The 121,697-nt window shown below is 47.3% G+C and overlaps 1 protein-coding gene across 3 annotated transcripts; it reads right to left on the minus strand.

Annotated features, from left to right (window-relative positions):
- Positions 1–19,717: 19,717 nt before the first annotated feature.
- On the minus strand, positions 19,718–80,445 carry VANGL2 (VANGL planar cell polarity protein 2). Of its 3 annotated transcripts, none has more exons than XM_029581076.1 (9): positions 79,783–80,082; positions 53,909–54,130; positions 32,239–32,528; positions 31,905–32,025; positions 27,964–28,571; positions 26,464–26,600; positions 24,279–24,414; positions 23,303–23,534; positions 19,718–22,676 (listed from the first exon to the last, which is right to left on the minus strand). In XM_029581076.1, the coding sequence occupies exons 3-9, from the start codon at positions 32,307–32,309 to the stop codon at positions 22,416–22,418; spliced, it is 1,566 nt and encodes a 521-aa protein (XP_029436936.1). In that variant the 5' UTR covers positions 32,310–32,528; positions 53,909–54,130; positions 79,783–80,082; the 3' UTR covers positions 19,718–22,415. The 3 variants fall into 3 exon arrangements, with proteins under 3 accessions (XP_029436936.1, XP_029436934.1, XP_029436935.1); XM_029581074.1 differs by lacking the exon at positions 79,783–80,082 and adding an exon at positions 80,306–80,445 and having other exon boundaries at positions 22,416–22,676; XM_029581075.1 differs by lacking the exon at positions 79,783–80,082 and adding an exon at positions 55,301–55,414 and having other exon boundaries at positions 22,416–22,676.
- Positions 80,446–121,697: the final 41,252 nt, after the last annotated feature.

The raw sequence follows: 121,697 nt of genomic DNA on the forward strand, positions 1-121,697 counted from the left end.
GACAGAGTGCGAGGATCAGTTATGGACATAGTGCGAGAGTAATTCGGGCACTTTTTAAACCTGGTAGCCATATTGAAAGCCGGACAGCCGTCGACCTTCTGACTGGATTTAATCGATAATGGAATCGACCGGAAAATTCAAATCACTCACCGGAGATGAAAGAGGGAGACCCCTATGGTGGGATAACTTTTTCCAAATATTTTGTGAAAATTTTATAGTGTGAATTTACCACACAGGGTTCCTTACCCACGAGGCTAACAGCAGCGCGGAAAAAAAAGAAGACTGAATGGAGATCCCTGTGGCTCAGGGAATTATGGCATGCTCAGTGGCCTCAGTCTTCCAGTCAAAAGTTTCTAGAAACTTTGACAGAAAGTTTTCCGTGATAGGGTTCAGTCAGTGACATCACCCGTATGTGAGGACTACATCCTGCTTGTCCTGGGATAATGGGAGGGACTGAAGAAGGAGCAGAGCAATTGTTTTCTGCTCTTCTGGGTCCTCTCCGGTCTCACCCCCTCCACTCCTATTCCTGCATCAACAGACAGCATGTGGCAGGGGAGTGGGGAACCAAGACAAGAGGGCCTGGAGCAGATACAGACACAAGAGCCCAGGATTCAGCTGAGCGCAGAGATGGTAAAAAGGAAGGAAAACACTTTACAGCACCAGCCAGGGAGCTGTAAGTGATTTATAGGGCGGAAGAGGAAGTAAGTACTGAGAGAGGGAACCGTTGTGGTGGTGCAAGAGCAGCTGAATGTTGGGGTTAATTAGGAGCAGATGAATGTTTGGGAAAGACAAGTAAAGGTGAATTCTTAGGTCTGTGCGACATAAAAGGGGGAAAATGTTAAGATGGTTGAAAATAGAGGGGAGCAGGAGGGCGGAGTTTCATCTCATCTGACTACCACCAATTTCAGTCATGGATAGGGGTGAGAGAATGTGTGTATACGCCCCCTCCTGAGCCATCCCGCTCTCAGAATTACCTGAAGGCAAACAAAAGGCTCCCAGGACCCATTCTCTCCTTCCAAGTAAATCCGCAGAGCCTCGAGCAGGAGGGGGCCAACTCTAGTCCCCAACCAGAAACAGGCCTGGTTTTCCAATCTGCACAGTGAAATGCATGAGATACATTTACATCAAACGCAGACCGTAGGAATGCAAATCGCTCATGCACAGTCATTTGGGATGGCCTGAAAACCAAGCCTGTTTGGGGCTCGATGACCAGAGAGTTAGCCACCCCTATCCTAGAGGATTTAAAAAAATGTACACACACACAAATCCATACCTAGAAACGGGGCACATGGCACTAGGCTCATACGTTTGAAACTTAGCTGAGAGCAGAAGCAGCAATTGTCAATGTTTCAACCCTGATCTTGAAACCAAAAGTGAGAAAAAGGAACCCACATCTCTCAGTTTCACACCTATTTTCTCCTCCCCCTAACTCCAGCGTGGGGCATGTGAAAGCACCAGCTCACACCCACCCGCCGCACGAGGTCCAAAGGGGAGAAGCTTTATGAGCTGGCAGCTGTGAGAGAGAGTCAGGTCTCTGAAAAGGCGATAAACAGAAATTAGCCTTTTCTCATACTTTAGGCAGACTAGGACTGCACTATTCAGAGGCTCGAGATCCTTGGGACCTGCCTACTGCCAGAGAATAGCTCTCCTGCGACTCCGTTCCCCTTGGGCATGGGAGGAGAGAAATCCCCTTTTGGACAGACACGATGCACACCTGCCAAAGACTTGGGCACATGTTGGATGGTTTATGTCCCCGCCAATTGTGGAGGAGACCCACTGCAAAACAACAGAGCAGCCTCCAACAGTCAGGGCACAGCCTACAAGATAAATCGCCCTTCACCGTGTAAGGCCACAAGGCCTAGGCGTGGTACTGCTGGGGAAAAGACCTGGCAATTCACAGAAGAGCCTTCATGGGAAAGAGGAAGCTGTCCCGTTCCGAGACCACTTCCAGCGTGTCACCACGTTCCAGGGAACTGAACACGTCTCAGACAGAAGATTAAAGCATCAAGACTGTTAAGACCCAAGTAGTGTGCCCCTCCGTACAGCGCTGCATAAGCGCCACGCAAAATCGCAGCTCCACCTTCATTCCTCTGGCATCTTCTATCCAAACCTGGGACCGAGAAACAGACCTGGTAACTGTGCAGTCACCTCTGCAGCAGGGCTGTTAGTTTGGTTTTAGGGGGTGTTTTGTGGTGGGTTATAGCCCTCCAAGACACCCAACTCCTACCCTACCAGAAAATTCTTACTGAAACAGCACGTCGCTTTTAAGTGAAAAAAAAAAAAAAAAAAAAGGTACCAGCTTTGAGTTTAGTTATAGTGAGAGAGAGAACAGCTAACGTGTAAACCACAGACAAGAAGCAGAAGGGAGGAGGTTCCTGTTGCATTTCTGAGAAATGGAAGGCAACAGCAGATAAAGACGCTGTGGCCCAGCGCGCCTTCCCCCTCCTTTCGTTCTTGATAAACGATGCCGCAAACACCAGCTGACCTCTAGTTTTTCCCCCTTCACCCAGGACATAAGAACATAAGAAATTGCCTTGCTGGGTCAGGCCAAGGGTCCATCAAGCCCAGCATCCTGTTTCCAACAGAGGCCAAACCAGGCCACAAGAACCTGGCAAGTACCCAAACATTAAATAGATCACAAGCTATTGGTTATTAATTACCTTCATAGCATTTTATGGATTTATCCTCTAGGAACTTATCCAAACATTTTTTAAACCCAGTTACACTAACTGCTGTAACCACATCCTCTGGCAATGAATTCCAGAGCTTAACTATGCTATGAGTGAAAAATATTTTTTTTCAATTTGTTTTAAATGAGCTACCTGCTTACTTCATGGAGTGCCCCCTGGTCCTTCTGTTATCTGAGAGAGTAAATAACTGATTTACATTAACTTGTTCAAGTCCTTTCATGATTTTATAGACCTCTATCATATCCCCCCTCAGTGGTCTCTTCTCCAAACTGAACAGCCCTAACTTCTTTAGCCTTTCCTCATAGCGTAGCCATTCTATGCCCCTTATCATTTTGGTCACCCTTCTCTGCACTTTCTCCAGTGCAGCTTCATCCTTTTTTGAGATGCGGTGACCAGAATTGTACACAGTATTCAAGGTGTGGTCTCACCATGGAGAGATACAGAGGCATGACGACATCCTCCGTTTTATTTTCCATTCTCTTCTTAATAATTCCTAACATTGTTTGCTTTTTTGATCACCACAGCACACTGGGCTGACGATTTCAATGTATTATCCACTATGATGAACATAGTTTTCTAATAAAGAATCCCTTTGACACCAATCATCTTTGTTTTCTTCGCTGTTCAGCATTATTGAGCGGCTTCCGCTTTGTTTTTTGGGTCTTACCCACTATGATGCCTAGATCTCTTTCCTGGGTGGTAACTCTTAAGATAGAACCTAACATTGTGTAACTATAGCATGGGTTATTTTTCCCTATATAGAAACATAGAAATGACGGCAGAAGACGACCAAATGGCCCATCCAGTCTGCTCAGCAAGCTTTCACATTTTTTTTTCTCCTCTCTCATACTTATCTGTTACTCTTGGCATTTAGTAACCTTTTGGTTCTATTTCCCATCCACCCCCGCCATTAATGTAACCTTTTGGTTCTGTTTTTCTTCCACCCCCGCCATTAATGTAGAGAGCAGTGCAGGAACTGCTTCTAAGTGAAGTATCTAGCTTAATTGGTTAGGGGTAGTAACTGCCGCAATAAGCAAGCTACTCCCATGCTTATTTGTTTACCCAGCCTGTGCAATTTAGTCCTTGTTGGTTGTTATCTGAATATAAATCCATCTTTCTTCATTCCCCCCCTGCCATTGAAGCAGAGAGCTACTCTGGATATGTATTGAAAGTGAAGTATCAGGCACAATTGATTCAGGGTAGTAACCACCATAACAAGCAAGCTACTCTCCGCTTTTTTGTGAATGCAAATCTTTTTATCCACATTTCCTCTTGCCGTTGAAGCATAGAGCACTGTCGTAGTCACATTAACCGTGTGTATGTCTATTGAATAAGGGTATTATCTCCAGGTATTAGCTGTCTTTCCCGCAAGCCACCTTCACTTCATTCACAACCTCTAGAGTTTATGGATCCACAGTGTTTATCCCAAGCCCCTTTGAAGTCCTTCACAGTTTTGGTCTTCACCACTTCCTCCGGGCAGGCAGAATAAATAAGAGACACCATTTTGCATGAAGAGAGAAGAAAAACGAGAAATGTGTTTATGCTCCTTTTTCCCCCTTGCATCCACACATGTCCCTTTGGCATGGCATTCTTCTCTCCCTCCTATGCTGAATTTCCCATCCATAGGCAGAGGTTTTTTTGAGGGCTTAAGTTACCTTTGAGACTGGAAGAGAGGTAACCAGTACCACCCCAAGGGAAGTGAGGACAGGCCTGGGAACTTGATGCCATATCAGAGGGATTGTTGTGATGCTGCCCGCGGATCTAGCCGTGAGTAGCCTCTTACCTTCCTTGCCAGCCTTCCTGGTGCTGTTCCTTCGCGGCCTGGAGGCCGCTGACTTTTCCACTGCTGCCGCTGCCGACCAGGCCTCTTATGCAGCCCGGAGGCCGCTGCTGACACCTCCGTCTCCATGTGGCACGAGCCGCCGCCAACCGGGTCTCCCTTGCGGCCTGGAACCGCTGCCGCCATGCTTCTCTTCGTGGCCTGGAGGCCTCTGATGCTGTGGTTTCTTCGCAGCATGGAGCCGCTCTTATCAGGACCCTTCTGTGGCAGGAGCCGCCGACCAGCTTCCTATTCCATGGCCGGAAGGCCACCCTGGAGCTCCTCTTCCTGGTCCGGAGGCCGCTGATGCCATCTCCTCCCCTGTGCGGGGAGTCTCAGCCTTCAGTTCTCCCGCCACACAGCCTGGAGCCATCTTCAGATTCTCTTTGCGGCAGGAGCTGCCTCCGACGCCTCGGGCCTACTTCTTCTCAGCATCATCTTGCACTTATCCACATTAAATTTCATCTGCCATTTGGATGCCCAATCTTCCAGTCTCGTAAGGTCCTCCTGCAATTCATCACTATCCGCTTGAGATGTGACTACTCTGCATAATTTTGTGTTGTCCGCAAATTTGATCATGTCACTCGACGTACCCCTTTCTAGATCATTTATAAATATATTAAAAAGCACCGGTCTAAGTACAGATCCCTGAGGCACTCCACTGTTTACCTTTCTCCACTGAGAAAACTGACCATTTAATCCTACTCTCTGTTTCCTGTCTTTTAACCAGTTTGCAATCCACAAGAGGACATCACCTCCTATCCCATGACTTTTTAGTTTTCTTAGAAGCCTCTCATGCAAGACTTTGTCAAACGCCTTCTGGAAATCCAAATACACCACATTTACCGGTTCAACTTTGTCCACATTATTCACTCCAAAAAAAAAATATAGGAGATTTGTGAGGCAAGACTTCCCTTGGGTAAATCCATGTTGGCTGTGTCCTATTAAACCAGGTCTACCTAAAGTGTTTTGTGATTTTATTCTTTATAACAGTTTCCACGATTTTTCCTGGCACTGAAGTCAGGTCACTGGTCTATAGTTTCCCGGATCGCCCCGGAGCCCTTTTTAAATATTGGGGTTACATTGGTCATCTTCCATTCTTCGGGTACATCAGATGATTTTAAATGATAGGTTACAAATTTTTACTAATAGATCTGAAATTTCATTTTTGAGTTCCTTCAGAACCCTGGGGTGTATACCATCCGGTCCAGGTGATTTACTACTCTACAGTTTGTCAATCAAGCCTACCACATCTTTTAGATTCACTGTGATTTGGTTCAGTCCATCTGAATCATTACCCATGAAAACCTTTTCCGAAACGGGTCTCTCCCCAACATCCTCTTCAGTAAACACCAAAGCAAAGAAATCATTTAATCTTTCCGCGATGGCCTTATCTTCTCTAAGTGCTCCTTTAATCCCTCGATCATCCAACAGACTCCCTTGCAGGAGATCCTCTGAGCTTAGCCCAGGTTTTCTCGATTCTGTCACAGTTTTCCAGCTCTGCTTCCCCTGGGAGGCCGCTCCATGCATCTACCACCCTTTCTGTAAAGAAATGCATCTCCTGAGTCTACCCTCTTCCCAGGACCTCCAGAGCAGGGGTTCCCAAAGGGTTTTCAGGCTGTCCACAATGAATATGCAGGACAGTAATTTGCAGGCACAGTTTCCAATGCATACAAATTATCTCATGCATATTCATTGTAGGCATCCTGAAAACTGACTGATGTGGCCAGAGGACTGGGTTGAGAACCACTGGTCTAAGGAATACCTGACACTAGAGCCCAACACCTCTTGGGGATGGAAAGATGGCTGACATGCAAGCCCGTACCAACCTCACATGAAAAGCCTGGAACCATGTACCAGGTAGAGCGGGGGAGAGAGCAAGAGAGAAACATATAGAAACATAGAAATGACGGCAGAAGAAGACCAAACTGCCCATCCAGTCATGGGATCACAGTGGAGGTGGCAGGAGGGAGAGATGAGCAGAAATTAGAGTGGTATGGGGGGGGGGGGGCCACAAAAATGCTTGCAGCTCTTTGCCAGATGATGGGCTGCAAGGAGAGGAGGAGCAGCACTGGAGGGAGGACAGGCTTCCTATCGGCCCTGCGGTGGGCACAGTGGATAAGGAGAATATCCATAAGATGTGTGCAAGAAGGGCTGAATGAGGAGCTGGGAGAGGGGGAAGAGTGAACATAGGCTGTGAGGGGGAAGGGGAGCTGAGCTGAGAGAGAGCGATGGGAGTCAAAGAGAGAGGAGCCATGGGGAAGTGAAAGAGAGGCCAATGGGGGAAGGGTTGTGAGAAGAGACGACCATGGTAGAGGCATGCAGCGGTGAGAAGGAGAGAAGGGAGGTGAGCTGGTAACAGGCTGTTGCTAGAGAGATGCATGGAAAAGAAAAAAAAAGGAAAAAATACGCCAGGACAAGCCGTTGCAAGAGGGAAGAACCCCCCCCCCCCCAAGAAGACTAAAGGATGAGCAGATACAGAAATCAAATGACGAACACTGAAAAATTAAATCTGGTGAAGATTTCTGTGCTGGCAGCCGCTATCTGGCCGTCTCCTGCAGCCTCCTGTGCCTTGGGTGAGACACAAGCAGCCCTCGGCCAGCAAAGGAAGCCTGCATGACCCATTGGACAGCGGTTCTGGAGGAGGCAGGCAGGGAAAGAGAAACCAGTTAAAGAGCAAGAGGATTAAATATGGGAGGATGAAAAGTGTTTCTATTAAAAAAAAAAACAAAAAAACAAACAACCTTCCAAGACCAGTATTCAGTTTGACTTCTCTGTATTATTGGACTGTAATCTGCTTGCGTAGTAGCGTTAAAAAAAAGCAGAATATCAGATGTTTATAAATTAAGGGGGGGCTGATATACAAAAGGTGCACGAGATGCTACGTCTATGGAGCACAGCCGCATATGGAGGTTAGAGAAATAGGGGGGAGATAAGCAGCTGATCAGCTCTTACTGACCCTAAAATCTAAGGGACAGTGGGGTCAAAGTGCAAAGACCAGAAGAGCCAGGAGGGAAGAAAGACGTATTGGGGGGGGGGGGGGGGGGGAAGAGGGACTGAGGAGCTCGAGAGGTCCTGCATGCGTAGCCGACTCCTCTTCCCACCCCCGGATCCCGTTTCCTGCCACCTGACTGTTTCTGCCCTGTGCTAACTGGCCCCCAAGTCACAGGTCCAGCCAGGCTGACTTATCCACGCTCGATTTGATGCAGCCGGTGTAGCTCCATCGCCATCTGCAGCTCGCTGGCTTAGCACGTTGGGTGCTAAAGCCCCTTTCAGCATAGGCGCGCCAACTTTAGAAGAAGATCACCCGAACTTTCCAGAGATCGCACAGCTTAGGGGAGCGGTCGTCAGAGCCCAGGGCAGGCGTCACAGCAGTACATGTATACAGGACGGACAGCTGAAGAGCAGATCTTCATCACAGCCCCATGCAGGGGCGCTACTGGGGCGGGGGGAGAATTTTAGGTACCAGGGATATTTTGTCCCTTTGGAAAGCTGACCAAACTCCAAACACTAAATGTATAACAAACACAGAGTATGAGAGGAAAAAGAGGAAGAGACCCAGAATCCGGAACAAATAGAGCAACAAATGTAAGACGTTGCTAAACTGACATGTTATCATTTTAGCTCTTCCTTTGCGACAGGGAAAGAAATGTAACCCTTGCGTTCCCAGCATCAATACTGTCCAAAGAAGCAAGGTATCACCCTGCCATTCGTGGGGCCTCTGGGTTCCTAAATCCCCTCTCTTTTCAGTTTTTGTATGCTTAATAGACTCTTGCTTTTTGAAGTGCACTTTTAATTAAAATAATGTTGAGATTACTTACCTGATTAATCTCCTTTTCCTTAGTGTAGACAGATGGACTCAGAACGAATGGGTATAGTATGCTCGTGCCAGCAGTTGGAGACGGATCTGACGTCAGCACGGGCGTGTATATACCCCCACAGGAAGCGTAGCAACTTAGTAATCTTCCTTGCAAAAGCTGTTATGGATGTGTGTACAGACGCTCAGTGAAAAGTGAAACAGGATTCCCCTGACCGATTGATAGTAGCTGGAGACCGCCAGCATTCCCAACCGGAAGGCGTTGACACCTGGTAGAGTGTACGCTCTTATGGAAATAGATGACATGGCTTACCTGGACTCGGTGAAACCCATGTACACAGGCAGCTGGGCGGGATGCTGAGTCCATCTGTCTACACTAAGGAAAAGGAGATTATCAGGTAAGTAATCTCAACATTTCCTGGCGTGTAGCCAGATGGACTCAGAACAAATGGGATGTACAAAAGCTTTACTCCCAGCCTGGGCGGGAGGCTGCCTGAGGTCCATGTAGTACCGCCCTCGCAAATGCTGAGTCCTCCCTGGCCTGGACATCCAGACGGTAGAACCTGGAGAAGGTATGGAGGGAGGACCACGTCGCCGCTTTACATATTTCTGCAGGCGACAGCATCCTGGATTCTGCCCAGGATGCCGCTTGTGCTCTGGTAGAATGAGCCTTGACTCGTAGAGGCGGAGACTTCCCAGCCTCCACATAAGCTGCTCTGATAACTTCTTTAATCCAGTGGGCGATGGTGGGCCGCGAGGCCGCTTCACCTTGCTTCTTCCCGCTGTGCAGGACGAACAGATGATCTGTCTTTCGTAGTTCTTGTGTCACTTCCAGATATCTAGGCAGCAGTCTGCCTATGTCGAGATGGCGTAGCAAACATCCTTCTTCAGATTTCTTCAAACCTGCCGTGGTAGGCAAGGATATAGTCTGATTAAGGTGAAACTGTGAAACCACTTTAGGTAAAAAGGAGGGAACCGTGCGAAGATGGATAGCCTCAGGAGTGATCCTGAGAAATGGATCCCGGGCAGGACAGTGCCTGTAACTCTGATATGCGGCGTGCTGAACATACAACCAGCAAGAACACCATCTTCAAGGTTAGAGAATGGAGAGAAAGGCCCCGAAGGGGTCTGAAGGTGGATCCCGCGAGGAAATCCAAAACAAGGTTGAGGTTCCATAAGGGCAAAGGCCACTTCAGTGGTGGACGAATATGCTTGACTCCTTGCAGGAAGCGAGAAACATCTGGGTGCTTGGCGATGGTCTTGCCATCCCTCCTGGGGCCATAACAAGACAGCGCAGTCACCTGAACCTTGATGGAGCTGAGGGAGAGACCCTTCTGAAGCCCATCTTGCAGGAAATCCAACACACTAGGGATCGTGGTCACATGTGGATTGGTGTCATGAGTGTCGCACCATGCTTCAAATACTCTCCAGATTCTTACATAGGTGAGGGATGTGGAAAACTTGCGAGCTCTGAGGAGTGTATCTATCACGGGCTCCGAGTAACCTCTTTTCTTCAGTCTAGCCCTCTCAATGGCCAGACCGTAAGAGAGAATTGAGCTGGATCCTCGTGGAGGATGGGACCTTGACGTAGAAGGTCCCGGAGAGGAGGCAGGGGAAGGGGCTCCCCTGCCAGTAGTCTTCTCATGTCCGCGTACCAGGGTCTTCTTGGCCAGTCTGGTGCCACTAGAAGAACTAGGCCCCGGTGTTTCTGAATCTTGTGGATGATGACGCCCAGCAGAGGCCACGGAGGAAAGGCGTATAGCAGAGTCCCTGGAGGCCACGGCTGAACGGATCGCGCTTGCGGCTGAAGTATCTGGGTACTTGAGCATTGGACTCGTCCGCCAGTAAATCCATGTCCGGAATCCCCCAGTGATCCACAATCATCTGGAAGGCTGTGGGTGACAGCTGCCACTCTCCCGGATTTAGACGTTCTCTGCTGAGGAAGTCTGCCGTGGTGTTGTCCTTCCCAGCAATGTGGATGGCGGAGATGTCCTGAAGATTCGCCTCTGCCCAAACCATCAGTGGGGCGATCTCCAGAGATACTTGTCGGCTTCTGGTTCCGCCCTGACGGTTGATGTATGCCACCATGGTGGCGTTGTCTGACATCACTCTGACTGCTCTGTTCTTCAGATTGTGAGCAAATCGAAGGCATGCCAATCGGACTGCCCGAGCCTCTAGACGGTTGATGTTCCACGCTGACTCTTCTCCACGCCACCGCCCTTGTGCGGTGAGTCCTTCGCAGTGTGCTCCCCAGCCGCTCAGGCTGGCATCTGTGGTGAGCAGAGTCCACGTGGGAGAGGACATCCTTGACCCCTTGCTCATGTGGTTGGACTGCAGCCACCACCGTAACTGTGTCCGGACTCTGGCTGGCAGAGGTAGGTGCATGGAATAATTCCGTAGACGAGGGCTCCAGCGAGAGACCAGGGAGTGTTGTAGAGGTCTCATATGGGCCCTTGCCCAAGGTACCACTTCCAGGGTGGACGCCATGAGACCAAGAACCTGCAGATAATCCCAAGCTATGGGCCAACTGGCTCCCATCAAGTACTGGATACGCGTCTGAAGTTTCAACCTTCTCTTGGCAGTGAGACTGACTGTGTCTGCCTGCGTGTCGAACTGTACTCCCAGGTATTCGTGACTGGGAAGGCTGCAGGAAACTCTTGCTGAGGTTGATTACCCAGCCCAAGCTTTCCAGAAGGGCGATCACTCTGTCGGTTGTCCGATGACTCTCCTCTCGTGATTTCGCCCTGATCAGCCAATCGTCTAGGTAGGGATGGACCAGAATTCCTTCCCGCCTGAGGGCCGCTGCTACCACCACAACCACCTTGGTGAAGGTCCGCGATGACATGGCCAATCCAAAGGGCAGAGCCCGGAATTGGAAGTGGCGACCCAGAACCTTGAAGCGTAGGTAGCGCTGATGATCCGGATGGATCGGGATGTGCAGGTATGCCTCTGACAGGTCTAATGCCGTGAGGAATTCTCCTGGCTGTACTGCGGCCTTGACGGAGGGCAGAGTCTCCATGCGAAACCTCGGGACCCGTAAGTATCGGTTGACTGACTTGAGGTCCAGCACAGGCCGAAAGGTACCCCCTTTCTTGTGTACCATGAAATAAATGGAATAGTGTCCAGAATTCACTTCCCAGGCAGGTACTGGGATGATGGCTTTCAAGGACAGGAGCCTCGCCAGGGTAGCTTCCAATGCTGCCTCCTTGTGTATGGGATAGGACGATTCCACAAACTTGTCCGGAGGGAGGTGATGAAAATCCAGATAATATCCCTCCCGGATAATGGCGAGGACCCACTGGTCCGACGTGATCTCGACCCATCTGGGGTAGAAGAGGGTTAACCTGCCCCCTATGGCTCCGTCCCCCAGATGAATCGGCAGATTCTCATTGGGAGGCGTGGCCGGGACCGGAGCCCGGGCCTGCTCCCCTCTTGCGCTGCTTGGTCCGAAAGGACTGATTCCTGGCCTGAGGACGTGGGGCCTGGTAGCGACTCCTGTAAGGAACAAAGCGCTGTGAACTCCTGCCCCTGGAGGGCCTTGGAAAGGCGCGCTGGCCCCTTCTGAACCGATCTTCCGGCAGTCTAGGCACTGGAGAGGCACCCCATGTACTGGCCAGTTTATCAAGGTCGCTGCCAAAAAGGAAAGAGCCCTTAAAGGGCAATCTGGTGAGGCGTGTCTTTGAAGGCGCAAGAGCCGACCATCTCCGGATCCAGAGCTGCCTCCTGGCAGCTACGGAGGATGAGATCCCCTTAGCTGTTGTCCGGACTAGGTCAGATGCAGCATCCGTGAGGAATGAAAGAGCTGATTCTATGTCAGCTGCAGGAGCGTTGTTCCTAACCTGTGACAAACAGGCGCGCGTCACCACTGTGCAGCAGGTCGCAATCCGTAAAGATAGAGCTGCCACCTCAAAGGTCTGTTTCAGGATGGCGTCCAGTCGCCGGTCATGAGGCTCCTTGAGGGCCATCCCCCCTTCGACTGGAATGGTAGTGCGCTTGACCACAGCGCTAATCAAGGCGTCTACCTGAGGGCACGCCAGCAGGTCCTGGATAGCTGGTGCCAGTGGGTACATGCCCGTCAGGGCCCGGCCCCCTTTGAAGGAAGCCGCTGGTGCCGCCCATTCTAAATCTATCAGTTGTTGTGCCGCTTGCAAGAATGGAAAATGGCGGGCTGTAGGACGAAGACCTTCCAGCAGGGGGTTCTGCGCAGAGGGCACCGTAGCGCTGGGACCTGTAATATCCAACTCCGCCAGACACTGAGACCCCAAGTCGGAGAGGTCCTCCTTAGGGAAGAACCGCTTCATGGTTCTATATGGCTCAATCCCTGGGGGAAGTTTCCCCTCGTCCGGGAGTTCGGACTCATCCGGTGAAATTTCCTCGTCTGACTGATCTGGACTGTCCAGCGGCGGGAGGACCCACTCACGATAAGGACGTGAGGGTCCAGGAACTGGATCTGCCGGAGCCGCCACCACAGCAGCAGCCGCCGCAGCCACCGCAGGAACAGGAACCGCAGGGCCTGGACGAGAAGCCATTTGCATCTGTACAAAAGCATGAATCCCCTTAAAGAGATCCACCCATGAAATGGAGGCAGCCTCTAATCGCCGGGGTACAAGAACCCCCGGGATTCCCAATTGGTCGAGACTGCCCGCTAAATCCGGGGTAGCCCCTGGGGAACTGTCCGCAAATCGTGGCTGAGACGGGTCCTGGCCCGAGGGTCCCACGGCCTCCTCACATTGGGCACATAGGGAGTCTGGCTCTTCACTGTGCGTGGCTCTAAGCTGGCATGCAGAGCAGAGGCCTAGGGCTTTAATGCCTGAGGCAGGCGGCGCCGCTGAAGACACTGAGGCGTTCTGTTCCATGGAAAAGTATGCGCTGAATGAGAAGCGGCAATAATATGCGCTTAATACAACAGGCGCTTAACCATACTAATATGCCATATGTTTCTCAGCAATAGGCGGCCATAAAAGCAGCTCAAGTGTATGGAATATGCTCTCAGCACAATGCGGTTAGCAATACACGCTTAATGGCAGGCAATATGTACTCAGCAATATGCGGTTAGTAATATACGCTCAATGGCATTCAGTATGCTCTCAGCAAGGAGTGATTAACAATACACTCTAAACGGCATGCAACAGGCTCTCAGCAATAGGCGGTCAGCAATACACTCTCAATGGCCTTCAATAGGCTCTCAGCAAGAAGCGGTTAGCAATACATGCTCAATGGCATTCAATATGCTCTCAGCAATAAGGCAATATACGCACAAGGAGGAATAGAGCCGCGCCTATTACGGGCGCTCAATACCTGAACAAGGCCCACAAAATGGCGCCCTCCACGGCGTGCCACGCCGCCGATCCTCTGTTCCTCGGAGACCAGAAATAAGAGATGTATGCCTTACCTGATCCTCGGCGCTTCCTGGCTGGAACCCGGGCGGTCTCCGGCTGCGGGGGAAGAGGGCAAGTACCTTCACCGCCGCGTTTGAGGATATGCACCCGCTGCCTCGTCCACGCCGGGACCGAGGCGCCTCGTATGCCTCACCCGAACCTCGCTCGGGGGCTATGTCCCTGCCGCGATTTGGCCACCGGACCGAGGACTTAGACCTCCGGGGGATCACGGAAATCACCCCGGGAAACTCTACTGGGGGAGGGACCTTAGGGTATCACCGCAGGAGTGCGGGGCTCGATGTTGTAGTTGAAAGAAAGTAGAAAGAGAAGAAAATAGAAAGTAGATTTGGAAAACACGCTCAACGAGCGTGCAGGCTCTCCAAACTGCTTTGGAGACGGAAATTACTAAGTTGCTACGCTTCCTGTGGGGGTATATATACACCCGTGCTGACGTCAGATCTGTCTCCAACTGCTAGCACGCGGATACTATACCCATTTGTTCTGAGTCCATCTGGCTACACGCCAGGAAAAACATGACTTTAAAAGCTGTCTCCCATGGCCCTGCCTTGAGTTGCCCATGCTCTGCCAATAGTTCACTTGTGAATCACGACGACCGTGCGCGCGAGGCCAACAGCTAGAGGCAGGCCCAGATCCCCATCTCCCCTACAATTTACATAAAGCTCATAACGACCGGGAATGGGCCAGACCATCTATTTCTCCTTAATCAGGATATATAAACCACAACAAAATAAGGAAATACAAGACGTTATTAAACGTGATCTCTAAAAGCAATACCTGCAGCTTAAAAAAAAAACAAAAAAAAAAAAAAAACACAAAACCCAAAAACCCAACCCACATACCTGCAAATAAATTCACACTGAATAGGGAAATGTTTCTTCCTCATTTTAAATCCATAATTGCATGCAGCTCCAGCTAGGCCAGCTGTTAACATCTGTATGGACTTCACCAATTCCCCTTTTTCTCCCTTTACCAGTTTTGTTCTAATGTTCTGCACCATTTATAGGAATTAAAAAAACCGAAAAAAACCTTTTATGTACAAATCTACCTGATAACAAGATCCTCTCTTTTGTGTTTTTGTACTTTCCTGTTCCTCTTCTCTGACCTAGACACGCAATCCCTGCCTGATCATAAGCTCTAAGCAGGTACTGCAAGCCAACAATGGATGAAGTGGCTTTGCCCAGGGTCATGGCCCAGCGTCAGCAGCTGGATCTGAATGAAGGCCTCCTGGCTCCCAACCCACTGCTCTAATCTAGGGTCTATCATCTAACCCCAGGGTCTATCCAACAGCCTAATCCAGTCCTGGTTTTGCCCCCAGTGCATGCAGGCATTTGTAGTTCCAATTCCACCCCCCCCCCCTAACTCCTTCTACTGATGTCCCTAAGAATATCCTTAACCACAAATCCCTGCATGCACTGGGGCAAATCAGGACCCTAATCATCAGGCCACTGCCCTCTCCAGTGTGCGGGGTGCAATCTTACAGAGCACATGGGCTGATGTAATGTGAAAATCACTTCAAACATTTTTTTCCCTATAAGACGTAGTAGTAAGAGGAGAAAATAAACGGAAGTCATAAAGGCAAAAAAAAAAAAAAAAAAAAATTACCTACCTGGATAATTAGGTTTTTCAGAGCTCCACCACTCAGCGGGATACTAAATGGAACGGGATCATCTACTTTCCTGGTTCAAAGCATAGAAGAAAGGAAACCATGCCTAAAGTAGGGAGAACAGGGAGGATAAATTTGAAGAGAAACTTGGTGGACACAGCACATCCCGCAGCGGGGAACAAAAAAATAACCCAAAAAACTCTGAACCAGGGCAGCTTGCAACTTCCCTTTGGATGACTTCATGCTGGAGCAGACGAAAAAAACCCAAACATTCCAGATGTTTTTGTGCAGAAAAACAACGCACAAATTCGGGACAGGTGGACAACAACGGAACGAGGTGTCTTATTTCTTCCACCTTTGCTAGCAGGATGGCTTTTTTAAATCTTAAACCCTGGCTTGCAATGATCACAGACTTGAGTTTAACCAGGCATCTTGCAATTAAATACATTTCCTGAAGCCTTTTGTCTTGTCCATGTATTTAGAGTAGACTAAGCTCTATGGAGCAGCGACCATCTCTTATGCCCTTCTGCATAGCACTTCATACTTTATTTATTTAAAACGTTTATATTCCTCTACTTCCAACACCACCAAAATTGTAAGTAATCATAATAAGAGACAGATTCCAAGGTCAGGTGAGTAGAAGCAATTGGGCAGAATGCAGGCTCTTCATCTCGACACTTGTGGCCACACCCCTAAGCTTTATAATAATTCAGTCACTACAAATGAAACCTTTTATGAATATGATTTTGAATTTTAGATCTTAAAAAAGGCAAGGCTCTATCACAGAATGGAGAACTGTGGATCTCTTATTTTCCACCTCCAAAAATTTCCTTTTCCTCTCAATAAGGAAATTTCCATCCAGGTACCTGTTGCTTAACTGGAGCTTCCTAAATTCACCTCTCTATCTCCACCTGCTGGCGGGAGGATGAATTCCCAGAGGTCTGGATTAAGCTGGGTGGAACACCCAAGGCAGGCACCCTGAACCCGCAGAGTCATCACATTATGCTACATAAATACCTGTGCCCAGGTATGCAGTTTTGCAGGACTAACCATAAATAAACAAACAAAACAAAAAAAAGTCACACACACTTCATCCTAGGGACGGTACCATTATGGTTGTTCTCTGTCCACACAGAATAAGAAAAAAGACCATTTATAAAATTCAAAATGTGTTTATTTTATATTAAAAAAAATTAAAAATTTGGACATTTTTAGTTTCTATATTTATAAAAAAAAATTTCTAACCTTTTTAATGCTCACTGCAAACGGTAAAAACAAGCTTTGTATATATATTACAAAACAAAATCCCAAATTTTACATTGTTGAAGTTGTCTACAGGCATGCATGAAATTCCTCAGCTCTGTAAAAATAAAAAGAAAATTCTGAAACTTGAAAAACAGTAGAAAAATTCTACATTACAATCTCACTCAACTGGAGGTCTGTCAAGATGCATTCCCTTCCTCTCCCCCCCCCCCCCCCCCCACCAACGATCACATGATAAGACTGACTCTCACAGGAACCACCCCCGCCTAAGATTTTGAACCCAATATCAGCAAAGATGCTCAGGAAGCGAAGGACAGAAGGAGAAGCTCAAGTTAGGGGTGGCCATCTTTCAAATGCTGCTCTGGAGGAAATTTGGGAATAGGCAATGGAGAAAAATCAAAGTAATTAGCCACATGGAAAAAACACATCAGATCTGACACTTTTTGGCAAGTTGTGCCGGCTTTCACTGGACCCATGAGTGTTATGTTCAAGGGACGTGGGCGCAACGGAGCCATTGAGGCCACACAGGTCCCTTTCTCCAGATGTGGGAAACATAACGTCCCTATTGTGGAACCATCTTAGCCAAGGCAAGAGCAGAAAGGAAATCTTGCAAAGGGAGAACAAGGCACACGAGAAGGTCAGGTAAGGTTGCGAGGCATACAGGGCCGACGTGTTTCAAATACGTTTTTAAAGGTTTAAAAAAAAAAAAAAACCTCACAAAACTTTATTGGTCTGTCCCTGACAAAATATCAGCCCTAATGAATGAATCTTAATGGCAACTTTTACAATCCTTCCCGAACCTCCTCTCTCCCTCAGCAATGTCTATCTCCATAGCTTACAGAATCTGGCAATCCCTACTTGGGCTCTGAAGCAGGCCTCAGCCTTTGGGGGGCACTGCAGACAATCCGAGGCCTTCTCTTTTGCAGCCAACCGCAATACGCTCTGGGGCTCACAGTCCCCATTTCTTTCCGGAAGAAAGACGGTATGGGAAGGGCAGTTGTATCAGCACAAGTTTGGGGGGGGGGGGGGGGCCCAGTGATTGATCTAGGCCTGCTGTTAGAAAACAAGGGAGAGAGGGGAAAAACAGAGAAAGACCAGTGGTGATGGAAAACTAAGAAGAAGAACGCAAGAGCAGGACGGTCCCAGGGATAAATAAAAGGAGGAATGCAAGAACCATGCAAGCAGAATGTGGGGGTGGGGGGGTGGGGGGGGGAAGTCCCACAATTTTTCAGCTGTTGCCGAATCTTGTAGATGCCCCTCCTCCATTTTCTCAGCTAGTCTGCTTCCCTTGGGAGCTTCCTCAGTGTTCAAAGCGGACCCAAAAAAAGAATGGGAAGGTAGAGACCCCTCCATCCCCCGCAGCAAGGGGGCAGGGAACAGAGATTAGGACCTCCTTCCTCCATCCCCTCCCAATACACATTCACACAATGCAATTCAAGAGAAAGTTGGCAGAGAAAAGGCCAAGTCAGTCAACTGCAACTTTCCCGTAATTAAAAAAAAAAAAAAAAAAAAAGTTTACCACAATTTTCCAGTGCCCTTCCATATTTTCTAACCTACCAGGCTGGATCAGACGCATTAAAGAAAGCCTCCAAAATTGTGTGACTAGCAGGAAAATGTTTTTAGGTCCATCTGGTCCTCAGGCTTCTCTTGGTTTTTTCAACCTCTACCTATCATGTGTTCCGAGTCTCATAATCTCACGCTTTCCATAAAAGAGGACAACCAGAAGGACTAGAATGGGAATTAAAAGGTAAGGATGGACCTAAGCTAAGGCACATCATCCTCCCTTGGAGAGGTTTTCCTAATGAATAGTACATTTTTTTTCAGGAGACAGACATTTTTACTCAGGAAGCCAGGTAAATGGAGAACTTTGCAACAAGAGGGTAGCAGGGGTAAGAAAGGGCTATTAAGCTGGCTCTGTAGTTTAAGGACAGGCTGGTCCAGGTCCAGCAGCTGAACCCCGGCCACTTTGTCACGGAGGAAATCAGACCCCTAACCTTCATGAGTGCCATGGGACAGAACCAAGACTGGATCAATCTGTAATATTAGTAAATATAGAAGCAACTGAAGAGCAGGACAAAATGGAAGCCAGCAAAATGGCGGGAAGAGGCAGACTGGTCAGACGAATACAAAGATCTCTAGGGCAAATGCAGCAGGGGTAAAAGTGGAGAAGATGGCAACGGGGGTGGGGAGAGGAGGAATTTTCACAGCTTACAGATGGGCTAGGTTGAAAATGGAGAGGACAGGGTGAAATGAGAAGCAGAGAAAAGGATAAACCAACGTTAAGATAAAAAATATATATAGAGGCGGACTCAATGAGATTGGGGGTATACTAGTAGCAAGAAGAGTTTCGGGGTGCCAACACGTCCTGTCTCGAAACTGTAAAATCCATAGACGTAATGGAGGTAAAACTGGGCCAAGCTCAACCTGGCCCTTACGACAGGGGGGCTTGTTGGCCAACCCTAGTAAGTGAGCATCTTTCCTGATGACATTTTTCCTCCCCCCCCCCCCCCAGAGAACAAGTCATGCCCCCAATTTCACAATTGCTACAAAAGTTATGACCTCACACACAACTGTAAACCTCTTGTAAACAGCATGAACAAACAAAAACCTAAAAAGAAAACCACATTAAGGGTAACAAACAAAAAAAACATTACTTTTTTTTTCTTTTTAATATGAAAAAGTTCTTGACAGTTTAGTGCCTTAAAAAAAGATACGAAATCACAGTGAAGTTAGATGGCAGTGATATCATCCCCAAGTACCCACAAAGAGTACCCCAAGAGTGTGAATACGCCAATCACAAATCCTTGTGAGCCACTGAGGTATTTTATCACAGAAAGTATTCCATTTGTTGAAAACAAAGATGGCCGCCCTGGTGAAGACAGTTGCTTCAGAGAAGGGGCAAGTGACATCTTTAGGAGACAAGCCAGGAACAATGCTCTATCACCACCCTCTGAAATGCAAGCAGTAAGGCTGTCCCCTCTCCATGTAAAAAAAACCAAACAAACCAAAAACAACAGAGGCTTGATTTCAAAAGCTGGGTTAGCAGATGGCTCCAACATCATTGAAGGATCAGGCCGAGCCAATCCAGATTTTGTCCCATTGCATGTAAGAACTTGTAGCTCCTGATTTTTTTTTTTTACTAAAAGCGGAAAGACAAGCTCACAGATGCAACAAGGCAACACCAAGCCTGGCTCTACCTGTTCCTTGGTAGCATGGAAGCATCTGATAACCCTACAGATTTGTTACAAAAAGGGTTTCCTCAACAAAATTTGATTTCTCCAATGCACACTTTCTGGAAATTGCTTTGGCAGAAGAAGGGGAAAGGAATACAGTATATGCTGTAGCTAAAGTTTTATTATAATAAAAAGGGAGGGTTGTACCAGCGGGTTCACTGTACCTGTAAAAAGCCATCCAGGCAGGAAGTCGCCAGTTTTACAGTGGGGCCTATGTAGGAAGAGTGAGCAGAGAGCTTTGCGGAGACGTCGTCTGTACCGGAGGGAGTGCAAATAAATTACAATAAAATGTCTCCTCCCCACCACCCTTTGTGATGGGGTGGAGGGTAAACGTCTACAGCCTGTTTAGGAGTAGAAGGCGGTAGAAGAAGAGTCCACCTGAATAAACGATGACAAGGCGACATGTGCGGCACACAGAGAATCCACGCCATGGACACTGAATGGAGAATACCAACACCCCTTCCTCAACCCCCGAGAAGCGACACGCCATCACAGAGCCAGCCACTCGAAGGAAGTGAGGAGGAGTAGAATGCTAAATTAATTGGATGGGTGACTGGATGGGGCATACGGGCTTTTTCTGCCGTCATGTTTGTAGGTAAAACACATTTCACTTAACTTGGGTACAGGCGGCACGGGAAATCGCATGAAAAGGTACACAGCCCCTCTCCTCTCCACCCAACCCCCCAGGAACACCTCCACTGTTCAGCTACCGGCAGAGTCTGGCGTGCCCCAGAGGGCAATTTTGAAGTTGGGCACCGGGCCTGCAAGCTGATTTTGAAAAAAAAAAAAGAGGAAAAACGCCCCTTTGAAAATCCTACAGCGGCCCAGTGCCACAGGGGAAGCCTGTACCCCAGCGTAGTATGAAGAATGAAATCCCTGCCTGTTCTTCACAGGGTCCCGCTCTAAAACCTGTCCCAATCCGCCCCTCCCCTCCGCCACCTCTTTTCTCCACAGGGGAGCAGGGGTTGGGAGCACAGGCACATTCCAGTGGGTGAACACTTGCTTAAATCCCTTTAAAATCCTGGCCCCCTTATAGAAGGGGTAGCCAATTCCGGTCCTCGAGAGCCACAAACAGGTCTGGTTTTCAGGATATTCACAAGGACAATGCAGCAGAGAGATTTGCATACATTGTTGGCATCTCTCTCTCTCGGGCATATTCACTGTGGATATCCTGAAAACCAGGACTGGAGCTGGCCACCCCTGCCTTATAGTCTCCAGTCAGTAAGTACCATTGTTGTAACAATGTCCCTTGGATACCAGAACCCCCGAGTGTGCAAATACACAAAATGTGTGTGTATTCAAATATACACGCATACATACACCAACTGTGTGCACATATACATCAATATTAAAAAACCACCACACACATTTTTCTTGTACCTCAAGAGCATGGAATTTTTAGGATGGGCAGATTTCACCCTCCATTTCAGAAACCTCTCGCGCAGCTCTCTGAACACCTTTCCATGCCTGATGGGGTATATTTTATTGTAGGTAGGAGGATGTCTTCTACCAGTGAGGCCTACAGCCATAAGTGGCCTAGCCCAGGCTTGTGTTCTGCAAAGAGCATGCTCGAGGGCCAGAAAGTCAGAAAGCCCTCATCGTTGTTATATACAAACATGAAATAGTCTTTAAAAAAAAAAAAAAAAAAGCAAACAGAAAACAAACTATACCAGGTCAAACCCCAAGTTGTTGTTGTTTTTTTAGTGGTTACGAAAATGCTGCAACACGCGAAGGTCATACTGCAGTTCTGTGGCTTGACAGTTCTTCATTTGGGAGTCTTTCTTGGGACGCCGTTCAAGTTTCTCATGTGTTATGTGAGAACGTGCCAAAACCAGACAGATTTCTGACCTCCAAGTCCATTCGAGTCCAAGCACAGGAATGAGAGGCCATCAAGGGCCCTAGCACCAGTGTGCATGTTATTAGGAAGAAAAAGAAAAAAAAAAGGACTAGCCCTTGATATCTGGCTCTGCACGCGACTCGTGCAGCTGAGCCCTTTGCTCTCCCCACCAGGGGGGCAATGACCATCTGAGGACTCCAGGATGATATCGAGTCTAGGGCAAAGTCTCATCCGAAAGGAGTAAGGCATGATCACATCGCAAATCAGTCAGAGATGGGAAAAGGCAAGAGACAAGACAGACAGACAGAGAGTCAGGCAGCTAAACAGAGACACGCACCAAGACAAAGAAGCAAGAGACGAGGAGGTAGTGAGAAGTGAGTGGAGGGAGCAAAGGAGTGCCCTTCATCATTGAAGCACAAAAGCTTAAAATCCTGCCAATTCAGCACATTGGATGCAGTTGTCGTATTTTTTGGTAAGAAAAGATGTTGACGATTAGTTATCTTCCCATGCTCTCCCAACATCCATTCTGGAAAGAGGCAGAGGAAAAGTAAAGTAAAGAGAGACTATTTGTGAGAAACTGATGGAGCACAAGCAAGAGACAAGCAGCAACGGATGAGTGATGATGAAGAGCAAGAGAGAAAAGGAGAGGAGGAGAAGACACGTAGACAAACGTCTACACGGACCTCAAGTATCCCTCATCAGTCTGTACCAGGGACACGCTGACCAGCACCCTCCATTGCAGGGGTCCTGCTCTTCACACAGAGGTCTCGGACTGCAGCCTCATGACAAACTTGTGCGATTTGGGGTCCACAAACTCCTCCGAGAGCTTAAAGAAGGGAATCTTCTTGGTGCTGATGACCAAACTGAAGTCATGCCGCTTGAGAACAAAAACAATGCCGTCCTTCAAGCCATTGGTCACAGGCTCCTCACTGACCAGTGTCCACTGCTTGGCTAGCCAGCGGTCTTTGTGGTATTGGATGGTGGGTCCGGGTCCTAGGTATCTCTCAAGAAAAGCCTGCGAAGGGAGAAAAATAAAAGAGGCAATTACGACAGGAACAAAGATGAACGCAAAGCATTACACACCAAGGGAATGGAGATTCTCAAATCAGACCCTTTATCGACAGAAGATAGATCAGAAAGATCTGGGAGTTTGACTCCAAATTTTCTTTGGATTCTCTTGTCTCTTAGCAAGTCCATGCTGCTTTTTAGAAGCTCACACTGATTAAAGAATCATTTTTTGGATACGCATGCTTTTACGACCGTCATTCAGGCTATGGTTACCTCCCATTTAGGCTACTGTAATAGCCTGCGTGTGGGCTTTTCAGAAAGGCTCACACGCAGGCTACAAATGGTCCAGAATACAGCAGATAGAGTGGCTCTCATAGAATGTCAATTCCCCCTGTACTGTAGGCACTACCAATTAAGGCATGAATGCAATTTAAGATTCTTGCTTTGATTTTTCTGTGCCTTATGGGGCTTGGGAGCAGAGTAGTTGGCCAATAAGTTAAACTGGTTATGCACCCAGTCATGGTCTAAGATGAAGTCCAGGAGCTTTTTTGGCTGGTCCCATCCTTTAAGGAGCTTGGGCTCTGTGGCGAGCGAGGGCTTTTTCATTAGTGGTGCCTACACACAGGATTCTACCTTGGGGGTCATGTCGTGGGTGATACAGAACTCCAGGTGCTGCAGGATGCTCTCCATGGTGTGGTAGGGCTGCTGTTTGGTGGTCCTCAGGTACTTCTGCATCGCTCGGGCCATGGAGGCAAAGATGGCCTGCGCCGCTTCCCGGGGGTCCATGATCTCCCGGGGGTTCTTCTGGTCCTCCTCCTGCAGTCGCTTGATGTGCGTGAAGGCCTCTTCCACAGCTACCACCAACCTGACAGAAAGAGCCAAGATGGTAATCAGATCTCATGGACAGAACCATTACAGTGGTGTCAGAACAAAGAGACCAAAAGGTCGGATGGTGGATGAATGGCAAGGGCTCCCAGTGGAAGTGATGGAGGTGAAACCAGGAATAGGCATAGCTGGGATCTATGGCACTGCCCCAGGAGCGAAACTGGGCAGAGTAGATGGACGTCATGGCCCTTATCTGTTGTCAGTTTATATTTCTAAGGTTGCAAAATCAGGAGCCCTATACACTAAAAATAAAGATGACAACCATAGATATTTAAAATGATATACATGTAAATTACCCTACAATCTTGATCTACGATCGTGGGAATGCTGGTCCGCTGTCTGGTCAATGTAAGTGCACATGGACTCTAGGTAAGTAACTAAACGAGAACTCGCCCGATGGCCAAGCAGCTTTCTAGATCAGTGGTTCTCATTCCGGTTCTTGGGACACATCCTAGTCATTCAAGTTTTCAGTATATCCACAATAAATATGCATGAGATGTGCATGATACAAAAATCTCATGCATATTCATGGTTTGGTATCTTGAAAACCCAACTGGCTGGATGTGTTCCAAGGACTGGGTTGAGAACCACTGATCTAGATAACCGTCACGCTCCCGATAACCACCTCCCTTCTCAAGATCCATTTGCTCTTTCTAGGCCTAAAGGTAATTACTGTCGTTTGGTACAGACCCTTTCCCCTCCTCTGACCACCACCCAGACGTACCTGGCCTTGCGCTTCCGGATCCGCCGCTCGTGCTCTGCCTCCTCGTAGTAATACTCGTTGTGGCTGTTGTCCCGCCGGCGAGCGGCAGCCGCGATGACGGCCCTGGACTGCCCGGTGGAGTTATTGGTAGAATTTTCTGGAGGAGAACAGATGGGTGTGAGGAGGGGGGGGGAACCCCATCCTGTCCGTCTCCACCGCATACATAGCCAACTGTGAGACGCCTATTTTACCAGACTGGGAGGAGATTCTCATGTGTTAAGCAGCTCTTGCACATTGGTGACAGAGCCAAGCTGGAGCAGGGGGGTAGCTGAGACTACATCCAGGTAATACAGGGTAAGGACTAGTGGTCAATGCTATGGAAAACCCATACTCTTCCCCCACCCCCCCCCCCCCCCGGCTCAGAGGTAGTCTGAGCAATAGAGGGAAGTGAGGTGCCTGTTATTCCACCTCACTGTGCAATCCTGGGCAAATCCCTTAACTTCCCCTGTGCGCAGTCATACCCTGCAAGCTCTTTGGGACAGGGACAAGGTTACTACGCATATCACGTTGTACACAAGACGTACCCCATGCATGCAGATCGCTCTCGTGCACATTCATTCATTGTGGATATCCTGAAAACCAGACCCATTTGTGGCTCCTGAGGATCAAAGCTGGCCACCCCTGCCCCACAGGAATGAGGTGCACCTAAAAATACACAGCAAGCCTTCATTCTGCCCCGCTGCCTTAGAGGCCAACATTAGAGGCTGAAGAGAAAAAAAAAAAAAAAACCTACAAAGACCAGGAGAATTCAGCCCTGGAAAATTATTTGCAGAAAAATATCCCTTCGCCCTTTACATCTTAGCATTCTGTGCTGCGATCCTCGAGGCATCTCCACATCCCAGAATTCTAGCAATATTCTCAGAGTCATTATTCACATGGACTCTCTCTTCCACCTCCCCCACAACAACAATTTTTTTTTTTTTATAAAATGTGAGCAGCCAGGTTCCTGCATTACATGCCAGGCAGAATCCTAGCCATTGGCAGCACGGACCATGTCCTTAAAAAGTGGCCAAGTCGAACCCACAGGCTTGTGAACTTGTGCACGTGCCAGAGAGAACCCGCTGTGTGAAAGAGCTGAGCTACAATTCCCCCCCAACACCACTAGGGGGAGCTGCCTCAGCAGCTTGACTGGAATGTGCCGATTTTACCCACAGGGGCAGAACAGGTTCCGGGGCAAACCTGTCCTGGTTTTATATTCCCACTGCATCTGCCTTTTTCCTAGAAACCCAAGAATGGCAGGATCCTTAGCTGCAATGGGATAAACGTCACCGCACAGAGCCAGCTGGTAGCCTCTATTATACACCCCCCAGCCCACAGGGAAAACAAGGCAGACTGGTGTGGCACTTATGAAAGGTAGACCACACCCAGCCCCCCAGCCCAAAAAATGCTGGATTATACAGGCAAGTTTGGAAAGAGGGGAGTCCGAGAGCCACACAAGTCTAGAGTTCAGAATATACATGTGATATTTAAGAACATAAGACATGATCAATGATCCTTGGAGCCCAGACTCCTGCCTCCAAGAGTGACCAATCCCCAGCGTTTTCTAATGGGGAGATTGCTTCTGTAGTGCACACTCCCAGGAGCAAAAAAGGTGGCAATCCCCATGATACTCGGCTGTTATTAACAGACCCAGGGACAGATGGACGACCTCCATGCCCGGGCACCGATTCAGTGTCCCTCCCTGGACCTCAGCTCCGGCAGCAATCCCCAAAACACGGTGAGCATGGGCAGTAAGCTTGTGCTCTCAGGCCCCCTTCTCCCCCACACACATGCTTCAGCTTAGAGGGGCGGCAGGGCCTGGGAAGACATGCGCAGTCCCCCCTGGTTTACTGCACTTTGGGAACCGCCGTTGGGAGTCCAGGACCGGAGGAAGGCAGCATCTTCCGAGGTGCGGGGCAGGGGTCCACGTTCCAGCCCACCTGCCTCTGCTATGTGCAAACCTCTCCCCTGCACACATTCGCTGCCCGTTAACTGCACCCGCGCAGCGGAGCGGGTCACCCCCCCCGACACGGCGGTTGCTTTGTGCGTGTGGCGACAGCGAAAGGAAAAAAAAAAGGCAACTTGTGCAGACGTTAATCCAGACGAACCCCCTCCAAGCCCCCCTTCCCCTCCCCAGACAGACAGACAGACGGAAGCAGGACCTCACCCTCTCCCAGGGAGTACACCTTGAAACCGGACACTTTCTTGGACAGGATGGACTTGGGCAGGTTCAGGAGAGCAGGGTTGTAGACGGGGAAATCGTGGTAATAATTCTCCAGGATCCACACGGCCACTCGCTGGATACTGTGTTGGGGGAGTGGGGGGAGGGAAGATTAAAAAAAAAAAAAAAAAAAAGCGGAGGGTCACAGGTCAACACGACATCATTGGGAGGGAGACAATGCAGGGTGGGGGGCAGAAGGCAACACAGCTTCATCGTAAGGAAGACAGGAGGAAGAAATAATACAGGAAGGGGGAGCGACCACGGAGGAGGACAAGAGGAGGCTACTGCGAGCTCTGCTGCCCCGAGATCTCCCCCCTCCCACGGGCTCGGCCAGGGCTGCGCCGGCATCCCAAATAAGCCCCCCTTTTCCCTCAACAGTCACGCCCCCCCCCCCCCCCCCCCAGATTTACAGATGCACCCACGGAGAGCCCAACCAGCATTTTCAGTTATTCCTGGTCCCCCCCTACCAAGGGGGTTTTTGCAAAACCTCCCCCCCCCCCCCCGTGTCCCTCCAACAGACGATCCCCACCCCTCTAGCAAAAGATGGCAGATCACAGGGAAAAAAAAAAGGGGAGAGCGAGCGTCAAGCCCTTGGGCGAGATTTTATCCTGAACTGCTTTGGACACTTCCAGGGCGAGACACCTAGGGGGTGAAACTGCAAACTCTGCCTTGCACCTTCCTGAAGTCTGGGGACACTGCTTAAAGATCTCCAGATACAGAACTTTAAAAGGAAACGCTTAAACCAAAAAAAAAGAAATCAGACACCTGTTACAGGGCAGAACTGATTTCATGTTCTGCGCCGATCAATAAATTCTCTCTGCTACAGGACGGAGCAACGCAGAGCCTCAAAGCAAGTCCCCGCTACGCTTCTCCCCCCCCCCCAATTGAGTAAGCTACTACAAAATTTACCCGGCAAATCACTCAACAGGGATTGGCCAGAGTTCATAAATTTTTAAAAATAAAGCCTTTTCAATGGCAGATGTTTTTCTTCTCTCTCCGTGTGGCGCTCGTAAAGTTGACCGCCAATGCTGTGATGGTGGAAAATTAAGCTCCCAATGTCATTTCCCAGGGAGCGTGGTGCTACCGTGACGCTGCTGGGGGTGTCAACATCAAAAGTTCTGAATAAAAAAAAACAACCTCCACCTATCTGGGGAATATTTTAGGATGACTCGTTGCGTAGCAGTTCAATCCGTTGCAGCTTTTATTTTTTTTTTACTCCGAGCTTCAATAAGCACATCCGAGCTTAATGCCAGAAAAAAAAAAAAGGCAGCGGTAAGGACTTCTTAGTTTGTCTGGCTCGTTAAGCTCACAGGAAAATCTAGAACAATTCAAAATGCTGCACAACGGGAACCTTAACGCATCCTCTGGCGACTTCTACCTACAAACAGAGCAGTAACCCCCTTCTTAAGGCCAAGGAAGACGGCCCGCCGGCACTTCCTCACCTACCTGAGATGCCCAACGTTGTAGAAGCGGCTGATCCCATCCGTGGAGCGTACGACCTTGACGGTGAACTGCGGCTGCAGCTGGCGCAGCTCCAAGAGCACCACGGCCAGGTAATGGACGAAGAGCAGGGCGTCCACCAGCGACACCGCGTACTGCACGATGCCCTGGTAGTTGCGGTCCCGGGAGTCCAGGATGCGCACGCCGTAGAAGAGCCAGTAGGAGACCACCAACAGGAAGACCAGCACCATCAGGAGGGCCCGGAAGACGTAAACCCGGGGGAAGGCGGCCTTGGGACGGCGGAAGAAGAGCGCCCAGCTGCCCAGCAGGAGGATGAGGAGCTTGAAGGCCACCGAGATGAAGAGGCCCTCGCAGGCCGTGCCGCAGGGCTCCAGCTCGTCCCGCCACAGGAGCTGGGGCAGCAGCAGGAAGGCGACGGGCGTCAGGAAGGAGAGCAGCGCCAAGGCCCCGCCCAGGGTCACTCCCAGGTGGCGGGAGCAGTCCAGGCTGGCGCTGTCCTCCATGTCCTTGGTGATGCGGGTGATGTCATCGTGGGAGATGCTGTGCTCCGAGGTGCCCGTCACCACCGTGGTAGTTTCTCCCCAGTTGTCGTCCTGGGAGTGGGGTGGGTGGGAGAGGGCGAGGAGGCGATTTGAAAGGGAAAAAGAAAAAAAAAAATATTTAAGTACGACGCAAGGCATTTGATTACAAAACCCCTGTGCAACGCACAAGCCGGGGGGAAAAAAACCAAAAAAAAAGGCACTTTCTGAGATTATACCAAGTTTGGATGGTGTGCTGCACGGAGAAATTAGAGATCTGTGAGCCATGGAAGCTAAGTGAACATCAGCTGAACCCCCATCACTGGGACGGGAGGGGAATCCAGCGACAGTCCACCAGCGAATCTACAGAAATGCACCCCGACTCTGGACCAACGTGCACCGCATCCGCTGCCAGCCCTGTGAACCTGCTCAACGCCTGAATTGCCGAGTCAAGGACTTAGCGTCGATTGCTAACGCTCTCTGAACTGGTGAATTTCTGGTAAATCCAAAACGTGCTGCCAGAGTTTTTTGTTCTGTTTTGTTTTTTTTTTGGGGGGGGGGGGGGGGGAAGACAAAAAAAATAAACCCCAAAAAAACAAAATCCCACATTTCTAGATTTGCAATCCCTTTCATTAGTTCTCACAAGCCATTTTACTGGTGTAATGTAATAAAATTACCCAAATACATGGCCTTCGGGACCCAGACATCAAACTGGAGGAACCTCCTGCATCTGGAAATCTCATATCTAGCGCTACCTGTGGATAATTCTTACACTGGTCTAGCGCCCATAGAGAATGCAAGCTTTCTCCAGGACTGGGATGCGTTATTTTACATGTCAAGTCCAATTCTTTAAAAAAAAAAAAAAAAAAGGAAGGGACACAAATAAGCCTCATTTTCAGGTTATTTTTAGTTAGCGGTCCTGAGATATATGCACAAGACACTGGGCTGAAGACCACATTGATTTGTGTATTTCACTCCTCCTGAAAAGCAGACCCATCTGAAGCCCTCGAGGACCAAGGTTGGCTGTCCCTACGTCAAGGACACAGAAAGAAGCTTCACCAACATGATGCATGTTTCTGAAAATCGCTGCCTGCATTTGAGGGTGACTATCAATCTCTCAGGTTTTTTTTTTTTTTTCCATTTAATCCCCTCAAAAACAGCACAATATTTAAAGAAAACAAAAAACACACACACACAGATCCTTCCATCTGCTTGCGCGAGTGCCGGCAGTCACCCACAACTTTTGCAAGTTTAGAATGTTTTTTTTTGTTGTTTTTTTTTTAAACATTCCGCAGAGTTGAAACGGATTCTGAAGCTCAGGATGCGTTCTTTCTATCCAAAGATGCTGTGCTTTTTGTGGCGGACGTAACCCTGGGAACGAATGCACAACAGATTTTACTGCCCGAGCCCTGCTGTTCGGCGGTGCCAGCTTGAGTCTTCGGGCCAGATGCAGAGAGAGGAAGGGCGACATCTAGTGGCTTCAGCCGACAACCGGCTCTGGGTTCCCACCACACCCCTGCCCCAGGACAGGCTTTATCCGGCCCTGGCTCCCCCCCCCCCCCCCACCTTACACTGTGCGTATGTTGATGTGGTTCTTATTCCCCCTCCCCCCCAAGAAAAGCAGGAGACTACACGGCCATGCAAATAACTGGGCAAAACCAGGACCGGATCAGCTTGCCCTGATTAAAAGGAAGCGGGGTGGCAATCTTCTTAGTAGTGGCCCGCGCTTGTGCTAAGCTCCCCTCCCCCTTTCAAGTTGCTGCAACGGCTAGGGTGGACGAGAGACCGTTAAAAACAGGGGTAGCCACAAACAGACTCTCAACCAAAGCCTAATCAAGCTGGAAGCCCAACAGAAGCAGAAGGAAACCACTGGCCAAATTTCTTTTTTTTTTTTTTTACCTGCCAGTCAACAGCTGAAGAATCCTTTAAAAATGGCTCCCTGGAGTCCCTGTCCTATACAAAACAGTGTCCCCGGATTAACAGCAGCCCACGGTGTCTGAACATCATGCAGTTTGCTGTGGCTACGCTTAAAATATCGCCCACAAAAAAAAGAACTCTGCTCCCAGGGCAGGTAAGCCAATATAGCTTTAAAATAAGCCAGAAACTATTTGAAAATTAGATCCTTAAGTCTGTGTGTGTGGGTGAAGCTGGTTGATGCGCTGTGCAATGCTCTACGTTTACACACATTTTACTATTCCCTCTACCCAGAAGTCCCTTGGGTTTTTTGGGGGGTTTTTTCCCCACTTTGCCCAAATCAAAAATGGCTGCTGCATGCTTCAGATCTGCCCACGTGCGCAACCTTCCTGCATCCGTGAGGTGTTTTTTCTGCTCTAAAATATATGTTTTAAGATTGTGAGGCTGGCACCAAATGTCAATGCACTGGTTGCATCCTAGCTCCAGGATGGCACACAGGTCCTCGAAAAAAAAAAAGCAACATAAAAATGAGAATGGCTTGGCAGGCCTCAGAATTGCGTGCATCAACGGTAAGGCGGGGCGCCATCGCCGAGGGCCAGACAACCGAATCACGAAAAATAAAGCTCCAAAACCAGGAGACCATCCAGCTCTGTAATCTCATTGGCTGGCGGCCAAACCAGAGGCCCATCCCCCTCCCCCCAGCCGCCAAGTTCATTTACATGCCTAATGGCTCCACGCATTAAGGACCAGAGGCAGCTGTGGCAATGATTAATTTCTGGCAGGTGATGGAGAGACGTTTATAAACGACTCCTGGAACCAGTAAATCCCCGACCCCTGCCCACCCTCCCCATTAATTACCTCCTCAGACTCCCCTGGGGGAAACGTGATCAGCCGCCACCCATAGGCATGGTGGAGTGGGCCATGGGCGGCAGCAGGGACGCAGTGGAATCCCCCCTGCTCAGTCAGCTTCTTCTACTCAGGGTGGATAACCACCTTCCCCCCCCCCACCACTAGGATGGGCTGCCCGGTGTTAACATGCCAAGCGTAACAGCGAAGGAAATACGTTTCTGCTGAATTACCATCTCTCCCCGCCCCTCAGAGGTGTCCTGGTTTAATCTGTTAAACGCACTCCTGTTCTTTCAGTGCCTCCCCCCCCCCCCCTGCTCGCAGCGTTTCTCTGGTTATTTGCCCCACTTCCCCACACCAGCCCCACTCTCTCCCTCCACAGTTACTGTATCCATTTATTACCCCACTGCTAAATCAGCTCTTAAATCATTTACGTTCCCATCCCCCCCCTACCAAACCAATAATAATGCCACAGTACAGTTTTTCATCTATTAGGAAGTCACAATTAATGGTGAAAATTCTCTCTCTGTATCTATATCTCTATATCTATATATTCATGTACCTTCTTCAGCGAATTTCTAATGCAATTTCTTTGTTCTTTAAAAAAAATATATATATTTTATAAAGTTGCCCAATGCGTCCTCTCACCCTCTCTTCTCCCCTCGTTGACTCGTTGTCCAGCAAGGGCTCCCCGGGGGCCTGAATAGTCACGGACTTGTCTCCACGGCTCCCATCTCTGCTCTTCGACCGGTGTCTGTCCCTCCGATCTCTGGAACAAAAAGGGGGTGGAGAGAAGAATCTAAGATTAATTAAAACATTTTTTTTAAAAAAACCACCTCATTCCAAAATGAATACCCCTCCAGATCAGCAGCTGGAAACATGCAGGGGTACTTTTCCGCAGTAACTAGAGGGGCATTGCATTATGGGGTGCCAAACCAAGAGTGCTACCACAGCAGTTGGGAGAAGGCCTGAACAAGCCCACCTGTGCTTGCGAGAGCTCCGCGAGTGACCCGACTTGTAGGAGTAACCCGAATACTGCGACTCGTTGTCCATGTTGTCCGAGCGACGGGCCTTGCCGCGGTCCACCTTCACAGACTTGGGTCTCCCGGTGCCAGGAACCGCAGCCAAGGCGGCCGCTGCCTCCTTCAGAGCGGGCTTCTTCAGGCCAAGGGGCACCTTCAGGAAGTCAACTTTGACCTTGAGGGACTCTATTTTGAATCAGCTGGTTGGGCACGTCTTTAGGAGAAAATAAAAAAAAAATGTTCCAAGCCTCTGGAAAAGAAAGCCACAGGAGAAGAGTATCAAGTGACCGGCCAGACCATCTGGGCTCTATACCCTGCAACGATTACAAATGGAGATAGACAGACAGACATTACACCCAAATATGCACTAAATGACCTGTTTAGGTGCACATATATGGATAGAATACTTTTCCTCCCTACCTTCATTGTTTTTGGTAAATCATATATTCAAGGCATTGAGCGTCTGTGTGTTATGTTCATGTACAATTTTCATTACAGATCCATGGGAAATATTTGCAGTGTACAACACCATGGAAGCCATGATGCAAGCCAGGACCCCAAGACTGGGCTACGGGAACAGAGATAAGAAATTGCCAAACTGGGTCAGACCAAGTGTCCATCAAGCCCAGCATCCTGTTTCCAAAAGTGGCCAATCCCAAGTCACAAGGAAATAGTTACCTACTGCTGCTTCCAACCAGGGATAAATAGTTAGTTACTTTCCCCAAATCTAATCTGGTTAACAATAGTTTATGGCTTTTTCCTCCAGAAACTTGTCCAAACCTTTTTTGAAACTAGCAACTTTTCCAACACAAATCCACGGCTCTCGTGCTAAACTTTCAAAAGGGAAACTTTGAGAAAATGAGAAAAAATAGTTAGAAAAAAAAACTAAAGGAGCAGCTACAAAGGTAAAAAGTGTGCAAGAGGCGTGGACATTGTTAAAAAATACCATCCTAGAAGCACAGACCAGATGTATTCCACACATTAAGAAAGGTGGAAAGAAGGCAAAACGATTACCGGCATGGTTAAAAGGGGAGGTGAAAGAGGCTATTTTAGTCAAAAGATCTTCATTCAAAAATTGAAAGAAGGATCCAACAGAAGAAAATAGAATAAAGCATAAGCGTTGCCAAGTTAAATGTAAGAAATTGATAAGTCAGGCTAAGAGAGAATTTGAAAAGAAGTTGGCCGATGAGGCAAAAAACTCACATTAAAAAAACATTTTTAAATATATCCAAAACAGAAGCCTGCGAGGGAGTCACTTGGACCGTTAGATGATCGCGAGGTTAAAGGGAGAATTAGAGAAGATAAGGCCATCGCGGAAAGATTAAATGATTTCTTTGCTTCGGTGTTTACTGAAGAGGATGTTGGGGAGGTACCCGTAATGGAGAAGGTTTTCATGGGTAATGATTCAGATGGACTGCATCAAATCACGGTGAACCTAGAAGATGTGGTAGGCCTGATTGACAAACTGAAGAGTAGTAAATCACCTGGACCAGATGGTATACACCCCAGGGTTCTGAAGGAATTAAAAAATGAAATTTCAGACCAATTAGTAAAAATTTGTAACCTATCATTAAAATCATCCATTGTACCTGAAGACTGGAGGATAGCAAATGTAACCCCAATATTTAAAAACGGCTCGGGGCGATCCGGGAAACTACAGACCGGTTAGCCTGACTTCAGTGCCGGGAAAAATAGTGGAAAGTGTTCTAAACATCAAAATCACAGAACATATAGAAAGACATGGTTTAATGGAACAAAGTCAGCATGGCTTTACCCAGGGCAAGTCTTGCCTCACAAATCTGCTTCACTTTTTTGAAGGGGTTAATAAACATGTGGATAAAGGTGAACCGGTAGATATAGTATACTTGGATTTTCAGAAGGCGTTTGACAAAGTTCCTCATGAGAGGCTTCTAGGAAAAGTAAAAAGTCATGGGATAGGTGGCGATGTCCTTTCGTGGATTGCAAACTGGCTAAAAGACAGGAAACAGAGAGTAGGATTAAATGGGCAATTTTCTCAGTGGAAGGGAGTGGGCAGTGGAGTGCCTCAGGGATCTGTACTGGACCCGTTTTTTTTCAATATATTTATAAATGATCTGGAAAGGAATAAGACGAGTGAAGTAATCAAATTTGCAGACGATACAAAATTATTCAGAGTAGTTAAATCACAAGCGGATTGTGATAAATTGCAGGAAGACCTTGTGAGACTGGAAAATTGGGCATCCAAATAGCAGATGAAATTTAATGTGGATAAGTGCAAGGTGATGCATATAGGGAAAATAACCCATGTTAGGTTCCATATTACGAGCTACCTCCCAGGAAAGAGATCTAGGAGTCAGAGGATAATACATTGAAATAGTCGGCTCAGTGTGCTACAGCAGTCAAAAAAAAGCAAACAAATAATATTTGGAATTATTAGGAAGGGAATGGTGAATAAAACGGAAAATGTCATAATGCCTCTGATCGCTCCATGGTGAGACCGCACCTTAAATACTGTGTATAATTCTGGTCGCTGCATCTCAAAAAAGATATAGTTGCAATGGAGAAGGTACAGAGAAGGGCGACCAAAATGATAAAGGGGATGGAACAGCTTCCCTATGAGGAAAGACTAAAGAGGTTAGGACTGTTCGGCTTGGAGAAGAGACGGCTGAGGGGGGATATGATAGAGGTGTTTAAAATCATGAGAGGTCTAGAACGGGTAGATGTGAATCGGTTATTTACTCTTTTGTATAACAGAAGGACTAGGGGGGACTCCATGAAGTTAGCATGTAGCATATTTAAAACTAATCGGAGAAAGTTCTTTTTCATTCAACGTACAATTAAACTCTGGAATTTGTTGCCAGGGGATGTGGTTAATGCAGCTGGGTTTAAAAAAGGTTTGGATAAGTTCTTAAAGGAGAAGTCCATTACCTATTAATCAAGTTGACTTAGAAAATAGCCACTGCTATTATTGGCATCAGTAGCATGGGGATAGACTTACTTTTTGGGTACTTGCCAAGTACTTATAAGCCTGGATTAGCCACTGTTGGAAACAGGAGGCTGGACTTGATGGACCCTTGGTCTGACCCAGCATGGAAATTTCTTATGTAAAACATGGAAAAGTATATTACACAATGCATAATGTTGCACAAGAACAGCATACAAAATCAGATTGTTCAAACATGTTTTAAATGCTATGGTAACTACCTTTACCACATCTCTAGAAATGAATTCTGAAGCTTAATTGTGCTTTAAGTGTAAAAATATTCTCAAGATTTGCTTTAAAGATGCTACTTAGTAACTTCATGAGTGTCCCTCCTAGGACAGTGGTTCTCAAACTTTTTGCCATTGTGACACACCTGACAGACCACGCTCACATGTGTGACACACTGCTCATTACAATTCATGGAGGAAGTAAAGGTCCGGTAATTATTTTTATTGTTTAAAATGACACAAGAAAAAGATACGTATTCTGTCTTAACAGAAATTGCATAAAAAGTAAACATCCCACACCAAAACAGCACCAATTTCCAGCACTTAACAGTAACCACCTTACCTAAGAAAAGGCAACACTGAAAATATTACACCAGGCCTTAAGACACCAATACACCTCCTATTAGGAAAACGGACCAAGTCAGGGTGCTATAGAGCCCTACACAGAAACTACACGCTAGCAGAAAACCTCACCTAAATCACGTGCTGACCCTCACCTAACGAAGAATAAAGAGACCAAAACGCATAACTAGAAGCATGTAGAAAAAACTGAATTGGAAACCGCAGCAAGCCGGAGTCTCTGTATGCAGTGCAACAAAGGAAAAAAGAAACATCACCCATCCTTATAAAACAAATCAAGAAATATAAAATCAGTAGCAGTAAAACCATACTAACAAAAAGAACAGATTATTTCAAAACAACTGATGAGTGGAATATCCAGTAATTAAAAACTCATAAAAAATTTCTAGATACCAATACAATATTTCAAAATAGCAGACAAAGACCCAGTAATGAAAAATAAGGATACAAAAATTGTTTTGCTCTGCATACCTGGGAACATTTGATATCCAGGTGTCCTGAGATTGTTTTGAATTAGCAGGAGGAGGGGTGGTTTGCTTGGAACTTTCTCCTCTCTCAGTCACATACCAGGGCTCTCTCTCACACTGGCTCTCAATTACACACATGCTCTCAGTCACTCACATATACACATGCTTTTTCTCTCACTTATATAGGCTCTTAATTACACATTTACACACATGCTGTCTTTTCACGCTTACACACACAGACTTTCAATCACACACATACATGCTGTCTTTTTCTCTCACACACAGACTCTCATTCACATGCTTACAAACATGCTCTCTCTCTTTCTCTCATTCACATACTCACGTGCTCCCTCACCTAAACCAGCTCTCAATCACACACAGACACACATGCTCTCTCTTACTTATACACACAGGATCTCAATCATACACACATAGGTTCCCAATCATAAACTTACATTCATGCCGTCTCTCTCACAGGCAGGCTCTCAATCACAGACATACTCTCTTTCACATATACATGCTATCTCACTCACACAGGATCTCACACACACATGCTTGCTTATTCATTCTCTCTCTTTCCCTCCCTCCCCGGAACTAGCGGCAGCAGCAGCCTCCTCCCAACCCTAACTTCCTTCATTTTCAGCCCTCGCGGAGGAGGAGTCCCATCGGCCGCGGGGGTTGAAGCTCTTCTTCATTTTCCTCCGAGCCGCGCTGCACATTCTTCAGACCGCGCCTCTCTTCTGTTCTTCGGGCCGATTCTGACCACACTAGCAGGGTCTCTTCTTCCCGCGCACGCACCCGCTGCTCACCACTTCCTCTTCCGGGCCGCGGGAAAAAAAAAGAGACCATGCCGGTGCCGCTGACTCCAGCTGTTCTGCCGCGTTCCGCCCGAGCGGAGGAGGACCGGGGAGCAGCTGGGTCAGCGGGGGACCGGGAAGTGTGGCGACACACCTGCGTGTTCTTGGCGACAACACGGTTGAGAACCACTGCCCTAGTCTATTTCTTGAAAGAGTAAACTACTGATTCACATTTACCCTTTCCACTCCATTCATTATTTTATAGACCTCTATCTCATCCCTCTCAGCTGTCTCTTCTCCAAGCTGAAGAGCCCGACCCTCTAGCCTTCCCTTGTAGGCAGAACTGTTCCTTTCCCTTTATTATTTTGGTCGCCCTTCTCTAAAGCTTTTCCAGTTCCACTATATCTTTGCGATGTGGCAACCAGAATTGCACACAGAGCTCCGAGTGCAGCCTCACCATGCAGCGATACAGAAGCACTATGATAGTCTCCGTTTTCTTCTCCATTTCTCTCCAGGTAATTCCTAAAATTCCATTTACGCCTCTGCCGCACACTGAGTCAAGGATTTCAACGTATTGTCCACGATGATACCTAGATCCTTTTTTTTTCTTGGGTGGTGACTCCTAGTATGAACCCTACATTGTGTAACTACAGCTTGGATTATTTTTCCCCCTATGCGCATCATTTTGCACTTATCCATATTAAAATTGTATCTGCCGTTTGGATGCTCAGTTCCACAAGGCTCTCCGGCAATTTCTTGTAATTGGAATAATACTGCGTCTGCAAAATTTGATCACCTCACCTGTTGCTCCCCTTTCCAGATCATTTATAAAAATATTGAATATTACCAGCCCCAGTACAGATCCCTGAGGCACGCTACTGTTTACCTTCCTCCACTGACAAATGTGATCTTTTAGCCATACTCTGTTTTCTATCCTTTAACCAGTTCGTAATCCAGAATAGGACATGGCCACCTATCCCATGACTTAATTTTCTTAGAATTCTCTTATCTAGGACTTTTGACAAATGCCTTCTGAAAATCCAAAAATATTACATCCACTGGTTCACCATTAGCCACATATTTATTAACCCCTTCAGTGGAGGAGTAGCCTAATGGTTAGAAAACCAGGGTTCAAATCCCACTGTTCCTCCTTGTGACCTTGGCCCAGTCACTTAACCTCCATTGCCTCAGGTACAAACTTAAGATCGTAAGCCCCTCTGGGGATAGGGAAATACCCATTATACCTAAATGTAATCTGCTATTAAGTGCTGAAAAGTGGAATATAAAAAGTTACCTTTCAAAAACAAATAGATTGATGAGGCAACAATTTCCAGGTTGGCTGTGTCCAGGATTACCTATATGTTCTGTAATTTCGTTCTTCAGAATAGTTTATTATTTTTCTTATCAGACATCAAGCTCCCCAGATCATTCCTGGAACCCTTTTTAAAGATTGGCATTATATTGGCCACTCTCCAAACTTCAGGCACAATAGACAATTTTAATGATAGATTACAAATTACTACTAATAGTCCTGCAATTTTAGTTTTGAATTCTTTCAGAACTCTGGGGTGTATACCATCTGGTCCAGGTGATTCACTATTTTTTTAATTTGTCAATCAGCCTTATTACATCAGCCAGATTTATTATGATCTGTTTCGGTTAATATGAATCACCACCATTAAATAACATTTCCAGCATGAGTATCTTACCCCCCACCCCAACATCCTCCTCTGTAAAACAGTGAAGCAAAAAATTAAAATTTAGTCTTTCCACTATGGCCTTACTTCCTTAAATACCCTTTTTACCACTCGATCATCTAAACTGTCTCACTCTCTCACAGGCTTCCTGCTTCAGATGCATTTGAAAGAAATTTTATTATGAGTTTTTGACTCTTTGGCAAGCTTCTTTTCAAGTTCTTTTTTTTTTTGCCTACCTTATCAAGGTTTTGCATCTAATCTTGCCGGTGCTTATGCTTTTTCCTATTTGGATCTCAGCGGCAGTTTGGGATTTCTTTGAGCATTTTTATACTTGAAGAAGCCTCTGAGATTATATGAGCGGCATTTAAAAAGATAGATTTCCTCAACAATTAAACTTATCTAGTTGGATAATACATCTTTCATTGAAAATGTTCTCCTCACTATTCTGTTATTCAACTACTAAGAAAAAATGTTTACTGTTCACAATACTCTACTGTTCCCAACTACCATGTTAACTCCATTTGATTGTATTCTAATTGCATATTTTGTAAACCGTTATGATGGCTCTACCGAATAACGGTATATAAAACTCTACAAATAAATCTTATTTTAAGATAAAGTTTGCATTTTTGCAATAAAGAGGTAATAGGTAACATACTTTTCCTAATAATAAAACCTATGAGGTAAACTTCATGTTCAAATGAATGATGCTGGTTGAAGCCCATTGCAGGCAACAGCCTGTGGATTACGTTTTTTGAGCATTTTTCAACCTAACACTTTTCCTTTTTAAATTTTAGTTGTGATAGTCCTTTTTCAGGTTGCGATGTTTAAAAATGCCATTTTGGAAGCTCAGACCAAATAAATTCCAAATATTGTTACTCATCTACTGAAATGTCCTGGTTATCAATTAGTAGTAAGTAGGTAGGGACTTTAATAATAGTTGTAGATAGTTCTGTAGATTTAAGCCACCTAAGATTAAAACAAAAAACAAAACAGGGAGGCAAAGATTGAAGTAAATATGTCATGTGAAAAACTGGGAATGGTAGACATCTGGAGGATGATGTGCCCTGGGGAGTTGGATTTCACTTTCTACTCTAGATTTGACTATTAACATCAGAATCTCTGTTCTCGCTAAGGTTGGGTCAGCCAAAGTTGGTCTCCTCTCCATTTCAGATCAATCGCCGGTTCTTTTAGAATCGGACTTGAAGGACCCAATATGTACACCTTTTGGGTGGAAGACAAATCCAGGCCTAATGTCTGATGAGGCTTTTAACAACCTACATGAGAAACGGAACGAGTATATTTCTTTTAATGATAAACACCTCAACGTGTTATGGGAAATGGGCAAGGAGATAATGGGGGTGGGGGGGGGGGGGGGGGAATACTGCTTATACTTCTAAGCAACACATGTTAAACGAGGAAACAGCAGATTAAAAACAAACAAAACAAAAAAAAAACCACACAACAGCCTAGGGGGCCCCAAGGGGCACATCAACAGACCCTCGCAGGAAAAGATAAAAAAAATGGCACTAGAAGCATGTATAGCCCTTAAACCAGCTTTTATATCAGTAGGCAAAAAAAAATGCAAATTATAAATAAGCTATATGAAAATGGCAAGGCAGCAAGCAAGTTTCTAGCTAACTAAGTCAAAGTGAGAGGAGTCATATTGTGGGAGAAAGTTTTACATAATGTTTTCAAAAGACCCATAGGGTAGAAAGGAAGAGAAGAGAGAGATAAAATTAGCATTTTTTTCATGATCTTGTTTGGCCAAAGGTAGCCTAAGAACAGCTGGAGAAGCTGAGCCTGCTAGACGGGCTTGGGCTCTGAATTCTATAAAAATCTTACAAGTTCAAGGTGCTTACCCCTCTGACGAAACCGTAAGCCACCTCGTTGTGTCAGGATGCTTTTTCTTCAGAGATGAACCAAATCACTTACAGTGGTGTTGCCAAAGATGCAGCCAGCGGGGCCGTTTTGACCTCTCTCACGCAAGATGGACGTTAAATTAGTAGCTGCAATCTTAGCCGCTAGGTTGAACAATGTGATCTTGGCAAGACTTATTTCCTTTTAAATGGGCTACTGTCAAATTGAAATACTTTGGGGTTTGGATACCTCATGAATCGGGCAAAATTTATGCACTAAATATTAGAGTCCACGTCTCAGATCAGGATGCAGTTGGCAGACTAAATATGTGGACAAGTGCAAGGTGATGCACATTGGGAAAAATAACCCTTGCTGTAATTACACGGTTAGGTTCCACATTAAGAATTACCATCCAGGAAAGATCCAGGCATCACAGTGGATAACACATTGAAATTGTCGGCTCAGTGCGCTGCGGCGATCAACAAAGCAAACAGAATGTTAGGAATATTAGGAAGGGAAGAGTGAATAAAACTGTGGATGTCATAATGCCTTCTGTATCGCTCCATGGTGAGACCGCACCTTGAATACTGTGTACAATTCTGGGCGCAAAATGATAAAGGGGATGGAATGGCACCCCTATGAGGAAAGGCTACATTTAAAATGTATTTATAACCCGCATATATCTGATAGTCTGTAGCAGTTTACATGCATAGTTAAAATAAAAACAATGTAAAACAGTAAATAAATACATCTGCATATTAAGTTCTTATTCATCCCCAAATGCTTGCCTAAACAAGTGTGTTTTCAGAGCTTTCTTGAAGCTTTTAGTATAAGATATTTGATGTTATCGATTGGGTAAGGGAGTTCCACCTTTCTGGGATGTTGGTAGCCCCAGTTATGCCCAGTGGTGCCACTTTGATGGATGGGACCTCTAATAGGTTCTTATTGCCAATCTTAATGCTCTGTTTGGTTTATAAATTCTTAAAATGGATCATTTGGCATTAATTTGTGAATTGCAAATATTTTATATTCTTTTCTAAATTGTATGGGTAGCCAATGAAGAGCGGACAGTACAGGTGTGATGTGTTGATGCATAGCTTTACTACTCAAACGGGCTGCTGAGTTTTGCATGATCTGCATGACTTATTGTGTTTGCTGGTAGGCCACGTAGTGGTGCGTTACAATAATCCATTCCAGTCAGAATGATCACAAAGCACTGAACGGCAATCTTGAGCTTCGAGTATCTGTTTTAAGTTTTTTAGCTAAAAGAGAGTTAGGGTTTTTTAGTTTGGAGGGGGGGATATGATAGAGCAAACAGTTTATTTTTTTAGACATTTTATACACAGTCACACCATATCAAGATCACAACATTCAAAATATTGATAAGTAAATATTTTATAAAATAAAAATAAAATAAACTAATAAAAGCAATAAGATAATATACATAAACTAAAAAACAAATCAATACAACCTAAGTTATCACATTTAATCCCTTTTACTTCCAAGCTAAATATAACTCAATATTATTGTTCATAACTCAATGAATTCTCTCTCAGACAAGGTTATATGCATTTTTAAACCATGTTTTTAGCTCACATTTAAATCACTTCATATCAGTTAACGTACACAACATCTCAGGCTGCTATGGAAAACACACGGTCTCTTACTTCTGTCAGATATGCACTCCACGGTATTGGAACAACCTAAAGATGCCATGAGATGTTAATACTCATGGCAGAGTATATAAATGTAATGCTGCACCAAAGCCAGTATCATTTGAATGAATATTTTTAAATGTTAAAGAACTTTATAATAAATTCTAAACCTCGCTGGTAACCTGTGCAGCGAGAACAAAGTAGGTGTTATATAGTCAAATCTTTTAAACCCTAGTAAGAGTCTAGCCGATGCATTTTGTAATTGTAGAGGTTTCAATGTATAAGCAGGAAGGCCAAGTAGTAAGGAATTACAGTAATTTAGATTTAAAAAAAAAAAAAAAAAGTCTGCAATACAGTGCGAAAATCTTCAAATATCAATAAGCGCTTGAATCGACAGAGGCTACACCAAACTGCATGTACTACATTAACTTATTAATATGTTTTTTCATGGTGAGATTCTCATCTGATTGGATACCTAAGTTGCATACTTGATCTGATAGAATAATATTAGAGATGCCCACATCAAGAACAGATGGTTTATCCATTGAGAGATTTCTATCAAATTTCAGTCTTACTAGAATTTAATGTAAGTTTAAGAGGTGATCACACTTGCTGCATAGTCTTCATGTAAATTTGTATCAAAAGGGACAGCATGTTCAAGCAAATTACTAAATGGAATGTAAGATTGTATGTCATCAGCATACAAATAAAATGAAATCCTTCAACCTGCCAGCAATTTGCACAAAGATATATAGATAGATATAATAAAGTGGCCGAGAGGGGTGAAACCTGAAGCACACCCGTTTCAATCTGAAAAACATCAGAAAAAGGATTACAAAATTTGATTTGAAAAGACCTAACAGATAGAAAAGAGGAAACCCACCCGAGAACTCTACCATTGACCCCAATCTTAATCAACTGATGACAAATTATGGTCCACAGCAAAGGCTGCGGTTAAATCAATTAAAACAATTTACATTTACCCTTTCTAGTCCTCGCATGATTTTATAGACCTCTTCCAGATAATACAAGGACGAGGAGACACGCCAAGAAGTTTAACAAGAAGCACGAGTAAAACAAAATCGGAGAAACTTTTTCACTCAATGCACAATTATGCTCTGAAATTCATTGCCAGAGGATGTGGTTAAAGAAGTTAGTGTAGCTGGGTTTAAAAAAAGATTTGGACAAATTCTTGGAGGAGAAGGCCATAAACTGCAATTAATCAAGTTGATGTAGGAAAAAGTCAAGATACTATATAAAATTTCAAATACTCCCATTTTGGTTAAGCAATCAAGATCTTCTCTCATTATGTTCAATATTTGTGAACTTTTCTTGGTGAGGGAAAGAGTAAAACAGACATCAGATGGAGCCCCAATGCAGAAAACTTATGTCAAAGTTTCTGGAACTTTGACTAGGCATATTGAGCATGCCCAGCATGCCTTAAACCACACGTCCACGCTGGGTCCCTGCTCAATCTCGTAACATAGAATTATGATAAAAGAAAAAAAAAATAGGAGAAACCCAGTTCCACCCGGTGGAAGGGTTTCATGAAGACTAACATCCTGCTGTCCTCAGAGAACACCTGTTACTGGTAAGCAACTCTGCTTTCTCTGAGGACAAGCAGGATAATAGTCCTCACACATGGATGAATCCCTAGCTACTGGCTGCTCCTCAACAAAAAAAGGGGACCAACAGATACACAACCAGGTGCCAACAGGCACAACAGTGCTGTTGGTACTAGAGGGGGGGAGGCAGCCTGAACCCAAATAACAGGCCCTAGATGGAGAGAGTTGGGTTCTACACCTCAAACAGGTTCTTAAGAATGGACTAGCCGAGCCTACTGTTGCATCAGCCATCCCTATCCAGACAATAGTGAGATGTGATTTTGTGGAGAGAACTCCATGTCATACCCATGTAGATCTCAAGGCAACTGATCGCAAGTGGGCTGGCTCTGACAGAATGAGCCATAACATGACCTCCAAGATGCAGTCCCACTTGGGAATAACAGAAGGAGATGCAATCTGCTAGCCAACTGGATAGGGTCTGTTTGGCAACAGCACTGCCCAACCTATTCTTATCAAAAGAAATAAAAAGTTGGGAGGACTGTGTATGGGCTACTGTCCTCTCCAGATAGAAAGCTAAGACCCGCTTGAAGTCCAAAATGTACAGGGCTGGTTCGTCTTGGTGCGAATGGGGCCTGGGAAAGAATGTGGCCAGAACAATGGACTGGTTAAGATGGAAGTCTGTCACCATCTTAAGCAGGAACTTAGGATGCATACGCAAGTCCAACCTGTCATGATAAAACTTAGTGTAAGGTGGATAAGTCACTAAGGCCTGGAGCTCGCTGACCATGCTCGCTGAGGTGACCGCCATAAGAAATATGACCTTCCAGGTCAAGTACGTCAGGTCACAGGGATGCAGCGGCTCAAAAGGAGCTTTCATCAACTGAACGGTTTTAGGAGAGGCTTCAATTGAAGCAGGCCCTGGATGAAGCATACAACTATAGGCTGGACAGAGATAGGTGTACCATCTACACATTGGTGGTATGTGCCAACTGCGCTGAGATGAACACTAATGGAGTTGGTTTTTAAACCAGCTTCCGATAGGTGTAGAAGGTAATCAAGCAGTTTTTGTGTGAGGCAGGAGAAAGGATCTAGGGCCTTCTGCTCATATCACACAGAAAACCTCCTCCAGTCCATAGGACTTTCTAGTGGAAGGCTTTCTATAGCCACAAGGATCTGAGACACATCTTCTGAGAGATTGAGGGGTTGCTAAATTAACCTCTCATCATCCAGGCTGTGAGCGACAGGGCCTGGAGGTGGGGATGTCGCAACCTGCAACGATCTGTTCAGCTTGGAGAAGAGACGGCTGAGGGGGGATATGATAGAGGTCTTTAATGAGCAGATGTGACTCTTATTTACACTTTCGAATAATAGAAGGACTAGGGGGCATTCCATGAAGTTAGCAAGTAGCACATTTAAGACTAATCGGAGAAAATTCTTTTTCACTCAACGCACAAAGCTCTGGAATTTGGTGCCAGAGGATGTGGTTAGTGCAGTTGGTGTAGCTGGGTTCAAAAAAAGGTTAGGATAAGTTCTTGGAGGAGAAGTCCATTAATGGCTATTAATCAAGTTTACTTAGGGAATAGCCACTGCTATTAATTGCATCAGTAGCATGGGATCTTCTTAGTGTTTGGATAATTGCCAGGTTCTTTGGCCTGGTTTGGCCTCTGTTGGAAACAGGATGCTGGGCTTGATGGATCCTTGGTCTGACCCAGCATGGCAATTTCTTATGTTCTTGCATCTTGAGATCTGGGGAAGTCCCCAGACTGATCGGTTTCCAGCTGAACAACTCCCAAAGGAGTGGAAACCAGACCTGTCTCAGCCAATAAGGGCTATGAGGATCTTAGTCCCCTTGTCCTAACGAAGCGTCAAGAGAGTCTTCGCCACTAAGGGAATCTGAAGATACGCGTACGGAAGACACTCGCCCCAATGTCCAAGTCTGGTTTGTTGTCTGACCTGTATAGGGAGTAGAGCTGAGGCACCTTCCTGTTGCAAGGGGACACGAACAGATTTATGTCCGGGCTTCCCCAGAGGCGGAATATACGATTCACTACCCCCTGGTCCCGGGACCACTTGTGAGGTCTGAAGGCTCCACTCAGTCTGTCCGCTACCAATTTCTCCGTCCCAGCCTGGTACAGGGGCCTAAGCACCACCCCGTGGGACAGGGCCCCATGATCCGATATGGACTGCTTCCTGACACTGAAGGTACATTCCTGTGCCTCCTTGCTTGTTGACATACCACATGGTTACCTGGTTGTCAGTTTGGATCAGGACAACTTTGGACAGCCGATCTCTGAAAGCCCAGAGCGCATACCGGATCGCCCAAAGCTCCAGGAAGTTGATTTGACAAGAGTGTTCCTCAGCAGACCAGAGACCCTGGGTGCTAAGCCCATCTACATGAGCTCCCCATCAGAGGGTGGACGTATCCCCAGTTAGGATATTTTGGGTAGAGGGACTTCGAAAAGAAATCCCCCATTCCAGATTTGAAAGTACACACCATCAGGACAATGAGTCCCAGAGAGATGGGGTGACTCAGATGAGATACTGAAGGATCTGAGTGGCCTAGCACCACTGTGACCTCAGGATCCATTGGGTCTGCATATGTGTAAAAGTGCCAAGAGAGCAACATGGATGGCTGCTACAATATGGTCCAACAGCCTCAGCATGTGCCAGGCTGACACATTCTGGCTGTGCTGCAATGTTAGTCAAGTTGACGGTCCTCTGACGAGGCAGGAAGGCCTTGACCTGAGCAGTGTCTAGCAGGACTCCTATGAAGTCCAATTGAAGTGACAGGCTGAGATGGGACTTCAGGTAGTTGATAACGAACCCTAGTGACTCCATGCGCAAGGACCTAGCGGCCCCCGAGATGTGCTCTTGACCAGCCAAACATCTAGATACGGGAAAACATGTACTCCTAGCCTGTGGAGGTGCACCGTCACCATGACAAGGCATTTTGTGAAGACCTGTGGGGCTGGCGCTAGCCAGAATGACAACACCCGGTTCTGGATGTGCTGTTTTGCCACCATAAAATCAGAGATAATTCCTGAGACCAGGGAAGATCTCGAAATGAGTGTATGCATCCTTTACGTGGAGAGAGCATAGCCAGTCCCCTTTTTGCAAAAAGGGGGAGCAAGGTGCCCAGGGAAACCATCTTAAACTTTTCTTTTCTTAGAAACTTGTTCAAGGCCCTTAGATCTAGGATGGGACAGAGTCCTCCTGTTCTCTTTGGAATCAGAAAGTACCTGGAGTACAAGTCCCCACCCTCTTTACCCTGGTGGTATGGGCTTGACCGCTCTGGCCGTTAAGAGGGAGGAGAGCTCCACTAGTATCTCCTGATGCGCTACTGTCCCCCAAAACAGGCCTGGAGGGCAATTTAGCGGAATATTCAATTGGTATTGCTGACAGACAATGGACAGAATCTACTGATCCAAGATTATACTGGGCCACTGGTTCGCAAAGAACCGCAGCCTTCCTCTGTCTGGAGGGTCCATCGTCTCAGGTATGGGCAACTGATGCACACTCCCTACAACCCAGTCAAAACCCTATCACCAGAGTTGAGCAAGGAGCCAGCTGGGGCCTGAGGGCTCTCTACTGCCTGGGACGGCCACAGGAGTCCTGATGGTGTTGACAGGAGCAAGACTGAGGATACTATTTCCTTTAGCAAGAGAACGACTTCCTTGGCGCCAGTCTTGCTGGCCTCCTAGAAGAGGATGGGTCTGGAGTATTGGCAGTGGGTTGTAGGAGGGTTTCATGGTGGTCTTGAAGTTGGGCCACAGCATCCCTGAAGAGATTATTTCCAGTACATGGCATGTTAGCAAGTCATTCCTGTATCTCTGATCGGAGATCTGAGGTCCACAGCCATGTATTCTGCAGGCGCTGATTCCCGCTGCAAAAACTCTCGATATCATCTCGAAAACATTGTAGGCTGCATGGACCTCGCGTTTTCTGCACTCCAGGTCCTTAAGCACTAGCAACAGGAGGGTGTCCTTCTGCAGTTGAGGTAGTTGCTCAGCCATCTCCTGCTTCCAGATGTCCCGCGAGTACTAGCCCATTGAGAAAGATATGTAGCTATGCAGGAAATGAGCATGATGCCTTGAAACACCTTCCTCCCAAGAGCCTCTTTCATTGCCCCCCCGTCCTTCCCGGAGGGCACAGAGAAATGAATCAGAGTGTTTAGCCCTCTTAAGGGCAGATTAAACCACCACCAACTTGTGGGGCAGCTGACCCATATCGAATCCAGCAGCCTTCTGGATGAGGTAGACTGTCTGCCTTCTTATTAACGGGAGGGACTGTGAGGAGGTGTTCCCATATCTTCAGCAGCAACTCCTTAAAGATCTCATGTATCGGGACCACCACAATTTCCTTAAGAGGCTCCATGAACTGAAGAATCTCATGCATTTTGTGTCTGGCATCCTCCTCCATCAATAACTGAAACGGCTTCTACTATCACCTTCACAAAACCTGCGAAAGTCAAGTCCTCAGGAGAAGACTTCTGTTGCTTCTCTGGAGGAGAAGGTTCTGAAGGAAGTGTCATCCCCCCAGGAGTCACAGGGTTCCTCATATTCACTGTAAGTCACAGAGGATGTGTCCCTAGGTTCTCAGCCTTTGTCCAGAGGTGCAGGCACCAGTAGAAGTGGATAGGGGCAGCAGGCCTTGGTAGTGCTTCTTCCTCCTCGGAACTGGCAATGACCACCATATTGGTAGGGGGAGATCTCAGTGCCCCGCCGGGAATCAATGCTGTCCCAGGAACCGGCATCAGCTGGGTTAGTAATGGACCAATGAGTACACTGAGCTTCTCCAGAAGCAGTACGAGAACAGTCGGCACCGGGTCTGCTGCCAACGGTGCCTGCAGCATTTGATAGACTGCTAGCTGGACTCAATGCCACACCTCCTCCGTTAATGCCAATGCCAACACAGACTGGGAGGAAGGAAGGGCGGCCAGATCCTCTTCGGACCCATGAAGTGGATTGGTGACTGGCATCAGGACTGGTGGAGACCATCGCGGATCCCCAGCATCGATAGAGGATTGGCAGTCCTCGCCGCAGAATCACTTCAGGGGCATCGCGGCAAAAGCCAGTGCATCCCAGTGCATCGATGGGTACCGGTGCTGATGCTTCTTCAGCTTCCCTAGATGCTCAATCCAGTCTTTCCCTGAATCAGAGGCTGACAAGGAACCCAATGTCCTCGGCCTGGAGGAGAGACAATGGTCAGTCTCTGGCGCCTGTCTGCCAACAGCATCAATGGAACCTACAGTCCCACCGATTTCGATGACTCTGTGTCCATCGGTCCTTAAGAACATAAGAAATTGCCATGCTGGGTCAGACCAAGGGTCCATCAAGCCCAGCATCCTGTTTCCAACAGAGGCCAAACCAGGCCACAAGAACCTGGCAATTACCCAAACACTAAGAAGATCCCATGCCACTGATGCAATTAATAGAAGTGGCTATTCCCTAAGTAAACTTGATTAATAGCAGTTAATGGACTTCACCAAGAACTTATCCAAACCTTTTTTGAACCCAGCTACACTAACCGCATCCTCTGGCAACAAATTCCAGAGCTTAACTGTGCGTTGAGTGAAAAAGAATTTTCTCCAATTAGTCTTAAATGTGCTACTTGCTAACTTCATGGAATGCCCCCTATTATCTGAAAGTGTAAATAACCGATTAACATCTACTCATTCAGGACCTCTCATAATCTTAAAGACCTCAATCATAGCCCCCCCTCAGCCGTCTCTTCTCCAAGCTGAACAGCCCTAACCTCTTTAGTCTTTCCTCATAGGGGAGCTGTTCCAGCCCCTTTATCATTTTGGTTGCCCTTCTCCATCGCAACTATATATCTTTTTTGAGATGCAGTGACCAGAATTGAACACAGTATTGAAGAAAGGGGCACGAACCGAAACAATGGTGGTGGGACGTTTATGGCCGACGGGCACCAATGCACTGCCGCCACGGGGTAATCGACCGCAAAAGGAAATTTACCCGAATTACTGAAAACCCTGACTAGAAGCACTACGGGAATGGCAAGGAGACCCGGCGATGAAATAGCACAGAAAAACAACACAAAAAACGCAAGAAAGAGGAAAGTTTTCCACAAGGCCAAAAATAGCTAGACGTGAGCTGAGCTCACTCACACCATGAGGCGTACAGCTCCGCAGAAAAAAAAAAAGAGACTGGACAGGGACCCCCGCATGGACACCTGGTATAGACATGCTGGGCATCCTCAGTGTACCTAGTCAAAGTTCTAGAAACTTTGGTGTAAGTTTTCTGCATTGGGCTGCATCTGATGCCGACACCCATATGTGAGGACTAACATCCTGCCGTCCTCTGAGAAATATTCTTACCCGGACCGGGTGAAGCAGAAATCAGGTTTGATTCTCGGATCTGTATAAATCTATTCCCCCCTCCCCTCCCCCCCATACACACACTGTTTGGAAATGGATCTGAATTTGTCAGCACTGCTTTGCACATCCTGAGCCATAACACAGAATTAGATGAGAGCTTGGAGGGCAAGCGGGAGAAAGAAAAAAAAAAAAAAGTGTTTGTAAGGAAGACAGGCCCTGTGGAAACCTGGGGAATTACAGGGAGAACTAAAAGCATTAACATTAAGTCCGGTTTCAAAATTTCATACAAAGAATAAAAACCAAAACAAACAATCTCTATTTCATTTGCAAAGAGAAAATTTGAGGTGTCTAATCTGCCCTCCTGTGAGTCTCCTCCTACCCAAGCAAAATGATGTGCCGATGTGCTGTCAAAAGAAGCAGGTACCAATGCCATCTCGATATACTCCCGTATGAACACAGCACAGACAGCTGAAGAGACCCTCAGGAAAGGAGACAGCAGCACCCAGAGACAGACATCCAAAGCATGCATACAGCACAGACAGCAGCACCCAGAGACAGACATCCAAAGCATGCATACAGCACAGACAGCTGAAGAGACCCTCAGGAAAGGAGACAGCAGCACCCAGAGACAGACATCCAAAGCATGCATACAGCACAGACAGCAGCACCCAGAGACAGACATCCAAAGCATGCATACAGCACAGACAGCTGAAGAGACCCTCAGGAAAGGAGACAGCAGCACCCAGAGACAGACATCCAAAGCATGCATACAGCACAGACAGCAGCACCCAGAGACAGACATCCAAAGCATGCATACAGCACAGACAGCTGAAGAGACCCTCAGGAAAGGAGACAGCAGCACCCAGAGACAGACATCCAAAGCATGCATACAGCACAGACAGCAGCACCCAGAGACAGACATCCAAAGCATGCATACAGCACAGACAGCTGAAGAGACCTTCAGGAAAGGAGACAGCAGCACCCAGAGACAGACATCCAAAGCATGCATACAGCACAGACAGCAGCACCCAGAGACAGACATCCAAAGCATGCATACAGCACAGACAGCTGAAGAGACCCTCAGGAAAGGAGACAGCAGCACCCAGAGACAGACATCCAAAGCATGCATACAGCACAGACAGCAGCACCCAGAGACAGACATCCAAAGCATGCATACAGCACAGACAGGCAAAGCGAGACTTCAGGGGAGATTTTCATAAAACAAAAGGGCATCCTCTCCAACACCAAATATGGCAAAACATTTAGATAAAAACTGAACCGCAGCCATAAACAAGCCCAGAGAAAGAGGGAGAGCGTGCGCTAAGAAACGTGGAGTTTGGAGGGTGTTTTTCTTTTTTTTTTGGCTTAAGTGCTTAATTGCAGCAATTTCACGTTTTAAGCCGCTGATACACCCAGAGCACACACACATGGCGGCAGAGAAAGAATTTAGCCCAAGACGGGCCTGTTCTCCCCCCTGACTCTCTTCCATTAAAAAAATAAATATAGCACTGGGAAAACAATTTCTACTCTGTCTGTGGTCTTAGCCCCAACTGATTGTTGTCTCTTAACTTTCCCTATGTCCTTTCATGAGGCATTGTGGGTAAGGAAAGAAGGGGTAGGCCGTGTCAGGTTACCAAGGCAACAGCATCCAGGTCATTAAAATAAAGCAGTGAAAATGTCGTATTCTGGACTTCTCCCATCATTGGGTTGGGAAGGGAGTTGTTATAAGGACAGAGAAATGGGTTTTTTTTGGGGGGGGAGGCAGGTTTGTCCCAGATGCCGGATTTTCACCTATTTATCACCATAGAAACAAAGGCCCCCATGGTTGCCTAGGAGATGGCAGCCGGGCCTAGGAGCATGCTTTCTCCCCCCCCCCCCTCCGGCATTCAGGAGGAGTTGAAAGCTTGAGGAGAATGAGAAGAGAGGGAGCGAGAGAAGAGAGAGGAAGAAAAGGACAGCAGGCCTCTCTCTTCCCCCTGTTCTTGGGCCTTTTGTTCCGAAGATGGGATCAGATTTCTCCAGAAAGGTATAAACTAAGGGCCTTTGCCTATGTAAAAATATAAACATATATATATACACACACACACACACACATAACACATTACTGAGACCAGCTCATCTCTGCACAAACTGCAAACCCTCCCCCCCCCCCCAGTCAGTCAGGGCTTTTGATTTCATTTTTGTAGGAGGTTTATTACCCTCCCCCCCCCCCAAAAAAAACCTAAAAAAAAAAATCATGTTCCGTCATTCAGGTTTTCACTCCAAGGCTGAAAGCCAAAAGGGATTGGTTTCTATGCTGCCAAGGCTGCTCCCTTTATCCCTGAAACAAACACGAGGAAGGAGAGAAGAGAGGAGGGGAAAAAAACACAAAACAAAACACACACACACAAGCACAACAGGCAACACAAGGGTATCCCTCCCCTCCATTTATTCCATGTGTCAAAATATCAACTTCATAAAATAACTCACTTTTATGAGTTCCTGTTCTCCCTACAGGGTCCACCTGTCTTCAAAAACGAGAGGACCCCCCCCCTTCTATTTAACAAGTTTTCACTGATTCACCAGCACTCAAGTCTTAACCTCTCTGTCCCCCCCTCCGATTTAAAAGATTAAATTTCCTGATTAATAACACTCAGCTTCAGCAGAATTAGTCTGTCAGGCTTCGGGATTTTAGAATAAGTTGCCCCTCTTTTAAAAATAAAATAAAATAAAACCCACCGTACAAGATAAATTGGTTTGTCCAGATCACACAGAGAGCGAGTGGGAGGGCAGGATTAGAAGCCTCAAGGTCACAGCTCGCTGCTCTAAAGCACAGGGCTGCACCTGCTTCCACCTAAGACTTCCTCGGCCATTTGTGCTCCAGCCTGCACCCCGATACCTGCATTGTATGGTGGGAGGGGGAATTTGCCCACAATATATTCAGCGATTTAGCTCTCGCCTTTTCATTGTTAGGCTCCAAGAGAGAGTTACCTGCAGGCACTGGAGGCATTTTCCAGTCCCCAGGGGGGGGGCTCATAATCTAAGTCGGTACCCGAGGCAACGGAGGGCAAAGTAACTTGCCCAAGGTCACAGAGAGCAGCAGTTGCCGATTTGAACCTTGGCCTGCTGCTTTAACCACTAGACTACTGCACCACAAAATGTGCCAGTGGCGCTTTCAAGCCAACTGGGTGCACGGTGCCTCCCAACATCTACTGATTTATTACAAAAAGCAACCCGGGAAGTCCATGTGCACAGGCGTTAATCAAACCAGCGAGGTTTTTGAACATCAAAAAGGTGCCACGTCTGTGGCATTCCGGCAAACGCATCCATGGAACAGCCATTTCTGGTGTGGGAACCCTATAACCCCCAACATTTCGGATTCACCAACTTGCTCTTCCCCCCCCCCCCCCCAAGCGAGGCAGACATGCAGACTGTTAAGATGTTTCCACACAATAAATGTATTAAATCTTTCTGTGCTCACTGGAGGGGCAGCTTTCCCAACTTTTATTGAAAATGGAAGTACCATGCCACATGGAAAAGCCATTCCCCCCCGCCCCTTCTCCCACACCTCAAAATGGAATGCTCCACATGCATCTATGGTACTGTACAGTAAAAATTTGAAGGGGGGGTTCACAAGGGGGCGCTGTCAGTCAACCTGTGAACCTGACTGGCTAAGACCATGCCCCACCATTCCCCAAGTGGAAGGTCAAGGACTGGAACTCACCGAGTGGGGAGACAGGGAGAGACGTCAGGGGGTGGGGGAGGGGGGGGGAAGGCTGGTCCCCTGCGTCCGTCCGGTCAGTCTTCGAGACCCTCTAGCATCTTGATCATCCTGGAAGGAGTCCCTGCCTGGCGCAAAACTCGCTCCCCTCTCCTCGAAATCCCGCGGGGCTCAGCATTGAGCACTCTGTAACCGAAGCCTGGGCGTCAGTGTCTCACCAGGAAGCTTGAAAAGACAAAAAGGAAAGAAAAAAAAAAATAAATACAAACCCTTTTCATTTTCTAGTAGCCTGGCAAGTCTTTTGCCATTCGAGTGCACTGTAACAGCTTAGCAGCTCATCACTACCCTCTTCCAGCCAACGTGAAGCCTGCACAGAGGGACCCAGATAGCCAAAAATTCTAACGCAAGCGGCAGAAGTAAAAAAAAAAACAAAAAAACATAAAAACACAGCAGGAAGAATTTTTTTTTTTTTTTAGTCATCCTCCTCCTGCCTTTTTCCTCCGCTTGCTGATCCCAGAACTGCAAGGACAAAAGCAGCCCCTAGCATCCCAGCCTTCTTTCAAAGCATCCCAAGATCAGAACAATTAATGATGATGGGATGATAAAGAATAAAAAAAGAACCAGCCTCCCATCCCCTTACAGAACTCTCTTCGGCACGGAATTCCTTCCAGGCTCCCAGGTGGCGACTGGATCAGCTCTCATCAATCAGCAGCTTCCAAAGCCCCCAAGTACGCAGCAACGTTAATGACATCGCTCTCTCTTTCCAATCCTAACAGGACAACCCCCCTTTTCTCTTCCTAAAAGTCACCAAGATGAAAAAGGTCCCTGGGAAGTAAGAATGTGCAAGCAATAAAGTAGCAAATCTTGCAACGTTCGCTTTAAAAAAAAAAAAAAAAAGTCTACACATTCAGAAAAAGCACTCAACACAAGGATTCAAGAACTTTCCCACTGAAATCCTACAACAAAAATTAGATTTGAAAGACGCAGATATTTACCGTGAAAGGTAAAACCCTGGTTTTTACTTGCAAATTCATTTTGAGGACTTCTGTGCTTGCTGCCTTTGGAATAAAGACATCTGACTATATGAATACAAGGTGATTCGATTCCCTTTATTACTTCCCCACAATATCTCAAAGTACTCTGAATTCTAAACACTCACTGATTTAATCAACTACGTGATTTTCTGCTCGAATTTTCCAGGAAATTTTTCCCTGTTTCTCCGGTCCCCCAGGCCCCAGCTGGGAAATGCTGCTTGGTGCTAATAAAAATGGACATCTGAAGTTGGCCAACGCTGGCTTTTTCTCCATGCCGGAGCAGCAAGGTCAGGCAAACTCAAGCGAGAGGCTTGGCCCGCCTCACCGAGCCAGACCCCGGGTGCCTCCTGTTTTCTATTACCTCTCGGTGCTCCTGACACCACAGCCATCAGCAAGAGATTCAGTCGTTACGGCACGGCACACAGAGGGTCCGAAACCTCCAAAGTTTTCACTAACAATTTGGAACGAAGCACACAACACAAAGGCACGTTTTGACGTCCTATAAGTGAGCGAAAGTCAAGACTAAAGAGATGTCAGACAATTGTAATTTTGCATAGATTCAAACCCGAGATCATGACTTCCCTTCCCCCCCCCCCCACCAACCTTTAGTCCCGATCCCATGTGCTGAATTTCAGCCAAATTTTTTCAGTGCTTTCCAAGTTGCTCCATGAGCAAGAGTAGACTGACTGACACACCATGTACAACGCACTCTCTCGCTCTAGTCAAACGTGCCTTAAACAAAAAAAAAAAAAAAAGTTTAAAACCCAACTTAAAAATAATGGTTAATAAGAATGGATCTTTTTAAAGATTTTTGGTCCCAAGTTCAATGATCCTTCAAAAATCAGGCTGATGCATCACAATTATACAATCCTGACACTTCCAGTAACATTTCCTCTCATTTAACACCAGTCTGTAAAATGTTTTACTCCTGTAGCTAAAAGTGTCTCACTTGATTAAAAAAAAAAAAAAAAATGTAATTAAGTATCCCTCCCAATAGAGATAGTTATTTTATCAGAAAATGTTACTAAAAATGTAACAAAATTGGTAAAACTTGCTATTTAAGAAGTAATTGGTTAATCAAATTAATTTCTATTAGCATAACATAAAACGGGTTTAGATTGTGGGATAAGGTTTTGCAATAGGACCGACAAATGAGCCATTATTTTGTTAAAAATCAATCAGTGGGTAAAACAAAGCAAACACTTAAGATCCTCCTTTGCTACTTTAGACCCCATTTAAAGTCTGGGGGGGTGGGATGCTCTATTTAAATTCATAATGGTGAAAGCAAGAAAACTAGGAGTGCTGCTGCTGGACTGATCAGAGCCCCTCCCCTACAGGAGTCACATGGATACTCGTAAAGCCTGAATACAGCATGGATAGCTGAACAGAGGATCTTCACCAGAGCCCTGTACAGGCCTCTCACGGATACATGTAAAGCCTGAGGGGAGGGGGGGGGGGGGGAGAGGAATAAAGTACTCTCATAGGATTTCACTTTTTTCCCCCCACAGGGTACTTTTTTCCCCTTGTGGAAACCACCACAAGGCAGAGTATTAAAAACCCTGTAATAAGCGTGCTGTCGACTTCCCCGGTATAACCCCCGCCCCCCCACACACACCCCTAAGAACCACTTACGTTTCCCATGGGTAAAAAGCACAGACCTAAGAGGACCAAGATGGTACCATCTTAGAGGACGTGTATCTTGGTTAGTTTCCATGTTATCATGACTTCCAAACGTAAGGGTAGAGTTCAGGTTGTTCTCCCTGAAGCCTCCTATCTCTCAGGGCAACAGCTTATTACCAATTACATGTCCCAGCTGAGTGCACTTTAAGGAGCTGAGGAGCCCTTTGTGATCCATGGTGAGGAAGTGTCCTTAAGCCCATTAGATCTATGACCACCACTGGCAGAGAGATTCAGTTCATTGGGCAGCTTCCCAGCACCTAATGAGGACATCTCTGGAGCATCTGTCCTGGAAGGGGCTTGCTCAATGACTACGATGGAACAGCAAGCCATGGTCTTGACGAAAGGCCATGGTGGGGGGGGAAGAGATTGGTTTTGTCTTCTCTTCCTTTGAACTCTAGAAGCATGGAGAACGTCATGGGTTCTTAATTTTATGGAGTGTCCTGGCAGGATCAGCAAACTCCTTGCAGTGAGTCTCATTTGATGTCAGCAAGGCCTGCGGTTGTAACCTTGGATTCTTTGAGAACTTATGGCTGGCTTCAGGATCGCTCTCTAAATGCCCTGTTCTCCAAAGACTGATACACTGACTTCTAAATTTTAAAACGATGGATTCTAACCATGGAAGCCAAATTTCTGCTACAAAAAGATTAAAGTTTCAATTACTGAATCAGATGGTAAGAATATTTAGGTCTTCGATTCTGCTACTGTAAAGCACTGGAAGATAGAATATCTTGAAAACTACACTAGACCTTGAAACCTTAAGTATTCTAAAGTCTCCCCAAAGTGACGGGGAGAATCCATACTTTACTTTCAAACCTCAAGAAAAAATATTTAATTTTCGGGTCTGAGCAATTTCCCCTCAATTAAACTGTATTTTGCCAACAAATACGCGAGCGGTGCCTCAACAAGTCAATGGCCCACCTTCTTCAGTTATGCACAATTTAACCGATTCCCTTGAGAATTCAAGCCCAGAAAGTTAAGAGCGTAGCACTTTGCTCGTTTCTTTTGTTCCTGCTCAGGTTTTAAGTAATGTCATGAGAAAGTATTTTAGGCATTTTTCCTCTATTTTATGGTCAGGTAGTACGGATCTTTCCTGATCTAGCTTGCGAAACACCCGAAAGAAGGAAAGGCTTTCTTCCTTGAAGGCAAGAGGCCCATTTCCCTAGGCTGTTCCGTTTTGCTTTGTTATCCCTGTAAATGTATTATTAGGTATAATGGTGTTTCATTTTCTTTCCTCCTGAGCAGATGAAGGCATTTTTAAGATGCAAAAAGCCGCCTACCATCATCTCCAAATAACTCCTTGATTGGGCATTCTTCTTTGCGCTCTGCTTCTGCTATCCCCCTTCCTAATGCGGTGTGATTTCCTATGTGCTCTCCATTGTTTTCTGCCTCATGAATGGATATTCTGTACTATGCACTATACTCAGGTATAAGATTTATCTGGTTTTTCTTGTTATACTGATTTCTATGTGCTTCTTTAGCAAGGTATAATGCTTTAAGTATGGGGGGAAAAAAAAATCAGAACGCAAAAAGGAAAAAAAAAAGAGACACGAAATGTTCAGTAGCGATTCATGTACATCCACTGGCTGTCTGAACGCTGCCCTCTCTCAATCTGGCTAAATGTACATTGGGGGGGGGGGGGGGGGAAGAAATGTTCTGGACGGGATCAGGAAAAAAAAACAAAACATAGATGCGCAGACATGGAATCCATATTTGATGCTCTACTTTCCAGAAATAGAGACACCTTTCTACCTGCACAGAAAGCTGATGTGGAGTCCACGGTTCCTCTGTGCCTTTGGCAATCTTCACAAGGGAAAAGGCAGAGGGGTATGCGCCAATTTGGTGCAGAAACATCTGTGGGTACAAAGTGCCTGTGGACTCTGCAGCAGACCGGAGCCAATTTGAAAAATGACACCCCTAAATGTCAAGTTAGAGAGAGAAGTAAAATCCCCCATCTATTTGCCACACACCACGGACAACCCTGCCCACGACCTTGGAGTCCACGGTCTTTGCTGCTCCATGTGTTTATGAGCCTCCTATGTGGGTAGTCGCAGCTTTGCTGACCCCCCCCCCCCAATAACACCACATCCGGCACCAAATCCTGCCCAATTTAATGCATTGATTGGTTTTGTCTTGACAAGATCAGGGGAAAGGGAGGTTTATTGGTCTTATTTTCTGCACCGTCAGATACAGCGAGAGGGGGTGGGATATGGTTCTCTATTCCTTGCAGCATACGATACAATGAGATAAAAGTAATACAGGGAGCCAGGCATGGGATACGACGACGCAGAAAGGACAGAGTACGCGGGGTTGGTCTTTATCCCCTTCACCACGTGAAGACACCTTCTGGCACACTCGTTCTCTCTAACCCTCCAGCTTCGCTAACAGACTCAGAGAGCCGTCGCTGGCCTTTCCAAAGTCACAAAGGATATCACTAAGAGGGGATTCTGGGTTTTGTTTTGTTCCTGCACAAATGGAATCGCGCAGACAGAAGGGTAATGGGTTATTTTCAGTCACCGCTATCAATCACCGAGAATGGAAGTCATAAATAAATCGCTCTGCACATCTGTTCCATCCCCTCCCCTCTCCACAAACACCTTCCAAATACCCCAAAATCCATGAACAACCTTTGCAAAAAAAAAAACCAAAACACACACACATAGGACTCAGCACCCACTCAACAGAAACATCGATCCATTGAAAAAAGTTGAGGACTGAGGAGGCAGGCACAGAGCCAGGGGGAACCTCCGGATATCCTGGAGGAGGAGGAGCAGCAGCTGCTGTTGCCTTAGCAGTGGGAGCAGCCTCGGGCCATCCATCATCCCCTTCCAGCCCCGTCCTTAACCAAATCGAGGGATAATAACCCAGCCTGCTGCCACCCTCATCCAATCTGGTCATGCACGTCCACATGTAGCGCTGCTTACACACAAGAGCAAGCTCCCAGTCCAACAGAGCTGAAAAGATCCAAAACAGCATCCTGTGAAATGGGTACAAATCCCACCAGCCAATTCCAAAGATCCGTCCATACCACGTCCCATTTCACGCACACCAAGCACAATCCCACCTGACGGTTATACCATGGAAGCCGGATGCGCTTCCAGACAAACTCAAAAAACGAGGGTGGAGGGGTGCGGGGGGGGGGGGGGGTGTGAGGGGGGTGTCAGACGGCTGCAATCCATCAGAAGCCAGGCTGGGAGAAAAGCACAGCAGAGCCTCTGAGAAAGGCAAAAATAAGAGATCCATCTTCCTATGGACAGGACCTGACAGGCTTACCATAGATCATTACTGGGCAGTCGGGTCATAACATGACCTTTCAACTTGGTATTCAGAGAGGGGAGATATTCCGAAAGTGATCGCTCCAAGTCATCAATTACAAAAAACACACGTCCGACAATGCAACGGCCACGGAGTAGCTGCCGGGGGAAGAGGTCTTTGCAAGGCTAACAACATGCTAAAGAGTTGCAGAGCTTTCGGTACTACTAGGATGTAGGGAACATAAGAAGTGGCCATACCGGGTCAGGCCGAGGGGTCCATCGAGCCCAGCATCCTGTCTCCAACAGTGGCCAGTCCAGGTTACAAGACCAAGAGGGATCTCGCAAAATGATGCATCATTAAATATTTGTCCCATTTATAAAACAATGAGGGTGAAAAGGGGCAAACGGGGGAGTGATCTCAGGAAATGTTTCTTTACAGATTGAGTGGGGGATGCATGGAACAGCCTCCCTGTGAAGGTGGCGGCGGCGGCAGCTAGGACGGTATCTGAATTTAAGAAAGCAAGGGACATGCGCAGAGGATCTCAAAGGACAAGGAAGGACTATAAAGCTGAAGAGGAGATGTGGATGGACTACATGGTCTATTCTTCTAAGTTTCCCTTCGGCTGTGACAAGCTAAACCTCTGAAAGCTTTTCCAAAAAACTGGCAGGATTCTCTCAGAACGTGAATGTGGCACCTGAATCAATAAGACATCTGCAAACTTTAACACACAGTCGCTCAGGCGAATTTAGTAACTTACAGCACAAGAAAAGGCAAAGGCGCAGAGGGGAGTCCAGGAAGTGCCCCAAAATATCACTTCCTGATGTCAGACAAGACAAACCAACTAGGAAAAATCACAACAATCTGAACTTACTTACGTGGTTTTCAGAAAAGCATGCCAACGCTGAACCCTCTGCCAGCTGGCCGAGTCTGTCCTGTCCCAACTGAAGAAGTAAAAATTTTTCTGGACACTAACAGCTCTAGCCGGTTCTTACGCTGATCCAGTCGTAGGCGTCAAAGCCCACAGTCCAGCCATCCCTGTTTTGCGAAGTTTCAGTCCTCCGTTTCTCGACCCAAGACTGGAATCAAGACATGCCTCAGAGTCCGCTCCCTCTTACCTCTTCTGAGCACCAAACCATCACAGGAGGATTCATTACAAACGTAACTGAGGTCCTAAAACCTCGTTCATCCGTAAAGCTAGCAGGCCAACTGACAACTGCCTACAGAAATCTTTACGAGGATACTCCCGAAATGCTCTAAAATGGGCCGAATGGAAGAACGCCCCCCCCCAGCCCTGTCCACACGAGGGTAGGCTAAGACAGGACAAGTACTTCAGCCTCACACCCTGTGCACCCGTCCCGGCCTGCCTCAGCTCCTAGCAAGGGAACCCAGAAGCGTCTTCCCACTGCAGATCTGAGCGGCTGCAGCTGCTCCCGACAACACTCCAGATGCTGCTCGAAAGATAAATGGCACGGTTATTAGGACTGCCAAAGGATTTTTTCCCACAGTGAACGCACGCAGGCAGCGAAACAGACTTCGCCCTGTTGACTCTCGGCTTCTGCACGGCTTTACCGGTCAAGGATGAGAGAGAGCGCATCTCGGAAAGGCTCCTCTCCCCCCCAATTTGATTTTGTTTCCCCATTTAGAAGGAAGACCCTTGGTGCTCAGGAGAGGGTCTCCCGGGCGGGGGGATGGGGGGGGGAAGGTTGTTTCACGTTCCCCGCACGCTTCTGCCACTTCACCTCAACTTCTTTAGCTCTGCTCTGTGGCAACTCTTGTTATTCCAGCAGTGCGAGCCCCAAAGTCGCCCAGCAGCACCCCCTGCTATTCCAATACTAGATTTTCCCCTCCCCATTATTCCAGTACGGAGACCCAAAGAGAGCAAGAGACAGGCTATACGGGGTATTTTGAGAGATTGTATTTCCATAATCATGATGAGGTCACCTCTTCATGACTCAATCAGTGGCATCTGGAAATTTTTCTTAGAGTACACTAATGAGAGAGAGAGAAGATTTGACCAAAGGAATGTCTTAGTATTAGTTTACAAACCTGTGGTCTTTCCTTTTGTGCACGGGTTAAAGAGACTTTTCTCTAGGATAAAAAAAAAAAAAATACAAAAAAGTGGCAAACGTTGTTTTGGAATCAGATGACAAACCTCACTCAGCCGTGTCTCTCTCTCGAGGACATCTTTGTACTGAAAGCATGGGCGGGGGAAGCCTCTCACCCACCCTCAAAAGAACCGTGCACCTACTGACTCACAGAACACAACACACATCCGAGCAGCTCAATACTGATCTCACAGGGCTACTGCCTAGGGAGCTACTGAAATCATCAGCGACAGGCTGGATCATTTCTACGGACACTGCCAAAACAGCCAGACAGAGAAAAAAAAAAAAGGTAATGCTACTCAAATCCCATGCCGAACAAGAACGTGGGAGCCGCGTCCCTCTTCGTTCCGATCCCCAATCTGTGACCTCAGGGAAGAGAGGCACTTTCCATGTCTCCTGGGTGCTAATCCCCGGCTCTGCCACAGATTCTCATGTAGGTGTCTAAACAGGAGTCAAAAAAAAAAAAACACACTAAAATTTTTAGCAGAGACTATGACACCTGATTTAAGAGCACTTCGCTGGCTATCGGACGGCAAGACCGGTCTCCTTTGTCCTCACGCAACATCTGGAACAGATGTTATGCTGCCGATTACCGCTCTTAAAAGTTTAAAATTCCACCAGCGTCTAAGTCTTCTCCTGCCAGGATTTACGAAGACATCAATTTCCATTTCATTTTGGAAATGAATACCTAATTACAGTTATATGATCATCATACATATGCAGCTTCAGCGATATGCAAATTCCCCTTCCCCCTCCAGTCCCAGGGGTAGGCGGGCTCAGAAAGGAGGAATTTCAGAGATCAGAGGTCACGGATCACATGCGAATCAAAATTTTGTACATAAGATGTCTTGGTTATTTGGCTTTTGGTTGTGTTTAACCCCCCCAAGTGCACAGCTCACTCCTAAAATCACGCAACACAGAAAGGGAGAGGAGTGCCAGCAGTCAGAACGCCGGACCACGAGTCGGGAGACTTCTCCACGGCAAGCCACTCTGCTGTCACGCACCGGGAGAGCGGGCGTTCGTCCGCTCTCCCGCGGTCTTACAGTATCGACCTGTTTGTCAGCTGTGACTGAACAAGGACAAAATAAAAAGATGGCAGCCAAGTCCATTCACCCCAGAGATGGCTGCACATATGTAGACCTGCAACAGTGTAAAAGCTCGTTAGGTGAAAAAGAGAGAATCCGGCAGAATTTTATGGCATGAAAGAGGCCCACGTAATATTTTGAAATGTATGGACCAACACTGACTTAGTAGCAAAGGGAAAGGACGTGAAAGAAAGCTGTCATATAGTCATGAATGGGAAGCGGACTTGTAAGGAATCTTTCTACAGAACCTGACAATTGGGTATCTGATGGCTTCAGATACATTGCATCGATTGGGCACTTTTGGTTAAATAAATGGCAGAGACAGCAAATGTGAAAATAAAAAGGACACAGCCGACTTGATCTAGAGAGATGAATTTCAGGATGGTCCAGTATAAATATGGATTTTAACCACACTGAAGACCAACTGGCCATTCAGGAAAAATGAACAAAATAGCATAAGCTGATGTCACCTAATGTTAGCGGACAGCTTCCAGCTCCAAAAAGAGAGTTGGTCTGTCTAGAATTATTTAAATACTAACGTGTTTAGAACTTACGCCGTCTGATACACAAGCGGCGGTCATGAAAGGAAGACGACACAATGATTACAGTAAGTTGCGCAACATTATTGGCCTTATTCTGGTGTTGGGCAGAAAATACTGACCACGTTTATTTGCGTTTGCACCTAGCTCTCCCACACCTGAAGCAGACGCCCAGCGTCGAAACACTGGCAGTGTTGTGCGGCATGAGCTACGATCAGAATTAAGAGGTTTCCATTGAAAACCACCACTGATAGCGATGAATAAGATAGTTTACAATATTTAGACACTATGGAAATTTGAACAAGCTCACATTGGAGGAGTTATGTTTTTTTAGAAAAACCGATCAATTTAGAGTTATAAAAATCGTAATTCCAACAAAAAAACCACACCCCTACAATTTAATACTATTTAGAGCAAAAATGGTACTGGCATACAGCCTGAGTCATAAGCCAGATAATGGCCATTACCCATAAATGCATTATCAGACACCAGAGTTTGGTAGTTAACATTCTGGGTTTCCGTTTGGTGGTTTGATAATTTTATGGCATACAATATTTGAGTGGTGAGGCTTCTGAAAGTTTGTGGTATTTTTCAGATGTAAGGTCATGCACGTCAGACTCCACCAGTCTATCCCAGTTTCCATGGCCTGCAGGCACCCAATTACAAAACTAAGAACCACCTTTTCACAGCACAAAATGTACCAGGGCCACCGTTCACTGTAAATGTGCGGCTAATCAGTTTGCCATTAAAAACGTTCGCTTCCTGAACCCTTGGGGAATATCATTGTCCTACCTATCGCTCCATGGTGAGGCCACACTTTGAATACTGGGTGCAGTTCTGGTCACCACATCTCAAGAAAGATTATAGCAGAATTAGAAAAGGTACAGAGAAGGGCGACCAAGATGATAAAGGGGATGGAACAATTTCCCTATGACGATAGGCTAAAGAGGTTAGGACTCTTCAGGTTGGAGAAGAGACAGCCGAAGGGAGATATGATAGAGGTTTACAAAATAATGAGTGGAATGGAACAAGTAAGCGTTAATCAGTTGTTTACTCTTCCAAAAAGTACAAAGTCCAGGGGACACACAACGAAGGTACTGGGTAATATTTTCTTTTATTAGTTTTAAATGCTTTTTTTTTTTTTTTTTTTTACTCAACGCATAATTAAGCACTGGAATTCATTGCCAAAGGTTGTAGTGAAAGCTATTAGCAAGGCTGCATTTAAAAAAAAAAAAAAAAAAAAAAAAAGGGAGGAAGGTTTGGACAAGTTCCTGGAGGAAAAGTCCATTGCAGAAATCCACTGCTTATTCTTGGGATAAGCAGCTTGGAATAAAATCTACCCTTTAGGATCCTGCCAGGTACTTGTGACCTGGATACTGGGCTTGATGGACCCTTGGGTCTGACCCAGTTTGGCAAAACTTACATTCTCTTTGCCGGTATGAGTCTCCTTGACAGGCAGTTAACCGAAACCAGCAAGCGAAAACCCAGTCGGAGTAATAAAGAATTAAAAAAAAAAAAAAACCAAACTGCATAGAATTGGCACTGATTTTATTTGCCAGGTCTTTTTTTTTTTTTTTAAATAAAAAGTGCCCCGGTATAGTGCACCAGTGGTGGACGTTTATGACAGGGTCTACCACAGCTGTGCCGACTCCCACCTTTCCTGGAAGAGCAGACCCCGGGGACAGATGGCTTTCAAGCACTCCAGAAACTCCCCACAATTTCTTCTTTTTGAAGCCAATGCCTTCCATCCTCGGCATTTTTTGAAAAGGGTTTACATACATTTATGTGGGGCGTCATAATACTTTCAAACCAGGGCTAAACGGAAGGCCGGACATGCAGCTTCTGATCAGAGACAGCATCACCAAATGAGCCCCTCCCTACTGCATTATGGGACCAGACTCCCTGCTCCTCTCATTTTTAACTCCGCTACTACGGCAGGAAAGAAAGGGTCGGCCTGGAGTCTCCCCCTCCAGGAACCAAGTCACTTAGCTCCTCTGCCACCTAATCAGACAATTCAGGGTTTATTGACAAACTGTAAATATGCCCTTCGACATTGGCCGAGTATTTCACAGCAAAGTCATCCGGAGCCGTACAAAAGCCCCAACACTACCCTAGCAGAGACACCACTAGAGCATCTGTGACTTTACAGGACAGAGAGCCCAATTACTGCCACAGAATCAAAACCAGAATTATTAACTGGTGTTTGCATGCCTGGATCTGGGCTCAATCTAGTTTTCTCCTGGATATCTAACATACCACTTTTTAAAAACAGAAGAAACCTTTTTTCCGCTCCTAGAATTACTAAAAGAAAAAAAAAAAAATACACAAACATAAAAAGTTATTGTGGTTTTACTTAATAAACTAGTTGTGAGCAACACAGGTAACCAAGCAGCAAAGTCCTCCTTCGGGCTGCCTAGCTGGGACTAGTTTAAGCCTGCGGTGCCGAAGCCAGGTCAACCAAAACAGTCACCCTGGCTTTGGCGCAGCACCGCAGGTCTCCAGAGCTTCTCGTTTCCAGGGGTTAAAGCTCCCCTACCCGTGCCGTACTGGTTTGCCTGCATTTATACAGGCTCTGGGAAAAACTTCATAGCAAGGGGGGAGTCTCTAGCCACAATTAAAGCTGCTGCTTTCCATAAGCAGCCAAAAGCCACACCTGAAACCAGAGTGATCTCATCTACTCGCCAGCTCCAGCTGAACCTGTATCGGTTCCAGCCTGCTTCTTTCTGCCCGGCAGCAACAGACAGCCAGGCCTGACAGCAGCAGCTCAGAGATACGAGAGGCAGAGTCACACAGCCTCTCCGTGTTTTGAACGTTGCACACCTATGCTTTACCGGCGTTTTCCAGCGCATCTTAAAGGCCTACCCGTGGGTCCGTCCGAGGCATTTTTTTTTTTTTTTCTTTCATCTGCAAGTGCATGAAAATTTATACATGCAAGTTGAAAAGCCGGACGGGCCCTACCGGTGGGGTTTCCCCAAGCCCCGCCAGCTGGGAACATGGCGGTCGGAAAATGTGTCTTCGGCCCAGAGCCTGGGAGGTGGCAGCAGTAAGAGCCAACATGGGAGGGGGGAGGACAGCGAAAGCGACAGCAGGTGTGGAGGAGTGAAGATGTGAGCAAGAGGGGCAAACAGTCTGCAGTATGGGCGGATAGTGAGGGGTGAAGCGATGGAAGAGAGAAAGAAGACTGCACCCAGCGTTAGGTGGGATGTGCGCTCATGAGGGAGGTAGTGCAAAACGATTATTGGGAGGCAGGAGCACATGGCAAGCGCATTTCATCCGTGGCGAATACTTCTAGAGGCGTTTTCAAATCTCTGCCCAGAATTTCGTGTGAAGGGTCCCCATGGGGAAGATTCGGGGGCTTATTTCACCAGGAGGAGCACACCTGGGACGCCGGCACGGACGGACACCTACCGGGAGAGGCACGGGATAGGCAACGCGAAGGACGCCTTTAGAAACTGTAACATGCACTATGACGTTGCCCACTAGAGATGCTGTCCTTGAGCGATGGCTGCCCCCAAGGGTTGGAAGCACTGTTTCAGCAGCATCCCTAACCCCGGGAGCAGAATCAAATCCAGGTCCTCCACACCACAGTTGTCCTTGGGATGGCCCAAATGAACTTGTTTCTTAAACCAACCTCTAATCAAAATGCATCTTGTGGATTTTCCAAATAAGTCTGTGACCCTACACGAGCAGAGTTAGTCACCCCCCCCCCTCTCCCAAATGTCAAGAGGGAACTTTTAAACAAGCACAAGACAGCGAGACTCAAAAGGAGGTCTGCACTTGTTTGGGAAATTAGCGAATATTAACCAATGCAGGAACGACTGAAGGCGAACCTCCTGGGGCGAAGACTTCAGAAGGTTGCACGGCTATAACCAGGCTACAGACAACAATCAGCTCCAAGCAAACTGAAAAATTCTCTTATTCAAAACAAAAAGACGTTATCAAAACTCAAGATCTCGTGAGGCAGGAAAAAACAATTTAGCATTAGATACAATCACACATTGGGGTTAGATCCCACAGCTCATATTTAGACCTAGTCGCAGACTCTGATCATCACTTTAATGCATCAAAAAAATGTTTTCGGAAAGCTACACTGACCCAGCGAAGGGAGCAGAGCATCCACAAGCTCGCTACAGGCATACTGAGATAGCCCGATAAAGAAAGACTCGCCTACAGATCTGATGCATCCAAGTGACCTGAAACCACAACTGTATTTCTTAAAACTAGTAAGCACCTTCTGGGTTTGATGACCCTCACTCCTCATTTACCCTTTGCATTCTTCTGAATGATTTAATGTGGTGTTTTTTCAGAAACCAGGCATGCCCTCAGCCATTAATATCAGCCCAGAGGATCACCAGTCCAGCCAGCCTATATTTTACTAATTCACAAATATCATATTAAACTTGTCTGTAAAGGGGAGCCAATTTGGTCTTCAAAAGTTCCTGTACAACATCATTTTTCCTGGTGTTTAAAAAAAAAAAAAAAAAAATACATCTAATAGATCGCCTATGTTCAACTCATTGATTGCTATGAATACATAATAGAAAAAACAAAACAAAAAAAAACCCCAACACAACCTCACACACACAGTTACAACCACCTAATTATAAAGACATGCAAGCGCATGTGAGTTTTCCCAGGCAGAAACATGAAAATTCACAGACACAACAAGTTCATTAAATGTGACACCCTGGTGTAACCTGCTAACAGGCCACCACTGACTCGCTGTCAAAGAAAGCCACTCAGCCGATTACTACCAGTCATCTGTATCTCGCCTTCAAACTCATTTGCCAATTCGCTGTCTGAAAAAGCTGAAGTCTATACTATAACTCCAGAAGCAGCCGACGTGAGCAGAGCAGAAGATTAACACCCTGGGCTTCCATCAATCAGGCTTCCCAGGCCCCAACCTGACGTTTCCTTTCACTTAAGGTTCTCTATATAGTGGGGCTGGATACATTCTGGGGACACGTCTTGTGTGAAAGATGCTTTAGAAAAGACAGTGCGACACAGCTTAGACACGCCACAGAAGAGATGGGAGAGAATTCACCAAAATAAAAAATAAAAAATGGTACCTAACCAGGCAGGCTTCATGACTGCATGTAGGCCGAGATCTGCTTCCAGTGTATAGAAAGCCTGGGGTTTTGTCACTTATTCACCACTAAGCTCACGAAAGCTTTCAACGCAGGGCCCTCCTGACACAGCAGTAATCACCCCGTTCCCCAGGTCAACTTCAGCTAGCAGGGCTTCCCAGCGACCATTCGTTTCCGAAGGCCTCGGGGGAGACTTCTCTCAAGATTCTGGGCCCCTCCGTCAGCCTGGTCGGCTACAATCATGAATGCAAAGCTGCCAGCACCGGATCCTCAGCAAAGTCTACAGATGTTATCTGATTCCAGGCCACCATTTAAAAAAAAAAAAAGGCCAGTTATGGGAAGTTATTATTTGAAGAGGTATTTTTGGCTAACAGGCCAGGTTGCAAACTCACCAGTACATGAATGCCATTACCAGCTACAATCCATGTCTCAGATGCTCAGCCATGGCAGACTATGAGCCCTTCCTGGCCTGGGCCTACTTCAGGGCAGTTTGTCCACCCTCATAGGCCCATAGTCCAGCACTAAATGACGCTTGTGCCCATGTTAATCCCAGGGAGGGTGTTTCACTCCTGGACGAATCATTTCAGCATGGACAAGAAAGCTTTAGCAGAAAATGACATAAAGGCATAACAAGCTCTTGCCCTAGAGAGCTAACGGGAGGTGACTGAACACAACAGCGACTTGCCTACGGTCACAGCGAGCGGCAGAAGCAAGGCAACAGGGCAGACAAGTCTTCACCTGCCACCATTTACCGACCACTGGGCTGAGCCATTCTCCCCAGGAATGGAATGAGCAAGAGCGACCATGCCCCCAATATTAAGAGCGAGCAGAAAAGGGAGCTTAATGCATCCTGGAGCAGCTCCCTCGTGTGAACAGGACAGGGAGCGAAGCAAACAGGAAGTGACATCAGCGTGGCAGGACAGGCGGAGCCATGGCAACTGGAGAGCGTGCATTTCCTGTGCTGCTTAGCCGTCTCTCCCTGACAAAATTGGCGCTGGTCTGAAACTCAGGAGCCGCTGCAATAAAGCACAACCAGCCTAGCGCACAGGTTTACGCGCTAGACGAGCGCCGGGTGCAACGGAGATTAGTGCGCCCAAACAAACGCATAGCCGCCAGCCTCATCTACATGGAATTTACACACGATGAGCAGTACCGGCTATTGCCCCCTGACGCAGGAAAGCGCTGGCAAACTTTAAACGCAGAAAATTTAACACCCGCCCTGGAGGGTGGCGTAAAGTCAGTCTGAAAGTCAAGGGCTAGTGAGAAATTTTTAAAAATACAGTCCTATGTGGCTCCTCCTCCTCAGTATTGTTGTGACACTAATTTACTGCTTGCGGTGGAGAAAAATAAATGTATATGGGCTTGATTTAAAACAAACAAACAAACCCCAACACAAACAAAAAACAAAAAAACAAAACACACAACTCTTCTGGATGCACAATTTAGATACCCACAGCAAGGGGCGTTTAGCTAAGAGCGTCTTCAGCAACCTCAGCAATATTGGCCAGAAGAACAGGGATAAAAATGGACGCTCGTATTGAGCGCCCGGGTCGCACAATTCTCCCCTAGCGCGTCCTTTTTTACGCAGCCCCTCATTTAAATGCCGCATCGGGCGCCCAGGGGATGTGGCTGCACGCTCAGTACGAGCGCCTGTTTTCAACACGGGTCTTATTGCATTGGCCTGTCAGAGGGGAGGGGGTTGCCGGACAGGTCAAGCTCACATTATGGGACAGGTAGAGAGGTTACAAGTGGACACTGTTCTACCCGCCCTCGCGTCAAAAAGTGACAAAGATGTTACATGGTGTACGTTCGGCAGACATTAAAAAAAAAAAAAAGAGCCTATCAGGAGTACAGCAGTGCTATTTGCCAATACTTACACAATTTAAAACCCACAAATAAATAGCAGATGGAATATTAAGTCGTGGTACTCCGCAGTGCCTGCCGACACTGTTTTTCGTCCACGATCCACCAGGTGCCTCTCCCCTTCCTCCCTATTTGTACCTTATGCTCCACGCTTCATCCCAAAAAATAGATAGGACCCAAAGCGCCTGCTGTCAGCTTGGCCTGCTCCCCAGCCGAGGCAGGGCCGGGGGAGGTACCGCAGGTGGATCCGGGAAGCAGGAGAATGCACGGATCGATGCTGGCAAACGATTGGACGGGACAGCGGTCTGGCTCTCCCCGCAGTAAAAAAACCAAACCAAAACACAACTGACTTCCTCCCAGGAGTCAATGGTGGCCAGGCCTGGCCGTGCATCACGGCTATGAATCGCCGCTCCAGCGCTCGGGCCCTATGGTTCTCCCACTAAGCAGTTGTGAGAGTCACCACGTGTTTTTAAAAACGGGCCAGAACACAAAAAAAAAAAAAAAAAAAAAAAGTCAGCACCCAACTGAACAAAGAACAGGGGAGACCGAGTGCTGCTCCCCCCTGTTAGGGAGTAACTGCTACATTTAACACACAAACAAAAACACCAAGACCAACCAAGTCTTCTCAACTGACCTATAACAACTTCTATCTGAGAACCGACAAGTCAGTTATTCCCTGAATAAAAGGGACTTTTTAAACTACTCCCTGTTCTTTTATGATCCTTAAATTAAAGGTTTTCTTTTCCCATTGGTTGGTTACAAAAGGCATAGCTCAGCACCATTAATCTTTTCCCTTCTTGTATGCACAGAACAGGCAGCAGCAGTGCAAGCTTCTCTCATGCACACAGCCCTACCACAGGCAGCAGCACTGCAAGCTTCCCACACACACACACACCCACACCAGGTACAAACACTATAGCAACAGTGCAAGCTTCCCTCGTATACAACACACACACTACATCACAGGCAGCAGCAGCAGTGCAAGCTTGCCTCATACACACAGCCCCACCACCGAACAGGTACAACACTGTAGCAGCAGTACAAGCTTCCTTCGTATACACTCACTACATCACAGGCAGCAGCACATACTTCACACACATACACAATGCTCCACCACGGAACAGGTACAACACTATAGCAACAGTACAAGCTTCCTTCGTATAAAAGCACACACTACACCAGAGGCAGCAACGACAAGCTTCTCTCACACACTGCCCACCAACAGAATAGGCAGCAGCAGCACAAACTTCCTTCATATACACAGCCATTGCCCTACCACAGAAGCAAAAAGCCTGTAAGGGAGTCAATTGGACCATTAGATGATCCAGAGGTAAAAAGGAGCAGTAAAGGAGAACAAGGCCACAGAAGAGAGACTAAAAGAGCTATTTGCTTCACTCTTTACTGAAGAAGGTGTAAGGCAGCTGCCAGAAATTTAAAAGCTGATGATTCAGAGGACCTGAACTTGGTAAGACGTAATAAGGCAAGTCACATGGTCCAGATGGTAGACATCCCAGATTGCTGAAAGAGCTTAAAAATTAAATTGCAGACCTATTCTTAGTAGTTTGTAAACTATCATTAAAATCTACAGGACCTGAAGACTGAACATACATAGTCGGGCATGGTTTAATGGGACAAAGAAGTCTTGCCTCACCAATCTGCCTCATTTTTTTTTCTTTGCAGGTGAGTACATATGTGGATAAAGGTGAGCCAGCTGACAGAGTGTTATCTAGACTTCCAGAAAGCATTTGACAACATCCCTCAGGAGAGCCTTCTCAGGAAATTAAGGAGGCAATGTCCTACTGTGGGTAGAGTAAGAGCTAAATGGTCAATTCTCAATGGAGAAAGATGAATAGTGAAGTGCCCCAGGGATCTGTTCTGGGACGGGTGATTTTTAAAAAATATTTATAAAACAACCTGGAAATGGGAACCTTGAGTGAGCTGATCAAATTTGCAGAGGGCGCAAAATGATTCCAAGTTGCTAAATCACAAACAGACTGTAAGAAACTGCAAGAGGACCTGGGCATACAAATGGCAGATGACATTTAATGTGGACAAGGGCAAAGTGATGCACTTAGGGAAGAGAAATCCAAAATTATAGAGACACAATGCAAGGTTCCACAGTCACCAGTCGGAAAAAGGATCTTGGTGTCATCGTTGAAAATACACTGAGCAGAAGTTTTCAGTGTAAGGCAGCAGCCAAGAAAGCAACAGAATACTAGGGATTATTAGGAAAGGAATGGGGAATAAAACAGAGATTATCATAAATCCTCTGTATCACTCCATGGTGCGACCTCATCTTGAGTATTGTGTGCAGTTCTGGTCACCGCATCTCAAGAAAGATCTAGCAGAATAAGAAAAGGTACAGAAAATGACGACCAAAATGATAAAGGGGATGGAAGGATTCCCCTATGAGAAAAGGCTAAAGAGGTTAGGACTCTGCAGCTTGGAGAAGAGACGTCTAAGGGGAGATATGAGAGAGGTCTATAAAATAATGAGTGGAATGGAACAAGTAAACATTAATCAGTTGTTTACTCTTTCGAAAAGTACAAAGACCAGGGGACACACAACGAAGATACTACGTATTACATTTAAACTAAGAAGAGAAAATAATTATGCATTGAGTAAAATAAATAAGTTCTGGAATTCACTGCCAGAGGATGTGGTGAAAGTTCTTAGTGTAGATGGGTTTGAAAACAGTTTGGACAAGTTCCCTGAGGAAAAATCCAGTAACCATTAAGGTAGAGTTGCAGAAATCCACCGCTTATTCTTGGGATAAGAACATTGGAATCTGTCTACCCCTTGGGCTTGATGAAGCTCTAGTCTGACCCAGTATGGCAAATCTTAAGAACAGGTTCAGCACAGGTAGAAGTGGAATTTTATTTTATTTTTTTTTTTTTTAAGAACAAAGTTCTCCAGTATCAAGATTCTGGTTCCTCCTCCCTACCCTGGTGGCCCCATGGCTCTTTACTCCCCCAGCCCTCCTTGGAGCTGCTGCCGTTCCTCCCAGCCCCGATGTCCACTGCTCTTGCCCTCCCAGGTGTCACATTTTAGGCATCCGGGCGACCTGGGGGGGTTTCTAGCCCTGAGCCCAGGTACAGCAGAGGCAGTTAAACTGGACTTTTAGGAAAGAAGGCCCAGCTGCATTTAATCCTAGGTTGTAAAACTATTCGGCCAGTGCCACACAGAGGATTCGAGCCCTAACACTGTGGGGCAAGAGATCCGGGTTCAGATCCCACTCCCCTCACCATGGGGACCAACTGGGCCTGGGTACGGGCACCCTAGAGAGGTTGGGGTAAGAAGCAGCATCAGGGGCACAAACTCTGGGGGAGAAATCCCTAAAAAAAAATAAATAAATAAAAAATTAAAATACAGGGAAGGGGAGAGAGATTCCTCCACCTCAGAGTTTGGAAAAACAGGATTCCCCCCCCCCCCCCCCCCCGTTCTTACACAGAGAGGAATTTACAAACAAACAGCATTTCAAAAATCTGAAAAGCTTGCCCGCTTCTGACCCCACGGCGTAAAAGAGCAACGCAGCGGGCACGAGGAACTGCAGCGAGTCCTCTCTTTTCCAAGTAACCCTCTCCCCCCCGCAGATCTGGCGGGCATCGTGCGGCAATAGGCCGGGCAACGCCATCACGAGCTTCACGGCTCCCCCTCCGGCCTGGCCGCCTCACCGCGCAAACCTCCAGGGCAGAGACGACAACCTGGCTAATTAATCAAACCAAGCCCCTCTTCCCGACACCCTGGGAGAAGCCCTGGAGAGCCCTCCTGGCAGCGCCGAGCTTCCGCGCACAAAGCAGGGAAGGCCACTTAGCGCAGAGCCAAGAGGCCTCTCCACAGGAGGGGGTTTTCATAGTGGGAATCGAGCTCAACGTTCACACGAATGGAGGCCAGCTCGAGAGGCATCTGTTGGGTTATTATCTCCGCGCAAAGCCCCGAAGAGAGAACAGGAGCGAGCAATTGTGTTAACAGGGAAGGAGAATTTAAAAACAAAGACAAGAGAGCTTGCGTCTCTTGTGAGGCCAAACAAAGTAGATGGGAACCCAAAATCATTGGTACACTTTAGAGACAAAAATAGTGATTGGGACAAAACTTGAAAGTCTACAAGAACTCAAAAAGCTGTTAAAAAAAAAAAAAAAAGTTTTATTAGTTTCTAAAATGAACATCGTAACGAATCGTGTTCATGGACCCTGTTTTGATTAACTGCCTCGGGAGGGACCAGATCTCAGTGTGGTTAGTGCAGGGGCTTGCTGGTGAGGTCAGAGCACAGCTTACTGACAGCAAATAACTTTGGTGGGCAGGCGCCGTGCTGTTCTCATATAGATTCAGGGAGGCGATCGCCGCAACGAAGTTTAACAGAGCACGGGCAAGGACAGCACGGCGCCTGCCCACCGAAGTTATTTGCTGTCAGTAAGCTGTGCTCTGACCTCACCAGTAAGCCCCTGCACTAACCATCCCGAGATCTGGTCCCAACCGAGGAGGTTAATCAAAACCCGGTCCGTGAACATGGATTCGTTAAGATGTTCGTTTATAGAAACGAATAAAACTACAGCTTTCTGAGTTCTTGTGGACATTCGCGTTTCGTCTCTTTAGAGGCACCAACAATGACCTCTCACATCCAGTCACCCCCTGCTGCATGGCAAGATAACCTTCTTCCCTGAAAGCAGACACTTCCCCTCAACCCCTGCTTTAATCTCCTGATCCTAAGCCCACATCCGCATTTTTGTCTAGGTCCAGAATGGGGGAGTCCCGGGCTCAGCTGCTCCAGAAGGGCCCCAACATCTGGAATTTCCAGGGTCAAAGGGGGGGGGGGGGGGGAGCTCCGGCCACCTTTGGTGTCGACCGCTGGACCAGGATAAGAGTCCCACTAGGGGCAGTCGTGCCTCGGGTTGGCCATCTTTTGTAAGAGGGGGAGAAGACATCGCATCAGCTCTGCCTGAGGAACGATCCAGCCAGAACCTGCAATCCAAACCAAAAAAAAAGATCAAATACAGACAGGGATGGGCGGCGGGATTGGAACTCATCGCGACTGGAGGGCAAAGGTTGACTCGGGTGCGGTGGGTAAGAAATAGAAACCCTTCTGGGCTCTACGGCTCATTTATAACAGATTGAAAAATAAGACCGCCAAGGGAGCGATGCTTCGGTTGTTAAGAAGAACGCACAGGCCCACGTCAAAAAGAGGTCAACTCTCGAAAGGTTGTTCTGGAGGGAAGTTTCCAGCGAAAGCAAGGCGGCCCCAGCTCAGGAACCCCCTCACCGGAAATGCAAGGCGGTTCCAGGTTATTTTTAACCCAAGTTATATGCGAGGGGGCACAGAGGGCCATGTGCAATCAAACAAGCCAGTCCAGGCTACCACAGGCCTCCGTAATCCCCCCCCCCCCCCCCCAGGACACCGTTCATGGCACGCGCCACGTGAAAAAAATCTCTCCCGGAATCCCAGGACTACAGGTTTGTAAACTGAACTCTCTCCCCAGACCCAGCAGGCTCTGAGCTAGTCTCCCTCCTCCGGACACCCATAACCTCTCGGCCCTTAACAGCTGGTATATTCGTGAGTTATTGAGGGGGCCTGTCTCGTCTTCAGGAGGTGGTGGTGGTGGTGCTGGTAGTAGTCGTCCAGGTCCAAGAACACGCACAGAACTGGTCCCCTACACCAGCCCTCATGGAATCCAGCGCTGAAGTCAGGGCTTGCGTCTCCAATGCAGTAAAACAACGAGACAGAAGGCGTTGAACTCTTTTTTTAAAAAACTCACCCCCGGAGGCCAGAAGGGAAGATTCCCAGGTACCAGGTTGCCCAAGTGCCAAAAAAAAAACTGGTGCTTGCCATTGGCCCAAGTGGAGCTGCCATTGCTGTAGCCTGGAGCTGCTCCCTGCCAGCACAGAAGAAAGATTGAACGGAGGTGGGGGACAGAGAAGCTAGAGAAGAAAAGCAGAAAAACAAAACAACACACAAGCTAAAAAAATAAAAACAACCTCTCCCTCAAAACAAATAAAAAAAAAAAAAAGTTATAAAGCAAAAGGTGTCCCGGCTGCTAACATCTTTTGGCTGCTGTCCAAGTTTTCTAAATTTTTCCAACTCTGCCGGGAGCCTGCAGGGAAGATGGCTCCCGAGATCAGAGACGCACTGCGCTGGTCCTACAGGAACAGCTTTCTCCCAAGCCACAGAAAAGCGGCTGCTTTGCCAGTCCTTCAGGTGATGCCGCGGGAGGAGGTCCAGACTGGTGCCAGTTTCCCTCCAGGATGGATTTTTCGGCCCACCCCCTCCCCTAAAGCCACGCTGGGATTTCTGGTCCTACTGTCCCAGCTTACGGAAAAAAAAAAAAAACCCGGGGCCTAAATTCAGAAAATCAAATGCACATAAAAAAAAAGAAATCAGCAAAACAATACCCCTTCTGCACTAAGAAACAGAAGTTAAGTCAAGCAAAACAGTAACCACAAGAAGGCAAACAGTGAGAATAAAAAAAAACTCTTAATTTTTGACTGGCACCCAAGTTCTCTAACGTATCCCCATTCTTGGCCCATGTCATCTTCTGAAGGTTGCTGAAGTGGACAACCTGAAAAGGCCCGTGGAGTTTGTTGCAGACCTCATGCTGGGCCGCTACAGGATTCTCCCTTACCTCCCACCCCCTGCTCCTTCCTGGTTCTCCTTCCTCGCTGTAAAGACACAGGAAAGATGGCACAGCTCCCGCTGCAGAACAGTCCTAGTCGCTCCAGTGAGACTACCCCCCCCCCCTCCCATCCCATGCGCACGAGTTCCTGGATTCCTGAGAAACCCTAAAAACTATACTTCTGCAGGTTAAAAAAATAATAATAATCAGATGACAAGACCCCTGCCAGGATGCAACGGGACTGGGGGCTAAACGATCAGGACCGGGGGCCGACCCATGCAAAACACCATGGGTTCGATTCCCGGGCCAGCCGGGGATGCTGCAGAGGAGTCCTCCTAACCGCTTGCACAGCGACAACGCCCGCGACCGCCGGGGATCCAGAAAGGGTTCTTGTGCACGGTCCACCTGGGCCGAGGACGGACCGGGTTAAAGCAAGTTAGAGAAGGGCATAGAAGATACGGGCGGGAAAAAAAAAAACCAAACACCGGGTAGTTGCGAATGGAAGGCTCATTGCACGATTTCCCAAGAGAGAGATTCCAATTGAGCTGGATGGAGGAGGAGGAAACCGCTGGGCCCAGAACGGTCCAACGTATAGTCCTTACACGCCAGCACGCCACACCAAGGTTTGTCTCATACCGCTCGGCTGGACTCTGCAATAATAATGCAAGGCAACACTGTTAGATGACCAGGGCCGGACATGAGGCCTGACAGCACAGACACCGGGCCGAGGTGGAGCGAGAGATACAGGCACCTCACTCAAGACTTTTCTTTGCAAAAAAGGACAGTCATTCCTTCTGCCTTTTTTTTTTTTCCTCCTTAAGTTATAACGCCACAAGCTGGGTCTCAGGCTTCCAGGAAGCCTGGGACGGGCACTAGAGTATCCCATGTGATGGAACGTGAGGGACACAGCCAGGCAGTGAAGAGTCTGGGTATCACAAAAAGAAGGGGCAAAAAACGGGCAGAGCTGGCTCGGGGGGGGGGTATTAATCCACCTTCGTGTTCCTATGTACAGCAACAACCAGGAGTTTTGAGAAGTCTTTGCAACGTCCTAAAAAGCCCCCATAAATGTTTTTACCCCAGGAGCCTCTTAAATTAAAAAAAAAAAAAAAAAGTGAAAGGAACTAAGTGAAGGAAAAAGCCAGAAGTCAACTGAAGTCTCCAGAACTGCGCCAGGAATGATATTGGGCAAGGCCTATATGAACTTTAAGTGTCACGATATTCTCCGTTTCTATGTAAAATCAACACCATAAAAGCCCTATTCTACCCCCCATCCCCCTGTCAGCACTCTGGGGAAGGCACTCACAAAGCTCTGGGACATCTCACCACGGGGGGGGGGGGGGGGGGGGGGTGCCCCTGTACCTGACACAACCCACCGACCCACGCCTTGACTTCTGTACCAGAAGAGCCTTTACCAATTAACACTTCCCTGTTTCCACCCTCCAATATTCTCCACCTTGCCTGTGTGCACAAAACAGGGTTAAAAAAAAAAAAAAAAAAAGATACTGAACCTCCCCCGTCCCAAAAAATATGATTCATTATGGCTCCCACTACAAGATGTGCAGAAAGGCCTGTAGGACTTTCTCCTGAAGCATAAAAGTCCCAGCCCTTTCTGCTTGGTATCTTCAGACCCAGCGATATGTTTGAAGAATTATTATTACATTATATTACAGAATACAGGCAGGCTTTTGGATTTCTGGGATCAGAACTAGTCCTGGTGACCAAATAAGAGGGAGTTCCTTTCCTAAAGGGGAGGGGGGAAAACAAGCCTAAATATCCTGGCAGCCACCCCCTCCAAGGGTTCTTGCACTAATGGAGATAAACCCCCTCCCCCATTTCATGTCTATGGGAAAATTGCTTAGTCTGTCCATTCCCTTTCACTGCTAGCCAGACCAGGCCTCCAGCATGCGCCAAAAAAAAAAAGAGAGAGACACACAGATACAACTGGTCCCCAAAATATTCCCAACATTCAGCTACAGGAGGACCAGAATGAAGGCAACCTGCATCCAGCCATCCCTGGGCACTGGAAGAAGGCCAGGACCAGAATTTCAATTAACTTCTCCCAAGTGTTTCTAATCACATCTAGCTCCGTCCTCCCCCCTTAAAAAAAAAAAATTAAATTAAAAACACACTCAGCAGCGAATAAAGAAATACGCATAGAAAAAAGGAGCAATTTTACAATACAGTATTATTAAATATAGTATATACACACAGGAAATTTACATACAGACACAGCTCAGAAAAATCGGGTTTATAAAAAAACCCCCAAAAAAACATCCGATTAAAAACTCATGAGAATCAGTGCTCCCCCCCAACATTACCCTTCTCATCCCCCCCCCCGGCTAGCCGCCTTAGCAGGAAAGCCCCAGGCTTTGCAGGCCCCTTTTGTCTGGGACTGAACTGCGAGAACAAAACACACACACACACATCATTCAGCGATCTGCCCTCCCCTCTCTCCAGATTACAGAAACCTCCTCCTGCCCCCCCGTTGCAAAAGCCCAAAATAATAAACAAGCACAAAGGCACGGTCCCTTCCTCTCTCTTCCAAACTCCCACAAAAGAAAGTCAGCAGATGAAAAAAAAAATAAGAGAGATCGAGAAGATCGAGCCACCGGATCGGCCATGCTTACCGGCTGCATCCCAGGAAACTTCAAGCCAAGTCCCCCATCCAGCCTTGATGCAAGCTCCCAGGCAGGGCGGGAAGGGTGGAGGACGGCTGCTCCCTATTGTTGCCCCTCCGCGCTTCCAAAAAAAAAAAAGAAAACAAAATTGCATGCAAATGCCCAGTTTGTATTGGGAGAGGGGGGAGGGCGGGATGATCTGCCACACCTCCGCTTTTCACCTGCCCAAGGTGCCTGCCCGCCGCTGCCGTTCATGCAGAATCGGGCATTTCCCTGTGCGGGGGAGGAGAGGAGGGGGACCCCTCGGGCTCTTCCAGGCGCTGCCTCCCCTCCCTCCTCCCCTCCCATTGTCTCCCAGCTCACATTTCAGCGTTGCCTTCCTCTTCTCTGTCTATTTAAAGGGAACCAAGGAGAATGAGAGAGAGAGAGAGATCTCTCTCCACCACCATCATTCGCCCGCTCCCAACCGCACATTTTCCACCTGGAGTGCTCCAGTCGTCCCCCCAGAAAAAAAATAAAACAAAACACTGACCAACTCCTATTTTTCCGGAGCTGGCTCAGGAGGGCATCGTCTCTTTCTGCTCCTCGGGTCCGAATTGTTAGCTCTGCCTTTTTCCCTAGCCTGGATGACATCTGGTTACAGCCAGGGATCGGCTGTGACTACGGTTGCCAGCTCGCCAAGGCCAATTCAAATATAATCAGAGCCGGTCCTGGTTTTCAAACCCGCCCAGTGCATGCATGGAAATGTAGTTTCCCCCTTAGGGAAATGCGAACTACAACTCCCTACATGCCGTGGGGCAAAGCCCTGCGCTGGGATCAGTTTGCCTGGAGCTGAAGGAGCCGGCGACCCGGGCATCATGGCTACTCTCGGCTTTGGAATGTATAGGCCACACTGCATTGTGGGAGCTGTGGTCCTGCTCCTTCAAGGGGAAGTACATTTTTATGCACGTTTTCAGGTTAGTGGGCTTTAAAAATATATATATGTTCCTGCTGCATTAGCTTACTGCGTCCGCGGTTAAAACATTTTTATTGATTTATAAACATTTGCTATGCAGCCTTTTCCTAATTCTCAAAGCGTCACAAATTACAATCGAAACCAAGAACACTTAATAGAACGGGAAAAAAAAAACCTAGCACACGAGTTAAGGAACTGTGCGCTGAATTTCAGCAAATAGTTTTAATGCTCAGCTTATTACAAAAGCAGGAAACTACATTGACTCTGGATGCAATTGGGATAAAACCTGGACTGACTCAGCTTGGTGCTGATGGAGAAGATCACAGTCCCTCCCCCTAACATACAACTGTCTTTTCTTGGCAAAACAATAGCCATGGCTTAGTTGGTAAAAGACCAGAATACGGTAGAAATCCCCAGAGAGAGGGCAAGTTATCAGATTCACAGGTAGAGGATCAGATGGAAGCAGTTCAACGCCCCTGCCTCCTTCCCCCTGCCACCCGATCCAGCAGGGCAGACCCCACCAGTCACCAACGCCAAGAGCAAGTCTCCACCGGCAAAACAAACCAACACATACTCTTACCATCTGGTGATTGTGATAAAGATGCCCCTTATTTGATAATTTTTTTTTCCTGCTGGGGGGGGGGGGGGGGGCTCTACTCATCTACTGCCATCTCCAAGGGCTTTCCAAAAAAAAAAAAAAAAAAAAAAGCCCTGCTCTATTTCAAAGCATGGTCCCTTTTAGATGTTTTTACCAGAGACTGCAAACAAATTAATAAATAAAAACCTGTGTCCTTCTCAGGCCATTGGCCATGCTTGACAACCCTCTTTGGGGGGTCTGGTAAAAAGTCAGGAAGCCATAACGGGGGTGTGTGTGTGTGTAACACATGCACCTTCCAAAGCAGGTAGCAGAGCTCTGTGGGAAAACTCTGCACCACAGAGATGCATTCCAGGTGCCCAGCCCAGACTTGCAGGCAAGAGTTATAAATAAAAGAATATCTCTCTCTCGCCACAGAGCCTACTGAACTCCCCAAATCTACCTCGATTACCTGTTCAGGAGCGGGCACTGCTGAATGAAAGAGGAGAGACAAACAGAGGTGTACACCGACTGATTGCAAAGATCAGGCTGCAGGGTCGCTTTGGGTAAAAGTGACTGCCACCCCATCCGGATATTGTAAGGAGCCAGATCTAGTTCATCTGGGGACGGGGAGGGGAGGTCACTGGCCAGAAGAGCCCACGGAAGCTCCCAGTGGGGGAGACGGACAGTAGCGCAATGATCTGTCCTGTCCCTCCTTCCCCTACGTGGGAATTACACTCTGGCGTCTCCTTTCACTTTCACTCAATAAGGGGGGGGGGAAGGTCCCTCTCCCCCAGCCCTCCGGGCCTCTGCCTGCATTGGCTGGATTTGAAATCTCAATCTTGTGCAGTTTCTTTTTTTTTTTTCTCCCGTATACCCGCCCCATTCCCATCACTGGAGTAGAAAGAGGAGAGGGGGAGGAGAGAATGGAAGAGTGAAGGCGTGGCAAGTGACCAAAAAAAAAAGAAAAGAAAATGCTCATTCATTGTGTTTTCCTGCTTTTTGTGTGTGTGTGTTTGTTTTTTAAATCACAAAGGTGTTCTATCAGGGACCTTTTCTTTTCATCTCATGCCTGGAGGAAAGTGGAGATGTTATGTGGTGAAAGAGAAGCAAGGTGGGGTGGGGGGAGGAGGAGGGACTGCCTGGCTTGGAGTTCAGTCTCTGGCACAGACACCAGAACCCCCACCCACCAGTTCCTGGAGGGGGAGCTCTGACTGGTCCTAGTTGTGTGTTTTTATGACCCAGTGCATTGTGGGGTGTGTAGTCCCTGCTTCTCCTCCTCAGCTACTTCAGGTGCCAGCATGCAGCACAATGAGGGTGGTCTGAAATCTGGGAGGGCCTGGCCTAAACACCTCCCTCCTTGAACTGGGTCACTTGACAGCTTTTTGCCCTAATACCAAGGTGACCAGCTGATGGCATGAGGTACACACAGAGGGATCCAGTCCTGCTTTTACCCCTGGTGCATCTAGGGACCTGTAGTTCCAAATGCTTTATGGCAGCCAAGAGTACAAATCCCAAGATGCAGTGCGGGAGAGGGGTAAAACCAGGCTGGATCGATAAGGGCATCTTAATTTATGCAGGCCGTTACAGTACAGTGCGCTGGCCGCGCGTTTTCAATGCGATTCAGGAGGGAACAACATGCAAATGAGGGCCCGCGGTAAAAGGAGGTGCGTCCCTAGCGCTTCCTTTTTGACAGATGCCTGCTGTCAGCGGGTTTGACAGCCGACGCTCAATTTTACTGGTGTTGGTTCTCAAACCCGCTGACAGCTATGGGTTCGGAAAACGGATGCTGGCAAAATTGAGCGTCCATCTTCCGGGCTGCGGGCCAATTTTTAATTTTTTTTTTTAATTTTTACTTTTTTTTTTTAACTTTTGGGGCCTCCGACTTAATATCGCTATGATATTAAGTCGGAGCGTGTACAGAAAAGCAGTTTTTACTGCTTTTCTGTACACTTTCCTGGTACCAGCCGAAATTAACGCCAGCCTTTGGGCAGGCATTAATTTCTGAAAGTAAAATGTGCGGCTTGGCTGCACATTTTACTTTCTGTATCGCGCAGGAATAACTAATAGGGCCATCAACATGCATTTGCATATTGCAGGCGCTATTAGTTTTGGAGGGGGGTTGGCCGTGTGTTTTCAATGCGCTATTTTTACCCCTTAAAGTCCATCGAAAACGCACGGCCAACCCCCACCCCCGAAACTAATAGCGTCCGCAACATGCAAATGCATGTTGATGGCCCTATTAGTTATTCCCGCGCGATACAGAAAGTAAAATGTGCAGCCAAGCCGGCACATTTTAATTTCTGCCGGCATCGGGAAAGGTACCAAAACTGAGATGTTCCATTCCAGAGGTGGCTGCACACACATCGCTGAAGTACTGCAATGGGTGGAGCTATAGTCTGGATGAAGGAGCTCCCTCTATCAGGCCGATTCAGTAAAAGTGTACTGCTTTTCTGTACACCCTCCGACTTAATAACATAGCGATATTAAGTCGGAGGCCCGAAAAGTAAAAGAAAATAAAAAAAAAAAAAAAAATCGGCCCGCTGGTCGGAAGATGGATGCTTAATTTTGCTGGCGTCTGTTTTCCGAACCCGTAGCTGTCAGCCGGTAAAATTGAGCGTCGGCTGTCAAACCCGCTGACAGCCATCGCTTCTGTCAAAAAGGAGGCGCTAGGGATGCGCTAGTGTCCCTAGCGCCTCCTTTTACCGCGGGCCCTCATTTGCATGTTGTTCCCTCCTGAATCGCGCGCACAGGAGAGTGGCCTGTGCGTGCATCAGGAGAGCAGGCGCTCGCCGGCTCTCCCGCGACTTTTACTGAATCAGCCTGATAGAGGGAGCTCCTTCATCCAGACTATGGCTCCACCCATTGCAGTACTTCAGCGATGTGTGCGCAGCCACCTCTGGAATGGAACATCTCAGTGTTGGTGCCCAAGTGTAGGGCCACTTGCAAGGAAGTGTATGAACAGTGTTACTATAATTTACCTAGTTACACATAGGTAAACCGAGGCACAGGTACATAAGGTGGCTCCGGCAGAGCTGGGATTAGAACCCTGCATCATAGCCTCCTACTTTAATTAACAGGCCACATCTCACAGCGTTGCTGTGGCTTAATCATAATACAGACGTGGTCTGCAGTTTAACTATCCAGTGCACTGCAGTGTCCTCTCAAACATATCTGCAGGTGCAGCCAGGGTACCTTAGCCCTGCCCTGCAGCACCCCCTGCCATTCAGGTACTGAATAGTATTGAAATCTGCCTGGACACAGCTTCAGCATCCTGCAAGCTGATGTTCCAGTACGGAGCTGCTCACCCCCAAAGCAGCTCCATCCTGCTCTGCAGCATCCCTCTTCCACCTGTCTTCAGTCTTCCTCACCATCCCTTTCTCTACTAATAGCGGCTGATTATTCTGACAAATGTAAGCTGCCTGTAACGGGGACTCTTCTCCCACCAACAAGTAGCCCTGCAGTATGCTATTGATTTACTGGGCCCAGTATTAAAGATCCATAACCTGCTGTGTTAGGATAGACAAATTCAATATTAAACCCTGGATAATATTACATTTCCCCTGCTTCATCTTCATAACCTCTCCTTAGGAAAGTGGGGTTGTTGTTTTTTTCCATCTGATCTTGTCCTGAGCCTGCATGAAGGGACTGGAGGTCTCCGTTTTACAGGTCATGACCCTAAGCATTGGGAGGACCTCCTCCTTTTTGTTCTCCGCCCTGCAGTCGGTGCATTCACCTCCAGCACTAAATGTGTGTTCTCAATGTCCAGATGGTCTGTCCAGGAAGCCGTTGTCATTTCTTTAAACAAAATAAATAAATAAATAATAATAATAATGATAAAGTCAGTTTTTAAGAGATGAGGAGAAAGCTGATTTCGTCTGACTCCTGTAATCTACAGGTACGTGGCCCAGCACTGTGACAGTCCTGCAAGCAGGGCCCTTCTGCAGTCTGTATCGCGCTGTGGGAGCGCAAACACACAAGCACCCGCTCTGCCCCTACGCCTGTTTGCACTTCCACACACACACACAAAGCTCCTTTGTCAGCCAGCCAGAGCAGAACCGTCTGGGGAGCCGGGCCTCGGCCACACCTCCCTAAGCAAAGACCAGAACCTGTTCTCCTGGGAGGGAAGGTCTGGAGCAGTTCTCTCTCCGGGACCTCAGCGAGCTGCAGGCCCTTCACACCCAGAGCTGCAGAATCCATCCATGCAGTCCAGCGGGCTCCTTCTGGGACTTTGCAACGTGCCTCTCCTGCTATTCTCACGCGAACCCCAGACACCCAAAGATGTTAGTGCAAACGGAGCCGCGGGTAATTTATCTGGCAGATCGCACCACTTTTTTCTATTCTGACTTTGATTCCATTCTGGATGAGATCTGAATGTGTGAAGTGTTTGAGGGTCCCATTTCTACCCATTATTAATGTAAGTGAATTGGGAGTGAGTGGGGGAGAGAGAGAGGGCGCTGATCATGAGAGCTTCATGCATCGCACTAATAACATGAAGTGTGAATACAGCACGGACAGCTGCAGAGCGAATCTTTAGCACAGCCCCATGCAGGTGTCGCTCTGCTACACATACAATGTGACTACAGCACAGACAGCTGAAGCGCAGATTGAGTGGTATCCAGACTTAAGCTGCACGTACCTGTTTAGTTGCATTTTGTTAGCGAGGCAGACAAAGCAGAAATACCACATGTAACATAATTGTCAAATACTGCCTGGTGGTCCCCATCCCGCATGAGATACTACACGATCTCCTGCCATCGCCCTCCCTTCACCTTTATCCCCCCCCCCAAGCATGCCCGAGTTCTGCCACCATTCTGGTTGGCCACCACCTCTCTCGGTCGGTGATTCACCACCCTCTCAGTAAAGAAATATTCCTTCTGCCCTGTCTTTGAGTTTGTTTGGCTTTGCAGAACGCAGGCTCCCTGGTTCCTTCCTGGCATGGGCTTTGGCCGGGTTGATTGTGCGGGAGGGGGGGGGGGGAGTGCATGGATTATGTAACGTGACCCCCCCCCCCCGGGTTGGAGTGGCACACGCCCGTGGAAGTGTTTGAAACCCTCCCTTGGTTCCTTTTGGATGCTCTCTCTGTTTCCTGCCTTGGACCCTGTGCAGGTTCTGACGTCTCGAGAAGCGACCCGTGTGGGCTCGGCTGCTCCTGTAGAACAATGTCATGGGACGAGGCTTAAGCTGGTCCCGGACAACCTCCACGAGCTCCCAAGAACCCGATTCCCCTCCAGAACCAATATGGCTACTAGAACGCATCCCACTCTCAAATGGAGAATTATAATTCTGGATTTCTTTTTTTTTTTAATCTTACTTCTCTGGGCCTGCAAACGGGGAGGGAGAAGAATGGTTTGTAAGTTTATTTATTTTATTTATTTATTTGTAGATTCTTATATACCGTGGTACATATAGTTATACATCACCTCAGTTTACAGTGAAACAATAACTTAGCAACAGGCTTTACATATAACAGGTTAAACAGAAGAACATTTAACAGCTACAGGGTTTCCAAAAATATCGGGTTTCAAGGTTAAAATGCTAACTTCATTAACTATGATAACCAAAATATATTAATTTTCAATAAATTACGCAGGAGTAATTAATTGTCAATAGCAAAATCCAATGTCCCTTTAAAGTCAATAAACAGAAATTGAATAATGGGTGGGGGTAGTCGCATAACAGCGGGATTGTCAGTATGAGATAAACATAAGAAGAGCATAAGAACATGGTGCAGGTAAGTAAGAATATGAAATATCTGAATTTCTCTCTCTGGCCTCTCCCTGCCCTGTTAACTTTTGTCCCACTTCCCTCCCACCTTTCCCATTCAAACCTCCGGGATGTGCCAGTGGCCTTCACTGTCTTGACTTTCTCTCACCTGAAGCCATTCTCGATCCCCTTAGATCTGGCTTTCCCCCCCTCCACATTACACGGAAACAGCCTTTGCCCAAGTCTCCGGGGGACCTGTCCCTTTCCTCGGCCCTCACCCTCCTGCACCTGTCTGCTGCTTGGGACATGTGGATCAGCTCCTTCTATCGCTTGGATTTCGGGACTCTGTCCTGTCCTTGGTTCTCCTCTTACCTCTCCCATTGCACTTTTTTTAGCGATTCCTCAGGTGCTTCCTCCTCTCCTTGCCACCCCCACCCCCCCAACCATCTGGTGACCCGCAGGGGCTCCGTCCTGGGGCCTCTTCTCTCGGTGCTCGGGTCTCCTCCAGTGGCTTTCAGGGCTATCTTTATGCTGATCACTCCCAGATATATTTCTGTGACCCCAGAACGCAGTTCCAAATGTCAGCCTGCTTCTCCCACACCACTGCCTAATGTGGATAAGAGCAGCTCTCCTCACTACCTCTCCTCATGAACTCCGCTCACCGGGCAGAGTCGCTCCCGTCCGTGCCCTCCTCCTCCGACTCCCAACTCCGTGCTTTCCAACCGGCTGCAAGGGGGCCGGGCGGCACAGGCTTCCTGAAGCAATGCGCCACGCTCCCATTCTGGCCTTAGTCAAACCCAGTCCAAAATCTCACAGCTTTGAGGCTGCTTTCAAATCCCAACCCCTGATTACCCTGCTCACAGCCTTGTTTTGTTTCAATGCATTAAATTCCCAAAGTCTCCTCTGCCCTGTATATTGGTCTGTACGTTCTGCGGAGAAGGGACGATGGCTTTTGTGTGCCTGTACAGTGCTGTGTACCTCTGGTAGTGCTGACCGTGGCGGGAGTGATCCGGGCCCTGTCTCAGCAGGTCAGTTTGTTTGGCACTTGCCACTGAAGAACTGAAGTTTGGGCTTCTCGAGTTTATTTTCAGCCGGTTCGACAGCCACGTTAAGCCTTTTACGGGCTAATGGTGCATGAGGAACGCACTGCCATCTGCGTCAGGCCAGTTCTTCTCAGATACGAGACCGGCCCGGTGGTGTGTAAACAGGGATTATCCTGATCCAAAGTGTTCACGGTTACAGTCTACGCGCGCACACACACACACACACACACTCTTATCCATCTGTGTCCACACAATCACACACACACACACACACACACTCTTATCCATCTGTGTCCACACAATCACACACACACACACACACACACTCTTATCCATCTGTGTCCACACAATCACACACACACACACACACACACACTCTTATCCATCTGTGTCCACACAATCACACACACACACACACACACACACACACACACACTCTTATCCATCTGTGTCCACACAATCACACACACACACACACACACACTCTTATCCATCTGTGTCCACACAATCACACACACACACACACACACACTCTTATCCATCTGTGTCCACACAATCACACACACACACACACACACACTCTTATCCATCTGTGTCCACACAATCACACACACACACACACACTCTTATCCATCTGTGTCCACACAATCACACACACACACACACACTCTTATCCATCTGTGTCCACACAATCACACACACACACACACACACACACACACACACTCTTATCCATCTGTGTCCACACAATCACACACACACACACACACACACTCTTATCCATCTGTGTCCACACAATCACACACACACACACACACACACTCTTATCCATCTGTGTCCACACAATCACACACACACACACACACTCTTATCCATCTGTGTCCACACAATCACACACACACACACACACTCTTATCCATCTGTGTCCACACAATCACACACACACACACACTCTTATCCATCTGTGTCCACACAATCAGCTGCTGTGAAGGACGAGAACTTGCATGAGAGGGCAGCAGGGGGTGAGGGAAAGGTGGTGGCTGCAGAGAACAGCCTCCCCCTAAGGAAAAAGTGGTACCAAGGAGGCCCAGGACAAACACAAGTCAGGCCTGAGGTGCTGCAGCAGGAAGGGAGAACGGAGATGAGACGGGTCGTGTGGGCATTATATGCTGCCCGCCCCAGACTAAATCAGCAGGACCGTGGGCCTGATGCAAGAACCCTCTGCTCCCAAGACCCTGAGGAATCAGGTCCCTCTACGTAAGGACCTGAATGCACCACGAAGGGAGAGGAAGAAAGTAGCAAAGCAAGGGGTCGTGAGGGAAAATAAAACCTTCCTGGTCTCTGGGAGTTAAGTGTGCAGGGTGATGGGCGCAGGCGCATTGCGCATTTGTGTCTATGACTGTAGGAGTGCGCGCCCCATACCGAGGTCGCAGTGATACAGTGCGCTCGGCCCTAGCGCACAGCTTGACGCGCGTTTCGGAGGCGCTAAAATAACTCCCAATGCCATAACGGGATCAGCGCGCACCATAACACGCGTCCAAAACCAGGGCGTAGCTAATAGCGCTCACCGCCTGTAAATGCCAAGTAGCCAAGGCTGTTAGCTAGTACGTCCAATGCAAAAAAAAAAAATTACCGCGCGCCCAAGACGCACGTTTTAACCTGCAAAAAATTAACGGCAGCCCCGGAGCTGGCATTACGTCTTGACCGCACCCCAGGTCTCAACAAAACAGCAAACAATACCGCATTTCTATGCTTCCTCTGACTTCATATCGTCGCGACGCTAAGTAGGAGGAACCACAGAAAGCAGCATCGTGAAAACAAAAAAAAAGTCTTGAGGGCATTCAGGTTAGGGAAACGGCCGCTCTGTATACCAGCGCCCATTTCTTAATCCGTGGGTGGGCGCGAGTTAGGGGAACGGACGCCCGTCAATTGAGCGCCCGTTTTCCCTAACCCACAAAGCCACGCCTCCTGAGCGCCCCCGATGCGCGCAATTTATCCCCAGCACGTCCCTAGCGTCCTTTTTAGCTCAGCACCTCCAACACATCACATCAGGCGCCCGGGAAAGGTGGACGGGCGCGCGCCAGGGAAAACGGGCCCCCAAAGCGAGCGTCCGTTTTCTACGCACTTGTTCAATGCTGCTCCCTCAATGAGAGTCTGTGTGTGAGAGAAAAAGACAGCATGTATTTAAGTGATTGAAAGCCTGTGTGTGTTTAAGCGTGAAAAGATAGACAGCATGTGTGTAAATGTGTAATTAAGAGCCTATATAAGTGAGAGAGAAAAAACATTTGTATATGTGAGTGACTGAGAGCATGTGTGTATAGGTGTGTCATTGAGAGCCAGTGTGAAAGAGAGCGCTGGTATGTGACTGAGAGAGGAGAAAGTTCCAAGCAAACCACCCCACCTCCTGCTAATTCAGAACAATCTCAGGACACCTGGATATCAAACGTTCCCAGGTATGCAGAGCAAAAAATTTTTGTATCCTTATTATTTTTCATTACTGGGTCTTTGTGTCTGCTATTTTGAAATATTTTGTTGGTATCTGGAAATGTTTTATATGAGTTTTTAATTATTGGATATTCCACTCATCAGCTGTTTCGAAATATGTTCTTTTTGTTAGTACAGTTTTACTGCTGATGATTTTATATTTCTTGATTTGTTTTATAAGGATGGGTGATGTTTCTTTTTTCCTTTGTTACACTGCATACAGAGACTCTGGCTTGTTGCAGTTTCCAAATCAGTTTTTTCTGCATGCTTCTTGTTATGCGTTTTGGTCTCTTTATTCTATGTTAGGTGAGGGTCAGAACGTGATTCAGGTGAGGTTTTCTGCTGGCGTGTAGTTTCTGTGTAGGACTCTATAGCAGCCTGACTTGGTCCGTTTTCCTAATAGGAGATGTATTGGTGTCTTAAGGCCTGGTGTAATATTTTCAGAGACTTATTGTACTTTAAAAGTGTGATCTTACATAAAATGCACACATTTACTTGTATTTAGTTTTAAACATATTGTATGGCTCTCATGGAATTACATTTTAAAATATGTGGCGTTTATGGCTCTCTCAACCAAAAAGGTTCCTGACCCCTGTCCTAGGGACAGGGAAATACTGAGGGACTGCAGGTGGCACTCTCGGTTACGTAGCAGTGCCTCAAGGTTTTGTGTTCTCTGCCTCCATCTGCTGGTAGGGATGCATAAACCCACTCGTATACATTTTCCAAACACCAAAAAAAAAAATTTCAAAACAGCAGACACAAACACCACCCAATACTTTAAAAGGATTAAAAAAAAATCCCCTACTCTCCAAAGCTTGGATCTTTTGATTTCCGGATGCCCCGAGATTGTTGTGGATTAGCAGAGGGGAGTTGGGGCTGTTGCTCACAATCTTTCTCCTCTCATACATGCAAACATGCTCAGTCATAGAACAGACACACACAGGCATGCTCTCTCACAGAGACACAGACATGCTCTCAGACACACACAGGCATGCTCTCACAGACCCCTACACACATAGGCATGCTCTCTCTCACACACAGGCATGCTCTCACAGACCCCTACACACAGGCATGCTCTCAGACACACACAGGCATGCTCTCACAGACCCCTACACACACAGGCATGCTCTCAGACACATACAGGCATGTTCTCTCACACACACAGGCATGCTCTCAAACACACACAGGTATGCTCTCACAGACCCCTACACACACAGGCATGCTCTCACAGACCCCTACACACACAGGCATGCTCTCAGACACATACAGGCATGTTCTCTCACACACACAGGCATGCTCTCAAACACACACAGGTATGCTCTCACAGACCCCTACACACACAGGCATGCTCTCTCACACACACAGGCATGCTCTCACACAGAGACACACTCTCTCTCACTTCATCAGAAACATAGCAGCAGCCCCCGTATCAGATGGGACTCTTCATTTTCTTTTTTTTTTTTCTCTTTTTTTTTTCTCAATTATCTCTTTATTATGATTTTAAGAAAACTACAAACATAAATCATATTCTCCAACATACGTAGGCAATCTTAATAAGAAAAAATATACATAAATTCTTCACATACAATTACCTTAACATAAAATTAACCTCAAGCTTTTCCTATTAAGAACAAATAATGTCGAGGGCTCAGAATAATCAAATACATATTTATCAAGATAATTCAATTTGAGAAGGGACACTCTTTTTCTCTACTCTTGTGCCATTACAGTTGGTGTTACCTGGCTTTCTATTGGGCTCGATTTGTCTTTTAGGAAACTATTTAAATGAAGTGGCTCAGTAAATATAAACTTTTTACTCTGGCAATTATTAAAACATTTCAAAGGATACTTTAAATAAAACGTAGCACCAATTTCCAGAGTCTTATTTTTAAGTTCCAAAAACTTTCTCCTACGAACCTGAGTGGTTCTTGAGACATCTGGAAAAATAAACACCTTTTGGCCATAAAATGTTAAGATCTTTATTCCTTAAAAAACTTCTCCAATAACAAATCTTTCTCTCTCTCTCTAAAGCAAATGATACAAAGAGAGTTGATCTTTTATTTATAATGTCTGTTGATTCTTCTAAAAAAGTGGATAAGCCTACAGAATTCTCTTCAATCAAATCAGTATCCTTATTGGACCTTGATGTAAAATAATATATTTTAGAAATAGATGGTATATCCTTTTCATCATACATCAATATCTCCTTTAGATATTTCACTAACATTTCTTTAGGTGACAATAGTCTTGTAACAGGGAAATTAACTAGTCTCAAGTTCTTGATTCTAAGTAAATTTTCCACATGTTCCAATTCAAGATGTAACATTTTACTATCTCCAATAAACATACTTTCCATATTTTGGGCATTACTAACTTTTACAGACAAATCGTTCAAAGTTGACGCCACCTCACTCAATCTTTTACCCTGATTTACTATAGATATTCTATTCACATTTACTAAAACAGAAAGAGAAGAATTAACCTGAGTTAAATTCGAGTCCAATTTTACCAGCACATTCCACAAATCTCCAAGATTCACGTTGGCAGGGACTCTTCATTTTCTTGAGGCCACGGAAGCTACTGCTGCTCTACTTCCAGCGCCTGGGGGAGGAGGTGGTGATGGTGCTGCTGCGACTCCTATACTCGAACGCCGCGCAGGCCGGGGCCAGGAGCTGATGCTGCTGCTTCTTGCGAGGACCCAACAGACAGGATGCACTTTCTACTCTTCCTGCCAACCGCACAGAGCCACCAGATCCTGTTCCTGCCCGCGCGGACCCACCGCTTCCTCTTCCAGGCCGCGTACCCCATTCCCGCCCGCGCGGACCCACCACTTCCTCTTCCGGGCCACGCGGGCGGGAAAAAGGAAGAGCCATGCTGTCACTGCCCCCAGATCCGTCCGTCTAGCACTTCCACTGGTCCTGAAGGGGTGGAGTTAGGAACCTGACAGTGACACCCAACTGAGGAGTGGAAACCATTTGGCACATCCTGGATAAACCTGGAGAATTAAAGCTCATTCATAGCCATTACCACCAGAGGGCAGTGCAGCCTCACAACTGAGAAAAAGGAAGCCCAGAATTGATTTAAAATCTTAACTGAGATTTTAAATAAAATCCCTGAGCTTTCTTCGTAGCTCGTATTGGACCAACATGAGTATTATCCAGCGTTGCAGTACTCGAGCTTTGGAGGCCATAGGGTTACCCTTCTTCCGAAGTCTTTCAGATATGACCTTCAAATCGCTCGCAAGCTGTGGTCTGTGCATAATTATTGTGTCGGGTCCAATAAAAACATAATCATAATTCACAAAAATAAAAAACAAACAAGGAAAAGCTTTTTTTTTTTTTTTTTTAGGAAACAATGTGGCCCCTAGAAGTCTGTAGTAGAACAATAAGGGCAAAATCACAGTGGACAGCAGAAGCTGCCTTGAGAATTTATCTAAGAGCTCCAAACTGAATTATTGAGAAAATGCATTATTTCTTTCAGCTGTCAGGTTAATCTTCTAATGCTGAACCAATCCCCCAAAACTCATTTATTTACCAGTAATGTTGAAAAAATATCAGATTTTATGCAAGATGAAGCAACAATTGTATGGCTAAAAATTAAATCCCATGATCGCAGAGAAAAGCAAAGACTTAGCGGATTATTATAACATAAAAAGTCCCCCTTCACTGACTGATGTCAGATTAGGGTCATCACTTCACCCAAGGAGGCTGATCAAGTCCTGGTTCCCCCCCCCCCCCCCCCCCCCCCCCCCCTTTGTATGCATGGAATTGTAGCTCTGAGAAAAGTGGGAACTACATCTCCCATCATGCAAGGGGGCAAAAGCAGGCCTGGATCAGCCTCTTTGGGTTAACCTGGGTGAGGTGGCAGCCTTTTTTGTTGGAGGCTGCCCAAATCAAACCTGTCTTCGGGAACCCCACACCCTGTCAAGTATTTCAAATGACCCCCCAATAAATGCATGAGATCAGTGTGCACACTGGCTCTGGCGGACCTGGAACTGTCTGGTTGCCTTTTTTGTGGCAGTGGCGCTGTAGCCTCAGACAGACCCCCCCCCCCCCCCCCCAAGCTCAGCTGCCTTCCTCAGGACGCGAGATCTCATGGAATAGCTATTTGAAAGCGAGAGGGTCTCCTGAATCTGCGGCTAGTTCCCCTTTATCCTTTCCCAGGCACAGAATCTCCCCTTAGCTGAGAAAATTCAATTGGCTTCTGCTTGGCTTGGGACAAAAGAAAGGGAGAGGAGAGCAGAAGGGAAGGGTGTGTGTGCTAAAGGAAAGAGTCAGTGAAACATTTCACGCGTGCAAAACACAGGAACAGGGTAAATGACGGCAGATAAAGAGCAAGTGACCCGTCCGTTTTGCCCGTACTGAGACCCCTGCTCTCCATTTTCTACCGCTCTTTAGGTAGATGACTACAGAAATCCCCACGACCTAAACCCACACCAGCATCCCCTGTCCCTTATCTCTCACCCAGCTTCTCAGTCTTGCTCCAAACCTGTCCCTAGAATGCGCCTCTCTTTCATTTCCTCCACCAGCCCTTGACCTCATGCTCTGGGTCCGCCTTTCACAAGCCTTTGAAAATTCCTTCTCATGGGTTTGGTTGCCAGTGCGTCTGCCAATAGGCTATTCCAGGCATCAGTAAAGAAGTCAAGACAGGTGGAGCCGTGGGTTTCACTTCCAGTCCCCGAGGGCCACAAATGGGTCCTGTTTGCAGGATACCTGCAGTGCATGTGCATGAGATAGATTTGCATACAACAGAGGCAGTGTGCGTGCAACTCTGTCTCATGCATGTTCATTGGAGATCTATGCCTGGAGGTGAACAGGGGGCCATAGTCCCTAAGATTCAAATACAGTAAGAGGTTTTGCAAAGGGAAGGTCCCTTGCAATATGGAAAAGCTTAAAACCTCGGGGAGAATGTGTGACCCTCTAGATCTGTGGCTTTTTCGTGCCCTCATTACACAGAGGTGCTGGGTTGGAGCAGGACAGAGCCACCGAGGCCAGTTCCGTATCTACAGTGAATATTGCACAAGATCGATTTGCACATAGCAGTGGCGGTGCTCGCCAAACCCAGCGGGTGAGTCCCAGAGGGCCGGATCCCGAACCACCGGGGTCGGAGGGCACATTTAATCAAGTTTGCAAAGGAGCCGGAACTGCTGCCGCCTCTTGAGGTTGAAGCACGTGGGTTTCAAATGCATCTGAAACTCAGAACAGTGGGCATCTCACACTGGCTCGCTCGTTCACCCTGCAATCCTCATCACCTCTGTAAAGCGCATTGGGCAGAGAAGCACGTGCAAAGAACGAGTGTTAATAAGAGTCAATGGCTTCCTTTTATTTAAAACCAGTTATAAAATGAAAGCACAATGTGATGGCAGTGAGACTGAGTAGATGAAATATTTAAAACCCTACTAACCCTTCCCTCCCCTGGTATTTGCCGGGCCAGGTTTGTGTATGCTTGGCAGGCATTAATATCCTCGGGTGCGCGTGCAGGGGCCCAGATGGTAGCAACACAAAGAAGCCTATCATTGGGGAGGTAGGGGGGGGCAAAGTGTCCAAACACATTTGTGTGTACACAGAAGATTATTTCTGGGTGCAAGGCTCCGTGCCGCACCTGATGCTCTTCGGATCTGCGCATCAGCAGCTCTCGCCTCCCGCCGACGCAGCCAACGCCAGAGGAGAAGCTGCAGTCACCAGCGGCATGAGGGAGTGGGGGGGGGGGGGGGAGAAGGAGCTGAGGAAGGGGGAAAGACCCCGAGACTCCAGGAGTACGGCCAGGGAGTCTTCTTATCGCCCATCCCGGAGAGGGCCACTGACCCACCCATCCCAGAGAGCAGCCAGCAGGGCTGACACGGAGAACAACTACCGGAGCCAGACAGACAGACATCGGAGCCTGTTGACCGGCATTTCCACCCCCCACCCCGACCCCCTTCTTGCAGTGGCTCCCAGGCTCTTCCTGGTGACCCCCGCAGTCGGCCGGATGTTTCAGGATCGCCTCCATGAGGAAGCAGGGAATGCATTTGCATACATTGAAGACATAATGTATGCAGATTTATCTCCTGCAGGAAAGGACTGGGAGACAGTGGTCTAGGGGAAGCTGTGAGGGTAAAACCAGGACGGCATCTGCCTTGCTCTGAGGACACAGAGCCAGCTGGCCAGCCTAGTCTGGCAACCACCTTGGCTAGGGCACTAGCCGCCCTGTCAGCTCAGTTTGGGGATATTTAAGGCTGTGCACACAAACAAATGTCACAAAACGTGGAGAAGTCTCAAACTTGTTTTTTGAACCTGCTCAAAAGTGGCCTACACGTTTTTAAATAAATACATTGGAAATTATGGGAATTCAGAATTCGGGGACTCACGTTATACGACAACCCACCATGCCCGGCTATTTCAATCATTTATCCCAAACTTCATCACTTGGAGTTATTTTGGTCAATATTTTTTAATATTTTTAGTAAATGCGAACAGGGACGGTGCTTCCATTAGGCAAAATAGGTGGTTGCCTACTGCACCAAAATTTTGGGAGCAGCAAAATCCTCTCAGCACAAAGCCCAAATTAGTGCTGTGCTAGAGCCCCTTCCGCAGGTAGCAGGGAGCGCTGAGCTAGAGCCCCTTCCACAGGTAGCAGGGAACGCTGTGCTAGAGCCCCTTCCGCAGGTAGCAGGGAGCGCTGTGCTAGAGCCACTTCCGCAGGTAGCAGGGAGCGCTGAGCTAGAGCCCCTTCCACAGGTAGCAGGGAACGCTGTGCTAGAGCCCCTTCCGCAGGTAGCAGGGAGCGCTGTGCTAGAGCCACTTCCGCAGGTAGCAGGGAGCGCTGAGCTAGAGCCCCTTCCACAGGTAGCAGGGAGCGCTGTGCTAGCGCCACTTTCGCAGGTAGCAGGGAGCGCTGTGCTAGAGCCCCTTCCGCAGGTAGCAGGGAGCGCTGTGCTAGAGCCACTTCCGCAGGTAGCAGGGAGCGCTGTGCTAGAGCCACTTCTGCAGGTAGCAGGGAGCGCTGTGCTAGAGCCCCTTCCACAGGTAGCAGGGAGTGCTGTGCTAGAGCCCCTTCCACAGGCAGCAGGGAGCGCTGAGCTAGAGCCACTTCCTCAGGTAGCAGGGAGCGCTGTGCTAGAGCCCCTTCCACAGGTAGCAGGGAGTGCTGTGCTAGCGCCACTTTCGCAGGTAGCAGGGAGCGCTGTGCTAGAGCCCCTTCCACAGGTAGCAGGGAGCGCTGAGCTAGAGCCCCTTCCACAGGTAGCAGGAAGCGCTGAGCTAGAGCCCCTTCCACAGGTAGCAGGGAGCGCTGAGCTAGAGCCCCTTCCACAGGTAGCAGGGAGAGCTGTGCTAGAGCCCCTTCCACAGGTAGCAGGGAGCGCTGTGCTAGAGCCCCTTCCACAAGTAGCAGGGAGTGCTGAGCTAGAGCCCCTTCCACAGGTAGCAGGGAGCGCTGTGCTAGAGCCCCTGCACAGGTAGCAGGGAGCGCTGAGCTAGAGCCCCTTCCACAGGTAGCAGGGAGCGCTGTGCTAGAGCCCCTTCCACAAGTAGCAGGGAGCGCTGAGCTAGAGCCCCTTCCACAGGTAGCAGGGAGCGCTGAGCTAGAGCCCCTTCCACAGGTAGCAGGGAGCGCTGTGCTAGAGCCCCTTCCACAGGTAACAGGGAGTGCTGTGCTAGAGCCCCTTCCACAGGTAGCAGGGAGCGCTGTGCTAGAGCCCCTTCCACAGGTAGCAGGGAGCGCTGTGCTAGAGCCCCTTCCACAGGTAGCAGGGAGCGCTGAGCTAGAGCCCCTTCCACAGGTAGCAGGGAGCGCTGAGCTAGAGCCCCTTCCACAGGTAGCAGGGAGCGCTGAGCTAGAGCCCCTTCCACAGGTAGCAGGGAGCGCTGTGCTAGAGCCCCTTCCACAGGTAGCAGGGAGCGCTGAGCTAGAGCCCCTTCCACAGGTAGCAGGGAGCGCTGTGCTAGAGCCCCTTCCACAAGTAGCAGGGAGCGCTGAGCTAGAGCCCCTTCCACAGGTAGCAGGGAGCGCTGTGCTAGAGCCCCTTCCACAGGTAGCAGGGAGCGCTGTGCTAGAGCCCCTTCCACAAGTAGCAGGGAGCGCTGAGCTAGAGCCCCTTCCACAAGTAGCAGGGAGCGCTGTGCTAGAGCCCCTTCCACAGGTAGCAGGGAGCGCTGTGCTAGAGCCCCTTCCGCAGGTAGCAGGGAGCGCTGTGCTAGAGCCCCTTCCGCAGGTAGCAGGGAGCGCTGAGCTAGAGCCCCTTCCACAGGTAGCAGGGAGCGCTGTGCTAGAGCCCCTTCCACAGGTAGCAGGGAGCGCTGTGCTAGAGCCCCTTCCACAGGTAGCAGGGAGCGCTGTGCTAGAGCCCCTTCCACAGGTAGCAGGGAGCGCTGAGCTAGAGCCCCTTCCACAGGTAGCAGGGAGTGCTGTGCTAGAGCCCCTTCCACAGGTAGCAGGGAGCGCTGTGCTAGAGCCCCTTCCACAGGGAGCACTGTGCTAGAGCCCCTTCCGCAGGTAGCAGGGAGCGCTGTGCTAGAGCAACTTCCGCAGGTAGCAGGGAGCGCTGTGCTAGAGCCCCTTCCTCAGGTAGCAGGGAGCGCTGTGCTAGAGCCCCTTCCGCAGGTAGCAGGGAGCGCTGTTCTAGAGCCACTTCCGCAGGTAGCAGGGAGCGCTGTGCTAGAGCCCCTTCCTCAGGTAGCAGGGAGCGCTGAGCTGGAGCAACTTCTGCAGGTAGCAGGGAGCGCTGAGCCCCTTCCGCAGGTAGCAGGGAACGCTGTGCTAGAGCAACTTCCGCAGGTAGCAGGGAGCGCTGTGCTAGAGCCACTTCCTCAGGTAGCAGGGGGCGCTGTGCTAGAGCCCCTTCCTCAGGTAGCAGGGAGTGCTGTGCTAGAGCCACTTCCGCAGGTAGCAGGGAGCGCTGTTCTAGAGCCACTTCCTCAGGTAGCAGGGAGCGCTGTGCTAGAGCCACTTCTGCAGGTAGCAGGGAGTACTGTTCTAGAGCCACTTCCTCAGGTAGCAGGGAGCGCTGTGCCACCAAGAGGTAAATTGGGGCAGGGAGCTCACCACCAAAGGTTGGCCTAGGGTGTCAGATACTCTTGTACCAGCCCTGAATGCTCATACAAAAATGTTTAAGAAGTACAAAGGATCCTAAAAAGAGGAACACAGGGAAGAATTTCTGGTGAAACTGAGGGAGATAAAGAAAGAAATCAGGAAAGCAAAAGGTCAAGCGGAAGAAAGGATGGCCAAAGAGGTAAAGAGAGGAGACAAAACATTTTTCAGATACATCAGAGAAAGAAGGGAGGCCCGAAGTCATCCAGTGAAACTGAAAGGTGAGAAGGAGCAACGTGTAGAGAGACGAGGAAATGGCAGAAATATTAAACAAATACTTCAGTTTGATGTTCACTAAAGAAGACCCTGGAGAATGACCATTGCTGGTTAATGAGACCTTAGATGGGGGTGGGGGAGATGTGGCCCCATTTACAGAAGAGAATGTATGGGACGAGCTAGGAAAACTGAAAGTGGAGAAGGCCATGGGGCTGGATGAGGTTCATCCCAGGATGCTGAGGGAGCTCAGAGATGTGCTGGCGGCTCGGCTGAAGGACCTGTTCAATAGATCCCTGGAAATGGGACTGATGTCGTGTGATTGGAGAAGAGCGGCGGTGGTCCCGCTTCACAAGAGTGGGAGCAGAGAGGAGGCGGGAAACTACAGGCCGGGTAGCCTCACCTCAGTGGTAGGAAAATTAATGGAGACTCCGCTGAAGGAAAGGAGAGTGAACTCTCTACAATCCAATGGAGCTGCTCGACCCGAGGCAGCCTGGATTCACCAGAGCTCTACTAACTGTCCCCTCTGTCAAATCAGCACATCTCACACAAGTAAGGGAAAGAGCACTGTCACTGGCTGGTCCTGTGCTCTGGAACACCAGGCCACTCGAAATAAGACTACAGAGAAATCTGAAATTATTCAAAACTAATCTGAAAACCTGGCTTTTTAAACAAGCATTTTATAAAGATAAAGAAAAGGAGAAAAATAGTTGAGCGATAAGGATGCACCAAGCTAGAAGTTTTTAGTAACCTACATAAGCACATTAATGTTAAAATCAAACTGCCTAATCTGTTCCTAACAATCAGGTTTAATTTACACACCTAGTTTATTATTGTAAATTGTTACCGTACTATGATGGCACACGAGTAATTTGTAATCTATTCCACCCATATTTCGCTTTATCGTGCCCTTCTGTAAACCGTTGTGATGGTATTTAACTTAACGACGGTATAGAAAAGTTTTTAAATAAATAAATCTGTCAAACAAGTCTGATTTTATTTTTTTGATTGGGTGATTAGAGAATTGGATCGAGGAAGAGCGCTCGATGTGATTTACTTGGATTTCAGCAAAGCTTTGATACGGTCCCACACAGGAGGCTTGTGAATAAAATGAGAAGCTTGGGAGTGGGCGCCAAGGTGGAGGCATGGATTACAAACTGGTTGATGACAGGAGACAGCGTGTGATGGTAAATGGAACCTACTCTGAAGAGAGAACGGTGTTAAGTGGAGTGCCACAGGGATTGGTATTGGGACCGATTCTGTTCAATATCTTTCGGGCCGATTCAGTAAAGTCCGCGGGAGAGTGGGTGAATGCCCACTCTCCCGGCACGCGCACAGACCACTCTCCTGTGCACGCGATTCTGTATTTAAATGAGGCCCGGTGGTAAAAACGGGCAAAAGGAGGCGCTAGGGACACTAGCGCGTCCCTAGCGCCTCCTTTTGGCCCAGAGCAGCGACTGTCAGCGGGTTTGACAGCCGACGCTCAATTTTGCCGGCGTCAGTTCTCGAGCCCGCTGACAGCCACGGGCTCGGATACCAGACGCCGGCAAAATTGAGCGTCCGTTTTCGACCCGAGAGCCGCCGGCCAACTTCAAATTTTTTTTTTACTTTTGGAAAGTTTCGGGACCTCCGACTTAATATCGCCATGATATTAAGTCGGAGGGTGCACAGAAAAGCAGTTTTTACTGTTTTTCTGTGCACTTTCCTGGCGCCCAAAGAAATTAGCGCCGACCTTTGGGTAGGTGCTAATTTCTGAAAGTAAAATGTGCGGCTTGGCTGCACATTTTACTTTCTGTATCGCGCGGGAATACCTAATAGGGCCATCAACATGCATTTGCATGTTGCGGGCGCTATTAGGTTCGGTGGATTGGACGCGCATTTTCCTCCCCTTACTGAATAAGGGGTAAGGGAAAACGCGCGTCCAAGAGCAGGCTAACAGTGCGCTCCATTGGAGTGCACTGTACTGTATTGGCCTGTTTGTGAGTGACCTGGCGGAAGGGATAGAAGGTAAAGTTTGTCTATTTGCGAATGATACTAAGATCTGCAACAGAGTGGACATGCCTGAAGGAGCAGAGAAAATGAAAAGAGATGTAAAAATCTTGAAGACTGGTCTAGGATTTGGCAGCTGGGATTCAGTGCCAAGAAGTGCAGAGTCAATCATCTGGGATGCAGTAATCCAAAAGAGCTGTATGTGATGGGGGTGAAGGGCTGTTGTGCACAGACTGGGAGAGGGACCTTGGGGTGATAGTGTCTGTGATCTGAAGATGGCGAAGCAATGTGACAAGGTGATAGCTAAAGCCAGAAGAATGCTGGGCTGCATAGAGAGAGGAATAACCAGTAAGAAAAAGGAGGTGATAATCCCCTTGTGCAGGTCCTTGGTGAGGCCTCACCTGGAGTACTGTGTTCAGTACTGGAGCCCGTATCTCAAAAAGGACAGAGACAGGGTGGAGGTGATCCAGAGAAGACTGATCAAAATTGTATGGGGTCATGAGAGGTCTTGAACGAGTAGATGTGACTCGGTTATTTACACTTTCGAATAATAGAAGGACTAGGGGGCATTCCATGAAGTTAGCAAGTAGCACATTTAAGACTAATCGGAGAAAATTCTTTTTCACTCAACGCACAATAAAGCTCTGAAATTTGTTGCCAGAAGATGTGGTTAGTACAGTTGGTGTAGCTGGGTTCAAAAAAGGTTTGGATAAGTTCTTGGAGGAGAAGTCCATTAATGGCTATTAATCAATTTTACTTAGGGAATAGCCACTGCTATTAATTGCATCAGTAGCATGGGTTCTTCTTAGTGTTTGGGTAATTGCCAGGTTCTTGTGGCCTGGTTTTGGCCTCTGTTGGAAACAGGATGCTGGGCTTGATAGACCCTTGGTCTGACCCAGCATGGCAATTTCTTATGTTTCTTATGTTTCTTATGTAATATTGGAAGACTTATGAGGAGAGGCTGAAGGATCTGAATATGTAAAGCCTGGAGGAGAGGAGGTGCAGAGGAGATAGGATACAGACCTTCAGATACCTGAAAGGAATCAATGATGCACAAACTTTGACCTTTTTATTTGGAAAGGAAACACTAGAGCTAGGGGTTAAGAAATGAAACTCCAAGGGAGAAGACTCAGAACCAACATTAGGAAATATTTCTTCACGGAGAGATGGAGGCACAAAAACAGTGAAAGAATTCAAAGGGGCCTGGGATAAACCCTGTGGATCCCTAAAGGCTGAAGGTTGGAAATGAAGAAAAGAGTGCATGGAAATAAGCTGCTCGGTGGCAATTACTAACCTTTAACAATGTGCATAGGGACTACTACCCCTAACCAGTAAGCCTTGGTGCTTTTTTTTTTTTTAATTTTATCTTTATTACTTTTTATCAAAAATTATAAAGAAATAAACTTTGCAAATGCAATAATAGGCTATTATTGCCTTGATGCTTTTAACGCAACTGCAACAATTGTTCTCTTTTTTGATGGTGGGAGGAGGGGAATTGGATTCAGATGACAATCAACTTGGACCCCAACTTTATGGGGCACTGATATGCAGACATAATGGAAAAAGCACAGGACGGCTCCTACGGCCAAGTACAAAAGCCAAGCACGTCAAGCAGGGCTGCCCGAATTATCAAGAAGGCTCTTCACCATGTAAAAATATTGTTTTGTTAATATATACGGCTTGGGGGTAAACAGTGTGGATCGGCAGTTACTGCCCTTAACAGAAACGTGGGGGTAACCTGCACGGAGCGGCAGTTTCTACCCTTAACAGAAACATGGAGGTAACCTGCACGGAGCGGCAGTTACTACCCTTAACAGAAACGTGGGGGTAACCTGCACAGAGCAGCAGTTACTACCCTTAACAGAAACGTGGGGGTAACCTGCACGGAGCGGCAGTTACTACCCTTAACAGAAACGTGGGGGTAACCTGCACGGAGCGGCAGTTACTACCTTTAACAGAAATGTGGAAGTAACCTGCACAGAGCGACAGTTACTACCCTTAACAGAAACGTGGGGGTAACCTGCACAGAGCGGCGGTTACTACCCTTAACAGAAACGTGGAGGTAACCTGCACAGAGAGGCAGTTACTACCCTTAACAGAAACATGGAGGTAACCTGCACGGAGCGACAGTTACTACCCTTAACAGAAACATGGAGGTAACCTGCATGGAGCGGCGGTTACTACCCTTAACAGAAACATGGAGGTAACCTGCACAGAGAGGCAGTTACTACCCTTAACCGAAACATGGGGGTAACATGCACGGAGTGGCAGTTACTACCCTTAACAGAAACATGGAGGTAACCTGCACGGAGCGGCAGTTACTACCCTTAACAGAAACATGGAGGTAACCTGCACAGAGAGGCAGTTACTACCCTTAACCGAAACATGGGGGTAACATGCACGGAGTGGCAGTTACTACCCTTAACAGAAACATGGGGGTAACCTGCACGGAGCGGCAGTTACTACCCTTAACAGAAACATGGAGGTAACCTGCACGGCATGGCAGATAATACCATAAGAAACTTGTTGGGCAGACCGGATGAACCATTTGCTCTTTTTCTGCCATCAATACTGTCTCAGGCATTTCTCTTGCATACTTTCCGTACTGAACCTAAGTTTTGGGGATAATTGACTGACGCTGTCTTTGTGGGTCGTGTTGTTAATTTTAATTTCTGTAACCTTTTTCATGTAGTTGTATTCATGTCTTATAGCCAGTATTCTTGCTTATTGACACATATTGATAATGCGAGTCTTTTGCTGATTTGTTTAACCGGGATGATATTATTGCATCCCAACGTTATTTGTTAACCTTCTGCAAACTCCGGTGTGGGGGGGGGGGGGGGGGGGAATCAGATTTCTGCTTTTGATGTGTTTTCACTAAGCTGTTGATTGTGTATGATGCAGATTTTGTATCTATATCTTTGACAAACTCAATACAAATATTTAAATCTAAAAATAAATAAATAAGCCAGCACGGAGATGCCGAATTCTCAATAACACCCTATCCACCTCCTTCTCCCCCCCCCCCCAAAAAAAATCTCTTTCTAATATTTTAAAGTAAACACAAAGAGCGAGAAAGCTTCCAATCTGTTGGGATGACAAGGCCGAAGCTAGGAACTCGATTAGCATGAAGTGTTGCCATTGTGCACTGCATAAAGGGGACCATATGTCCGGACTTGGCTGGCCAGGAGGGTAACAATGCACATCACAGACAGTCTAAAAATAGGAACAGAATGTTCACACTTTGGAGTGTTCCCTCCTGAGTAATCTGTTTTGCCCATCATCACTTTCACCACTCGCCTCCGGACAAGGAACGTGGCTCTGGAGCGTGCCAGGGTGGCTCCTGTCCGAGCGTGGCTCTAGGAAGTGCTTTTAGCATATGGGCACGGCTGCTCGCTTAGGAGATGTGGCAAGGTGTCCTGGGTCCGAATACTGTAATATCCTCTACACACACAAGCACTCCCCTCTATAGCTGCTACTGCTACTGCTATTACACACACACACACACACACACACACACACACATTTCCCTCCCTCCTGTTTCATAATCAGTTCCACTGTAAAGCCTTTGTGGCTGCATTTTTTTGTTTAATGGTAACCGATGTGATGTTATTAACGAATGTCGGTATATAAAAATGTTAAATAAATAAATAAATAAATAAATAACATATACACACCCTTATTTACTACATACAAACATTTACATACACACATATATACCTACTCACACTTCTGTGCATTCTACTACTACTACACACATACACACACTCACACATAGACACACACACATGCACATACTTCTGTATTTAATACTATTACACATACACACACATATACCTATATATATATATATATATATATATATATATATATATACACACACAGATTTATATACCTTACATACATACATACGATTCACTACTTAACATTTCTATAGCACTACATGACATAAGCAGTACAGTATATTTATACACTTACATGTATTCAGACCCTTATATACCTACACTCACACATAAAATACATTAAAAAAAAATGTGAGCCCATTTCTTATATAAGCCTATTGTTGGGGGATTGGTCATAGATGGGCTTCAGGCATTTTCAGGGTTGGGGGTTTAATTTTAATAGTATAATTTTTTTTATTGCATGTTGTGATCAGGTCTAGTATCTGAGAACGCGGTATTATAAATATTGAAAATCGATTTTAAAAAAATCATCCTAAACTCACTTACAGATAAGCCCCTATCTACAAACATGCCCTCATATACACACGGACACACTTGCCCTAGAGCCTTTGCCATGAACACACACACACACACACATATCCCTAGAGCCTATGCACATCCTTTTGTCCGTACACACACACACACACAAATCCCTTTATACCTACCCACTTATTAACAAGTCTCTACATAAGTCACACCATGTACATCCACACACACACACACACACACAAACACCCCCCTACACACGCTTACAATCACTTCCCACGTACACACAATTACAGAATTACATTGTGGCATAGAATCACATGCGACAGACAAAAGGCTTCTCACTGTTTCATATTGACATGATATCGCTAGCCAAGGAGCAGAAGCTACAAGAGCACGAGGGACTGAGAGGTAAGGAGACCCCCCAGTCCGTCCGTCCCCCCCCCCCAAAAAAAGCCAGGTGGGGAGGTCAGAGGCAGAGTGCGATAGAGCTGTCCAGGGTGCTGAAAGGTTCATAGGTTGCACTGGTCCTGCTTTTTTTTTTTTTATACCTTTGCTTCTGATTTCCCAATTCCGTTCCCTAAGAAAAGCCAGACTACTTCTCCCTGCACGTCCTGGGGCAAAACCGGGGCTGACCAAGCCTGTTCCCCACCAGAAATGGAGCGATATGGGTCATCCTATCCAAGAGGTGGGGGTATGGGGACTCTTCCCACCCTCGGCAACTTTCCAGAGGACTCCGCTGGAGAATTCGGGTACAGCAGGGTAGGGTCCCTGATCTACATATTTATTTCATAAGGATTACAAAAGTTTAAGATTTAAGAACGTAAAATAAGGAGATCAATGGCTGGAATTACCAAGAACTGATTCTCTTGCAATAGTAAAGTCAGGATCTGGTGGGAAGAACTGAAGAGGACAGGAGGTTTTGAATGGCTTGACTTGACTGGTGCTGTTCTCAGGTGGGTCAGAATACTCTGGCAGATAGGTGAGAGGATAGGGAGGGCTGGAACACAGTGTGTGTGTTTCACCTTGTCTTTGCTCCCAAGTTACCAAAGCCTTGCTGATTTATTTATTTCTATGAGCCCCTTATCCAACAGGACTCTCTGGGAGATAAGTCACATGATTCCCTCAGTTCCTCCAAAGAGCTTGCAATCTTTTTAAAAGTACACAGAGAGGTTAAGCGGCTTGCTATAGTTCAGGCTGAGTTGGTGTCAGCAGTGGGATCCAAATCAGATTTCACAGCTTTGACCAGGATGCCCACGTGGCCTCACACATGAAGATTCCCCTACCTGGCACTCACTGTGTGACCTTCAGCAAACTGCTTAATCTCTTTCTTGCTTGGGCTTATACTTTAAGCTTTGTGGGCAGGGACTCATGTCCATTATATCTTGTACAGATGTTTGGATCACATTTGTAAGTGATGGTAGTAGTGGGGGAGTTAGTACATGCATAAGGACATGGTATTTGTCTTTCTTTGCTGCTGCCCATCATATTTCTGGAATATTCGTATGAACCAGGCATGCAAACCTCACTGAAGACGCAAACAATCTTCATTAAGAAGGGGGTCTATCGACCAGATTGCTCTATTCACTGTCCCTGGCTTAATTTACTGTTTAGTTCGCTGTCATTTTTCCTGTGTATTTTTTTTTAAATGTGTCCCCTTCTGGGAAGCAAACTGGCCATGTCCAATCGATTATCTGAAGAAATTTGGAGTGACTGCAGGAACAGCTGCAGCAAACGTCCCCCCAGAGACCTTCTCCGTGTTCTGAGGGCAAACAAAGGGAGAGTCCTGGCCAGGGTAACCCTTTCCTCCTTCTCTGAGTGGGGAAGAGAGGGAAAAGAGGAGGGGGAGGGAGAGAAGCAAAGGGAGAAGAGATAGGGAGGGTAGAGAGAAGAGACAGAGAAATAGGATGGAGAGAGAGAAAAAAGGAGAGCGAGTAGAGATTTTATAGTACGGGTGTGGGTGTGCGTTTTAGAGAGTGCCAGAGATGAGGGGCTGAGAGAGGGAGCAGGGATGGAGGTTGGAAGGGAGAGAAAGAGGAATAGAGAGGGAGATGGTTGGGATGCAAAGGGGGGAGTTGGACTGGACACCTTTCTCCACTTCAATCGGGGTCCTTCTCTCCCCTCCCCCCAATCCTGATATTCCCCCTGAAGTTCTGATTCTGTTGACATCTTGGGGAAGCAATAACTAGAAATCCCGTGTTTACAGAAGCATTGCTGCAATGAAAGGTATTATTTGGACTGCAAGATCTTATGAGGGTCTCTAGTACCACAAAAACCTTCAGCTCAGTGTGCAGCAGTGGGCAGAAACGCAAAAAGCAAATATAATGTTGGAATTATTTGGAAAGGAATAGGAAGTAAGACAGACAATATCTATTGCCTCTGGTTAGCTCCATGGTGCGACTGCGCCTTGAGTATTGCGTGCAGCTCAGTGGCGGATAAAGAAAAGGTACAGAGAAGGGCAAAAACAAAATGATAAAAAGGATGCCTTATGCAGAGAGGCTAATGGGTTGGGACAGAGGTCTGTAAAACCATGTAGGGTAGAACAGGTAAATAAAGGATGGATCCTACTCTAATCAAATGGTGCTAGGGACTAGGGGCCACTCCATGGAAAGAAGTGGTAGAAGATTTAAATCAAATTTAAGAAAGTAGAGAAGGGACAGTGAAGGGGAGAGGGAGAGAAGGAGAGAAAAGAAAACAGAGAGAGGGAGAGAAGGAGAAAGCAGAGAGAGAGAGAGAGAGAGAGAAAGAGCAGGGATAAGAGGATGTGTCCTCAGGAAATGAAAAATGGACAGAAGTGAAGGATGTCCATTTAACATTTTTGCAGATAGAAAATAATAGAGCAAACAGGTTACAGAAGAATGTAAGGAAGCAGAGAGTCGCTACTGTTAACTGGACAACATTTATCTCTTCTCTATCAACAGCCACATCTTGGCAGGAGGAGGAGCGGAGGAATGATCCAGATTTTGATATCGCTCTGTCGAGGCAGTTTGACTCCTGGTCTTGCCTCTGGAAAGTGTCTCTCTGACAGAAAAACAGGAACATTCAGGGCTACATTTTCAACAAACAAACAAGCAATCAGAGGCCTTAAGTGGGATTTTAAGAGCACCAGATTCCAGCCATGCAAAACGTTGGGACCAATTTCCAATCCGTATTGGGCACTTAAAACTCCATCAGATTTATGGCATTGGATTATTAGATGAGCGCCCTACTTGATGTATATTAATGAGCATCTAATTAGATGCCTAAATGCCTCACCACAGTTCACGTACGGCAATTTAAGATCTTATATCCATGTTTAGCTGTCTGCTCCGACCTATCACTTGTTTCTTTCTACAGAAGGACTTAATTTCTCTTATGTTAGGTGCCCTGGCCACAGGACCCAGGCGGCCGGTTCCCCTCATTTCGGGGGCCATTAAGGCTCGCTCCTGCCCCATTCGCGGCTGGCCTCCGTCCCCGAAGCCAACCTCAGTGGGGCAGGCTGCTTTCACCTTCTCTGCATCTCCTGACCCCGCTGCCGCTGTCCAAGGTCCCCCCCCCAGGCGCACTGCGCGCACCATTTTCTGCTATTTAAAGGGCCAGCGGCAGGGAAGTCCCCGCAGCCCAGAGTGATGGCGTCAGGCAAGGCAGGTATAAATACCCTGCCTTGCCATCTCTCCTTCGCTCAGCAACAGGACCTGCTCTCTCGTAAGTATGAGTTTCTATGTTCCTGCTCCAATCAGGGCGGTGCAAAGGGATTGGGCGCCCTAGGCACCTGCAGCCTTGTGCCCGCCCCCCCCCCCCCCCCTTGTCGTGCCGCCCCCAGCCCGCCCCCGGTCGCAGCCTCGACTCCTCCCCTCCCAAAAGAAAACTTACAAAATACCTGGTGGTCCAGGTGGGGACTCGGGAGCGATCTGCCACTCCCGGGGCCTCGGCTGCCACTAACCAAAATGCGCGGTGGCCTTCTAGCCCCACCATGTGACAGGGGCTACCAGTGCCATGGTTGGCCCCTGTCACATGGTAGGGGCTAAAGGCCACTGGCGCATTTTGCTTAATGGCAGCCGAGGCCCTGGGAGCGGCAGATCGCTCCCGGGCCCTCGCTGGACCACAAGGGGGGTGTCGGGAGGGTGGCATGGTGAGGCGGGGCTGGCAGAATTTTGAAAGGGCACTTTTTTGCCCTTTCAAAATTCTGCTGCCTGCCACGGCGCCCCCTAAATTGCGGCGCCTAGGCACTAGCTTGCCTAGTGGTCCCTGTCTGGCCCTGGCTCCAATCCTTTCAGTTCCTTGATGTGTGTTCCTGCTCCAGTTCCTGCTCCTCTCTGTACCCTGCTTCCACCCCTGCTTCCATTCCAGCTCCTCGTCCCCTCGGCTTGCTCTTCTGGTTCCTGACTCAGCTTGTCTGGATTTCTTTCGTCTGCTGCCTGTCCTGACCTCCTGCCTGCCTACCGTCTCTCCGCCTTGCCACCTGCCCAGACTCATGGCCTGTCCTTGGATTCTCCTGTCCGGCTGCTGGCCCTGACCACTGGTACGTCTGACTTCACTGCTTCCTCTGTCCTTCGTTGGATTGTCTTCACCTGGAGACCCGTTGTTAAGTCCTGCTGGCTCCGGTACCCAAGGGCCTCAATCTGCGGGGAACATGGGCTGGTATAGGTGAAGGTCCAGTTGGGTTTCCACTTCACCTGCATCTGCCTCCTGATGACGAGGGGCCTATAGGGGGCTCCCCTATAGGTGGTGCCAACTTCATCTCAGCTCAGGGGTCCACTCCATGTGCAACATTTACCCAACGAACCTTTGACTGGAGAGGCAGCGATGTCCTCTAGCTATCATTGCGCGTGTCTACTAGACATGGCCACCATCAGGAGAGCAACAGAATTCAAGCACATTTTGGAGAGGGGGCAGATAATGAGGGTAGGATAAGAGCAAGGGAGTGAGACCACTATGATCATGGAGAATCTTCAGTGACGCCGTAGGCAGGAGTGGGCTGGGTGAGCCTAGAAGGGCCTCATTGGTGATATCTACTATGCCTACTACACTATTCAATTTATAGCTCGGTCCAGTTTGCAAGCTGTTTGCTGATTTAGATCTTCATTATCGATTGTGCGCAAATGATATCAAGTTCTTTTTTTCCTATTACATCTGATATCAAAACAACATTTGGGCTTATTGCAATGTACTCTTCATTTTTATTAAGAGTTGGCTTACAAGTAGTAAACTAGCATTGAATTTAGAGGTTTTCCAGGTTGAAGGTTGAAGGTTATACAATCCCTGTTGTCAATGAAGTCAAGGGTCTGGTGCATTATTTAATTCTGAGCCATCATATAAGACCCAAGTGAAAGCAGCGGTGGGAAGCTCCTTTGTTAAACTTTGGATGCTTCAGAAGCTCAAACCACATTTGGAACCCTAGTGATTTTTTGTAGAGTACTGCAGCCTCTGGTGAGTGTCAAGTCTGGATTATGGTACCTCCATCTATCTTAGCATTCCTTCTTCCAACTCAAGAGCCTTGACGACAATCCAGAACTCTACAGGACTTATATTTTCCCAGATCTACTTGCTTTGAACAGGTATCCCCGATCCCATGGTTGCTCCGTTGGCTGCCAGTGGAATGGAGAATGAAATATGATTCAAGGCTTTGAGGCTCCATAATGCATCTGTAAAATTTAATACAATTTTACCAGCCCCAGAAGGAACTTAAAGATCTTCTGGACAATGCCTGCCTCAATGTGCCTTCGGACATGTGGTTTCGGTTGGCAGAGCTACGGACAGGTTGCTCACAACTGTAGGCCTGATGCTATGCCGTCGGCTGCCAGACTTTCTTCGGAGGGAGGCATTGTTTTTAAAAGCGCTTAAAAATATGTTTATCTTATAGAGGCTTTTAATCTGAGTTAAATTTGGACACACAGTGAGGTTTGACACACTTAATGCAGTTTCATGGCTGTGCTTTAGGTAAGCCACTTATTGCCCAAGGAGTTGCAGTTTTATTCAAGCATACATGTGACCTGGTTTGTATTTATTGCATCTGTGAATGTTTGCTGGAAGACACGTGGAACCTTATAAAATTGCAATATAGATAGTTTAAAAATAAAATAAGTTGTTATAGAAAGCAATATTCTACCACTGCTGTAGTCAGCTCTCCCACATGTGACAGAATGATGGACACACGAAAGCCATTATCTAAAGAAAAATGCACAATTAATGGCCTACAGAGTCAAACTAGAAGCATATAAACTTTAATGACATATGGAACTGAATACCCCATTAAATATGTCATTGTTGGGTTGTTATTTAATGTACCAATCTGATACATATGTCAACATAGCTATTACAATATGGCTGGATATGGTTTTAGATTGTTACTAATTATTCTTTCTAATTTATAATAATATTTTATAACTGTATTATGAATCTCCTTCCCCACCATGATTTATGATCATTAACGGCCGTTACAATAACTTTGGATTTTTCAGCTCAAGGAGGCTTTACTGCAGTATTAGAATTAGGTACAATAAATCCTGCCCCAGAGCTTGCAATTGAAGTGGGTACTTGCTTGGCTAACATTTTTATTTGGCATGTTTGGTTAAGGTCAAACCTGAAAATCATAAACAAAATGAAACCTTAAAAATGTAACTCAGGATAACAGAGTCTAGTTGTCATTAAAGAATTCTCCTTGCCCCGTAAAATCTTTCCAGAGAACACAGAGCAGCCTGCGACACCACTCCTCATCACCAATGCTCACTCTGCATCATCAATACTACAACCTGTATAAACAAAAATCACTTTTACTATCACTAATATTCAGCTTGTGTTAGTAAGACTTATCCTGTATCAATAATACTTGTCCTATGGAAAATGGTCACAAGATTTTTAAGAGGGTGATGCCATTGAATTCCTATGAGGTGAATGATGTAGGGAAGAGATATTTAAGAGGGAGACACCCATTGAAGTCTCTGGAGGTGAATGACATGGGGAAGAGACATTTAAGAGAATGATGCCAATGAATCTATGGAGATGAATGTCGTGGGGAGGAGATATTTAAGAGGGAGACACCATTGAAGTCTATGGAGGGAATGACATGGGGAAGAGATATTTAAGAGGGAGACACCATTGAAGTCTATGGATGTGAATGACACGGGGAAGAGATATTAACAGAGTGACACCATTGAAGTCTATGGATGTGGAATGACAAGGGGGAAGAGATATTTAAGAGAATGATGCCAATGAATCTATGGAGATGAATGTCGTGGGGAGGAGATATTTAAGAGGGAGACACCATTGAAGTCTATGGAGGTGAATGACATGGGGAAGAGATATTTAATAGAGTGACACCATTGAAGTCTATGGAGGTGAATGACACAGGAAAGAGATATTTGAGAGGATGATTCCATTGAAATCTATGGAGGTGAATGACATAGGAAAGAGATATTTAAGAGGATGACACCATTGAAGCCTATGGAGGTGAATGATGTGGGGAAGAGATATTTTTTTGCTGCTGGCTGGCATCTCTCCGCGAACCCCACGGAGCAGCCCGACGGATGGAGGCATCCTGGCTGGAAGTCCCGGGAAGTGGAGCAGGGCCGGAGGCGCGGATCAGTAAAACCTTTTAAAGGGCCCGCAGCGGGAGGAATCTGGCCTCAGACCCCAGATGCTGATGTTAGATCCATCAGCGTATAAATGCTCAGGCCTGGCACCATAGCGTTGCCTTTGCAATAGGTCTCCTCGGTTCCCTGTTTGGTTCTGAGTACTCATTGCCTCCAATGCATTCCTTGATCCATGTTCCAGTTTGTCTCCAAGTTCCTGATTCCTCGTTTGTCTCGTCTGTCCTTTGATTGACCTCCTGGTGCCGACCTCATCTATGTCTGACCTTGCCTGCCTTCTCTCCAGCCTGACCTCTGCTACGTCCGACCTTGCCTGCCTTCTCCAAGCCTGACTTCTGCTACGCCTGACCACGGCCTGCCTTCTCCGCACATTGACTATTGCTACGCCTGACCACACCTGCCTTCTCCGTGCCTTGACAACTGCTACGCTTGACCATGCCTGCCTTCTTCGTGCCTTTGACCACTGCTACGCTTGTGCCACATCTGCCTTCTCCGTGCCCTGACCATTGCTACATCTGACTACGTCTGCCTTCTCCATGCCTCTGACCATTGCTACAGATGACCACGCTATAGGCTCTTTTGTGTCCAGAGTTCTACGTTGCTTGCTACACCTTCCAATTGCTGCCAGCTGTCATTCGAGTTTGACAGTGACACCTCTGTCCCTATCCTCTGGACTTGGACTCCTAAGGCTCCAGCCTTTCTCTGCTCAAGCATCTTCAGTCAATCCTCGTTCCTTGGTGCTTGGGTTCCTGTACTGGGACCAGTCTAGGATAGAACTACGCCACCTGCTGGCTTGCTGTCTCCTGGGCTGAACTACCTGCCTTTGATGTACAATCTCAGGCCCGCCTAAGTCCTGCCGGTCCCCGGCACCCAAAGGCTCAACCCGAGGGGAACTGGGGCTGGTATACGTGAAGCTCCAGTGGCCTCTAGCTTCAGCCCATTCCACCTGCTGATGGTGGGGACCCGTAGGCCCTTCGCCTGTGGGTTGCATCAACTCTACCTCAGCCCAAGGATCCACCTCCAGCGCAACATCCACTGCGCTGAGGCAAAAAGATGAGATGGCGTTCCCTTCTCCCTAAGGCACCACATAGGTCAAATCAACCAGAAAGCCAAGTTGGTGTGTGTGTGTGTGTGTGTGCGTGTGTGTGTATGTGTGTGTGGAGTCAGGGAGATCCCCATGGAGTCTGGCCCTTGTGATTATTAGAATGCTGGGGAATGGGGGAGGCAGGGGTCAGGAGTGGCAGATAGAGTGTTAGTGATAATATTTCTAGAAAGCTGGCGATCCTGCCACACTTCTGGTAACCATCCTTCCCCTGTCTCTGCCCTTGGGGATGAGGGAAATGGGTGAATGGATGTGTGGTGTAGTCTCTTACAGCCAGGGCCGACGCGTCCATTAGGCAACTTCGGCGGTCGCCACGTGGTGCCACAAGCTGCTCGCGGCCCCGAAATAGGTAGCTTGCAGCTGGTGCAAAGGTATTCGTTGTCCTAGGTGAGTCTTACGGCCTTGTGCCCCACCCAGCCCTCCTCACGCATAATTAAAAATTATGCATTTATTTATTTAAAAATGTCGTATTAACTCCTTTTCTGACCCATGAAAAAGGATATTCAAAGTTCTGAGGTAAAAATATCCCTTACAAAACATGTATGTAACCCTCCTGTGTCACTAAAAGAATTTTTGCAGAGGCTACTCTTTCGGCATTTGGAGAGGACGTCCAGGTCAAGGAGGTGATGTCCATCACTGGCCTTAGTGGAAGGTGTTTCCCCTCCAGGGGATGGGTCAGAAATGTGATATATATATATATATATATATATATATATGCACAAGGCATTGGAAGTCATCCAGGAGAGTTGAGTTGGGTATAGGAAACTTAGAGCTGTATTTTGTGAAGTTTGAGCATTTCAGGCCCGCTGGTGAGCCATCCAGATCTCTCCCAGGAGAACAGAGAGACTGTCCTAGCTGGGGAAGTCCCACAGTGGAAGGGACTGGAGAAGTGTCTTGTAAGAAGAAATAACCCAAGGCCTTTGGTCTGCTCGAGAAGAGGAGTGATATCCAACTGCAAGAGCATCTACCTGAGTAAGATTTGTCAGCAAAGGAAGCTGTTAAGTGACTGTTCTTTATGCTCTTGGCCTCTCTCCATTTTCTTTTATTGACTTGGATCTCATTGTTTTATCTTCTTTTCATGAACTTTATAATAAACTTCCTATTTTTATTTTTATTTTTTTTTGAACTGACCACAGTGGACCCTGCTTTGTGTAAGCCTCCTCTTGGACCTGCCAGAATTATTTCTTCCCCAAGTGGTGACCTCTGTCCCCCAATTCTGGGGGCTGCAGAAGGGTCGCTCACCACCCCCTGCTGCCGAAGGTGATCTGGGCGAGGCCCAGGTTACATGTATATTATATTCACATGCACTGCTGTGGTGCCAACCAGAAAACCCTGCAAAAAAAGATTCTTGGAGCTTGTATGGTATTAGCCCTATTTGAACACATGTTGGATAGGGGCTTGGCCCTCAGAAAGCCATCAGTAAACAAACCTCCTGTACCGAAACAGAACTAACTGCTGGCACTCAAACAGTTACAACCCTACTTATGAAAAGGCAACACCAGGCCCCTAACAAGGTTTATGATTATGCACGTCTCCACTGTACCTTGCTGAGATTTGAGGATCAGTGGCTTATACATTTTTTTTTTTTTTTAAATCAATCAATAAATATACAGAGACTATAAGCTAGCAGATTACCTCGCCTCAGTCACACAGACAGACCCTCGCCAAATACAGAACAGACCATAAAGTATAAATAAAAAGGTGTGCCAAGGTTCACGGCTTGTGGCTTGACCTCGTGAGCGGTGGAACTCATCCCCAAACGCCGCTCGGACGGTGCAGGCCCCAGCTCTGCTGCAGGTTCCGACGCCGCTCCTGAGTCCCATGCTCCTGCTCCTCCCCCACAGTCCCCCTAGACATGCGCGCATGGCGTGCGGTGCCTCTTAAAGGGCCCGCAGCAGGAAATTCCCCCACGGCACCCTGGGATGATGTCGGCAGTTCTGCCCTATATAAGGGCTCCCCGGACCTCCCTGCCTTGCCTCAGCAATAGATCTCCTGCATTGCCCTGCATCATTCATCATTCACCATTATTCACCATCATTCATCATTCACCATCATTCATCATTCACCATCATTCATAAAGCCATCCACAACATCTCTCCCATCAAACTTACGACACAACTTCAACCCCACACATCCTCCAGACCCATCAGAAACGCCTACAAAGGCACACTATATGCCCCACCTTCAAAAACCTCACTTAGGAAACGAGCCCTATCCACCGCAGGACCCCACCAATGGAATTCTCTCCCCCCAGACCTAAGACTTGAACCCAGCCACCCGGCGTTTAAAAAAAGCTAAAAACCTGGCTTTTCAGCCAAGCATTCACACAGCAGACTCCAATTGGATCTCTCCTCATATTTTCGCACGCCTCTGTCATTCTCCCTCCCTATAAATTTTGAATCTTTAGTCAAGCATTATGTCTAAACTCCCATAATTAGCTCTCTTCGCAAAACTTACTCTATGCAGTTCCTTTCTTTCAATCATGTAAATCCTTTAAAGATTTAATATTCCCTTAGAGATTAATGTACAACCCTTAGAATTACACTTATATTTATGCACAACCAGGAGAGATTTGTATATAACCTCGAGAGTTTTATGTATAACTAGGTAAGATCTATTACTCGACTGTTTTGGAGTTATTTCTTTTGTTCCTTAAGTTTTAATTGTTTAATGGTTCTAAATTGCTTTAATTGTTTTTTTTTAATTTTTAAATTTTAAATTTAAATTTTTTAAATTTTTAAATTGTATTAATCCGTCTTTAATTGTTTTCAACTGTTTTATTGTTCCTTGTAAAGCCCTTGAGCGCCCACTATGGCCGCAGGCTCTTTCTTTGTTACATGTAAACCGGATTGATTTGTACATTGTATAAGAACTTCGATATAAAAACTAAAAATAAATAATAAATAAATGTTGCCAGCATTCCTGTTTCCTGTGTCTTGTCTTCCAGCCTTGCCTTGTCCAGCCTTGTCTTCTCCAGCTGTCTTCCCAGCCTTCCTTGTCCAGCTGTGCCCTGTCCTGTCCGTCTCATCTAGCGTCTTCTGTGCGTCTACGTCTTCCTTGGCCTGATTCTCCAGATCTTGACCTCTTGCCTGGACCTAACCACACTTGTTAGCTGCCTGCCCCGAGCTTGGCCTGTTCCTGATTCCGTTAATCTGCTGCCTGCCTTGACCCCCAGGGTGCTTTTGGACTTTAGTTACCTTCACCACCCTAGGGACTGCCTAAGTTCTGCTGGCCGCTAGAACCCAATGACTCAACCTGTGGGGGAGGTAACTGGTAAAGGTGAAGCTCCAGTGTCCAGCACAGGGCGTGTTCACCAGTTGCCGGCATAAAGAGCTCACAAACCCGCTACCGTTCACATGTGCAGACAAAAGTCGAACTGGAAATTGCAACAAGCAAGACTCTGTATACAACAATGCAAAAACAGAAACATCACCATTCCTCATAAAACAATAAAATCAACCAATAAAAAGCATCAATCGGGAGATCACGTGATGTGGTGGGCTCGGTAGGACGTTTTCCTCCGAGCTCTGGGTACCCCCCCCGCCCCATCCTGTACCATCTTGGTCTCTTTATCTAATTGCGGAGCATTTTACCACCCTATACTCTTTGGAACAGCGAGCACTCCTTTCCAGCCGGTTTGGGACATCATATGGCGACCCGTTCAGTGAGAAAGGAGAAGGAGAAACAAAAGGCCCCTGACGCCAAAATGGCGGCCGCAGCTGAGCCTGAGCTAGCAGAGGCAGGTGAATCGCTGGAAGACAAGATTTCCCAGGCGGTGGTGCTGGCGCTGGATGTGTGGTGTTCGTGCAACTTTAACTGAATATGATGCGAGAAGGAACGCCTCGAAGGCCGGGTGGGTCTGGTGGAGGACGACGTGGGCGCTCTTGAGAAACGTGTCGAGGAAATAATTACAAAATCGCAGGCCAACGAAGACAAAATAGATGATCTCGAGAACAGATCAAGGAGGAACAACCTCCGTTTTATTGGTTTTCCAGAAACCTTACCCGATAATGAACTGCCGCGGGTGCTTGAGGCATGGTTGCTAAGCGTGGTGCCTTCCCTTGCTTCTCCTTCAGGGGGATTGTTCGAGCGTGCACATCGCCTAGGTCGGAGGAACGAGGAAGATATGGCGAGACGACCTCGGGTAATAATTGCTCGTTTTTTGCATTTTGCACACCGTACCTTGGTCCTGCAGCATTACCGGAAGACCCGCAAATTTTTCTATGAATCGAACCGTATCCTTCTCTTTCAAGATTTCTCACCGCGAGTGACTTTGCTCCGGAAGGCCTTCCATGAAGTTTGCTCGGAGCTGGTAAACAAACGGATTCGCTTTGCCTTAATCTTTCCAGCGAGGCTGCGGATCACGTATCAGGGTCAATTAAAATCTTTTGATTCAGCAGCGGAGGCTCGGGCGTATGTACGGGATCTCCCGGCGTCTGAGTTTCCTCAGCCACCGTGACATTTCGGGGAGCTGGCAGCTGGCAGCCTGAAGTTCATTTTTTTATTATGTGCTGTGCAGAGACTTCTATTGACTTTTGCGATTTTTGTTTTGCGCCAAAGTCTGCATCCGAAGTCTGATCCGTGTCTGCTGCCTTTGTTTGTTTGCTTCCTGCAACATATATGCGCTGTTCTCTGTTTGTTTCTTGCCCTACTGTTATATGTGGTATAATGGGGAAAGTATGGTACAAGTTTAACGTTGGCAATTGTTTTGTGTGGTGTGGGGGGTCCCCAAGCACATCTGCTCCACCTACGTGCTCCCGACCTCACAGGAGAGGTCTCAGATACAACATATGGGGGGTAGGGGACTTCACGGGGTCACACACGACCTGTGGTGGTTTTGTGTGATAGTTCTATATGGGGCTGTTGGGGAATGGGGGGGGGGGGGGGGGTGGGAAAAATGTCCTTTGAGAATCTCTGGTGCTTTGGGGTGATTGCTTTTGTTCTCTGTGGGGGGCTCTGGGGGGGCTGCCTGGGCATTCCAGGAGCCTACTGGGGGTGGGCTTTGGGCTTGCTCATTGGGTGTTCCACCATGGGCAGCAGGCTGTCGAAGTTATAGTAAACTGTGTGGGCTTTACTAACCTGGGAGTAGTCCGATGGCTCTGAATATGGTGACATGGAATGTGGCGGGCATGGGCACTCCGGTGAAGAGGGAAAAAATCTTTTCTCGGTTAACAAAACTTCAGGCTAAACTTGTCTTCCTACAGGAGACACATATGCTCCCTAAGGAAATTTTAAAACTAAAAAAAAAATGGGTTTCCAGGTATATTTTGCTAGTGGAACCTCTAAGAGTAGGGGGGTTGCCATACTGGTTCATCAAGCCACTCCTTTTCAATTGCTGGAGACTGTGGTGGATCCTCAAGGACGTTATGTGATTGTAAAGGGTTATCTCATGGGTTCTAAAATACTGTTGGCATCTATATATGCCCCAAACGCCTATGACCATGCTTTTTACACCACTTTGCTTGGACACCTAAGTAGAATGGGGGATTGCCCTATGGTCTTGGGAGGGGATTTCAACTATGTGATGGATCCTGCCATGGATCGGTTCCCGCCCAGGAGGTCAGCAGGCGAGTGAGCGGAAAGGACCCAGATTTCTATGCAAGCATCTATGCTTATAGATTTGTGGCGAGTGCTTCATCCCGGGGGAGAGCATTTCACGCATATTGCTAAAGCTCACCCAGTGAAATCTCGGATTGATTATCTGCTTGTCTCTGATCCCTTTTTTCAAATTCATAAAATCCACGATTGAAAACACTGGTAATTTCAGATCACTGCCCGGTCTCTGGGGTTTTTTCTTTGGGGGATCCTATCGCTAGTCTCAGTGGCGCTTACCGGCATCGCTAGCGACTGATCCAGGTTTTCCTACTTTCTTAAAGAGTAAATGGAAAACTTTTATGGAATTTAACTCTCACCACCTGGATCAGCCGATTCTTCTGTGGGAAACGGCAAATCGGTTTTACGTGGAGACATCATTAGCTATGTCAGTTTTAAGAAAAAACAATTGGATAGGGACATCCTTTCACTGGAAAAACGCTTACGTGAATTACAAAGAAAAGTCCATTCTACTCCCGATACTACCTTGTCCTCCCAATTTCGGGAGACGCAGGTTGCCCTCAATGACTTGCTTCATATGAGAGCGGCGCACGTTGCGGCGACACAGGCATTTAATTTTTACCGCTATGGGAACAAGGCGGTGTTACTTGCGAGGTTGCTGAAAGCAGGAATCTCTATATATCTAACCTACGTACCCCCCAGGAGAGATCAAAACTATTCCAGGGATATAGCGGATATCTTCTCTGAGTATTACCGGAAACTATATTCTGCGGATCCGTCCAGGAAGGTGATATCGCCAATTTCCTAGGGGCTTAAATATGCCACATATATCTGACGCACAACTCCAACGCTTACAGCGTGCGATTGAAGTGGACGAGGTTCAGGAGGCGATTCAATTGCTCCCTGGACAGAAAGCACCTGGTCCAGATGGGTTGAACTCCACATTCTACAAGGGGTTGAAGGAGGAGGTTGCTCCAATTTTACAATTAGTGTATGAGAAAATGGTGGATCAGCAGGAAATGCCTCCCACCATGAGGGCTGCCACCATTGTGGTTCTCCCGAAGGCTGGGAGGGATCCCTTGCTACCTTCATCATATCGGCCGATTTCCTTACTTAATTTAGATATTAAAATTTATGCGAAAATTTTAGCTAACCGCTTAAAAGCTTTAATGCCACTTCTTATTTCCCCGGACCAGGTGGGTTTTGTGATGGGGCGGCGCTCCACAGTAAATCTACATAAAGTCTTGGTTGCTCTGGAGCTTTGCGCTAAAGGGCGGTGGAAGATCCCCTCCTGGTTACATGTGACGAGAGAAGGCGTTTGATAGGGTGGCGTGGCCTTTTCTGCGTCAAGTGCTGCTTAAAGTAGGCTTGGGGGGCAGGATTTATGATTATATCACGTTACTATACTCTAATCCTACGGCTCGAATTCTAGTGAATGGGGAGCTATCGGGGGAATTGGCCTA

This window comes from Rhinatrema bivittatum, chromosome 16, assembly GCF_901001135.1.
Source record: "Rhinatrema bivittatum chromosome 16, aRhiBiv1.1, whole genome shotgun sequence".
NCBI lineage: Eukaryota > Metazoa > Chordata > Amphibia > Gymnophiona > Rhinatrematidae > Rhinatrema > Rhinatrema bivittatum.

Bases quoted from the DNA above. Each gene is read 5' to 3' on its own strand.
- VANGL2 (XM_029581076.1), bottom strand. From the start codon at position 32,309: ATGGACAACGAGTCGCAGTATTCGGGTTACTCCTACAAGTCGGGTCAC. The intron at 23,535-24,278 runs GTACGTCTGGGT...TCTTTCTGTCAG, and splicing joins ATCCGGAAGCGCAAGGCCAG to GTTGGTGGTAGCTGTGGAAG. The intron at 22,677-23,302 runs GTAGAATCCTGT...CTCCCTTCGCAG, and splicing joins CCCACGACATGACCCCCAAG to GCTTTTCTTGAGAGATACCT.